This window comes from Tiliqua scincoides, chromosome 8, assembly GCF_035046505.1.
Source record: "Tiliqua scincoides isolate rTilSci1 chromosome 8, rTilSci1.hap2, whole genome shotgun sequence".
NCBI lineage: Eukaryota > Metazoa > Chordata > Lepidosauria > Squamata > Scincidae > Tiliqua > Tiliqua scincoides.
In genome coordinates, this window is record NC_089828.1 from 29,930,105 (window position 1) to 30,036,986 (window position 106,882).

Below are 106,882 nucleotides of genomic sequence, written 5' to 3' on the forward strand. Positions count from 1 at the left end.
CAGGGTGGTGGCAGTACTACCAAACAGGGGTCCTTGAGGGCTAAAGGGTTTGAGAACCAAGAACTCTGAGCACCCCAAAACCCTGGGAGTGTACGAAAGGGCCAAACAGCAGAGAAAGTTGTTTCCTTCCTGACCTGCTTGTGGACCTCCCAGAGGCATCTGGTTCACTGCTATGAGAAACAGGATACTGACTGGATGTTCTTTGATCTGATCCAGCTGGGCTCTTATTCTCAGTCATGGGAATTGTAACAGTGTACCCATTTAAAACAAGCCTCTGGGGAGAGCTGTCCTTTGGTCAGTTGTTTGGAGCACCTACACTCTTCAGGGCTGCCAAAAGAACCGCCCTCACTCTGCTGAGGCAGAGTGGAGAAACTCTGTGCTGGGGGGACAGCAGCGGGCCCTTCCAGGATTGTTTTCCTGGCATCATCTGCTCTGCTCTCATTGTTCCACTGGTTGCCTGGCACTGACACAGGGCTGCTGCTGTGACTCACCCACTCACCCTGGAGCCTTGGTTGTTGGACTGGAGCTGGGACACTCAACAACAATCACTGAGACCCTTTGTTTCACTCTGCACGGAAGGAAACAGCAAACCCCCCTCCCCCCCCCCCGCAAGGATCAAAGAGGCCTTCTTCTTGCTTGCCACCACTGCCAAGCCCTATGCTATCCCTGAGTGTGTCCCTCTTCTGTCTGCACAGCTCCAGCATCTCTGGAGAGTAGTATCATTGTGAGGCAATCAGTCCCAGGTATGGCTTCTACCATCAATATTTTCCGAAGCATAAGCATTCCAGTGTGTTTGCACAAAGCCTGGCCAACTTCCTCTGACCCTATTTCATTCCAAGCACTCTTGGGGGGCAGATACATTCTCCCCTTCACTGGAATTTTTTGCCTCAGCATCTCTTGCTGATGGTGTCATGGGAAGAAGGAAGGAAATCTGGATCTTTAGGATGGTGGTGTGAACTAGCAACAGGTTCAGATCACTGGATTCCAACACCTCTGTGTCTTGTGCAGGGGAGGCAGGGAACTCATCTGCTAGGTGGGGACTTGTGGAATTACCAGTATCATATGAGGATCCCAATGACTCATCTTTGCTGTCTAAAGCCAGGGGGAATCCAGCACACAAAATAGATAGTGAGTTAGTGTGAACGCTCTCTTGTGTTTCCTTTTTGTTACTTATGGGGTAAAAATCATTCCTCTCTATTTTCCTATTTTCCCTTACCTGTTGGACACTTCTGTGCTTCCAGAGGCCTCTCTGATATCTCAGAATCCTAAAAGCTGCTGTGACATTGTGCCCCAGTAGCCCTTGCCCTGAGACTGTTTGAAAGTGGTGCCATTGTAAGGAGACCACAAGGCACAGCAGATAGGTCATTTTTGGGTGGCCTGTCTTCATTCCAGGTCCAGTTTAGAGACCAATCCTATCCTCCACCTCCACCCCACATGTGTAGCCACACCAAAAAGGCATCTGCTGAATCCAGGGGGAGGACTGGGAGGTTTCTAATAAGGGGAATTATTTCTCTTTACCCCTCTGTAAGTCTCTCACTCTCCAATGGTCCTTGGTCCTGCACCAGCTCTGTATCTGACCCAAATCCATATAGAAGAAAGGGGAGGGGAGGTCTGTCAGTCAGCCAGTCATTTTACAAGAGCAGAAGGAACATAAGCTCCTTCTTGCTATATCATAGATGTATGAATCATACTCTGAAATAATATGAGAAGTCCAGAACAGAGACAGTATTCAGTTAATTTGTGCCAAGGAAATATGTTTTATTTTGCCACTCACAGTTTTATCTCTTTACCAACAAACTCCCCCCCCCCCCATTTTGGAATATACCTTTTTCTGATACTTGGTCCACACTGTAATTTCTTATCAAAACCTCTTCTTTTATTTGTTGGTTCTCTCGGTCATTTCATATATACCTTATTTTTTACTGATTTACCTCTTGCCCAAATCCACATGGGAGGGAGTGGTTTGCTACACGTACTCAAATTGCTCAAGTTTCACTCTTGTTTGCCTTCAAAAGGACCCCTTGGATTTGGGGCCCTGGCTAACCTTGGAGACAGACTTGTTCAAAGCAAAGCTCTTTTGTTCTCTTTTGTCTGGGCTTCCCAATCTTGGACAGTAGCAGTGAATTCCAGTAAATTCCAGTCTGACCAGTAGAAAGAGCTTGGGGGAAAGGATGCTGCGCTGTGCCCATTTGGCCCTCTGCCTGTCCCCTCTTCAATTCTTCTGCCACAGCCTGTGCTAATATCTTTTTTCCCCTTCCTGAATAAACATTATCTTTGTTTAAGAATATGTCTTAGTTTTTGCTATAGTGGTTCAGAAGATCTGGTTCAGAAGCTATAACCCACACAACTTGAACAACCCACAAAACTATTAGAAGACAGACACTCACTCTCAGCCTAACCTACCTCAAATGGTTATTGTGAGGATAAAATGGACAGAGAGGCAAGAAGCATGTACACTTCCCTTAGAGGAAGGGCAGAATAAAAACATTAAAAAAGATTTGGATTTGATTTCTCCTCCTCTATGAATTTGTCTAATCCTCTTTGCAAGCCATTTAAACCAACAGGCATAACTGGACCCTGTGGCAATGAGTTCCAGAAGTGTTATATGAGGAAGTACTCTCATCTGTCCTGAATTCCCATCACTTCCATTGGGTAGCCCTAAGTTCTAGTGTTATGGGAGAGGAAGGGGATAAAAAACCTCTCGCTTGCTACTTAGCATTTCTCTAGATTTGCATGTCTGAAGTCACCCCAAGTCTGGGCTATCTATGAAAAATTTGGCTTACCTAGGCAGACTCCCATTTCCTAATTTAGGTGACACTCATTGTTTCCACACAGTGCAAATGTACGCCCTGAAGAGGGGATGTGGTTTTCTCTGCAGAGTGAGGCAGGGTTCCCCCCCACCTCTGCTAAGAGTGTCAGCACTAAACTCAAAGAAAGTTTCTCTCTCGTTTTACCAGAAGGTAGGATTTGATTCTTAACTGGAATCTGTTCTTCTTTCTCTATACAAGAATCAGAAAGTGATAGGAAGGCAGGCAAGTACACGTCCCAGTGGTGCCAGGGAAGGGAGAATAGAATTTTTGCTGCTTAGGAGGAAAAATCCCCAGAAATTCCCCTGGGGGCTGGGGATAAGACCCTCAGTTTGGCTGTACTTTTTGTAAGAGGCGACTAAACAGCCACCGGGTAGATGGGACTCATTAGCCTGGGAAGGCAGCTCATCTGAGAGAAGGAAAACACTGATCCCAAACCTCCACTGCCTTGTGGCTACATCCAGTTATGGAAAAGGCTTCAGGAGTCAACCTCGAGGCAAAATCCGGAGCCAGAGTCCCTGAGGCAGTTCATGGCTGAACACAGTCACGTTCTGGCAACTCCTGCGACGTCGCTGGAACCAACCGTATTGGCCTCTGTTTTTCCATTGGACTATTTCAGCAACGTGGAGAGGGGGGATTTGCTGCATGGGAAACAGTCTATCCTCCATATCTACTTTACCTAGGCTTCGTGCACTGGAGAGGACACTCAGTTCCAGAACCACTATTCAGAGCGCGATACCATAGTCTTCCGAGACTGAAGGATGCCAACAGGAGGAAAAAGTAGGTCTTAAAAGGGTGTGGGAGGCAAATTGATAGAAAATAGTTATATCAATGGCTGTTAATCATGACTGCTAAATCACGCCTTTATGTTCAGGGGCAGTCAACCTCTCGATCCCAGTTCCTGAGTTTCAGTCAGCAAGAGAAGCCATTTTTGGGTTTCTCAGATGCACCCAGCTGGAGATAGAATGCTGGCCTACAAGGACTTTTAGTGTGATTCAGCATGGAAATTCTTAAGTCCTTTTAAATTTATTGATTTACCAATGATAATTAGCTAAATAAGAACCTCTGTTCACAGAAGCAGTATTCCTCAAGTACTAATTTCAGGGATCAAGTGGGGGGTAGTGGGGACTTTCTGCCTTGATTGTGGGCTTCCAGTAGGACTTTTCTTACATTTTTATGCTCTCTGCTATGCCTGAAGAGGTCACAGGTAACTACGCTGCGTTGCTGCACATGCTGCAGACTCACATTATCTGTAGATGACGTGTGTGTTGGGGTGGGGTGGGGGAGGGAACAGCGCAAATGAAAAGAAAGTGAGAAGACCAAGAAAATCTGGGTCAGATTGGCATGAGAGGAAGAAAGAGTTTTCTCCCTTGAGCAACTAAGAGGTTCAACTGGATGCCACGTTGGAGGAAGGAGCAAAGCCATTTGAACAGCTGTGGGAGAAGATGTATGAAGCAACCACCAGCCGCATTGCTCCAAGCAAGGAGAAGATCTACATATCCCACAGTATCCTGATGGTAGGGATGCAGCTGATGGTGTGGTTGGCTGCATCAGGGATGTCAAGGGGTGAGTTTTTTGTTTTTTTTTATCTCAGCAGTATGTGGAGATTCAATATGGATCTATAAGATGCCAGGAAATGGTAACATCTACCAAACTGACAAAGAGAGCTTGCTTCCTCTCCAAATCCCCTCCCTTTTCTGGAACTTGAGTTCTGCTTTAGGATGGAACTAGGATTTCCAGTTCTGACTGAAGCAATTTCTGGAGATGTCCTTTTCCAAACATGAGATGTCATTTAACTTATTATAATTTCCAGAATTGTTTCCAGTAATCTCCTGGAGACAGATGTTAATTACTGGAAACTCCAGGCCACTTCTGGTAACTTGGGAATCCCAGATAGAGCCCGGAAGAACTGCAGACAATGTGAGAACTTTCCCTAAGTTCTTTACTTGATTTCATGTCTCTGCAGAAAAAGAAGCAAAAATGTCTTCTGTTGTCATGTTGCTTTTTAAAAATTTGTTCCTGGAAATGGACATTTTAATGCCTCCCAAATTCTAGAAAAGGAGAGGTAGAGTCTGGATGTTTACCAAGAAACATTCAAGCATCAAACTGGTGGTGAGGAACGGAAGGAAACTGTGGTTAAGACATACAGGGTTAGATAAGAACTATTAAGTAAGAAAGGCCAGATAAAAAAGGTACTATCTCATGCAATCCAAAGGTAATTCAGAAATCCAATATTTTCCTATTACCATTCAGACAGTAACTAATGCAACCCATTGGCCATTTGGAAGGAACCAGGGCTGGCTCATTAATGAGGCTAACTGGGGAAGTCACCTCAGGCAACAGATGGGCAGGAGGACCCCATCTCCATCCACCCATTTGTCTCCATTGCTGCTTGCCTTCCCCCAATCTCTGGAGTGAAAAAGGAAGAGCAAGATGTATGGAGTGTGGAAAATGGGAAAGTGTGGAGAAGAAAAGAGTAGCACAGTGAATGGTGGGCTCACCACTCTTCTCCATACTTCCTCTTCCACTCTGTCCCCTTCATCCTTTTCTAATTCAGGGAGTGGGAAGAGCAGAAGCTTGCACATAACTTAGGTTGCAATCCTAACCACACTTTCCTGAGTGTAAGCCCCATTGAACAAAATAGGACTTACTTCTGAGTAGACCTGGTTAGGATTGTGCCCTAAGTAAGCAGGGAGTCAGCATTTGGTGCCAAAAGGTCTTGGGCCAGCTCTGGAAGGAACCAATACACTTTAATGGACACTTAGAAATTCAGTGAGTTCTTATGGCCATTAGGAAAGAACCAAGACAATTTAGCGGTTATTCAGATGCCTGGTATATTCATATGGCCATTCAGAAAGCCAGAATAATCCAAAGGCAACTTGGTCTATGTGTTTTCCCATATAAAAACAGGAGATGCAGGTACATGTCCTGGGAACAGAAGAAAAACAGGGAGACAAGAGTTAATGATGGAGATTCTCATCACCTACCCCACAACTTAGTTCAGACTGGGAAGCTCCCAGGAATTCTGAGAATGATACAGTCAAAGTTGAGCACTGATTTCTAGAGGATGAAATTTATCACATTAAGGCTAGATTGTACTGGCTGAAAATCTGGGGCAGTTTTTGGGAGACTGGGGGAGATTCATATCATCATGGACTGATATTAGTCTGCTCTGCAATTTTAAGGCACTGTTTTCCGTGCTCAGAACCAAACACCTGAGTAGGGCTGCCAGATCTTCAGTCACATGCATGTTTGCAATAAATAAGCTAGAGGGTGAGAAGGGAGTACCGTAGTTCCTGTTTTGCCCTGAGCACATAACGTATAACGAACATCATGCGAAAAAGATAAGGTTGCACCACAAACCACAGTTAGGCCCAAATCCTAACCAACTTTCCAGCACTGGGATAGCGGTGCCAATTGGACATGTGCTGCATCCTGCAGTTGGTTGGCATTCATGGAGGTCTCCTCAAAGTAAGGGAATACTTGTTCCCTTACCTTGGAGCTGCATTGCCCTTATGTTGGTGCTGGAAAGTGGGTTAGGATTGTGCTGCTAAGACACTGAAACACAGTCCTTGAATTCACCTTTTTGGATCAGGCAAAAGGTTCACTTAAGTCCAGCATCCTGTTTTCCATAGTGGTGAATCAGATGGCTGCTGAAAGTCCACAAGCAGGGCATGAAGAGCACAGCACTCCTCTGTTGTTTGCACCCAGCATTCAGTGATATACTGCCCTTGAATGTGGAGGCTCTATTTAACTAGCGTAAGAACATAAAGGATCACTCCAAAGATCCATCTAGAGGCACATTATTTTACAGTCTCTCCATTTGTCATGATACTACAGTGAAACCTCCATATCCAGGAGTCTATCTCTGAAGAACTGGTGCTGAGGGCTGGAGATCTGTTGTCTTCCTATCCTGCTTCTCATTGGGTTCAGTCTGTCTGGCCCACACTTGCCACTATTGGAAACAAGATGATGGATTAGATGGCCCCACCTTGGTTTGATTCAGATCTTTGAACATTCTGTGATAGCAAGCCTATCTTAGCTGATGGCACTCATGACTGGATGTTGGCTCCGGCAGCAGATGCTGTGGTAGAAGTGATTTTGAGGAGGACACTCATAGTGACTTAGGCCCTGGTACCCCCTCCGAAGTTCCCCATTGTTCCACAGCATGTTTACTGTTCACTATAACACTGGATGCCTAGCATGGCATCACCTGTCTGTGTTTCACAGGCCTGGATAATAATGGCCTCCAGAATTTGCTGTGCTACAAGTCCTGCTGTGGACCACACTTCCACTGCCTTGTCAACTGCTCTTGGGAAGCCAGGCATGATGCAGATGCCAACTACACACTCCATTTTTGGTGAGTATAGCAGGGATGGGAGAAACAGAAGAAATAAGCCAAAATGCAGACCATACTGCTTCTATAATGCCATCTCTGATCCTCTTAGAAAACTCCAGCCCTAAGTTGCAAAAGAGTTGCCACATTCTCTTTCTTTATTTAAATCAAATCTGTTCCTTTGACTTTAATCAAGGGGAAATGAAATGATCAAGGGGTCCAAGCAACTTCCTTACAAAAAAAAAAAGACTCAAAGTTCAATCTTATTCAGCACTGGCATAGAGGGACTGCAAGGTCCACTCTGTATCCAGTGCTGGAATTGAGCAGGCTGGAGGTCTCTTCGGGGTAAGGGAACTCTTGTTCCCTTACACTATATCAAGCCCTAGCCCGCCCAATGGGGCTCCTTGGATCTGTGCCACCAAAATTGCTGGTGCAAGTTCAAAAAGTCCAGTGTATGGCTTTCAGACCTGGAAAGGGGGTTAGGATATGGCGGAGGCCTCCCTTTTCATGCTCCCCTAACCAGAATCATCCCCTCTCTGCCTCTGTTCCACCCTCCCCCATTCCTTTGTCGCTTGGTACTGTACTTACCAACTCCGGTGACCACAGCTTCAGGTCTGGTGCTGGTGGGACAGCGCAGGCCTTCCTACCAGTGCTCCCTACTCCAGAGTCACCACAATTATGCTTTATGGCACATTTGCAACACTTAGCACTGGCGCAGTGATTGCTGCACTGGCACTAGCCCTGAATAGAATTGGGCTGTCAGGGCCCAGTCCTATCCAACTTTCCAGCAACATGGCGGCTGCAATGCAGCCCCAAAGTAAGAGAATAAATGTGCTGGGGATATTCAATGAGATTGATGGGCAGGAGACTGAAATTGGACAAAACAAAGTATTTCTTTGCACAACGTATTCATTTATGGAACTTGCTGACACAAGGTGCAGTGATGGTTACTGGCTCAAGATTGCTTCAAAAGGGGATTAAGCAAATTCATGGAGAACAGACCTATTTATAGTTTGATTTGTAATTAGTCATGATGGCAAAAAAATGGAACCTCCATGTTCAGAGGTTCCTCTGAGGTCCTCTGAGTACCAAATGCTGAGAAGCAAATAGTGGGAGAGGGCTACTACATGCCTTCTTTCTGGGCTTTTCAAAGGCTCCTGGTTAGCAGTGGTTGGAAACTAGTTGCTAGATGTGATGATGGGCCTTTGGTCTGACAACAGGAGAGAGCCATAGCTCAGTGGCAGAGGAGATGGTCTGCATGCGCATTTAGACCTTGGGAGCATCTCCAAGTAAGGCTAGGCTAGGAAAGATCCCCATTTGGAGAGCCGTTGACAGTCAGTGTCAATGATACTGAGCTAGGTGCACCAAGGATCTGACTCAGCATATGAGTCATATGTCTTCAAACAGCACTTATGCTTAACAGCAATCTGCTGCAGGCAGAAATTCAGCTGGTGAAGCTTTCCCTGGCACAGGGGATAGAAGGACCAAGGAATGTTTCACCAACTGACTTTTTGCCTGTGTCAGGATGCTGTTAAAATCTCAGCAGGTGGGTTGTAAAAAGCTTCATCTTTTTCCCACCTACAGGTACCACGATGAAGAAATGGATATAAAAAGCCACACACTTGCAGCTGGAAAAGCCACCTTCATTCGTTTTAATCAAGATATAATCTATGCTCTGAAGAATGCTACCATCTGGGTGGAGAGCCATGAGATTGACAGCCCTCCACTAGTTTCTAAGAATCTGACACTCCAGATCAGCAAAGCTGGTGAGTAAGAAACCAGAGCAAATTTGTGGATTCTTCAGTATGTAATGCTTCTAGCTCCTAGTGCTACTTTGCATCAGTTTGGGGATGTCAGCAAGCACAGATCAAGGTAGAGTCTGGGTGGACAGAGGAAGGGCCTCAGTTGTACAGGCCGGGAGCCACTGCAGTTCTTGAAGGTGTACTTAATATTGTAAACTCCAACCAAAGTTGTATTACGTGTCATGATTCCCCCGCAAACAAACCTGCAACATACGGTTTGGAAATGGTGATGAGACGTCTCTGCCAGAGGTCTCCAATTTAGTCATCTTCTCCCCTGCTTCCCACACTCACAACCATGGGGCCATCTCCCCCTCCTTCATTCTTATAGGAGGCCACTTTCCTTTTATCAATGAAAACAATCTTTATGTCTATGTAGCCCAGTCCTCTCAATGATACTGGCAGCAGCTCTCCAAGGTTTCAAGCAGAGAGGAGACTTTCCACTCCGACTACCCAAGATTTTTTATAACTGGAGACATTCTGCATGCAAGACATGTGCTGTTCTACTGAGCTATGGGCATTCCCCTTAAAAACTGCCTCCTGGTGAGTCAGAGCTATATGTCTCTAAACCCCTTGTAACTGGAAATGCTACCAGATACTGAGCCCAGAATTTTCTGTCTGCAATACATGTGCTCCAGTGTTGGGCTGTTGCCCCTCCTAGGGATCCACAAATTTGCATACATTATGCATACTACCATTAAGCTATGGTTTTTCCTGCCAACCAGTTTCACTGGGTGATCCCGTTCTAGTTTCAGTCTTTAAAAACCATTCAAAAACCCTCTATATACCCTTTCTCCACATCATGTATAGTTTCATCAACCTATTAGTTCTTGTTGAGTTGTTCCTCTAAATTTTTCATCTTGTTCCTTTTCACTTACTGACCACCCTCAGTCCCAGATCTTTTTCCAACCCTAACCTAAAGAAACTTTTGGGGAGAGGTCAGGCATTTACAACTATATTTGCTACTGTTGAGCAAAGCTTATATGCTGGCAAGCGCTCAGAGAAGAGCAGAAAACCTCCCAGCCTTGTGCCACACTGTTCAAGACAGCGTTTCTCAAACTGTAGGTTGGGACCCACTAGGTGGGTTGTGAGCCAATTTCAGGTGGATCCTCATTAATTTCAATATTTTATTTGATGCTAGACTTGATCAATGGCATCACAAGAGTTCAGGTCACCTGGTGCAGGAGGCCAGTGTGTCATCCCATGCATTGGGCGGAGCAATACCCCAGGTGGGGGCATCAACTCCCCCCCCCCCACACTGGTTTTTGGGTTGTACCTTTTGATAGAACAAAGTGGTTCTATCACGGTTTGTTTCATTGCATAATGCATGAAATTACAGATTGATTGATAATTGGACTGAACATGATGGTATTATTCTTACAAACTGTGATTTTAGTGATTTTGGTCACTTGTGGTGTCACGAGTGGAGATATTTCACTTCGGGTTTTTTATTGCATTCTGCTGGAAATTCCACATCCAACAGTATAAGTGGTAAGTGTGGGTAGGATAGCAGCCTAGGATTGTAAAAAATTTCCTTGCTTGATGATGTCACTTCCAGTCATGACATCACTTCCGGTGGGCCCTAACAGATTCTCATTCTAAAAAGTGGGTCCCGGTGCTAAATGTGTGAGAACCACTGGTTCAAGAGGTTAAGAAAGCAGTCTTTCTTTCTGAGCAGCATGAAGTCTGGGAGAGACCCCAACCATCTCCAGGTTTTGGGAAAAGATGAGGGCTCTTCCTGACTCTGCAATGAACCTCAGGGCACTCAGTGCAAAAGGGATGAGCCCCAATCCACTAGCTCAAAGCTGGGAAGGAAGATGGAGGTTGGCCTCAAAATCCTTAGAAGTAGTTGGGGGATCTCTCAATTGCAGCATGATTACAGGGTGAAGACATGCCACCTCTCTCCTAAGGAAGTCAAGTCAAGACAGGCATGGGGAAGAACTGTTGCTTAGTGGTAGAATGTAGGGGTTAGATGCAGAAGATTCTGGTTTTGATATCTCCTAGTATCTTCCAGGAGGGCAGAGAAAAATCCCTGTCTTAAATCCTGGAGAGCCCTTGCAAGTCAGTGTTAACTGTTCAGAGCTAGATGGGCCAAGGGTCTGAATCAATTAAAAGCAATATCCTACATTCCACAATGTTAGCTGGCTACAAAGGCCAGTTACAAAAAGCATACAAAAAGTTTGTAACTGAGCTATGGGGGCAGATAATTGAGAGAACTTCTTGACAGAACACATGTGTGGAATTTACTAGCTTTAGGTGTTATGATGACCACCCATTTTGTTGAGTTTAGGCAAATGCATTGAAGAGGAGGAGAGATCAACCAATGGATATTAGACATGATAGTTTAATGAAACCTCTATGTTCAGAGGCAGTCAACCTCTGAATGGCGGTTGCTGGGAGAAAACAGCAGGGGAAAGCTGTTGCCTTCATATTCTACTTGTGGGCTTCCTAGAGGCATCAGGTTGACTCCTGTGGGGAACCAAATGCTGGTCTTGATGCAGCCTGATCCAGCAGAGCTCTACTTGTGTTCTTAAAAATACATTAATTGCAGATGGACAGAACTTATTTGTGTCTTATTATTATTAACTTACTGGGAGGAGGTGATGTTACAATTGAGGAAAAGAAAGTCACTTCTGTCATTTTGATGATGCAACACAAAAGAGAAGCTACAACCTGGGCTGATCTTTTTGGGAAGGGGTGGAGGGGAGGCTGGGTTGTCTTTGTGAATACTTGGATTGGGTCTGGGGAGGTCGCAGGAAACCTTCCACAGGGAAGACAGTGTACTGGCAAACTGCAATTTTGGCACATAGGAAACATGTCAAAAAAGCCAGATGCTGTACCAAAACTTGGCACCAAGGACAAGGCAGAGAAAAGGGGGTAGCCAAGTTGCTAAGAGACAACAGATCAGAAGAAGCATGGGGGGAGAAGAAAGTGTGAGGTGTGTTGTGTGAGCAAAACATAGTGCAGGCATATAGACATCTTCTGGCCCAGCAGCCTCGACCTTTCTCCTCTTGTTCCAGTTAAATTTGATCCACCATCCAGAAATTCCATCAGCATTTCCAGAGTGAATAATGTCCTGACCCTGATGTGGCCCAAGCCCAAATGTAAAGATTCTACCATGAAGAAAGAGGCCAGAATAAAGCCAAGGAACAATGTGGAGTGGACTCTGGTGAGTTGTCCATTGAAATACAAAGCCAGGCAGAGTGTCAAGGAAGAGAGCTTCACTCTAAGCCACAGCCCTGTCTACACACGAAAAAGTCTGATAGAATTACAACCCTGGGATTCGCTCCCATGCAGGCTTCCACAACTTTGCTTGCAGTGGTGGGTGTGCTGCCACTACCTGGTGTGTTGGACTGAGGTCCAACCTTCAGCCTCAACCTTGATGCTGTACAACCTTGATGCTGTACCGCTGGATAGAAATCAGCTTCACTGAGCACAAGAATCCTAGAATTGTTTAAGTTACAAGCAAGACTTGACAAACACAGCACCCAGACTATCATGGTGGTGCAAGGCCAAACCAACAATTCCTTTCACTCTCTCCAGTTCCATAATTGGAGCTGGGAAGGAGAGGCAGGGTGACTAGATGTCATAACCCCCAAAGAGGACAAGGCACTTCAGAATGTAGGACATCCAAGAAAAATGGGAGGACACCACAAAATAAAAGCTAAAAACACTCATATATTGATTTCATGTAGTTAATTTAAACACTATATTACTTATTATAAAATTTAAAACTATATTTCATGTCATTTATTATATTTAGGCCCAGATCCTAACCCACTTTCCAGCACTGGCATAGCTGTGCCAATGGGATGTGTGCTGCATCCTGCAGTTGGGGGGCACTCACAGAGGCCTCCTCAAAGTAAGACAATGTTTGCTTCTTTACCAAGGAGTTGCATTGCTCTTATGTCGGTGCTGGAAAATGGGTTAGGATTGCACTTATAATTTATGAATTGCAAGAAGGTAATGTGCTGGCCGCTCACAGGGAAAAGGAGGACATTTAAGTTTTTCCCAGGACACAAGACAAAAAAGAGGGCATGTCCTGGAAAAAGAGGACGTTTGGTCACTCTGAGTAGGGGACTGTCCCTGATCTTGGGTGGAGACTCAGCACAAGCTCAGGGACCAGAGGAGGCAGCACCCTAGCAACCACAGTTTTTGACTTGACTATCAATGCCAGTCAAAAATTTTGGAGACCTGGGCAAAAGCTATGATTTCAGTGCACAAATGGCATGAATTGGAAGCTCAAGGTAAGGGCACAACCAGGGCACCCCTGGTGCATTGAGGTACATGGTTACACAAAGCATTATTAATACAGTGCCATCAGTGTGCATGGTGGTATAGAAGATGAGGGTTCCCTACCCAAAGGCACTTAAAATCTAGAATTCAATACAGATGGGACAACAGAGTGGGGGAGGATGTTGAAGGTCGGCATAAACTGGGAAGATGTGTTCAATTCAGTTTCACAGTTTTGGACATAGAGCTACTACCTACATGCTTTCAAACTTCAGAACAGTGTGGGCTGCCAGGAATTCAAACTCAGTAGTAGATCCTCAGTTCTGTTCCTGCAGAAGTTTACAGCCTTGCAGTTTCCCTCCTCCCTGTTACATCACCCTCCTTCCCACCCCCCGGAAGTTGCTTGGCAGCTGTTTGAAACGTTCCCATTATGTAAATGTTAAGCTAATACCCAAAGTATGAGGGTGCCTGAGTGACATGTTACTTCCATGGCCAGCTGCTCTCTGAGCGCCACAAAATAAATCTCCCAAACCCCAGCCCCACACTGGGACTTCTGTAGAGATGGGATTATGTGGCCTGATGTAATGGGGTCATCAAGGGGTTATAGAGAGGATGGAGGGAAATGGTGAAAGGATAAGGGACAGAATTTTAAAATACCACCTACACACGTATTAAAACCACTTATACATACATCCTACTCTGTTGTGGTGCTCTCATGGTTCCTGACCCAGGACCCTGAGATGCATGATGCCAATCCACCCAAGGCATTTTTCCACTGCCACTCAGTCCCTAGCATGCCAAGGCATCACTCTCCACAAGAGATTAGGAATACTCCCTTCCTAGTTCTCAACCTGAGCCTGGTTTACCTTATGGTAAACTGGCACCCTGTCAGAATTTAGGGCAGGTTCAAAGTAGAGACAATGCAGCTCTTCAAACAAAACTTAGGGTGCAATCCTAACCAACTTTCCAGCATCGAGTTAAGGACAATGCAACTCTAAGGTAAGGGAACAAACACTGCCTTACGTTGAGGAGGCCTCTATGACTGCCCTCCAACTGCAAGATGCAGCACATGCCCCACAGGCACAGCTATGCCAGTGCTGGAAAGTTGGTTAGGATTGCGCCCTTAGTTTATTTGCAAAGGATTCTTCAGTAGCAGTCTTCCTCTCCAACAGTTCAGCTGTGCAGTTCAGCCGCAATGCAGCTCAGTGATTTTAGCTCCAGCTCCAGTGTCCACACTGAATGGTTAGGAGCTTACTCTTACATACACTGTGGGGCTCCTTAGCTCCTTCCCTTTTCAATTGGTCACTTGGGAAGGAGTTTCAAACCAAACTGCCTTTTCAGTGCATTTTTTTACTGCAGTGGTTTTTGAGAGGAACCTATAGTTTGAAATCTAGCAATTTCACACAAATGGGAGACAGTTTTTCTTCTCTGCTTATGACACTTGTGAACCAATCTAGATTTGGTTTTGGGTCCTTTTTTCTGGAGGTCACATTCCCTTAAAGTACCCAGTGAAGCTTCCTTTTTTCATTAGTGCTTGTTTTACTGAAAGAAAAGTCTTTTAATCAGTGGCTGTCAGTGGTGTTATAGAACCTTATAAGGCGGTGTTTAAGGCACAAAGGAAGACACTGAAGTACACTGGTATCAGACACTGATATCAGACACTGAAGGCAGAGGATAAAACCATCACCTCCATGCCCTGCTCATGATTCCCAGAGAGATATAGGATGTTGGTCAAAATGTTGGTCTGATCTACTGCAGCAATTCTAATGTACTCACACCAAATCAGTTTATGTCCATAGAGGTTGAACAGGCATTGCCTGGGTGCAAAGAAGGCCATCCTGCCAAAAATCAATACAGGCCTCAAAATTTACTGATCAATGTTTGCAATGCTCCTATTGCCTTCTTTATCTCTGGCATTTAGCACAGTTGAATATAAATACGGTAATATAATATATATGAATTATATGAATTTATAATTAATATAATATGTATATTATATAATGTGTGCAAGTGGCTCCTCCTCCTCCCCTTGGGAGTCATTAACCTCTGTTTCTCCCCCCCACGTGGCTCCAAAGGGAAGGGGAGGAGCCTCTTGTAAGGCTCCAAAGGGGAGGGGAGAGGAGGCTCCCTGCAAAACTTAGTGCACCGCCCCCCTCTAGCTACGCTAGTGCCTGCATACACTGTTGTTCTGAAGCTGAAACAATAAAAGGAGCTGAAGTAGTAACTTTAAAGCTTTTCATTAAAGGCACAGTCATTCATAAAAGCCTCAAAACTTTGCCTGTCCACACAGGAAAGGCTGGCACTGCAACTGCATTTTATATCGAAGTAATAAAAGGAACTTACTTCCAAATAAATGCATGTAGGTTTACAGCATCTTTCACCTTAGATTATTCCCATTTGTCTATGGTCCCACCTAAGTGGCACTTAACTGTGGATGATGAATGCCCAAAGTCATGCATGGTGAACCTAGCCAGGTCTTTTTATCTTAGTGGCAAAACAGAGGTATGCATCTGTACCTCTAATGAGAGCTAGATTTGTACCATTGACTGAGGCATCTGCTAGCTTTCCTTTTATTCTGAACACTGTCTGGTTTGCTTTCAGAGAAACTGCACTTCAGATGACAGAGCCATGAATAAACTAGTAGGTATGTTGGCTTTACTCTGCACCCTGAATCTGTCGTTGTCTTTTGAAGTAGTTCTGACTACCAAAATACTCAAGGTGGTTTATCATACACCACAGAACTGATGTAGCATAGTGGGTAAGGGACTATGTGGTCTTAAGGAAGCCACACTCTCCCTTCCCCTCAGGGCCCAATCGTATCCAACACTGATAGTATTCAACAGTGCATCCAGCACTGATGCAGCTGCAATGCAGCCCCAAGGTCAGGAAACAAATGTTTCTTTACCTTGAGGAGGCCTCCATGACTGCCCTGTACTGTGGGATTCAGCTCATATCCTGTTGGTATAGCTGCATCAGCACTGGAAAGTTTGATAGGAATGGGCCCTCAGTCATCCTCATCTGCAATATGGGGATAATAATACCTTTTACAGAATGGATGTAAGCATTACAATACAATAATATACATGGAGTGTTTTGAACAGCTAAGTACTGTTATTATTGAGGAGGGAATTAAATGCATAATTACCTTATGGAACTCACTGCCACAAATCATAGTGTAGACACTGGCTTAGATACCACTGCTGGAGGAGAATGGAGAGGGGGAAAAGCTGCCCCAGTTTCAAATCATTTTTTCCCTGCCCTCCCCCTTCTGCAAGTGTGTGCACAAGGGTGCATATTGGTTTGAGTGTATGCAGAGGCAGCATTAGAGGTAGTTCAAGTGGTGCAGGGCATAGGCTGACACTGTCAATAATGTACTGGGATTTTTGGTTTAGAAATAAAAGCACAAGGGCAAGAGACAGGTTTAGAAAATATGCGCAGTGCAGAGAAAGTGCACATTTTTGTATAACGCTAGAAAAGGATCATCCAATGAAACTGATAGTAGATTCAGGATGGCTAAAATGAAGTTCTCCATAAACTACAGAGTTAACCTATGTAACTTCCTGCCACAAGTCGTGGCAGCCGGTCACTGGCTTAGAAGGCCTTAAAAGGAGATCAGACAAATCCGTGGAGGATCACTCTACCACAGTACTGAAATGGAACCTCCATCTCCAGAGGCAGTATGTCTCTGAATAGGAGTGGATGATGATAGACAAACAGGGGAAGGCTGTTGCCTTCATACCTTACTTGTGGGTTTCCCAAAGACATCTGGTTGGCTTCAGCACCCTGCTGAAATTTGGTAGGCCTTTGGCCTGATCCAGAGGGACACCTCTTACATTGCTATGATCCTAGGCTCTCAAGAAGATTTGGTTTTCTGTTGTGGTTTGACTCAGATATCCATGGCTTTTTCCAGTCACATGTCACTTGGAAAAAAACATCCCGTATGAAGCGCAGATTCGGTTTCGAACCTCTGACAGGAGCAGTCATTGGAGTGACTGGAGTGAACCTGTCTTCATTCCAGCTGGTGAGACATTTCTTTTGTGTACTTGATTCAGTCCCCCCTCCCATCTGCCACTGTTTCTGGGGTTGGAAAAGAATATTATAAGATTAAAGGGGAAACATTGGGGGCATGAGGAGAAAATTTTCAAAGATAAAAAGATTGTTTTGCTCCATCCAGAAATCCTTGAAAGTCCAAAAGTGGATTATACCATAGGGCAATTCGGGAACAATGGCCTGAGGAACGTGACACTGGAATGGGAGGTAATGTGAATACAATCTTGCAGGTTTGAGAACCTAAAAGCCAAGAATACATAGCAGAATCTTGCTTCCTTCCTTCACACAACCATAATTTTCTGCTTAGACTACAACAGTGGTTCCTAAACTTTTTAGCACTGGGACCCATTTTTTAAAGCAGCAGCCTATCGGGACCCATCTCAATTTACAAGACAAAAAAAAAAGTATTTTACAGTCATTCTAGCCTCTGTTTTTATCCCTATGGTGGGGAGCTGCCCTCTACACCATTTGCTGAGCTCCACATTCATCTGATCAGGACCCTTCTGGTGGCCTTGCATTCCCCTCGGCCTGCCCCTCAAAGTGGGCTGAGGCATGTTCACCTACTCAGAAATTAACATGCCCATTCTGCTCTGCTTCAGTTTCCATATGACTCAATATATCTCCTTGTCATTTATCAGCTTGTCAGTTTCATGACCCACCAAAAATTGGCTCACAACCCACTGGTGGGTCCTGAACCACAGTTTGGGAATGACTGGATTACAGTAATGCATTTTGCCTTGGGCTGCACTTGAGAGACGTTCGGGAGTTTCATCCAGTGCAGGATGCAGCATCTCATCTTCTTGCAGATTGGAGGAGAGATTAGATTACTCCCATTTTAAAGGGACCACTCTGGCTGATTTGCTTTTGGGCTCAATTTAAGGTACTGGCTCTTACCAGCACTCCACTGCTTCTCACCTGTTCCTTTCCACACACTGGCAAGTAGTCAGCGAAAGACACCCTGGTATATCAGGGTCTGACCCCTCAGGGGAGTCTGGCTCAGGTAGGATTCTTTCCCGATGTGTGTATGTGTGTGTGTTGTCATTGATGCTATTATTAAGAACATCTGTATGCTGCTTTTCAACAAAAACTAGCTCACAAAGTGGTTTAGATAGATAGATAGATAGATAGATAGATAGATAGATAGATAGATAGATAGATAGATAGATAGATAGATAGATAGATAGATAGATAGATAGATAGATCGATCGATCGATCGATCGATCGATCGATCGATCGATTGATTGATTGATTAGGGGTCTCCAAACTTTTTGGCCAGAGGGCCAGAGGGCCACATCAAATATCCGGTGTGGTGTGGAGGGTCGGAGAAAAAATTTAAATACAAAATTTAAATAAATAAAGAGATAGAACTTAGATGAGTGAATAAATGAATCGATGGGCTCATTCATTCAACCTCTCTAGCCCTCAGAACACCCTCTAGACACTATCAGAGCACAGTTGTGGTCATGTTCAGTTGACCAGAGAAAACCTGGGCCAGAGGTTTTCAGGGGACAAGAGGTTGGCCATGGGCCGGAAAGAGGCTTGCTGCGGGCTGCAACTGGCCCCCAGGCAGGGGTTTGGAGACCCCTGAGATAGATAGATAGATAGATAGATAGATAGATAGATAGATAGATAGATAGATAGATAGATAGATAGATAGATAGATAGATAGATAGATAGATAGATAGATAGATGGATGGAGGGTGGGTGGGTGGGTGGGTGGGTGGGTGGGTGGGTGGGTGGCACAGAATCTAAAAAAGATGCAAAGGAAACACTCTGGTGATCCTTGCGATTTTCATGCCAAGGGCCACTATTCCACCCACTGCCCCCAACCCAGAAGTAACTGTGGTGACATAATCATCACTGCAATTACCTCTGACATGCTGCCTACTCCGTTCCCCCTTTGAAAGACGGGGGAGGACAGAGGCAGCCCAGGCTCCAATGCAGCCTTCTGCAGAGCTTCTAGCAGCACGGAAGGCTCCAACTGAGCTTTTTGGTGCTGCTGGAAGGTGCCCAGGAGGCAAGTGCCGCCCGCTTCCTGGGCACCTTCCAGTGGTGTGAAAAACCTCTGTTGAAGTCTTCCATGTTACCAGAAGTGGTGTGAACAGCTCCTTCAGAGCTTGAAGCGGCACGTACCTCCTCTGAAATCAGAGGAGACATGCACCGCTTCCTCCATGGGTGACTCCTCGGCCATTCTGAGGGCCATCCTCCTCCCCTACCCTTTCCTGACCCTCAGATGTGGTCAGGAACCGTGCCTAGAGTGGCTGCAGGAACACAGCCACTCTAGGTGTGGTTCATTGCTGATCAGAGGGCCTCCCCCCTTCACTTTAAAGAAAGGGGAGGAGAGGAGGGTGGCCTTCAGATCAGTGTGGAACCATGCCAACTGTGGCTGCAAAAGCCCAGCCACTGTCGGCGTGGTTCCCAGTTGATTAAAAAGCCAGTGGCAAGGGGCCAGGTGGCGCGTTGCAGTGCTCCCCCCAGGCGCCTAAATTCCTGATACCTGGGGCATTTGCACCCCCTGTCCCCCTATCTTTGCCATTGAGGAAACACCAGAAAATAGCTGCTGGAAATAAGCTGAGGTGGATATTAACAGTAACAGTATTATATGGATGGTTGTGGATAGGAATGGTTGCTCTCCTCCTGCTAAATATAAGAGGAGCATTATTTTGAAAAGTTTTTTGATACACAGCTTCAATTTTTTCCAAAAAATATTTAGCAGGGTTCTAGTCATTAAAAGTGGCACAGAAATGAAGAGGTTTTTTTTGGTGTGTGTGTCTGTATGCATGTGTGTTACTTCTGTGCTCTGCATGGCTGCTTATACCACTACTGGCTAATTTCTGCCTCAGTTGTTGGCATTGTTAATTAATTGTGAATTTCTGCATTCAAAGCCTGCCTGGAAGTTGTAGCTTGCTGGGCAGTCGGAGGGAAAACGTAATAACAGAGATTGCAAACCACTTTGGAAATTAAAAGCATCATGTAAATATTCCGCGACAGAAAGTCTTTTGTGCTAACTGTGGCTTCTGACTCTAGATGTGCTGGAAGTCTAGTGGAAACCTGGACCTCTGGTAGGCACTCTAGTTCCCAAAGTTTTTAGCACAGGGACCCATTTTTTCAAATGACACTGTATCGGGACCCACCTAGGTTTACCAGACTTTTCAAAAAGGAGATCTAGAAAGAAATATTCTATTTATTTATAAGTCATAATAACCAGAAAAAAGCCCTCAAACATTTATACCCCTATATTTACACATGCTTGCAAACTGCAGGAGCTCTGTGCTGGGTGATTAGCAGCTACAATATCTGATTTTTATTTGATCTTTCCATCACTCTTTGGCGACACACCAAAAATCAGGTCACCATCCAGTAGTGGGTCCCAACCCATAGTTTGGGAACCACTGCTCTAGTAGGAACAATCATGTAGGAATCAGCCAGTAGTCAGAAACATTTACTTGCCTATTCCTGTTTTGCAGAAACCCAGTGCAGAGCATGGAGACGTGCATTACAGCCTGACATTTAGATTGCTACCCTGTAGTTGTGAAGAGGCTAATTTACCAATGCTGCCCTTGAACAGCCACCAAACTTCATACCAAGCTGCCCTTTCTTCAGCTGGATATAACGTTTCCTTGGAGGTGTCCAATGAAGCAGGAAGTTCTTCAGTTCATTCCCTTCAGTTTCCACCAGCACAAGATGCAGGTTAGTAAGGAAACATGGCAATCCTTTTTGGACAGCTGCCCTGTCCTGTATTTCATAGGAATCATCAAACATCTCTCCTTCATGTTTTTGCTTGGTGTTCTGTAGATTACAATGACTAATTTAAATAACTTGATATCCTGCTTTTAATTGTCCAGTTTGTTATGTAAATTGCTGTGTCAATTGTAAATTTTGATTGCAAATTGTGTTGATATGCCAATAAAGGGTTCAGAACAGAACAGATTACAATGACTGATACAGACCAGCCTCAGGAGAATTTCACTTCTTAGTTTCTTTTGTTTCCTGGCCCCAAGGGAACAGTGTGACTGTCCATTCAGCTTACATCTTAATAGTCCTCTTTCTGGCATGCCAATGTCTGTGGAGTAGGGCATAGCTGCAGTCAGTTCTCCAGGCATACATCATGGGGCGCATTCCTCACCTGCTGAAATGTAGGGAACAAGAGGTACTGGTGTACTGGGTACCCCAGCAAGTGGTACTGGGGTGTAGTGTTTGCTGTAATGCCCAGCTGTTGCCCTGTTTGCTCATGTGCATTTTTCTTTGTCATCAATTCACATGTTCCACTGCTGTGGGCCCTGGCCTTGAACAAAGGATCAGCCTTACCTCACTTTGGGCGCAATCCTAACTCCTTATGTCAGTGCTTTCCAGCACTGGCATAGTGGTGCCAATGGGACATGTGCTGCATCCTGCAGTTGGGTGTCACTCACGGAGGCTTCCTCAAAGTAAGGGAATGTTTGTTCCCTTACCTCAGGGCTGCATTGCCCTTAAGTCAGTGCTGGAAAGCACTGACATAAGAGGTTAAGATTGCACCCTTTAAGTTCAGTGTGAAAATTACAGAAGCAGATCCAATTTCAGAATCAGGGGAAGGACACTTTCCTCTACAGAATTCATGTTTATAGTATTCATAGAATGAGAAACTCAAACATTTGGGGAGCCAAAATTCCTCTCAAAGAGGGCAAGGGTAGTGGCTTGAGACTGCATAGACCAACAAATGGTCTGGGATTGGGGGAGCTAATAAATCATTTTCTCCCAGATAAATATGTTGGGGTAAATGGAGGTAATGATTGGAGACTCGAAATCCTCTCATTTCTCTGCCTCACATCTTGAACATGAAATTCTCAAATACTGGGGAACTTTGGTATGCCGCCACCGGATTGGGATTTTTTAATGGTAAGAGTACCAAAGAGGAGGCCCCAGCAGGGTGCCAAATCCTAATCCACAATGGGCAGCCCAGTCCTATGCTAGACTGGGCTATGGACCATAGTGCTTTGTGGAGGAACTGAATTATGCTATCCCAAAATGGCTGCCACGCATGGATGGTGGCCATTTTGGGAACGCTGTCGCAAGAGGCAGCAGCGTTCCCAGGACATCAGTGGACCTCATCACACCTGCTGGAGCAGATAACACAGCATTCATATCATTTTAAATTATGTGCGTATGCCACCACAAAATTGGTGGCAAGACGCAGGGATATCAATTTTTTAAACAAACTCTGGTGCTCAAACTGTCCTCTTTCTGTTCCAAGTAGATGTCTCCCAAAAGCATTGCAGTGTTCATTCCTCTTCTGGTTTTTTTTAATCCAGGTACCAGATTCCTAAATGTCAGTTTGTCTGGCAGGAAATTTACTCTGACGTGGGAAGCAAAGATGGACACAGAAGTCTACTGCTTTGAAAAGCAGGCCCTTGGAAAGGCCCTGTCACGAGCACCATGTGATAGAAAAAATCTCAGTGCCAGAAAATTATATGAAAGTTCAGGTAAAGTTAGCCATGCTTGCTGAGGAAGAGCACTATTTCCACCAGAGGCCTCCTCCAAGAGGCTCAGCTTGACCTGGCAGGAACAGCAGCCAAACATGCATGTGCCCCAATTTCTACAATCCCTCTGGCACTCAAGGGGAAAGTTCCCCTCAGCAGACCCATCTCCAAAGGATCTCTCTATTGGTTGCACATTGCAGGAACAGTAGAGTTCAACACGTGTTACCATCTTGCAGTTCATGGGTTCGACTTGGACATGGATATCTGGTCAACGTTTGGATTCACATACCTCTTTGCTAGGAACAGTGAGTATGCAAAATGCTAGCCATACAGGCACTCGTCTTGCTTTGGTCTCATAGATCAGATATTTCTATGGCCAGATGTTGGAGGAAAAGTAGCTATCGCTTCCTATTATTTCTATGTACAGTTTCTCTCTCCAGGGCTGGCCTGAGAGCAATTTGGCTAATTCAACTGAATCGGGCCCTTCCACCCACCCCTCCACCCATATGGCCTGCAATAGGCCTCCCGGAAGTAACTGGTGATGACATCATCATGTCACTGCCAAATATTTCCAGGTGCTGTGCTTTGCACACAGCACCAACAGTACTTGATTCTCCATGGCTGCATGGTTAGTGGTGGTGCCACAAAGAGGGTGGGGAGCCTGTGCAAGTGCTCTGCATTGGGCTCTGCCACTCCTGGGGCCAGCACTGCCTCTCTCTTAGTCACTCACTCAGTCACTCACACATACACAGTCTCTCCTGAAGTGCTTATATAGTTTGTTGTGCACTACATCAAGTGTCTAGTCCTAACTTTTGTGTATCCCTTGCACTGTAGGTCTTTAGAAGCTCTCCTCCAGACCTCTTCTCCTCAAGACAATTCCTTTGCATTCTGCCCCTCTGCCTGGAATATTTTAATTTTCTCTTCCTTCCAATCCTGTACCTTTCCACCACCTCTAGTACGCTTGAACTCTCTTTCATCCCCATATCTCAGTTATTCCAAAGATGTGACCTTCTCCCGCTTTCCCATCATCTTTGTCTAGTGGAGAATACAGGTTCCCTATGAATGAACTTGTGTCTTTTCCTACACAGAGCCAAACACAGAGACAATATAAATGCATGTTTTGCAAAGAGTCAAAATAGTGTCGACTCTGAGGTCTCACAGAATGGCATAAGTAAAGGAGCATTGTTCCTGAGATAGCTAATTAATAATCTTCTAGTCTACCAATTTAGCTTCAAAAACAAACAAGGACCAGCTGAATTATCCAATTTTTGTTACTATAAGGTTGCAGTGAGCAACTGGCAGCTTCTGGTCCACATCTAGCCATTTGAGTAATGCTGTGTGACCCTCTGATTGCTAAGCCAAGAGGGAAAGAAGGATAGGAACAAGCAGTGCCTGTGACAATGGGAGCTGGCAGCAGACTGTAGTACCAGTAATTATTGACAAGGGCTGTACAGTAAGAAGGGTTTGCATTTCTTGTAGACTGATACTTTGCCACTCTCTCCCTCTCTTTCTTGCCTGCATCTCCACAGCTTCTCTTGAAGACCCCATCCACATCAATGTGATTAACCAGAAACCCGATTCTGCTGTCATTTGGTGGGAGCCTCCCAAAGCCCTTTCTGCATGTCCTGGCAAGCTGAAGAAATACATCATCTGCTGCCAACATGAGCAGGACAGAAAGATAATGTGTGAGTGTGAGGTGCCTTGACTGCACAGAGTAGGTTGATAAAATCCAGACCTTGGCAGGCTCTTGTCAGGGTTGCCTCTGTTCTAGAGCACATGATAGAATTGTAGAAATGAGAAAAGTAAAACACTGCTTTAGTTGGTGAGCATTTGGGGAAGGCAGAGAGCCAGAAGCTGTAAGCAAAAATATTTTAAGCATGAAAGAGCCCTGCTGGATCAGACCAAAGTGAGTTGATCTAGTTCAAAATTCTCAGATGTAAGGATTCAAATGCAGCAAGGTTGTCAGGCTCTCTCTGTGAGACTGAAGGTATCACCCCACTATATATGCCACCCTTCTGCCAAGGAGTTGAGGGTGAGGATATCGATGGGCTGCCCCTTTATCCTCACCACAACTGTGTGAAGTAGATTAGGCTGAGAGAACTGGCTCAAAGTCACCCACTGAGCTTTGAAACCCAAATGGTGCTTTTCAACCAGATGTCCCCAGTCCACACTTTAGCCCCCTCAGCTTGTGGACCCCACATGCATCTCGACTGGGACTGTTGTGGCTTGATGCAGAGGCGATATGGTAGTATAAAGGTACAACAGATTCTATGGTTGTATATGGAGGGAAGTGGAGGGCTAGAAATCTCCATTTATTCTCAGTATGTTGCGATCACAGTCTGCACTTTGCTGTAAGAATGGGGGAAAGCCCATGGCTTCGTGGAGGAGCATGTATTTGCATGCAGAAGGTCCCAGGTTTAGTTCCTGGTGTCTCCAGTCAAAAGGATGTCTGGTAGCAGGGCTGGGAAAGGGGTCTCATGCTCTCTACCTGAGATCCTTGATAGGCATTGCCAGTCAGAAGAGACAACTGGGCTAAATGGATCCAGGGCCAAATTCAGCTTTATATGTTCAACTTCAAGCCATGACCAACTTGGGACTATGAACTCTGTTACCACACAGCAGATGCAGCAATCCTCATGTGTTTGTTTTCATTGTGCAGACTATGAAGCCAATGCCTCGGAAACCCATTACACAATCCTGAACCTGCAGCCCAGGACCAGATACTATGTTGGTATTTGGGCTTACACCACTGAGAGCAAAATGCTTTGCAAAGCCCTGGTCCCATTCTTAACCAGCGCCCCAGGTACTGCCTCTCTATCAGACTTTCTCCTCTCTGGGTTCCAGTAGCAGCAGCAGCCATTCCTAACTGTTCTTGTTCTTCACCAGATCCCAAGAAGATGACTTTGGCACTCAGCTTCCTATGCCTTTTTGGAGGCATCCTGGCCATCATTTGCATCTTACATTTTGGCAAAAAAAGGTGAAATCAGCTAACTGTGAAACCTAAGAAACACAGCCTGTTTTAATAAATTGGAACTTGTTAGAGTGGTCAGATAATGACCAAGTATTTAAAGTATTAATTTACTAGAACTGAAAAGAAGACAGAGACAGGGTAGGACCATCCATGAGGTGGGGTGAGGAGTTTGCCTCGGGCAGCAGATTAGCAGGGGCACCCACCTCCATTCTCCCACTCACCTCCACTGCTTCTCCTCCTCCTCTCTGGATTGGAAAAGAAAGGGGTTAGAGAGGAAAAGGAAGCATGAAGCAAGAGAGTGGTGGGCTCCCATCCTTCTCCTCTCTTCCATATTTCTTCTTCTATACCCTCCTTCTTTTGCAAGTCAGAGAGCAGAGAGAGCAAAGGCCGGCATATATGAGGACATGGAGGTTGTGCATTGTGTGCAGAAAGTCCCAGGTTTCCTGGTGTGTCCCAGGAAAGTCCCAGATGAAAGTCCCTATCATCTCCAATTGAAGGATCTCAGGTAGCAAAAGTGAGGAAGAGAATGGAAAGCTTCTGCCCTTGAGAGAGTAAGTCACCCTAGGCTAGTTGGATGAATGGTTTGATTTGACTCAATGGAAGACAGCTTCATATGTTTAAAAGACCCAAAACTCAATAGCAGGGCAGCTGTTTTGATACAGAAGGTCTCAGGTTCAACCTCCTGATAAAAAATGTTTCATGTAGCTGGTCTAGGAGAGACTCTTCTCTGCCAGGGACCTTGGAGAGCTGCTGCCAATCAAAGCAGATAATACTGGACTAGCTCTAGCAAGGGTTTGACTCAGACGTTTCAAATATCTAATCAACTAAGGGCACAATCCTAACTAGGTCTACTCAGAAGTAAGTCCTATTTTGTTCAATGGGGCTTACTCTCAGGAAAGTATGGTTAGGATTGCAGCCTGATTCTATGAAACAATGGCATTAATTCCTAAGCAACTGAAAATATGTTTATCACTACCTAAGGAATCATCTGATTAATTCTAAAGTAGATGAATAAACTTTCAAGCAGGTAAACACCCTGTCAGCATGAAGAGGACAATGTTACACCCTCTTTTTAAAAAAAATTTCGCAACTGTTTTGAATAGTTTGCTTTTCTTTTCTCTTGGGGGCGGCCGCAGGAGTTGTAGCTGAATTTGAAAACAAACAAACCAACCAAGCATATTTAAAAAGATAAGAGACAATTAAGCTGTTTTATAGAGTTGGTGTGGTGCAATGGTTGTGAGCAGGAAGGCCTATTTTACAGGGTTGTTGCAAAGATCATGGCAACACAGTATAAGCAAAGTAGTCAAAATGCTGGAACTGCACAAGTAAAGGTCCCTCACACCTATGTCCATAGCAAGGGTGTCCAATTTGCCCGCAGAAAAGTAAAACGTTTTACCTTGCGCAGCCCTACTTACTAATCTGCTACTCCCCCAAACAAACTCTTTTCCAGGGTCAAAAAAGCGCTGTGTCCAGCCTTGCCGGATCCTGCCAACACAGAAGCTCTCAAAATCTTCAACAAGACAGGGACAGTCCAGGTGAGTCTCTGAGTTAGGATTGGAACATGTTGTTTCAGCTGCTGACTGACTGTTCCTTTGCTGGTAAATAGTCAAGGCTCACCTACTAATGCTTTATCAATGAGGAGGTGAGAAGAATGCTGGGGAGGGGAAAAGTGCCTGTCAGAGCCTGGAGAAAGTAACATCCTTTGGAGCCTGTACCTCTCAAATAAATCTTTCCTATGTTTCCCATCTTAATCCAGCTCCGCGTATATACATCATACATGCATCAAGGCGGGTATCACACAGAATTCGTTTTATACCCTTTCCAGGTGCAACCAGAGCAGGGCTTATTGAAATTCTTGGAGTCCAGCAGCCTCCTAGAACCATTCACTGTAGAAGTGTTATCTGCCAAAGAGGAGCCAACTACTAAGACAACAGTGGACTCACTGGACCTCATGAAGGCACTGGAAGAGCCACCACTACCCAAGGAGGTTCGAATGGGATCCAGCAATGTCCTCCCTTCAGAGTACAAGGGACAAGGTTTTCTGAGCCCCTTGGAAGATGACTGCCATGGAAGAGAAGCGTTTGGAGAATTTGCAGGCATCTCTCCTGAAATTGGCACTGGCTGCTCCCTCCTTTCCCCAAATGTCACTGAAGCTGGAGACAGCCAGGATCTCCCTCTGCCACTGGCCCCACTGTCCTTCAGACTCTTGAACAAGTTAGTGGTGATTAAGAATGGGGACAGCAGCTGTGGCTTTCCGTGCAGTGATGATGTCTCAACATAAGGCAGCCTTGTTTCTCTTAAAGAGTTGCCTTTCAGAGCAAACTCATAACCTGTAAATGGTTTGCAAGAAACAAGATGATAGAGAATTACAGAGACTAATGAATGAGCTGACCTGTGAGGCAAAGAGTGACTTGGGCTGAAAGACATGATAATTGGAGCTTGGAGGGTCTGGTATTGTCCCTCCCTTACATACCTCTTTCTTTAACTTATATGGAGTTTCTGATGTCTCCATTATGTTTGCTCCCACAACATCCCCTGATGAAAAAGGCAGAGCACCTACTTTGCATATAGTTTCAAGCCTCCCATTTCTGGACAAGGTAATTGAGCAGGTGGTCTCATCTCATCTTTAGAGTTTCTTGGATGAGTCTGATTATCAAGACCCCTTTCAGTCTAGCTTCAGGCCTGACTTTGGGACAGAAATGGCTTTGGGAGCCATGTTGGATCATCTATGCCAGGAAGGAGTGCATCCTACAGGTCCTGCTGGACCTTCAAGCAGTATTCAAGACCATCAATTATGGTGTCGTTTTGGGTTGGCTGACTGGGTTCAGACTTGGAGACACCATTTAATAGTGATTCCAGTCTTTTCAGGCCAGCAGATTTCCGAAGGTGGTATTGGGGGACTCTTGTTTGTACCCTGGCTGTTGTGGAGTGCCACAGGGCTGTATTATGTCCCCCATTATTTAACATCTACATGAAACCACTGGGAGAGATTATTTACAGGTTTGGAGTTGGGTGTCACATAATGCGGATAACACCCAGCTCTATCTCTTCGTACCATCCAATGCTGGAAAGGCCGTGGACAGCCTAGAGTGTTGTATGGGGATGGTAGGGAACTAGATGAGGGTTAACAAGCTGAAATCAAATCCATATAGAACATATCGCCTCCTGGTCTGGAAAACTATGATGCAAATATTAACTATCAACCTCTGTGGCATACCTGAGGGGGAGCAAGGGGGACACGCCCTGAATGCCAGGCTTGGGGAGTCGGTGCCATGCAGCCATCCACCACCACCCCTGCATCCTCCACCACTCCCGCAGTGCCCCCCTGCAACACTCAGTCAGTTTGTGTGCCAATCTGAGAGCTGCCCCCTGAGGGCCTTTCCCCCAGAGGAGTTCTGAGGACCAGGGAAGCTGCAAGCAGCTTCCCTGACCTTTCAAAAGCCTTGTAAAACCCTCGGAGGGCCAAAAAACAGCACATCTGGTTATACGGAGGAAACCAGAAGTGACGTCATTAGAAGGCGTTCTGAGGGCCGGGGAAGCCTCCCCTTGCCCCTCCCCAGGCTACCTTTAGTAGCAATTCTTCCCTTGCCCTTCCCCAGGCTCCTACTTTTACTTCAAAATCCTCATTTCTCCACCACTAAGGTCATGACACTGCCACATAAGTCCTTCTGACTATCAGTATCTTTTGAACAAGGCCCAGTTATTAACCAATTAGTTCTCAAGTGCGTCCTCTGTTACCATTATAAGGCTGAAACAAACACCACCAATGCATTCTCCCAGAAAAAGACAGACACGTTTTCCCCTTTTGCATTTTGTTTTGTATATCCACCCTTAGACAGAGTCCTTTATTACTCAAAAGAAAACATACTACGTGCTTGCATACTGCTTGGTTGGTCCTAATGAAGGTATTACTTCAGCCTCACAGTGGTTTTTAGTATCTTCCACTGACCAAGTGGATTAAAATCTTAGAACAACTAAGTAAATCTTCTGTGTTCTGAACAGTGAAACCTGAATATAGTTCCGTATAACTCAAAAAGCTCACTTCTAATTTGTCAGTTCACTTTTGTTTTTGTTTTGTTTTTTAAATGTCCCCCTTTGCTCTTATGTTGCTTTTTCCATGTAGCTAGGATTGGTTAAAAAAATTATTTTGTGTTTTTGGAAGTTTGCAATAGTAAAAGCAGAAAGGAGTATGCAGGATAGTGAAAAAAACAGGTGCAGTGCAATCCAATCTTGCGCTGGAACAGGCAGGCCAGGAGGCTTGCGCTGTGTCCAATGCAAGATTGGGGCCTGAAATGGCTTAGCCAGAGGCAAGGCAAAACACTTCCCTTTACCCCTGGGTAAGCCACCACAGTCCCAATGGGTCTCCTCAGACTAGTGCCACCAGGGCCTCCAAGAGGAATTTTATCAGGGGGTACAAAGTTTATTTTGGGCCCCTTCCAAAAGGGGAATGAGAATGGATAAAACAAAGTGAGGGAGGGTAGTAATGAGGGGAACAAAACAGAGCAAGAGAGGGTGGCAACAGCTGGAAAAGTCTTTGGAGCCCAAGTTTACTGGGCTTCCCAATGAAGAGCCCAGGTCTACCTGCCCAAGCAGCGTTGGCAGCTAGATACCGTAATATGGAAAACCAAACTCACTCTCTCTAAAATCTTTTAAACATAGCAAATCATTGTAGAAAATTAACATCATTGTATTTAGGCTCACAGTAGAATGGGAAGTGTCCTGTGTGCATCATACTTCTGCAGCAGCTATAGCCCTGCATCTGTGTTCCTGAGCTCCTATGCACTCCTTCATGGTAAGCAGATCCACAAGCCAAAGAGCTACTGTAGCAGGCCAGTTTCCTGCCAGATTTGACACAGTGTTAAGGATGCAAGCATGGAATGCATTCCATTCCATGCATGGATGCATTCCATGGCCCACCACATATGGCTCTCAGTGGCGGTGGCAGCCATGCACCCAGCATCCCACATGTCCAGATGAAATAGGAAAATGTCAGATCTCAGGAAATTTCTGGGCCCCCTGCTTTGGCTCCTGGGCCCCCTTTTTGACCCTGGGCCTGGGTATAAATTACCCCTTTACCCCCCTCTCCTAGGCCCTGAGTGCCACCTCCGAAGGTGGTATAAGTCTGAGGAGAGTGGAGCGGCTTGCAGTCACTCTGTGCTGCTCAGGGAACGGGGTTGGGATCCAGCATAACAGCAGGGTCCCAGCCCCGCCTCCCGCTCCCTGCCCGCCCACCCCCAGGACCAGCCTCCCCCTCCCCCTGGAATGCCTCCCTCCCGCCTCCCTCCCTCCCTGCCTCCTCTCCGCCTACCCCAGGCCCCTGCATCAGCCAAGCTTGGCTAACGCAACCCTCCTTCCCCAAGCCAGTGCGGAGGCTGGATGCAGCCTCTGCGGGCCAGCATGTGTCCCTGCTCCAACCCAGCCAACTCTCAAGGAGGTGCAAACGTGCTTTACGGCATGTTTGCAACTTTCCTGGGCTGGTGCAAGCAACTTGAGCCAGCCCAAGGTGCAGTCAGGATTGCGCCCTTAGGAAAACAAATTCATAACTTGGTGCAAAAAGAGAGCAACATTTCTGAAAGCAGGAGGGGAGAAGGGATGAGCACAGCACAACAAGCTCTACATAAGCAAGCAAGAAATTGTAGATTGGAAGACAACAGGTCCCTTATTTTGCCTGCAGGTCATCAAATGTGGGGGCAGGTGGGAATGTCATTTCTCTTTGGGACTAATAACATTTGTTGATGCATTATCTGCAGTGCTGCATTACAAGATGAAGCTGCTACAGGCCAGATCTCTGATGCAGTAAGAGAGTGCTCAGTAGTCTCTGCTGGGCCTCCTATCTCCATCCAAGCCACCCCCTACCCAGCACTGCCTGGGACCTGCACCATCGGATGTATATGTGTCCCATCTCGTCTCTGCTTCCACACAAGGCCTTTGTTTGTCAGAATCACAGGATGTTTTGTTGTTGTTATTGTTGCTGTTTATTGGGGACTGGCAGTCCATGGAAAGATACTGAGCAGCAGTTTGGGGGTCTGTTCAAGAGAGCCCCCTTGTGACCATTTACTGACACCTTCCCACAGGTACCTTTCTTTGATCAGGCAGTGTGGAAACTTTCCTATCTCGGATTGGCCAGCTTATCTATGATGTCATAATCCATGATGGCACATTCCATCCCAGACACCAGGAAAAAAAAGGCATCAGGGAAGGGTCTTGCCTTTGGGCACATATGTGAGGCCATGTTAGTGTGGATTTGTTACCTTTCACTGTCCTTTCAACTAGTCATGCTCAAGACAGCCTAAAGGGGGAGATTTTTTTCCACACCGTGTCAAAGGAATGCAAATAGATGATTTGAAGATTCAAGGACACAGTAGAGGAAGCAATAATTCTCCATCTGGAAATAGGTTGAAGGTCTCTTACTAGGACCCTGGCTTTTGAAATATCCCCATCTCTCTCCTCTCCTCCACACTACATTATACTCCAGTGCCTCATGCTCTCAGATTAGAGAGTGTGGCAGAGCTGACTGTCACTCTTTTCAGGCTGCAAGATGGAGGTCTCCTTCCCACCACTGATCCCAGCTCCCCCTGACAGGGAAACTTTTATAAGGGATTCCCACTTCCAGCTCGCCTACGACCACCGACCAGAGGGCAGCACAGTGGTGTCCCCATACCGTATTGACTACCCTCCTCGATGGGGCAGCTACCAGCGGAAGCCTATCCTGCCTCCGAAATGTGCAGGCGTCTTGAACCAAGACATGGACAACTCCTGGGACACCCGCTCAGAAACGTACATAGCTTATCCAGCCTGGCCATTGGGGCCAAGGCCCGAAATCTGCTTGCCAACCTCCCACCTCCAGCCACATGCGGACTCCCGCCAACATATTTCTACCTCCATCACCCATGAGAGCTATCCTTGCCCTTCCAGTATTCCACGCTTCCAACCCAATCGCGTAGACAAGTGGGATGACAGCTTCCCCAGTGGGGACAAAGAGAAGATGCCTTTGCCTGAGTCACTCTACCAGCAATCATACCAGGCCCACAAAGATGTGCCGTTAGCGATCAAGGCCCCAAGTCAGCACCTAGGTACATCCAATGGAGCTTTCATCCTCCCAGTTCTCATGAGATAGTTGAGTGCAGCTCAGAAGGGTGTCTGAGCTGAAATGATAGCTGCCCATTTTAATTTTCAAAACATTATGCATGCCTCTGAGGATATGCAGAGGGTCTTTCCCCTAAGCCAGTGGTTCCAAAAACTGTGAGCTGCAGCTCTGTGGAGAGCTGTGGAAACCAGTCAGGGGAGCTGCGGAATCCTCACAAAAAACTTGCCACCCTATGCAATGTATAGGATTGTAGCCCTAAAGAGGAGCCGTGGCCAATGGACCAGTAGGTCAAGGGATCCACCAGTCGAAAAAATTTGGGTACTACTGCCTAAGCAGAATCAATATTTGAAAAAGTAGAATCACAATTTAAATTTGAAAAGTCAGCAGGCAGATTTTAGAAGCAGGGTCCATAAATTAGTGGTGAAGAACCTGCTTTTTCTGCAGAAGCAGGGTTGACCCAAGTCCTCCTGGTGCCTGAGGCAGTGTGCCAAATGCTGGCCCTCCATTAGCTGGTGATGTGCCAGCCCCTGCTCGTCTCACTCCCTGGATTGAAGAAGGGAATGGAGTGGAAGAAGTGTGGAGGAGAGGAGAGTGGTCACTATCCTCTCCTCCCTCTCCTGCTGTATCCCCTTATTCCTTCTCCAATTCAGGGAGTGGGGAGGAACAGAGGCACCTGTAGAGGTGAATGGGTGGATGGAGATGGGCTCCTTCCTGCACACCAATCTCTGCCTGACTGCCTCAGTTAGCTTTATGGATAGACCAGTCCTGTGCAGCAAGTTCCAGGTCAATCTCTATTTCAAAAGCGATTTCAGTTAGCAGGATGGGAAAGGCTGCCTGAGACCAGAAAGAAGCACTGACAACTGGAGTAACTAGTACCAGCCATAGTACACCAATGGTCTGACTCTTCCAGCTTCTGACTCATCCCAGCTTCATAGGTTCAATATTTTTTAAAGAAAAAAAAGGTGTCAAGACTGGAATGAGCACCTTAAGAGAATATGTTGAGTTTTTCCCCATCCCGAAAGTACAATCTTTTATTTCAAACCAAAAGCTGCAGAAGATAAATGACAACAAACAGCAAATAGACAGTATACTTTGTTTCTTGGACTCTGCATCCTCCTGTTCTGGCAATTGGCCAGGAGGATGAATTCCTGCCCAGAAAGATGACCACTCTAGCCAAGCCACAACACCAAGCATTAACACCACAACCTCAGGGATTTCTCTTCTCCCTCACCAGGAGGTGACTCCGTCCTGAAAGGTGATGGCTGCACCCGCCACAACACCTTGTACCAATCCCAGTACACAGCCGAAAGGGGGCCCCCAGCCCAACGCTGCCCCAAGGTAACTCATGCAATGCCATTCACTAGCAGCCCAACCCCACTGGGCTCTTACACTGGTGGAATGAGCAGTCCACCAGCATAAACTGCCTTATGGCAGTAATACAAGTCATTCCAATAGCATGCAAAGTAACGCTGGTGGGAAGGTTGGAGACGGAGGATCCTCACAGACCCGCCAACCCAGATAAGATGGCAGGGGAAGTGGGACAGGGTGGGAGGAGGGTGGGGGAGGTTGGAATGGGGGTGGGGGTTGATAGGAAAGAGAAGCGATAGGGTGGTGATGAGGGCAGGTTTGGTAGCAGAGATGGCCGCCAGATTCAAACCCCCAGACACAATCCTGCGGCCCCGTGCCCACACGACATGTGCCAGCAATTTTGCTAGTGTAGGTCTGCAGAGACCCCTCCAAGCCATGAAGGCATACCCAGGAGCAAGGGAATAAACACTCCCTTGCCCAGAGAAGTCCTCTGCAACTCCTCCCCCTCAGGATGCACTGCAAGCCATTTCTGTGTGTCTTCTTGGGGGGCGGGGGAAAGGATAGGATTGGGTTGTAGGTTTGGAGTCTTGAAATCAGTTTCTAGTGCCAGGGTTAAAACTAATTAATAATAGTCTCTGAGCATATGCAGAGGTGCCTTTCTCTCACCACTGGGGAAAAGAAAGGCACAACCAGTCCTACACACATACATGTGCAGGACAAAGGATTTTTGGTCAGGCCACAAATTGCAAGAAACAAGAAGTGGGGGTGGAATGAGGGGGAGGAGCAGTAGAGGCAGACAAGCAGACAAATGCAGACAGACAGATTTGGGCAGAAGTCTCCACCAAACCACCATCTGAGGCAATTGCCTTAATTGGCGTTATGGATGGCCAGCCCTGATCTTGGAAACTGCTGTTAATTGGAGGAGAAAACTCCAGACAGTCCAATGGTCTGACTCAATAAAAGGCAATTTCTTGAGGGAGGGGATGTTGCTCATTGGAAGAGCACAGAAGGTCTCAGTTTAAATGTCTAGCAGCATATCTACATCTCAGGTAGGAAATGATGGGACAGACCCTTCTGCATCCAAGACCCACATCAAGTGAAACGGGGCAATACTGGACCAGATAGATCAAGCTTTGTATCAGACAATTTATATGGAGGAGCATAGTTCAGAGGGCAGAAGACACTCTGTATGCAACCTTAGCAGGAACTTCTCTCTACAGAAGACTTCCTCATAAGGAGAGCCCAGGTGGGTCAGACTAAAGTGGTCCATGTAGTTCCAGCATTCTGTTTCTAGCAGTGGCTGTCTAGGGAATTTTTGGGAAGTTCACAAGCCAAGCTGGAAGGCAACAGTCCTCCCTAGCAACTGGTGTTCAGAGGTAGACTCTTCCTGTAAATGGAGGCTCCACTGAGTGATCATGGCTAGTAGCTTTTGAGATTCTCATCTAAGCAGAAAGGAGTGCTGCTGACTCAGACTAAAGGTCCATTCAGGCTGCAATCCTATCCACACCTACATGGGAGTAAGCCCCATGATGATAATGAGACTTACTTCTGAGTAGACATGCTTAGGATTGGGCTCTCAGTCCTGCATCATGATTCCTACACAGTCAGATGCCTCTGAGAAGCCCACAAGCACGTATCAGCCCAGTGTTCAGAGGTAGGCTGCCTCTGCACTTGTAGGTTCTATTTAGTTACATAGGCCTACAAAATTGAGGGTCAGAAGGGTTTTTCCCAAACTTTATGGTGGTTTGATAGGAATTTGGGGTGCTGATTCCAAAAATGGCACCCATTTTGCCCTATCACATCTAGTTTTGGAGATATAGTATAGCCTTATTAGTGAATGGTTCAAGCAGCTTCCTCATGAGGTAGCTGCTCAAACCATTCATGAAAGAGGCTATGCCATGTCTCCAAAACTAGACATGATAGGGCAAAATGGATGCCATTTTTGGAATCGGCACCCCAAATATACCCAGGAATTGGTGTAACGTTTAAGGAAGCAAAATGTGTGTTGGCCTGTGTTATCAGAGCCATGGACGGATCTAACTATTAAGGGCCCAATCCTATCCAACTTTTCAGCACTGGTGCAGCTACAGTGCAGCCCTGAGGCAAGGGAACAAATGTTCCCTTACTTTGCCGAGACCTCCGAAACTACGTTTCCACCACAGGATGCAATATACACCCCACTGACACAGCTACACCAGAGCTGGAAAGTTGGAAGTCTTTGACCCTAAGAATCTGCAAACTTCTTTTCAAAGCCCACTTCTGTTAAGTGCAAACATTGTGAAATCTTAAACTATAAACTACGTAAGTTGATCTGAGTAAGAAATGCTTACAGTCCATCTTCCTTGATGGAGGGGACGTTACCACTCGCTTTGAAACGGGCAGTGATTCGCCCCCTCCTGAAGAAGCCCTCCCTGGATTCCACTGTGTTGGATAACTACCGGCCAGTCTCCAACATCCCGTTTCTGGGCAAGGTAATTGAGCGGGTGGTGGCGCCCCAACTCCAGAGGGTCTTGGATGAAGCGGATTATCTGGATCCTTTTCAATCTGGCTTCAGGCCGGGCTTTGGGACGGAAACCACCTTGGTCGCCTTGGTGGATGACCTACGCCGGGGACTGGACAGGGGGAGTACGTCCCTGTTGGTCCTGCTGGACCTCTCAGCGGCTTTCGATACCATCGACCATGGTATCCTTCTGGGCTGATTAGCCAAGTTGGGAGCTGGAGGCACTGTTTTGCGGTGGTTCCGCTCCTACCTGGAGGGTCGGTCCCAGATGGTGGTGCTAGGGGATGCCTGTTCGACACCCTGGCCCTTGAGATGCGGGGTGCCACAGGGTTCAATTCTGTCCCCCATGCTATTTAACATCTACATGAAACCGCTGGGGGAGGTCATCCGGGGGTTTGGAGTGGGGTGCCATCACTATGCCGATGACACCCAGCTCTATCTCTCCTTTCCTCCAGACTCCAGGGTGGCGGTTGAGGGCCTGGAGCGCTGTCTGGAGGCAGTGAGGATCTGGATGGGGGCTAACAAGCTGAAATTAAATCCGGATAAGACAGAGGCTCTCCTGGTTCGGAAATCCTCGATGCAGGTGCTGGACTATCGGCTTGCGCTGAATGGGGTTGCACTCCCTCTGAAGGAGCAGGTTCGCAGCTTGGGGGTCCACCTGGACTCGCAGCTGCTCCTGGGTTCCCAGGTGGCGGCTGTGGCTAGGGGGCCTTTGCTCAGCTTTGGCTGGTGCGCCAGCTGCGGCCGTACTTGGATTGTGCAGACCTGGCCACAGTGATCCATGCCTCTGTGACATCGAGATTAGATTACTGTAACGCGCTCTATGTGGGGCTGCCCTTGAAGACGGTTCGGAAACTGCAACTAGTGCAGAATGCGGCGGCCCGTGTGGTTACTGGAGGTAGGCGGTTCGACTCTGTCAGTCCGCTTCTCCAGCGGCTGCATTGGCTGCCCATTCATTTCCGGGCCCAATTCAAGGTGCTGGTATTGACCTTTAAAGCCCTATACTGCTCTGGACAAGGGTATCTTAGAGATCGCCTGCTCCCGTACAATCCGGCTCGTCCTCTCAGGTCATCAGAGAAGGCCTTTTTACAAGTGCCGCCGCCTAGGGAGGTACGTGGGGCGGCTGCAAGAAATAGGGCCTTCTCAGTAGTGGCACCAACGCTATGGAACTCCCTTCCCCCTGACTTAAGAATGGCTCCCTCTCTTGAGACCTTTCGGCGAGGCCTGAAGACCCTTCTGTTTAAACAGGCCTTCTGAGTTCTCGGCCTTTTAACATCTTTTTAACATCTTTTAATATTTTTTACAGGCCTGATTCTTTTATGACTTGCTGCTGCTCTATGCTCTTTTTACCTATTTTTTACTCTGACTGCTGTTTTTTATGATGTGTTAATGTTTTTATTTGTTTTTAAATTATGTTTTTATATGTTGTAAGCCGCCTTGAGTCCCTTTGGGGAGAAAGGTGGGATAAAAATAAAGTTGTTATTGTTATTATTATTATTATTATTACACTCCAGACACTGGCTCCAGTCTCTGTTCTTTTCACACAATCTTGCAGGACGTGGTGTCTCTTGTGTTCGGTGATCCCCGGTACCACCAGACAGTGAGTGAGCAGAAGCGGGCATACACTGTCCAGCAATCTGAGGGATGGTAAGCAACACACCTCATGTTTCAGAAACAGCTGACTGAGCTCAGGAGAGCTGTAGGTCTTTTGCAGGATATACTTGGCAGTTCTCTAAAACTCATTGGGAAATTTTGGGGCAGTCATTCTTTCTCTCAGCCTATCCCCCTTACAGGTTTCTTATGACATGAACTCTGGAAGAGAACCTTATATTCCACCCTGAGCTCCATAGGGTTAAGATGTCATAAATATTTTTTTTCCCAGGAAGGGCCTACTCCCCATACCCTGCCAAGGCTCCAATCCTGAACACACTCACTGAGAAGTCTTTTGAATTAAGTAGGACTTGCATCCAAACAAACCCTCTTAGTGTCATGCTACACATTCATATCATTGAAATAATTCCATAATTTCCCCACACCTCTAGTTTCCCTCCGCCTTCTTCCTCCGCCTTGTTACTTTTGCACAGTTTCTAGACGGCAAACTACTTAGGGCATGGAACTTCCTCTTATGTCCAGTAAAACATTATGCATAGGGATTGTCTTCTATAAATATTAACAATAATATTTTATTTGTCACACGTTCCCTTAAGGATTTGTTTCTCTTCTGTACTGCATGTTAATATATACATTGTTGACCCTTCTGTTGAAAGCATTACACTGAAATTGATTTTTTGATCCGCCTCCTTTAGGGAAATTACTAAGAGATTGTATTTCAGCTACAACACACTTGTAAATGGAAGTTCATGAATTTGCCTTGATTTGTGGGGTGAATTTTCTGGTGGTGCTGTGGGGAAGAATTTTAACCTCAATGTCCTGCACCCAAACTCGGGGTCCTAAGGTATGGTCTGAGGACTATACTGCTGAAGGTTTAGGTTTCATCAGTGCCTGGAAGGTTGATGGCCTTAGGGCCTCATGTAAGCTGCCTTGTTCAATCATGGATGAAAAGGCAAGATAGAAAGGCAATCAAGAAACTCAATGCTGGAGATTTCTACCATGGCATTTAACTTTAGATTGTGTCACCCATCTTATGCCATCGAAATTTTGCATAACTGCTGTTCTGAAAAGATCTTCTGGGTTAACCGGTCTTTCAAAGTACAGGACTCCTGGTGGATTGGTTTAGACATCCTTCTGGGCTACATATGCTGAATCCTAGTTCTCTGGCATGTGCAATCCAGGTTCTGAGTCATAATCAAACTTATTTCTTGACTTTTACTTATCTTATAACCCAATCCTAATTCCCCACATGGTGATGCAGCAGCACCAACACAACACCTGCTGTATCCCATGAGGACATTTCAGCCTCCAGAGGCCTCCTCTGGATAAGAGAACATTTGTTCCTTTGCCCTGGGGTAAGCCCCTGCCGAGCCACCAGATCTATTCGGACCTGCACCAGCTCTATAGCTGGTGCAAGTCCCAGGACAGCAGACTGAGACCAGGAAAGAAGTTTGAATTTGGTGGACGCCAATAGGATTGGGCCATTATATATCCTTGGACACATCAATTATGGGTGCAATCCCATCCTGCTCTGGAACAGGCAAACCAGGAGGCTTGTGCTATATCCAGCACAGGATAGGGGCCAAAAACAGCTCAGCCAGAAGCGAGGGGAAACTTTCCCCCTTACCTTTGGGAAAGGCGCCCTTTCCCCTATGGGTCTCCTTGAACTTGTGCCACCTCTTGAGATGGCGCAAGTCAGAGGAGAGCAGAGCAGCTTGAAGCCGCTCCAATCTCCCAGGAACGGGGGTTGGGATTTGGCAAAACTCAGCCCCACCTCCCGCTCCCCACCCAGCCCCACCTCCCGCTCCCCACCTCTCACTCCCCACCCGCCCCTGAGGCCGTCCACTGCCTGCCCTCCCCAGGAATGCCTCCCTTCTGCCTCCTCCCTACCCCCCTGCCTACCTCAGAGCCTTGCGTCAGCCCAGCTAGGCCAAGGCAAGTCTCGGTGTCTCCGTCAGCGCGGATTGTTTCAGCCTCTGCAGGCTTGCGCACCTCTGCCAACCCAAGCCCTGGTCAGGATTGCGCCCTATGTCTTTTATTGTTCCATTACTGTATTTGATAAAAATTAGACAATCTAATAAAGCGATTTTTTAAAAAAGAATAACAAATGTCACAGGTTCCAATACTGATATAAATTGAACTTTTTCTTCTCTGCTCTTTTCTCTGCAGTCATTATGACCCACAGCTAGCCTCTGCAAAGGTGCACCAGACGAACATCCAGCCTGGTGATGGATGCCACAGATTTTCCACCATCATGTCCGAATCCTTCCCATGGAGGGATCCTGGTATGGAGGGAACCCAAACTGGGACAATTCCAGGAACCTATTCCTGCACCCTTCCTAACTCTTTTAGCTTATACAACATCCTTTTCAGCTGTTGGCTCAATGGTGAGGTAAAGGAATTCTGCACCTCCTCAGGGGCACTATGATTCATTCCCGTGTTACAGGGAACTGAAAATAGGGTGGCCAGAGAGGAACTTTGCTTCAGGTTAAGCCCTGATCTGAACTCTTTTGCTTTAATGGTATTTCTAGGGCCAGCGGTCGTTTCATCTTGCAGAAAGAATGTCTCATCTGTCCTCCAAGGGGATTTGAAGGACGACATCAGCATTACCAACCACCGGTTTTACTATAGAGAGGTCTGAGAGATGACACATACCTGTCTGCTGCTGTGGCCTGCTTTCTCTACTAGTATAGAAAGGCCTTCCCTTGCTCTCAGCCTGACCTTGGAATCTGAGATCTCCTGCAGTGTTGCCCAGGTTCAGGATAGTGTTGGCCAGTTTCAGAAGAGACAAAAGAAAGGGCTTCTCCATCTTCACACAATGCATAATTTATGGAATTTACAGTAGTGGTGGCGGCCACAGGTTTATATGGCTCTAGTGCAGGGATCTGACAAATTCATAAGAGGTGTCAATTTGCTAAATGGAACCTTTATGTTTAGAAGCAGTCTATCTCTGAATACTAGTTGTAAGGAGACAAACAACACGGGTGGGTTTTTGCCTTCCTGCCCTATTTGTGGGCTTCCCAGAGTCATCAGGTTGATGACTGTGGGGGAAAAGGGGTGATGGAATAAATGAACCTTTGACTGATCCATCCAGTACCTTCTTATGTCCTTAGGATAGCTGAACATTCTCTGCCTGAGCTGTTGGAGATTTACTTCTAGTCAGAGTACACAGTAGGGTTTGATGAATTAAAGGTCTGACTCAGTATAAGTGAATTAAAGGTCTGACTTCATGTGTTTTCTCTGCCTAGCCGAATGTCAAGAACTTGGTGCCCCAGCCACTAGGCCGCCCAGCAAAGATCTGTCTGGGAGACAAGCACTGGTCATCCTTCAGTACCACCCAACAATCAGACTATCAGCCGCCCCCTGAGATGCAGAAAGTGAAGATCAAAGACAACAACCTATTGAAGACCAACATTGCCTTCAACTATCCTGGTACAGCCCCTTTTGGTGGGGAGGGGGATGAGGCAGCGGATTGGTGGGGGACACCCACCTTCATCTGCTCACTTGTCTCCACTGCTCCTTCTTCACCTTTTTCTACTCCTTGGATTGGAAAAGAAGAGGAGGACAGAGTGGAAGAGGAAGTGTGGTATAGCTCATCACTTTACTCCAGACCCATACAGATATTGGGCATTTAACTTCTTGAAACTAATAGGATGACACTGGGTTCAAAACACCCTGGGGTGAACAATGGCTTCAAGCCAGGTGATCACTTGTGACAATGAGGACTCCAGCTCATACTCTGCAGTATTCAGATGTACAACTGCAGTGTCACATCTCTCATGGAAACCATTTTATTTTTATGATTTACACTTTAAAAAATTCCTAAGTCCTTTTCCCAAAGAAATATTTTGGAGAATTATCAACAATTATCAATTATCTTAAAAAGCCCTCTCTGCTCTCAACCTGAGACTGGCAGCTTAGATTGTAGTGGTTTGTTAGGTTACAGTTTCTCTAACGTTTATTCTGTCTTCTTCAACATCATTTTGGGAATGCATGTGGAACTGATATTCCAAACTTCAGCTCCAGTCAGACATATCAGAATATTAGTTGTCTGTGAAACCATAATTCTTCCCTAGTGAACTAAATTTCCATTCTTCAACTGAGAAATCAAATTTCCTGTCCTCTGGATCTAAAACTATAGCACTGAGAATACACAGCTTATCTAACACTTTCTCAGTTGCTGCTTTTATCATCTATAAAATATCTTTAAGAAAAGAATATTCAGGAAGTGTCCTTGATTATGTAAATAGGATAATGGGAGGTCAAATAGCTTTAGACACAAAAGTGATACCATTAAGAAATGTCCACAAAATGAAAGACAACCAGAACAATGTATATCAATTAACAATCTATTGGCAGCAGCTCATATTATAGTAACTACTAAGTTGAAAACATCAGGAATCCTCACTATCACAGAGTGGCTAAATAGTGTTTGGTTTCTGGCAAAACATGGAACATTAAATATAAGATTGACAGTGCAATCCTGTGCATATCACTCAGAAGCAAGCCCCATTGAGCTCAGAGGGACTTACTGCCCAGTATGTGTATATACTAGGATTGCAGATGAATAGAAAGAATAAAGAAAGATATTTATTATGGTGCCTACTTATAAGATACTGGATTAAAAAGCTTCAAATAACGGAGAGGATGCTATACTATATGTCTTCTGTATGTTTTTGTTATATCATTTTCACTTTTATAACAAACAGTTTTAAAGATTCAAAATTTATTTTTTTAAATAAACTTGTTGTTTGAAAAGAATAAGAAAGAAAGTGGGAGGGAAGGAGGCGTATGTTGGCAACCTTTTCATAATGAAAAGGAAACTATCTGAAAGTAAAATGAGCAGCAAGAAATTTCAATGAAACTGTCTGTCAGCTTCCTAGCTCATCACCATCAAAGTTTTGGACTATAGGCTATAATTTCTGGGATTCAAAGAAACTAACACAAATAACTCTTAGGACTTCAATTACTGAACAATCGCTGCCACTAAATCATTGCTAATGTTTCATATAATCAAAATTCAACACAACCCTCCCACAACGTCAAAACTTGTTTCTAGTTAATTGGTTTGAGTATCTGGGGTGGGTTTTGCTTTGTTTCCTAAACCTCTTTCTTTCATATAGTTTCTGGTGCTCTAACAACCTCCACTCAGGATATGCTCATCCCTCACCAACAGCCAAAGCACCAGCTCACAGAGGAAGATAAGCAGAAGGTAGGCAAGGCCTTCATAGCCATGTGTACTGCATACAGGTGCATACCACATTCTCCATGGGACAATCTCCCCATCAATGGCAGCCAGGCTGCCAGCTTCAAAGAGAAGTGCTGCCAACCTCAGTGTTGCGCCATTTGCCACTGAATACATTGTAAGCAGAGAATGGAGCCTATCCCTATAGGCACAGCACTGTTCCTTCCACCTTCCGCCCCACCGTCAGACCCAGTATTTGGTCACATAAGAACATAAGAACAGCTCCACTGGATCAGGCCATAGGCCCATCTACTCCAGCTTCCTGTATCTCACAGCGGCCCACCAAATGCCCCAGGGAGCACACCAGATAACCTGCATCCTGGTGCCCTCCCTTGCATCTGGCATTCTGACATAGCCCATTTTTAAAATCAGGAGGTTGCACATACACATCATGGCTTGTAACCCATAATGGATTTTTCCTCCACAAACTTGTCCAATCACCTTTTAAAGGTACCCAGGCCAGATGCTGTCACCACATCCTGTGGCAAGGAGTTCCACAGACCAACCACATGCTGAGTAAAGAAATATTTTCCTTTGTCTGTCCTAACTCTCCCAACACTCAATTTTAGTGGATGTCCCACAATTTTAGTGGATGTCCCACACATTAGAATGTGACCTCAAGACACCATAAATGAGTAATTTCGTTACTCCTTGTGGTGAGCAAGCAAAGGCTGCTGAACCTTTAAAGGAGCTTTTGGGGAAATAAAAGTGTCCCAAAAAAGGGGAGGAGAGGAACAGGACAATCATCTCAATGATCTACAATTTAGCCCCAGTATTTTCTCCACTTGGTAATGGGGCTTTCTTGATATCTGGGTCTGCTAAAGTGCACCCTTCCCCATCACATACTTGGGCACTGGATGAATTATTCTTAAAAACAGTAATTCTGTATGTAAAGCTTTAAGAACAAGTTTATTCCTAAAATTTATTGACTCTTTCTCCTCTTCCAGATTAAATATTCTCATTTGGTCCTCCCATGGAAGGAGCTATGCTGGTTCAGCACTGAGCAGAAGGACAAATACACAAATAAGTACTGTGGACCCATCACACTTGCCACAGGGGACTTCCAGTGTAGCAGTGTCCCTCTTGGCACTATGAGGAAGTATAAGCCCAGGCAGAAAATGGCCCCCTGAAAAAGAACTCTGATGCATATATTTGGATGAATAAATAGTAGATCTCTCTCTCTCTCTCTCTCTCTCTCTCTCTCTCTGTATATCAGCTTGCTGGCTTCTGGTTTAACCCTCTTTGAGGACATAGATTGAACTGCTGTTTAAAAGCTTGAACAGTGAGGCCTCCATACTGCCTGCCTGTTGCAGAATTAGCCTTACTCAGCAGGAATGTGAAAATGGCTTGTGCAGATGGCCTTACATGTCTCTCCTCCTCTCTCCTGGTCAATTCACGCCCCCACCACTCCTGCAACACACAGACCCAGGCCCCAGGGACGGTGCCTCCAGCACGTAGCTGCTGTACGTCAATGACTTCTGTAACCCAGAGATAAGCATAGGGGCACAATTTTGCATGAAGATTTTTTTTAACCTGTTCTAAAGTCTGTCCTTGGAATTTTCCCACAGTTGGCGTTGTAGTGACATCACTAAAGCCCCCCCCCCAGGTGTGTTTGCTGCTGTAATACCAATGTAATTACTGCTATAGCTAGGCTGATGTCTTTTGTACTCTTCAGTTGCATGGTTAAAGTAGGTTCCAGCCACTGGATAGTTAATGGAGGTGTGTGTACCTCCAAGGAGCTCAGGGTGATGTACATGGCTCCTTCTGTCCTTTTGTCCTCACAATAACCCTGTGAGGTGGGTGAGGCTGAGAGATAGTGACTGGCCCAAGGTCACCCAGTAAGCTTCATGGTTGAGCAGGGATTTGAACCTGGATCTTACAGATCTACATCCAACACCAGAACCACTCCGTGAAAGTCTCTGCTATGCTCCATTGGAATTTGTGGAAGAACTACGGAGTAACAATAGTAAAGAAATGATGGGAGTACATGCCTGAAAAGGAGGTAAAAATGAGCAGGACGAAATCTTGTGGAACTTCAAAATGCAGACAGATAAAAAATTGGAACACAACATGCCTGATGTAATTGTGTTTGAGAAGAAACTGTGTTTGAGAAGTGATGCTTATTGATGTGTCAATTCCAGGAGATAATCAAAGAGGAGAAACAACAGGCAAAGATCAACAAAATATAAAGACCTGGAAACTGAACAGCACCTTTGGGGAAAGAAAACAACTACTCCTATTGTCATCAGTGCACCAGGTGCAATCCCCAAGGCCCTTATGAAATATAGATATAGACAAGATAACAGGTGAATAACTACGACAAGCTGCACTACACTGAACATTATACTGCAATATCTCACCAGTTCTTAAACTCATGGACAGAGTTTGAACTAGTTCGCACCTAAAATCCCAGTCCAAACATCTAGTAGGCTGTGACACCACGGTATAAAAATATCTTAAGCACCTACAAAATTGGCCTAAACATGCCAAGGGTCTGACATGCTCGAGCTTTCAGAATTCTTTATAGCAACTCTGTAAGACAAGGCCAGCATCACCCACTTTGTAAGGCTGTGATGTATTCCAGAATATTCATTTACAAAAAACATTTGAAGTTCTTCAAGTTTCTGTGAGAAAAGCAGGGGGGAAATGCTTTATGGAAATAAATACTACCCCTCTATTGGGGATGGGGAAGACTGAAGCTACAAAAGTGACTTCCCAAAGTCAATCGAGTGAGTCCATGACAGAAGAAAGAGTTAAATGGGGAACTTCCTAATTTGTACCTCAGTCTACACCAGAAAGTTGCTTTGATTAAAGTAATAGGTGCAGGGGTTCAATATTCATCCCCATGAATCCCAACTTGCGCAGGGGGCACTGGTTGTGGCTTCTCTCGCTGGTAAAGGCACAACACCCTTCTTTCTTAAGACTCAGCACACTCTTGAATTGTTTATCAAAGGAATCTCTCTAGAAATAAGGTGGGTCAGATTTTTTTTAATTGCAGAAACAGAATACAGCCTGCCATAGGCTGAAGCAACAGAATTGCAAGACTGCCTGCCCAACAGATTAAGATTAACAGTTTGGTTGGAGTAATGTCAACTGATAAGTTCTGTGTTATTTCAGAAACATGCCTTTACTTGTAATGATCATAGTATTTGTTTGTTTCCTTGTTTCCTGAGACAAGTCCCAAAGTATAATGTTGTGTGTTTGTGTATTGTTTTGAGTTTTTAAGATTGCAAACTGCTTTGGGGGACAATTTTTGGGAAAACTGGGGTAATTATTTTAATAAACAAACAAACAAGCAAACAAACAAACAAAGAAATCTTCCATTTAGTTATCTGCAATTATTCATTACTAAGATTTATATCCTGCCTTTCTACCAATTTAATGCAGTTAATATTCCCCCAAAAGACAGCAATTAAAGGTTAACATTAATCATTAAAATGAAGATCAAAACACAGATAATCAAAGACACCTTAACTGTGGTTTTGGAACATGGAGATGGGACCCAAATAAAAATGGATTTTTCTGGGTATTTGTGGATGTCTGTATGTGCATGTGTACACATGCATCCATACGCCTGCCAGAAACAGACAGCTCTGCATGGTGTAGTTTTAAGACACTCCCTTGAACAAGAAGCGGAAGGAGGGAGGTGTCGCTAGAGACTATCCTTGGGGCTGCCTGTTGCTGTCAGTTGCATAGTTAAAGCTCGGCTATGCTATGCGCCTGATAAGTTCAGCAAGAGAGAGAGAGCCAGCCCATTTTGCACTCTGGCAGACAAAAAGACAGGCAGGCCTGGTTAAAACCACAACCTGGCCCCAAATTAACTGGGTGTGGACAAAGAGCATCTCTGATCACACCACACCTGAAAGTTGGAGCCCTGGTTGAGGCAACGGTGGCTTGGCAGCTTTGAAGAGTGGCTTAGCAGTGGCTTGGCAGCTTTGAAGAAACTGGAAACAGAGCTGAGCCTGCTAGCCAAAGGACACCCTCTGTCACGTTTCTTTCACTTCCAGAACTAGGCTCCAGTTTGTCACAGCTGCACCAGAGGTCCCATAAACTAGGGTGCTGAGAAAATGCAGCACTTCAGCAGGATCCGGAATTTCATGCTGGAACTGGACAGAGGCCGGGGTCCTGGAGCAGTGTACCGAGGAGGGGAGCTGATCTCTGGGCGGGTGGTGCTGGATATCACCAAAGGGCTGAAGGTGAGAGCATTGGCTGTGTGTGCTCGAGGTTTGGCCACAGCTCACTGGCTAGAGAGCAAAAGCATTGGCATGAACACTGTCTACAGCGACTACACAGCCTATGAGACCTACCTGAGGAGGCGGCAGTCCCTGATCAGAGGTGAGAAGTGGTGTTTTTTTACCTTGCCCTCCTTCAGATCTACTCCTCTGGTGTAGTTGAGAGGATGGAAATATAGGTCTCAGCTTTCTCTTTCTTTTTGCAGCTATGCAGACTTGTTTGTCCTTTGGGCCTGTCTCTGAGGAGCTGACCCAATTCTCTCACAGGTGTCAGATTTTGAAACCAATTGTATCAACTATCCTTTGTATAACTCAGCCATATGTTTGGCCCTTCAAAAAACCTGAATTTTGACTATAGAATCTGTAAGATCCAGAATCTGCAGTCAGAGTGCTTGGAATGCAAGTGAGGCTGTAATTCCTCTTCAGCTGTTTGTCAGAGCCTTGTCAGGGCTGGAGACAGGAAACAGGAGAAGTTCCAAAAATGTTCAACTGGCAATTCTTGTTATCTTGTTGTGCGGAGGGAGGGACATTACAGGGGTAATGATTTATTTGGGAAGGGGTTTCAATCCATAATGATGAATTCTGATAGAGCTTGTATAGGGACCAAATTAATCATAATTGTGAGGGATTTCATTGCCATTTACTTGGAAATCTGCTTTTGCCTATAACTGGTACAGCATAACAAGAGCGCAGATGGTTACACAAACATCCAAACACAAACAACTTCTCAGTTGTATGCCAGGAAGGGAGAGGCTTGTGAGCACCTGTGCAGGACAAACAACATGCCTGGTGGTGTCTTGGCATGCCTGACTTTTCCCCTGTGGGTGAGGAACTTTGGGATACACCATTTGCTCCAGAAAGAGGGACAAAATCCTTACAAGGGGCCCATAGCATGTCTATTTTGTACTTGAGGAATAGGTCAACCCAAGGGGGTAAAACGTTAAAAGGAGGCGGCACTAGATAGAAGAATACAGCTAGAGAATATCCATAAACAGACACAGTTTACCTCTGAATAATAGCTCCTGGGCAGCTATGGAAGAAGGCCTTCATATTCTGTTTGCCTTCATACCCTATTTGTGGATTTTTTCCTGGATCATCTGTCTTGCCACTGTGAAAACAGAATGCTAGATGAGGTGAATGTTTGCTCTTGTCCAACAGAACTCTTCTTAACATGCTTCAGCTTTCTATCAAGAAATATTTTGCCTGATAGCTAAATTGAACCTACATGTATAGAGGCACTATACCTGTAAATACAGATGGTGGAGGGTAAACAATAGGACGAGCCTACTGCATTGGTGCTGTGCTTTTTGGGGTCCTGGAGGCATCTGGTTGGCCACTGTCAGAAACAGGATGCTGGACTAGATGGACTTGTGCAGTGTGATCTTTTTATCTGCCAGCACCATGAGAAGCAGGGAGCATGTTCTTAAGAGGCAGGGAGGATCACACATGGAAAACTGGTCTCTAGGAAAACTGGTCCCAACTGATTTTTATCATCATTATTATCATGCTGTTAGCACACAGGGCACTTTGCACAGTAATTTCCAAACTAGAAGGGATGTTAAACCTGTTATTAAGAATGATGATTTTTGTTTTTTTATACAGTGGATAGCAGCTACAAGTGTGGGACAATCAGGATCAGGGCTGTAGCATGGCAAGGAGGGCTTTAATCCTTTGCCACCACTATGGTCCCAGTCCAAACCAGACCCTCCTGCAGCTGTTGTTTGACCAGGGAGGAAAACTTCCATAATATGAGTTCATATTACATATGACAAGGTCTTTGCCCCAAGGAAATTACAAAGTAAATTCCTGAGTGAGAGACAATAGAGAGAAGGAAGGAGTGGGAGAGGCAGAGATAATATACAACAAATGTGAGCAGATGTAACTGCTATCATTTCATGGTTTGTTTTAGTTGGGGATGAGGGAGGAATGAGGTGTTAAGTTGAAGGGTTCACAAAAAGGGCAGTTACTGTTGTGGCAAGGGGTCTGTTGCCATATGGTCTGGTCCTGTAGTGCACCAGTACAATTCGTAATTAGGAACAGTGTAGTAATGAACATGGTAGCTGCCATACCAGCACTGTCAGTCATGAGGGCTATCCTCATGGAAGAACGCGGCTCCCTGTACCACCAACAGCTGACATCCGAGTTCGAAAATTTAGAGCTTAGGAGGAAACCTGTGGATCCTCTGGGATGTATGACACGGGAACATTCACAGACATGAGAGGAAGCATAAGGTCCACTTTTCTGTGAGGCATGCACAAAGTGGTTTACACAATAGAAACAATCATAAAAACATGTCACTGAGTGTCGATAAAGAGCCAATTCAACAACAGAAACGTATAAAGAACTTGAATGCAATCACCAAGCACCAAAGAAGCCAGGAAGTAAGACTTAAAGTAAAACTTAAAAGTTTAAAATGATCTTCAGCTATAACAAGGAACATTTGAACAGAAAGACAGAGAGACTGAATACACACTTCACTTGGTACCTAAACGCTAACAATGAACAGGTTTATCTGGGGAACATATTTAAAAGATGCAGGACCACCTTCAAGAAGGCCCTGCCTCCTGTCTTGGCCCCTCTGGCCTCCAAAGGTGGGGATGCTCAAAAAAAATGTTGGACGGGCAAGTTTGTATTGGACAACCAATGGAACTGCACCTTTACTAAGTTGAATAGAATCTGTAGAACAGGAGGCCAAAGGAAGAATTTTATCTGTGCAACGGCCATTTGCCATCCCCAACTCAACAACCCTCCCAATTCTACTGAAGCAGGTTAACTCCATTTCTTGGCAGTTACCATTTCCTGGAACCTTCCTTGGGCTCCTGGATACCCAACCTGTAGCTGTTTGCACAGTAATGGGTAAACACAAAAAGCTCTTTGGAAGCTTGGCCCAGAGCACTTAGCCGGCTCTGTAAATATCAGCACTCCCCTCACAAGCTTAGGTCCTACATGTTAAGATGATAACATGTGGGTTAGTGATTCAGCCAAGCAGCAATATGAAAGAACTTGATTTCAGACAGGCCAGAGCATTAGGGGAGGCAAAGGCTGGTTTGTGGAAGACAGTAGCTGTTACAAGTTTTGCTTTAGGTATGGATTCCAAAGGTTTTGCCTACAACATTTCCATGCAAAGTTCAAATGTATCTGGAATGAGCATACATTCCAAAGGACTAGCATCCCTGTTAGTATCTGAGGAGCCGTAAGACACTTTGGGCACAATCCTAACTCACCTTCCAGCGCCAACATAAGGACATTGCAGATCCGAGGTAAGGGAAGAAGCATTCCCTTACTTTGAGGAGGACTTCGTGAGTGCCACCCAACTGTAGGATGCAGCACACATCCCATTGACACCGCTAAGACAGTGCTGGAAAGTTGGTTAGAATTTGGGCCTTTGTTGCTTTTGCTACAACACACTGACTAACAAATTTATTGTGGCAGGAGAAGCTATTTGAGGAAGTTGACTCTAGGCAATGAAACAGTCTGCCACAATAAATTTGTTGGGTATTAAAGTGCCACAAGACATTTTCTGCTACAAACTAATAAAGGACTACAAACTAGTCCTCTGGAACTTGTGCTCATCTCAGGTACATTTGAGCTTTGTGGAAACCGTCACAAGCTTAACATCTGCCACTTCAGGGCCTTTGTATCCCACTGTTTATATAATGTCTAATAGGTAGATTGATTGATAGCCAAATAGGAAAGGGTGGAAGATTGTGGCTACAAGGCTTTTTTGGTGGGGATGTAATAGTCTTGGAATACCCTCCCCAGGGAGATTTGACAGGCTCCCTCCCCTTGCTGCCTGTAGGCAGTTCAAGATGTACTTTTTTCCTTAAAATTTTTAGTAATTTATTGTCTTAATAAGCTTAAGGGTGATTGACTGCTTAATGTTTTGTTTTACTTTTTGTATTGTGGATCTTCTTTATTGTTCCTACTGTTTTTAGTTTTGTTTGGTTTGATTGTTTTGAAATAGATTGTTAGCTGCCTTGGACATTGTGGGAAGTTGGAATATACATTCTGAAAATAAATAATAGAAAGGAAGGAAATCTGTCAATGAGTCAATTGAATCAGATGAAGTGGGCTCTAGTATGCAAAAGCTTCTGCCACAATACATGCGCTAAGTTTTAAAGTGCCACAAGGTTCTTTTTTGGGTTCAGTTAGCAAATGTTGGGTGTCTTCCACCTCCTGGCATGATTTTGCTGGTTATCATTATTGCCTTATTTGTGTGTGTCTGTTCATTCCTTGGCCACTAAGTGTCACCCTTGTCTTTGTAAAAAATACCAGAGAATTGAAACTGTACAAACGGGTCTGCAGTAAAAAAAAGTTATGAAGCACTTTCACATTGCTATTCTCCATTTCTTCCTTGAGGTGTCAGCAAAGTCATGGAAGAAGATGCCAGGGGGTAGAGTTGAGCTTCTTTCACTCAGACACCAAAGACTTACTTCCTCTGTCACATGCAGATTGTTTTTCTGAAACTCAGATGATGTTTTGCCAGCAACTCAGCAAAGAATTGTTTTCCCAGACTCCTGATATTTCCTGGTACCCCAGTATGTGCCTGTTCCTCTGATTAGCAATGGTACATACAATCTTCCTCCACAGACAGGAACAGGGAGTACCATATGCTAAATAACAGGTAGTAACTCTCATGCCCCAGTGGAAGCTGGCATCTACTTGGGTGCTGCTGAAAACAGAGTGGGATGGACCTTTGGGGGCTGCCACAAGGTGGTTTGACTGTCCCCTGCCATCACTGTGTGCCATATTTTACAAATACACACTGGCTGTGCTGCAAAGATTCTGCTTTTTCACCTTGACTGTGCTGAGGTCAAAGTGAACATCCCAAATCCACCAAGAGCATGAGGAAGAAACTGTACAAGTAATTTGGATTGTTCATTTAGCTTGGTGGGTGGATGAGACCCAAAAGGAAATGCTGAAGTTAGTTTCCATGGTGCAGTTCTGGTTTATGTATTGAAAATATTTATATTCTGCCTCCCCCCCCCCCATATGGAGGGCACTCAGGGTGGCTTACAAAAGTTCTTAAATACATTTGAACAGTGGAACAATGCCTACAGTAATAAAATAAAACGCAGATAATAATTGGTGTTACCCTCCCATAGACATTGCTCTCATGTGAGAACAAAGGCACACCATTACTTCCAGTTTGGTGCTTTGATTGTTACCAGGGGAGAAAGAAGCAGCTCCATCCCCAAGGCTTACTTTGATTCTGAAAGGTTAGCTGGCCTGAGGGCCATCTCTAAAGACCACCTGCCTGCACCGTGATTAGAATTAAATTTGTCAATTGTTTATGTGGGAAAGTGGCTGTAAGTTCAATAGAGTCAAGGCTGGCAGCCAGAGAATTGTGCAACAGCAATAGTTATATCACTGTGGGCCAAACATCCATTTAAGCAACAGAGTGGCTTGGCTTCAGACTCAGCTAGGGGATGGGGATTAGAAATATTTTAAACTTTTCTCTGCAGAAAAATATGAGTGCAAGCACAGCCAGCGGTTAGTCACAGGCCAAGGCAGTAAAAAACCTGGAGCATGTTTGGTTTCATCTCTTTAATTTGGAAATAGTCAAGGTGCAGGCTTGTGCAGATTTGGCACAAAGCTTGGAGCAGAGTCAGGATAAGAACTAAGATGGTGTAGGGCAGTGGAGTGTCTTGGGTGGTGGGTCAGGCATTAATACACAGGGGGAAATGGAAAAAGTCAGGGGGATATGAGAGCAAGAAACACCATCTGCATATAAGCAACACAACGAGGTGGACACAAAATGTACTGAGGGCCATGACAGGAGTATACCAGTAGCTGATCCACAGGGGACCCTAGGAGAAGCCCACTTATTCCTCTCCCAATCCAAATTTCAAGGCTCCAGGGCCATGACAGGAGTATACCAGTAGCTGATCCACAGGGGACCCTAGGAGAAGCCCACTTATTCCTCTCCCAATCCAAATTTCAAGGCTCCAGAGCTGCAGAGATGGCCGTGGGTAGTAATAACAGGCCATTAATTTATAACTCCCCTAATCCACAAGGCTTGTTACAAGGATTGTGTACAACTTATGTTTCCACAGGGGTAGTCATGTAACAGCCCAATCCTATCCACAATTTCCTGGGAGTAAGACCTATTGACTGTAATGGCGCTTACTTCTGAGTAGGCATGCATAGGGTTGGGCTGCCAGGCTGTTGCAGAACAATGCCCCCAAGAGAGCCCTGTTCAACACTAACAGGTGTACTGATTGCGCTGCTTCCAGAAATGCGCTGTTCTTTCAGGTGCCCCAATCCTCCCTTGCTCGTTATGATCGTGGGTGCCGCGGATCCTGCTCTGCTGCTGCAGTCCCCGCAATGCTTTCCTTTAGCCGTGCAAAGCCTCTCTTTGCCCAATAGAGGAAAGTTTATCTCTCGGAGTTTCACCCTTGCAAACTGCTGGCCGAAAGGCGGGCGGGCGGGCGCTGCGGACCAGTGGGCCGGGCGCATGCTCGCTGCCTTTGTTGTGCAAGGGCTGCTCCAGCCACCGCGCCCCCTCGGCCTCCTCGGGACAGCCCCCCTCGCGCCGATAGGCTGCCTGGGGCCCCGAGGGCGCAGCTGCCGGAGCGGAGCTCGTCCCGGGCGAGCGGCTCTGCGCATTTAAAGGGCTCTCGCCCTGGTGCCTGCAGCCGTGCCAAAGTGCCAGTCTTGAGCGAGCCATCCGATCCGATCCGATCCGAAGCGAGCGAGCCTTCTCCTGCCCTCCCTCCCTCCGTCCTCGGAGCCATGATCTTCGACCGGCTCAGGCTCTTCGCGATCCTGCTGGACTGCCCCGAGCTGGCCTCTCCGCCGGTCTTCAGCTCGGGCGAGAGCGTCTCCGGCCGCGTCGTGCTGGAGCTGTCCGGAGAGGCGCGCCTGAGCGCCCTTCACCTGCACGCGCAGGGCTGCGCCAAGGTCCACTGGACCGAGTCCCGCAGCGCCGGCTCCAGCACCGCCTACACGCAGAGCTACAGCGACCAGGTGGACTTTCTGAGCCACCGCGAGACCCTCGTCGCCCCGCCAGGTAGGGCTCCGCCTGGGGCACCGCCAGCCGCGCGCCTTTGGATGGGGAGGCTAAGGCTGTAGACCTACCCACGCTTACCTGGGAGTAAACCCCACTGACTGTAATGGGACTTACTTCTGAGTAGGCATGCATAGCTCTGGGCTCAGCTCTAGCACGGGCACCTGAAGCAACTGCGAACCGTCTCCGCAGCTCCTTTAGTCCAAGCCTCCGCACTTCCACTAGGAAGTCAGTCCCAGTCAACTCAATGGGACTTACTCCCATGGAAATGTATCTACGATTCAGCCTGGGTCTATCTCCTCCACTTGCAGCCCAAAGCTATATATGTCTACTCAGAAGCAAGGCATTATAGTCAATGGGGCTTGCTCCCAGGTAAGTGTGGATAGGATTGTAGCCTTAGTATCTCTTCTGAGAGGACTCATTTTGGTCCCCAGGGGAGGTTTTTGAGCCCCACTCCTGGCACTGTCCATCTCCCCGCTAGCTGGTAGGCAATACAGGAGAGAGTGAGAAAGGGACCAACACCTCTTCAAGTAGTCACTTTTGCTGGATTTGTTGTGGTGCCCATTAGATGAGAGCTGGAGCTTTCGAAGGATTATTTTACAAGATCCTTGTACCCAGCAGTCCTCTGCCGAACTCTTCCAAAGGTGGCCCCGGCCCGGGCTGGTAACTTTTATTCAAGTCAATTCTATTCATGGTAGGCTGGCACTTATATAACCAAGAATCTGAACCACGGATCTTACAGGGACCTGGGCTGTGCAGCCATTCTGGTCAGTTCAGTTCAGTTTCGGCTGAGATTTTTCTATTTGCGCTGCCCCCCCCCCTCACTATTTCGGTAAGAGTGGATTTCCATACCAGCAACTTGGAGATTCTGGACAACTCACTGTCCAGAACTATACTGTCAGAGCTGTGAGGGAGCTTTGCAAAATGGCTCTCTCAAGCAACAGAGGACCTGTAGCTCAGTCTGACTTCAACCTGCTGCTTGCAGGAAGGAGGGAGGGAGCAGAACAGATCTTCTGTCAGAAAGACTTCCTTCTGGGTTGAGCCTTGTCAAATAGATAATTGGTTTGTTTTGAAGGATTATAAGCTGCCCATTGGGAAATACCTTTGCTGTAACAATCCCTTCTGAATTTGTGCCTTTGTGCTAACTTTTCCTTTGTTAATGCACTTAAAGTCTTTGGCCACATGTCTTCCAACCACTGTCTGGGTGGCGGGGGGGGGGAGGAGGTTGTGGGTGTGTGTGTCTGCTGCACTGCATTTCCGTTGTTTTGCCATCATAGAAAACTTTGCAGAAATAGGCTGTTATTCAGTTTTGCTTTCTGTCTTCTGTTCCCCAACAGATAATGGAGATGTCACCGTCCTTCAGGCAGGACGACATGAATTCCCCTTCACATTCCAGCTACCAGAGTAAGTTTGTTTGTTTTTTTAGTGTTTTTTTTGGTGCTGTTTTCACCTCTGGCCAAGCCAGCATTTATGTGGGGGAGGAAAGTTCGCGGCTGTGCTCCTGCAGGAGATTCGGAGGCTGGCTCCTGCCTGTTTTTGTCCTTATAACCTCTTTTCCTTGTGACAGGACTTTAGCTACCTCCTTTGAGGGGAAGCATGGCAGTGTCCGGTACTGGGTGAAGGCCAAGCTGCACCGGCCTTGGTCATCAGTGAAAAGAGCAAAGAAGGAATTCACTGTGATTGAACCCATTGACATCAACACGCCAGCTTTACTGGTGAGCCAAGATGCAGGAAAGGGAGGGGGGGTAATGAAGCAGGATTTCTTTGACCGCTCAGTTCTAGAAAAGCATCACTAGTCTGGATCAGACCAAACACCTGTACTGCCCCTTTTCAAAACTGAGGACCGTGGAGCACAAACAGACTATTAATCTTGTGGCATTTGCTACTTCGCTGTTGAATCAAAGGACTAGGCTATCACTTATGAAAGCTCATCTGTTTAAAAATTAGTTGACTATGAGAAGTGGCTGCTGGACTCTTAAGTTAACCTAAAATGCAGTGGTCCAAATCTTTTTTCATCCAGCTATGTTTATTATTAATTGCATTTATTCTCATACCTATTCTTCAAAGAGCTTTGAGGCCTCTGGGCTGTGAGGTGGTGATTGGCCCAAGGCCACCTTGTGAGCTTCATGGCTCAGCAAGGATTTGAATTCTTTGATCAAAGAGCAGGCCTCAGATCCTACACAACACGCTAGTCGCTTCTTAATGTGCATCTGAGACTCTAGGAACGGGTGGGGTGACTACCAAGTATCCCTTGCAATCCTTTTGAGAAAGGGGAAGATGAAGGGATGCTGCCATAACAGCTTCCTATGACACAGAGTTCCAGAAGATGGAATTAGACATAACCCTTTCTGAGATGAAGGTTAGAGAGTGGATAAATGATCTTCAGACATCTTGCCTAATGATTGTATTTAATAACAAAAATGGGGTTTGGAATATATTTCTGCTTTTCCCAACAGGCTCCTCAGGCTGGTGCCAAAGAAAAACTGGCTCGGGCATGGTATTGCAACCGTGGCCTGGTCTCTGTTTCTGCAAAGATTGACCGAAAAGGCTACACACCAGGTGATTTACTGGGATGTTGGCAGGTAGGGGTCAGAAGTGGGGCTGACCCTCTTAGCCTCCTTTCCCCTTCAGGTTTTGGGTGTTTGTGATAGTACCAAATTCAAACAGTCTGTAAGGCCCAAACCTCTGATATGACATTATGTTTCTCTTCCATGCCTTTGTCTAATTTCTTTTTAAAGCCATCTAAGCTAATGGCCATTACCATTAGCAATTAGTTATATAACTTCAATATGAATCTTGTACAGCAACAGGCACACCGTGCAAGAGAAGAAATTGCTAGAATTCTCCTCTAATGCTGTTTTTCCTCCTTCTCTTTTTGGCAGGCGAAGTCATTCCCATCTTTGCTGAAATTGACAACTGCACCACTCGCACTGTGGTACCCAAAGCCGCCATCATCCAAACACAAACCTTCATTGCCCGGGGCAACAAAAAGCAAAAGAAGTCCGTGGTGGCAAGCATTGTGGGAGACTCCATTGCAGCAGGGAAGAGGGAAGTATGGCATGGGCGTGCACTCAAGATCCCTCCAGTCGGGCCTTCCATTCTGCAGTGCCGCATCATCCATGTGGAGTATGCACTCAAGGTGAGAAAGTGGTTGGGGGCCTGGCTTTGAAGACTGAAGAAATGTATGAGTGAGATTCTGGATTCATGACTGTCCAGCTAACACATGTATAAGTGGATGCAAGTAGGCATGCTGGTAAACTCATTTCTTTCTTAACTGAGAAATATATCAAGTTCCTAGCCCTTAAGCAGCACTGTGGATGGAAAATTTTACACCACTATATTTTTCTGTATAAAAATGTCCATTTCCAAATCAACCTTTTAAAAACATTAATTAGTGATGCAATCAATGGATACAGTACTAGTCAGACTCATAAATTTTTTTAGGTGACTTTTCCTAAGAAGGAGACATACATAATATACATGCAACACTCTAGGTGTGTTAAAATTAGTATATGCATAAACAGTTTTTAGCCATTGACTTTCTCTTGCAACTTAAATGTAAGGAAGCATAACCTATTGAGTTGTCATATCTTGAAATATTTACAAGTATTTCAACAAAAATATTTTCCAAGTAAAGATTTGGAATTGTTTGAATATAACACTTAAAACACAGAGAGTGCACTTTATAGAATCTCCCCCCCCCCCCACACACACACACTAAAATATTTCAGTTCATATATTGGCAATTTGGGGAAACTATTCTGAATACTTAAACAGCATGTGAAATTGATGTGGCCAAAGTCTTTCGTTCAGTTGACTAAATTATAAGTCAAATGTGCTGAATCAGGCTGCAGTTGATTAAGGACACTGGAAACGGTTGCAGATGTAAAATTTTCCAGAAAACCCACAGCATAGCTCTTGAGGAAAGTAGATTTGAAAGTGTGTCTAAAAACCAGTCTAAACTGCATGGGGTCAGGGCTTCTAGCACCTTGTCACCATAGCATCTACTAGAAAAAAATGTAAACAGAGCAGACATATGCTCACTTGCTTGATTTATGTAGAACAAAAAATGTATCTTTTTGTATGTGAAGAATGAGGACTTTCTGGCTGCAAATTTAATTTGTGAATGCAGGGCATGCCCTAGTTGGTCCACACTCTGTACTGAGAACATCATGAGGCCTTCTCCACATTCAGCGCAATTCTATGCCTGTCTGCTTAGAAATCAGCCTCACTGCATTCAGTGGGACTTACTTCCAGGCACATAAGTATAGGATTGCAGCCCTAGTAAAGTTAACTGGTCTGCTTCCATCAGACAAGGAACTGTGTTTTTAAAAAAATACTCTTGTCCTGAAAGGTCTGCATTGACATCCCTGGAACTTCCAAGTTGCTCCTGGAGCTGCCACTCGTGATTGGAACAATCCCACTGCATCCATTCGGCAGCCGCACATCCAGCATCAGCAGCCAGTACAGCGTCAACGTGGACTGGCTACGACTGGGGATCACCGAACAGCCTGAGGGTAAGTGGTTTAAGATTACAAGCCAGGATTAATCCCCAAGAAAATAAAGAGATGGAAACAACTGAACTGTTAGTTCAGTTAGTGGGTCTTTCTGCAACCATGATGCCACCACTAAGAAAGTCTTGCTCCAAGTACTCATTAATTAGGGGAGTAAGATAGATAGGACTTGGAACAGAGACTTTGTAACCAATTGGCAAGCTGAGGCACAAAAGCTTACTTTTGCATACTTGTTCCAAAGACAAAAAGGTTTTTTGTCGGCAAATGCGTGGAAAGGAGGGGATCCTATCCTATCATAGCTCCAACAATTGACTGTAGCCATTCATTTTCCTCTGTACGTATGAGGGCTAAACAGAACTTACACTCACACACAAGTTAAGATTTTTAGAGGAGGTGAATGGACATCTGTCCTTAGGTGGCAATTAGGCGCGAGGCACACAGTCATCGAGGGTTCCTGTCCTTGTATCTTCTTGATCTCAAAACTTGATACTTAGATCCATTATATAGAGAATCACTACCATACAAACTTTTTAAAAAGGATTGAAATTTCATGGTGGAGTAGGAGAGGTATTTTAGTCAGCTAGATGGAACTTTCATGTTCACAGCTAGTTTTTCAGTGTTGCTGCAAGAACAAGAGAGAGCAGTTGTCTTTTTACTCTTCCTTGGGGCTTGCTAAAAGCATGCAGTTGGTCACTGTGGGAAGTAGGATGCTGAACTCTTTGCCTGACTGCATGTTCTTGCAACATTAGGAAATGCTCACCTAATCACAACCCCTCTATTTGTTTCTCCACAGCTCCTCCAGACTACTCTTCTGTTGTGTCTGGTGAGGAATCCACTGAGATCTTGTCCCCTCCGTGCCAGGATGAGTCCTGCAGCATCCCTGAAGGGCCTTTCTTTGCCTACATCCAAGAATTTCGTTTCCGGCCTCCTCCTCTCTATTCTGAGGTGAGCACTATGCGAGGGAAGGAGAAGTATAATCTCATAGTTGCATGGGTGTGCGTGCGAATGTCCCTCGGTTTCTTCCTGCCACATCAATTTCCTTTGTGGCAGTAATGGACATGCTGATATATTATTATTATTATTATTATTATTATTATTATTATTAACAGTATTTATATACCGCTTTTCAACTAAAAGTTCACAAAGCGGTTTACAGAGAAAAATCAAATAACTAAATGGCTCCCTGTCCCAAAAGGGCTCACAATCTAAAAAGATGCAAAAGAATACCAGCAGACAGCCACCAGAACAGACACTTGCTGGGGTGAGATGGGTCAGTTACTCTCCCCCTGCTAAAAAAAGGAGCACCCACTTGAAAAAGTGCCTCTTACCCAATTAGCAGGGGTTAGTATATTAGTATACTATATTAGTATATAATATACTAGTATTAGTATAATTAGTATATATTAGTATAACTAGTAGTATAACTAGTATAACTAATATTACTAGTATAGTAATTAGTATAACTAGTATAATTAGTATATATTAGTATACTATATTAGTATAGAAGAGGACAAGTCCTTGTTCTGAGGCGCATACAGAGGAAGGGGAGGGAAGTGTAGGCAGGTGAAGAATGTGTTATTTCAGTTATGTATATTTGGGCTAAGTTCCAATACAGCACAGGCTTAAGGGGGTGTGCTGAAGGCTTCACATATTATAGCATGTAACATAATGTTGCTATTAAATGACAGCTGATGGGGGGGCTCCTATTACTGTTACTCATGCTGACTCTCTTCTCCAGAGGCTGCCTCTAACCTCTCCCTTTTACCTTGTTCTCCTTGCAATCCAGGTGGACCCCAACCCTCCTCCTGACAACAGCATTCGTCCACGCTGCATGACTTGTTGAAGGGAGCACCACATGACTCAAGATCCTCTGTTAGAATGGAAATTCTTCTTGCAAAGAAATTACTGCAGCAGAAATGCAGCAGTTGAGGATAAGGAATAGGCCCTCATTCCGGAAGCAGGGTGCATCCGTCCCGTAACGAGCACTCCACGCAGAACACATGTGCTAGACTCTCCACGTAACAGCCAGAGCTTGTCCAGCATCAGTGATATGAAGGAAGGGGAGAGACCTCTTGCCTGAGTGGTGACTGCTCAGGATTACACAAATGCATTTTGAACAGTCTTCTGAGCCTTGCTTCCTATGGTGGCTGCAGTGCCATTCCAGCTGTCACACGGCTGATTTGTATGCAGGCCTTCATCCCCAGATCAAAGCCATGCAGCCCATCCAACCTGCTGCTCTCTCCTGAGAGGAAGCTTCTGCTCCATCCTCTGGGATTCCATATGTGCCTTGAAGGAAGTTGGCCAAGTGCCTCCAGGAGAGGAGAATTCCAGCCTCATGACTCAGCTGACCTTATCAGCACTTGACATTTTTGGGCCATCCAGTTTGGTTTCTCTTTAAGGCTGATCAAACCTACAATACCCAGAAGGACTGGCTGGAGTGGGTTTGTTTCCAGGAAAAAATACTACCGTGATCCAAGGATAGATCATGGATAGGAGGGGTGTATATCCTTTCTGTGGCAGGGTGTTGTCTGTCACAAATGAAGCCTTGACTGTAATTGCACTTGATGGGAATGGGGATGAGATGATGACATCAAGAGCTTAATTTGCCACTTCAATTATCTGCTGCCTTTGAACACCCAAAGTATATTGTGGGTACTGAAAAACAGATCTTACTCTGTGGGAGAAGGTTGGTAGCCACAGTGGGCAGAATGCACTGGAATTTTACAAAGAAACTTTGGTGTATCTGAGTGGCATCTCTTAACAACTGGTTCTGTGAATCCAGCAAAAACAAGGATGGAAAGGTCATGTTTGCATGGAAGTTCTTTGGTGTGTCCTTTTGTCTTTTCAGGACCGGTCCCTATAAGACCCCAAGTCCTGGGCATTTAGAGGTGGGGAGGAAAAAGAGAGCACTCTCTCTATTTGCATTCCATGAGCTTCAAATGCAAAACTTTCCAAATCTTCAAGAGCACAAAGGTTTCCTCTGTAATGGGCCATGGGCCCTTGTTTTTATATGTTTTTTTCCCCCTGATGTGCTCCAGTTTAATGCAGATTTAAACCAACCTATTTCTTAGGTTCATATTTTGTACATTGTTGCCTTAAGCTGTGTTAGAAAATGCAGCATTATATTGTTTGTGTGTCTTTCTCAGAATTCTTGCTTTTGTACAAGTGATGAAAAATAAATTCATGAAACATAGTAATTTGAATTCTCCTGGATTTATATTTAATGTCTGGCAACTTATAATCATAAGAATCTTACTTTACTCAAACTTTATTATTATAGACACTTGTATTCCACCTTTTTGATTCAAAATTGAACATAAATTCAATCAATGTTGATCACTATTGTAGCTCTCCAGAGTTTTGGACAAGGTATTTCAATATTTGACAAATATTGCAAGATGGAAATCAAAACAAAAGGTGAAATCACTTTTAACCCTGCCTAACTTCCATAAGCACTTCCTGACATGAGACTCACAGAGACAGCAATATAGCAAAATTCAGCCTAAAGTATTTTTTTTCCAAAGCAACGTAATTAGACTAACTGAAATCACATGGTCTCACCAGAGTCCCTGCTAAAACCTAAGGCTTAAGCAACTTGAGAAAGACTGCCAGGTCAGAAATTACTTGCTTTCTTTAGCTTCCAGAGCACTGATTTTCTATCCCATACTTCCACTTTTATCCCAGCTCCCACTACACATCCTGCATGATTTATGGCTATAATGGGAACATATTGCATTCAACAGGTCACCTGGTCAGGAATCTAGAACTGGAACAGCACTCGTCCTAAAAACCAGATGTGGGTGAAAGGATACTGCTCCTAGAACCACAAGTGCTGCCGCCTTCTAAACTCAGAGTCTCAGTGCCTTGTGGCTTGGCAACATTTGCTGCTCTCTTATAACAACTCCATTTCATTTTCACTCTATGGTATATACATTTCCTAGATTGTCTAGGAAGTGGAACATTTCAGGTCCTTTTCTCAGATATTTCCCAACCAAGTGACACTGCTAGCAATACTTTTGCATACCAACTGTGCTTTAAATTGTTCTGTTTCTGTTCAGTTGTTCTGTTTGAATTAATTATTGTTCTGTTCCAGAATTTGGCATTCTTTTTGCCCCCCACTTTTTTCAGGAATTGGGAATAAAGGCTTAGGTAGGTGAGAACGTGTTGGGATAGATGTTGGAGGAGGAAACAGGACTACCTGTTTTGCAATCCAAACTATAGGCATTGGGTGGAATTTGCACCCTCCCTAATGGAAACCTTCTGTCTGGATCTTTTGCACATAGTTAGGACAGGCACATCCATGAGGACCAGTCCTGCATATAGCATACACCTATCTTGCACTGCTGAGCATTTTAGCTTTACTTCCTAACATCCGCCTCCCTTTGCCAGTTAACCTGTGTGTATTATAAACCGCCACCTGAGGATAACACTCTATGTATCTAATGAAGCAGCCTCTTAAAACTTCTGCAGTAACATCTCTATGGTGCAACAAGACTATTTGAAGATTTCAAAGTTTTTCTAACAAAACCACGAGCATTATGGTTTGTATATTGAGGGTTATATGGCCTCATCCCCCCCCCCTTCATGAGGACTCCAGACTGATCTCAGAATTTAACAGACTGGGAGTTAACCAGTTAACTTTTGGGAACTAATTTTTCCCCTGTATTTGAGTTGCAGCTGTGGAGTCACACAGGATAAAGTGGCCAACCTATGCTTCCACCTTCCAAGGAAATCTTTGAGCAGAATGCTTCTTGCAACCCACTGCCATTACATTCTCCTGATCCTCCTCTGCCTGAAATTCCAAATATGTTCATTGGCCAGGTCATCCCTTGCCTTGTGATCACAAAAATAGCCAAGGGAATAGGGAACAAATCCAAGGACACTGTCTGCTCAGGGGTTCCAACAAGGGTCAACAGATGTCACATCCCCAACTAGGGGCTCTGGTTTCATTCACACAGGAGGTCACTGGGCTGGGAACTTTCCACCCCAAAATGGAACTCTGCAATTCAGGCTCTCATGGTCTTGAACTGCACTATGGATTTATTTTTTAGAGTACAGGGGCTCAAATATGCCCACAGCAGCTGGGGAACAGCAGCAGGAGAGGGCTTCACATCCTGCATCTCTCTGGAACATCTAGCTGGCCACTGTTGGAAACAGTGGTAAAGATTGGATTCTGGTCTGATCTAACAAGGTTCTTCTGATGTTCTGAAATTTACTTGTAGTGCATACTCCCTGTCTTCTGGTCCTAGAAGTGAAGGACCTGAGTGGAACTATTAACAAGTGTAATAAATACTCTGCCCAAACTCAAAGGAACTGTATTCTTCATTGCTGTAGAACATGACTTAGCAATGATGTACTAGTAAATGGAGGGAGCACTACCTGCGTGTCTACAGCTAGTGAAAGTTACATACTTTTGAGATATTTGCAGCAAAGCAGTGACTAGGCTGTTAAAATTTCACACACACACATTTTAACCAACCATGACACAACTCAGTGGCTTCAGCCTGGTTCACATACACATTCTTTTCACTCATGTAACTGTAGGTTCAAATCCCTGTATTCTTCCTGGCTGAGGAAAGCAGAGTTGGCATTTTAGAAAAATTCAGAGAGTAGCATAGATGCTTTGTAAGGAGAAGGTCTTCCCAGGTTCAGTCTTCAGGATTTTCACTTAAAAAGGATATCAGGGATGGGAGATATCCTGAGAGCTGCTGCCAACCAGAGTAGGCAGGACTAAATGGCCTGACTGGTAGAGCAGCTTCTGAGCACCTAAATCCTGGTAACCCCTGTGCTACTGATGTGAAGGGCAAGCTACCAACCAACAGCAGTTATTGCATAGGATCATTGGAGGAGCTCATCTTACCTGAGGACCATCAAACACAAAGTCTTGCAGTTTCTTAGACTAAGGCCCAGTCATTACATGGGACAGTTACCTCTAAGTAAATGTTGCCAACTCCAGGGAAATGGGGGAGCAGGTATTGGTTTCTTTACGAGTTCTTCAGAAACATGATAAAGCCAGAGCCAAGCATAAGTCATCCTTTGACCCTGTGTGCTTTTGGACACATAATGCTCTTTGCTCTGAATACAGAGGCTTAAATGGGCAGGGTTCACTAGGCCAGAGACCTAGGACTCAACCCTGACAATATGCAAAGTAACAGCAAATGCAGCAAGGTGATTTTATCTTACCACTGAATCACACAATGAACAAGTAGGGGGACACGGTTTAAGAATGTCAGAAGAGTCCTAATGGATCAGACAAAAATGAGTCAATCTAGCCCAGCATCCTGTTTCCAGCAGAGGAAAGCCAGGAAACCCCAAGTAGCCTTTCCTCTGCTGAAAGCCTACTTTCAGGTGAGTATACCCCTGTTTGTCATCTTGTATTCAAAGGCAGACTGGCCCCAGAGATCCCACTTGCCTATCAATGGCTCTATTAAAGCCATGGATTTGTTTCATTCCCTTTTAAAGCTATCCCAACCAGTGGACATCACCACACCTTGTGACAGTGAGTTCCACAAGTTACTTATGCACTGAGTGATGAAGGCATTTCTCCTGTCTGCCTTGAATCTCCTGTCAGTGAGTTTCATAGCATAACCCTGAGTTTTAGTTTTAAGAGGAGATAAAAATCTTCATGTGGCTCACATTTCAGGCAGCTATTAGCCCCAGAATTCCTATTTTAAAGACAATATGCTGCAGAAGAAGATCTGGGGGTCTGTTTGTTCATTCCTCCCCTTCCTGCCCTGCACTAAATGCTGACCTGAGGCCAACAGGGATTTTAAGATGGGCCTGAGCTGTGAACTGGGCAGGGACCACTTATATGAGTAGTCCCTTTTTTCCCTGGTCCCTTTTTTTCAGGACAAGGTTTCCCACAGTCTCTGGGACAAAGAGGCTGAGACCATCACTGTAGATACATGCCAGCAGAGGAAATGCACAGTGCCCATTTTCCAGGGAACAGCTACAGTAATAAACAACTCATCCCCTCCAGAAAGGACAAGCCCCTTGAGAGAAAGGAAGCCGACCACAGAAATGACTGCAGTTCACAAGGAGGCCAGGGGGCTCCCTCTAGGCCAAGGTAGGAGCAAAGAGCAGGGTGGCTATCAGACCAAGATCAGCCCTGTTTATGCTGGACATATTTCTCCTTTCCTTGTTTGGGATGTTTTGCCTCTCAACTGTTTTTCGAAGAGCCTGTGTTTGGGGAAAACATACTGCTTAGCTATGGAGCCAATGAAGTTGCTTTATACTGAGTCAGGCTATTGGACTGTTTGCTTCAACTGGTAGCAGATCTCCAAGGTCTCACAGAGAGAAAGGTCTTTCAACTGAAGATGCTACCAGGGACTGAACTTGGGACCTTCTGCATGCAAAGCAGATGCTTTCCTACTGAGCAATGAACCTTTCTTCATTGTAAGTATCTTCCCACTATTAAATCAGAACCTTGGTTCATCAAGCCCACTCTCACCTACTCTGACTTACAGCAATTCTCCAAGAACTCAGAGCCCAATCATATCCAATTTTCCAGTGCTGGTGCAGCTGTGCCAATGGGGCATGCACTGCATCTTGTGGTGCATGACACAAAGGCCTCCTTAAGGTATGGGAACATTTGTTCCCTTGCCTTGGGGCTGCATCGCAGCTGCACTGGTACTGGAAAATTGGATAGGATTGGGCCCTCATTCAGAAAGGTCTGCCCCAGCTCTATGATTCATTTAAATGTAAATGCTGTCAGGGATTGAACCTGGGACTTTCTACATGCTCCATCACTGAACCAGGACTCCATCACTAACCCAGTCTTCTATTGAGACAAACCATCCAATCCAGTATAGTTGATTCCTGCCTTTCCAAGATCTTGGGCAAAGAAAAGCCTGTCTCAGTTCTCTAAAAATTTTATTATTATAAATACACATTGCTGAATGTCCTTCACTGCTTGTGATATGCTGTTATCAAATGTGCATCTTAGCAGTTGCAGTGTGCATGAAATGGCAGGTTGCACATTGCAAAATACTGATGTTCGTGTGCACACCTAGATGCATGCATGCTAAAGATAATTCATTTCTCATACTGAGATTTAACTACTAGGGATTCTGCAAAAAGAACTGAACCCTGAAGACTGAGAATTTGAGGTGATAGCTCTAATTTTCACAAAGTATTCCCCAAAGGCAAAAGACTGGGGCAGAAATTCATTAGGAGCACCTATAGGATAGGTGATAGGAGCACTATCAGCACCTTGCAAAAGCCAAGAAATCCAGGAAGGAAGTGCAACTTCCCTTCTAGGCACCTCAGCACAATCCAAAAAGCTTTCCACCACCAGTGAAAGGCATGTGCTTAAGCCTGAGAGAGCAAAATGACATCATGCTGAAGCCATGCTCATCACCAGTGTTGTCATTTCCGATGGCAGCATAACTGCAGAGCAAGCAGTGCTTACTCAGTTGTTATACGCACACACCCAAATGTGCTATTCTGGCAAGATGGTGCATAGATTGGGTTGCATCCACAGGACTAAGCAATCAGGACAGACATACTTTTGAGACCACCTGGTTAAAAATAAACTCTATTTACTATGTATACTTCAAACTCCTTGACCTTCCTTCCTTTCCACATTGTTTATTCTGGAGTTTCATTTTTTTCTGCATCTGGGTGATGAGGAAACCTCAAGGGGGCGGCTTTGGAGGGTAGAGCATGTGAAGACTCAACGCTGTGTAAATATCTACTACAGGGTTTCTCAAACTTTGAGGGAGCTTTAAGTTCTGGCGGGGGAGGGGCTAGGGCAGTGACCCGATCCCCAGGATCGCACCGCAAAGGGGGTGAGAGGGGGTGCTTGTGACTTACTTGGCATGGTGTAGGGCTGCATCAGGCTGCAGGAGGTGCGGGGAGCCCTGCGCAGCCCTCTGCAGCGCTCCCCAAGGCTTGGAACCTGCAACAGAAGTGGGCGCATAGCACTTCCGTTTTGCAGGATGGGGAAGCGTTACACAAACTGGTGGTGTTATGTGAAAATCCCCGTTTTCCTTTTAAGTTGTGATTTTATATCTGGTTATGTTATTATGGACTAAAATATCATACGGGCCAAGCAAACAGGCCCAAGTTCCAAAAACCCTGGTAAAAGTCACAAGTTTACGCAAACTCCAGCTCTCCATGCATACAGCAACAAAGACTTTAGCAGCAAAGTCTAAAGAGTAAATTGTTGTCTCAATCACTGTAAATCGCTGCTTAAGTGTTTCTTATTGTAAATCAATCACTGCATATTGTGTAATTTTCCCTAGCTAGGGAAGCCAGCCATTAGACCCATTGAATTCTGCTGCTAATAGACATCATGTCTCCAAATTTCCCGCAGGGGCGACAGAAAGCAAGCTACCCCCTCCCCAGGAGGCCAGTCATGGCTGACACCTGATCATCCTGTTTTTCTTGCATGCTCCACGTGCCCCACTGTGTGTAGTGAGCAAGCGCATCAGATCAGCTCTAGGCCACATCCAGGTCATTCAGGTCCGCATCCAGGTCAGCAAAAACCCTTTTAAGAGAAGGCTGGCACATGCTAGCTCTCTCTCTCTCTGGCTGCCCCTCCAAGGCAGAGGTCCTCCTTCCAGGACTTCCCCCCCCCCATCCATCTGCTCCTCAGGACAGGTAACTATATCTGTGTCTGGAATCTTTTCCCTGCTCCCCCCCTTTTTTCTCCCCTTCTCTCCCCATCTTTAGGCAGCAACTGGGTTGGCAGATCAGGGACCCCTAAAATCCTTCCCTACAACCTATCCTTTCCTGATTTCCTCGGATGCACCAAATACTTTTCACATGCAACCACCATAAAGCTAGGTACACTAGATGCAAGTACTAGGAACCAAGAAACATATACTTACCATTTTCCATGTGCATTATGTTTACCTGTGTGTTTTTGCAATAAAAATATAATCCTATTGAAAGTTATCTTTCTCCCAGTCTCTTTTCAAGCTAAAAAGGAATTTCTTTGCATTACGCTGTCTTGTTATCTAGCCTGCGATCCTGAAGTTTCCAATGAGGGCACTGTAATAATTCCCCTTAAAACATAACAGCCCTTTTTGGTAACAGTGGGTCATGACCCACCAATTTGAGAACCACTGATCCACTATATTTGCAAACCTACAGGTTGAGAAGGACCTAGGCAGAAGGTTACATCATTTAGCAGAAGCAACTGTAGGTCCCAGATTCCATAAGACAGGGACAGGACCAGCCTAAGACCTTCTAGCGCATGAGGCAGCATGCCAAATGCTGCCCTCACTTATCTGGTGAGGCACCAGCCTCTGTTCCTCCCACTCCCTGGACTGGAAAAGGAAGAAGAGGATAGAGTAGAAGAGAAAGAGTGGAACGTGATGTTTTAGTCCACCACTCTCCTCCACACTTCCTCTTTGGTTGCATCTCCTTCTTCTTTTTCCAATCTAGGGAGTGAGAGAAGGAGCAGTGGAAATGAATACAGGCATGCAGCAGAGCAGTAGAGGGTTGCCTCCCCACTAGTCTGATGCTTTAGCTGGACTCATGGATGTGACAGCCCTCAGCAGATTACTAATACTGATGTAATAAAGAATATTTATATACAGCTTTTTAAAAAAAAGTTCAAAGTAGTTTACATAGCAAAACCAATTACTAAATGGTTCCCTGCCCTAAAAGGCTTAAATCTAAAAGCTGCAGAAGAAATTCCAGCAATTTATTATTATTATTATTATTATTATTATTATTATTATTATTATTATTGACAGTATTTATATACCACTTTTCAATGAAAAGTTCACAAAGCGGGTTACAGAGAAAAGATTCTAGGCTGAACAAGGATAGTTACTCTCCACCTGTTAAATATAAGAAAAGCAACTTTTTAAAAAGTGTCTTTCTACATAGCAGGGCTTCCAATATCTAGTATTAAGTATCCAGAAGCACCAGGATCACCTCTTTTTTCCCCTGCAGGTTTCAATGGGTCCTCTCTAGGAGGCGCTTGTGCCTCCTGAAAAGAAAGCAGACAATGCAAAGTACATTTGCCCCAGTGCAATTCTCAAAAAACAAAATTCTGGAGGAAGTGGAGATATCTCTGAAATTAGTCACATTTTCAGTGAAATTGCTTCCATTAATGTGGATTACACAATCTTGTGACAATCTGCATTTTTGAGATTATAACAGCCAATTCACTTTTGATATTTATTTTTTTCACAATTTTATATTGCCCTTCCTCCAATGAGCTTAGGGTGGTTGTTCCATCCCTTCTTTTTGTCCTCACAACAACCCCATAGACAGGTGAGGCTGAGAAATAGCGACAGGCCCAAGGACACCCAGGAAGCTTTATGACTGAGCAGGGATTTGAACCCCTGTCTTTTCATGCTCAAATTTGAGATGTTTTAACTTTTTCATACCAAATTGCCTGCATTCTCAAAGGAGTGACGTTTAACGCAGTAGAGCTGTAAGAGGAATATGCCTGGACAAAACCCTAGATACAGCACAACTGCACGTGGCACATGCATGGATGAAATCATCTTCAGCCATTACTTAAAGCAGGGATGTCAGACATAAGACCCAGGGGCCGGATGTGGCCCGCGGATGCTTTTTATCCGGCCCTCAGGCTCTCAGCTACTGATCACTGCTGAGATGCTACTGCTGAAAGGGCAACCCACGTGAAAATTGTGCTCTCCTATCTCTTGAAATACAATCAAGATTTGTATAATTCCTCTACTGTCAATTGAAGCTAATGATTTCCTAAGTGAGAAAAGGTTCTTATTTTTGATTATGATCTGTTTAACAACATCACTTCCTGCCTGATGACACCACTTCCGGCCCTCAGCAGACATCATGAATGCTATTTGGCCCTCTGTATGAAATGAGTTTGACACCCCTGACTTAAAGCAAAGAATTTATAATATTGAATAAACTGATATGCTACTGCACCCCAATGAAATTTTGCAGTGGGAAGAGGACTTCTCCATAGGGATCTGCTACTCCAGATGAAATCAAGGAACCAAAAGGCAGAATTCCTCCAAGGGATTTTGCACAGGCATAGCTGAAATGCTGTTTACTTTGATAAGGTGGCTATTAGCAGGACAGTCTTGCTCATCAGTAGTTCGTTATTGTTATTAGCATAGTGCCATAACTGAATGCAGCAGAGCTGAATGAAGGAGCATTGAATGAAGTAGAATATGGCAAGTCCCTGCCCAGGAAGATTACATCTAAAATTTGACACAAGGAGACAACAGAAGAAAATGAAGGAAATAGAGCTGGGGGTCAAAGGGGGAAAGAATATGAGGAAAGGGGGCATTTGAAAAGAATATGCATTTTTCCTCCCATATTCCAGGTAGAAAACTGACTGGGGACAGACGGACAGGTGGACTAGGGGTGTGGTCCGTGCCAACTGCTCTAAGACAGGGGTAGGGTTGGAGAGACGACGTGGTGTGGCAGCGCAGGCACTAGGAACGGAATGTGCAAGATTTGTGGGGGGTGGGAGGTAGAGCTCAGTCAAGTATCTGTTTGCTGAAGTTGCCTTGTTGATTTGCTGCTGCTGCTGCCCAGTGGATTCCTGAATGGCAGATCTGGAGGACTTCCAGCTCCCCCAAAAGAAAAACAAGGTGTCTAGGCCAGGCAGAGCAAGGGGAATCCAGCTTGTAAACAGATGGCCAGCTGTCCTCAGCTTGGCGCTTCTGCATACTGTTTTTACATTAAAGCATACAGTGAAGGAGGGCTCCAAACTGTCCTCCCCCTCCCCAACACCATCTGAAAAATCCAAAAGGTACAGTCCATGGTATAGAAAACAAGCAGGATTAAGTTCCCTGGGAGTCTTCCCAGGACAGCTTCCTTTGGATCAAAATACTGGAAAATCCTAACCACTCACACATATGGACATATAAAAAATGCAGTTGGTAACTAAAAAAACAGTCCAGCCTAAGAGAACAGAACTAGGAGGGAAAGGACCTAGGAAGGGCCAATTCCCAACCCATTAAGAGCTCCATTAGGCTAATCCAAGCAGTCCATTCAGGAGCCTGCAGAGTAGGTCACGCCCATCAGCAGCCATTTGCCTTCCTGAGCCAGCCAGGAGTATAAAGCTAGGCGGGCCATCGCGTGAGGCTCTCTGCAGACGCGTGTGGCCTCTGGGAACCCAGTGCCTCGGGAACTAAGTGCCAGGTAAGGCACAAGAGTTTAGCATCTGGGCGAGTTCAGCAGCAGGGCGAGGAGGCCAGGGCCCCATATACTGCCCTTCCTCTTCCCTAGAGAAAAGGGCTGCTATCCAGTGTACGGTTTTTAAATAAAACAACAACAACAACAACAACAAAAAAGCTATGCAGTCAGACAGCCAGCAGCAGGGTGGGGGCTATCCAGTGTTCTGCATCGAGTGCCACATGTATGATTATATGCCTCTGGGGCATAAGTCATGGGTGTGTCCTCCATGCAAGGAGCTCCAGGCTCTCAGGGAACGCGTCTGCTCCCTTGAAGCCTTGGTGGCCGACCTGGAGAAGCACAGGCAGCCAGAGGAGGACCGTGGGGAGACTTCCGGGGACGATCAGGCTTCGTCCCAACCTCAGGCGTGCAGCTCCTCGGCTGCCCGGGTGGGAAGTCTCGGGACTGGAGGACGTCATCCTGGAGAGGAGGGAAACAATCCCCTAGGGGGGATCCCTTCTCCAGGGGATGGGCCCGTATCCGAGCGCACTCGGGATACTCCCCGGCGGGAGGGGGGTCGGGGGCTTCTTGTAGTGGGGGATTCGATTATTAGAAACATAGAGAGGGGGGTTTGCGACGGATGTGAGGACCGCATGGTGACTTGCCTGCCTGGTGCGAAGGTTGCGGACATCACTTCTCGTCTAGACAGGCTAGTAGACAGTGCTGGGGGAGAGGTAGCGGCTGTGGTGCATGTCGGCACCAACGACGTGGGCAAGTGTAGCTGGGAGGTCCTGGAGGCCAAATTTAGGCTTTTAGGCAGGAAGCTGAAAGCCAGGACCTCAAAGGTAGCGTTCTCTGAAGTGCTACCTGTTCCACGCGCAGGGCCAGCTAGGCAGGCGGAGATCAGGAGTCTCAATGCGTGGATGAGACGGTGGTGTAGGGAGGAGGGGTTTAGATTCGTTAGGCACTGGGGAACGTTTTGGGACAAGCGGGGCCTGTACAAGAGGGACGGGCTCCATTTGAACCAGAATGGAACCAGACTGCTGGCGCATAACATTAAAAAGGTGGCAGAGCAGCTTTTAAACTGATCCCTGGGGGAAGGACGACAGGAGCCAAGGGGCATCCGGTTCGGGACTCCTCATCCCTATGGGATGAGGATGGGGAGGTTAGAGAACAACAAGACAAAGGCAGGGTAGGAGAAGAAATTGGGAAAGGTAGGGTGATGGGATGTGATAGACGGTTTGGCACAATGAGAGGTTGCGGGGACAAAGGAGCGAATAAGCAGCCCATCCTGGGGCATTCCGTGTATAAATGCTTTTATGCGATTGCCCGAAGTCTACGAGCAAAGGTGGGAGAACTGGAATGTCTGGTGACAAGGGAAAATATTGACATAGTGGGCATAACGGAAACCTGGTGGAATGCGGAGAATCAGTGGGATACCGCAATCCCGGGCTATAAACTCTACAGGAGGGACAGGCAGGGGTGTGTTGGAGGTGGGGTGGCCCTTTATGTTAAGGAAGGGATAGAATCCAGCAAAGTAGAGATTGAAAGTGGGTCCAACTCCACCGTAGAATCTCTGTGGGTTAAATTACCAGGCTTGTGCAGCGATGTAATACTGGGGGCGTGCTATCGTCCTCCAGACCAGAAATTGGATGGGGACCTTGAAATGAGGAAACAGATCAGGGAGGTGACAAGGAGGGACAGGGTTGTAATCATGGGGAACTTCAATTATCCTCATATTGACTGGGTCAATTTGTGCTCTGGTCACGATAAGGAAACCGGATTTCTTGACGTGCTAAATGACTGTGGCTTAGATCAGCTAGTCACGGAGCCCACCAGAGGACTGGTGACTCTGGATTTAATTTTGTGCGGTACGCAGGACCTGGTTAGAGATGTAAACGTTACTGAGCCATTGGACTTAGAGATGGCAGAGAAATTAAATGAGTTCTTTGCATCTGTCTTCACGGCAGAAGACCTCGGGCAGATACCGCTGCCCGAACGGCCCCTCCTAACCGAGGAGTTAAGTCAGATAGAGGTTAAAAGAGAAGATGTTTCAGACCTCATTGATAAATTAAAGATCAATAAGTCACCGGGCCCTGATGGCATACACCCAAGGGTTATTAAGGAATTGAAGAATGAAGTTGCAGATCTCTTGACTAAGGTATGCAACTTGTCCCTCAAAACGGCCACGGTACCAGAAGATTGGAGGATAGCAAATGTCACGCCTATTTTTAAAAAGGGAAAGAGGGGGGACCCGGGAAACTATAGGCCGGTCAGCCTAACATCCATACCGGGTAAGATGGTGGAATGCCTCATCAAAGATAGGATCTCAAAACACATAGACGAACAGGCCTTGCTGAGGGAGAGTCAGCATGGCTTCTGTAAGGGTAAGTCTTGCCTCACAAACCTTATAGAATTCTTTGAAAAGGTCAACAGGCATGTTGTTGCGGGAGAACCCGTGGACATTATATATCTGGACTTTCAGAAGACGTTTGATACGGTCCCTCACCAAAGGCTACTGAAAAAACTCCACAGTCAGGGAATTAGAGGACAGGTCCTCTCGTGGATTAAGAACTGGTTGGAGGCCAGGAAGCAGAGAGTGGGTGTCAATGGGCAATTTTCACAATGGAGAGAGGTGAAAAGCGGTGTGCCCCAAGGATCTGTCCTGGGACCGGTGCTTTTCAACCTCTTCATAAATGACCTGGAGACAGGGTTGAGCAGTGAAGTGGCTAAGTTTGCAGACGACACCAAACTTTTCTGAGTGGTAAAGACCAGAAGTGATTGTGAGGAGCTCCAGAAGGATCTCTCCAGACTGGCAGAATGGGCAGCAAAATGGCAGATGCGCTTCAATGTCAGTAAGTGTAAAGTCATGCACATTGGGGCAAAAAATCAAAACTTTAGATATAGGCTAATGGGTTCTGAGCTGTCTGTGACAGATCAGGAGAGAGATCTTGGGGTGGTGGTGGACAGGTCGATGAAAGTGTCGACCCAATGTGCGGCGGCAGTGAAGAAGGCCAATTCTATGCTTGGGATCATTAGGAAGGGTATTGAGAACAAAACGGTTAGTATTATAATGCCGTTGTACAAACCGATGGCAAGGCCACACCTGGAGTATTGTGTCCAGTTCTGGTCGCCGCATCTCAAAAAAGACATAGTGGAAATGGAAAAGGTGCAAAAGAGAGCGACTAAGATGATTACGGGGCTGGGGCACCTTCCTTATGAGGAAAGGCTATGGCGTTTGGGCCTCTTCAGCCTAGAAAAGAGACGCTTGAGGGGGGACATGACTGAGACATACAAAATTATGCAGGGGATGGACAGAGTGGATAGGGAGATGCTCTTTACACTCTCACATAATACCAGAACCAGGGGACATCCACTCAAATTGAGTGTTGGGCGGGTTAGGACAGACAAAAGAAAATATTTCTTTACTCAGCGCGTGGTCGGTCTGTGGAACTCCTTGCCACAGGATGTGGTGCTGGCGTCTAGCCTAGACGCCTTTAAAAGGGGATTGGACGAGTTTCTGGAGGAAAAATCCATTATGGGGTACAAGCCATGATGTGTATGCGCAACCTCCTGATTTTAGGAATGGGTTAAGTCAGAATGCCAGATGTAGGGAAGGGCACCAGGATGAGGTCTCTTGTTATCTGGTGTGCTCCCTGGGGCATTTGGTGGGCCGCTGTGAGATACAGGAAGCTGGACTAGATGGGCCTATGGCCTGATCCAGTGGGGCTGTTCTTATGTTCTTATGTACCACCTTCTGAGAAATACCTTAGAAGAGGCATTCGGCTCTCTCTCATCGGCTCTCGCAAAACAGGAAGGAATGTATCTTCTGAGAAGCCATAGAAAGCAAGTATGTTTTCTTCCTTCATAGCTATTGCTTTTAGTCCTAAGTAATTCAGACTCACGAAATCCATCAACTAAAAATGCATATAAATTGATCAACTAAAATTTCTTTAATCTGGAGACATCCCGAATTGCTATGCAGAAACAAAGTGAAACATGGTAGTAAACTGAACCTCCTGTTTGCCATCCACCCTGCTTCCTGAAGGTCCCACAGCTGCTGTCCCAGTTCTTGAATCCAGTCTGATTTATGAGCCACTTAAGATGCGGATTTGATGAAAAGAGAGACCTGCCAAGGTGAACAGCATGCAAGCAATGTTTCCTGAGCCAAGAGCAGAGAGGAGCACCCGCAATCCTAACCAGGGAGGGAAGGGCTCCAGTTACATGACATGTGTGACTGGTGGCAGCAGCATGGAACTCTTGGAAACATGTTTCCTAAAACTTTCCACTCTTGAGTGCTGTTTGTCTCAAAGAGCTTGCATTTCGCAAGGAGGGCAGCTGCAAGCTGAGTTGCTTTTCTTATGCCCAGGGAAGGAAATGGAGTGTTTTAGCTGCTTGTTTCTCCTTTCTGGGAGAAACAGAGGTGGTTTCACAACCATGTGTGTGACAATTGCAGGTGTGATTGGGGCAGATAGTGGCACAGGAAAGTCATAGTGAAAGGAGGAAATCTGGGAAGAGATGTGTTCTCAAGAGGTGTTGCTCTCTGATTCCATCCCATAGCTATTATAGGTAGCTGAATATATTCTTATTTTTTGGTAGCATTTACTGTATAACCTGTCTTTTAATTTACAACTCAGGGTCCAATCCTATCCAATTTTCCAGTGCCGGTGTAGCTGTACCAATGGGGCATGCACTATATCCTGTGGTGGGGAGACAGGCCTCCTCAAGGTGTTGCAAGGTTCAAAAGCAAACTCAGTAGGCAAGAGTGGTGATCGTCTGCAAGCTTTATTTTGTTGCCAGCAACGGGCGTCTCAAGGGACTCCTGTCCGAAGCAGTGAGAGCAATTTTTCCAATCTGAGCCTGTCCCTTATATTTCATTTTGGGTCTTTTGTCTGAAGAGTTTTACACTTCTCATTGGCTGGAGTTTGACATCATAGATGGAGCTTACTCTGGGTTGGCTAGAGATAGCCTTACAGACATTTGATTGGTTAGCTTCAAGTTACAGGTTTCAAATAAGGCAATACCATACATTTAAACATATAGAAAACTTGGTTTTCAAGTACCAGTAGAGAGCCCTGTAACCTCATTTTTATTCAGAACTGGCCTTTTGGCATGTCCTTGTACTTATTTCTTGGCATCCTTAACCCAGAAGGCATTGGCATGTTGCAAGGAGCCACCTGTGCTATCTCTCCACATTCTTTCTACCAGACACTGTGGGGCTCTCTGCCAACCCTTGTTTAAGCCCTTTTCTATTCCATGCTATGATCCCATATTTGACCTGTTACCTTTGGATGTATAGTGGTGTAATTTATTATATTTAATACAAGACAAACCAAACTCTTATTGTAAAAACAGGATTTATTTTAAGAATTCCTTTCTTATTTGCTTTTAACCAAATTTCTCTCTGTCAGCTTTAGCTCAGACAAAGGCTCTCTCTTGGATGTTTCTGTTATCTGTTTCTGTCTAGCTGTTTGTATCTTTGTTTGTTAGGAATTCTTATTTCCATCTGCCAACAGATAAGCCTCTCACCATAATGCTGTCACCATAATGGGTTCTCATTAGGCTAATAAAAAGTGGAGAATAAATCTATCAGTGATAATAGGCTATGATTGACAGAACCTAACAGAACCTCCAGGATCAAAGGTAGTACACTATTGAGTATCAGTATCTACTGATCTAGCATCAGTATCTACTCAGTAGACAAATGGAGGGGGGGAGGCTTGCGTTCATGCCTTGCTTGCAGACTTCTTGGAGGCATCTGACTGACCAACACTGTTATTCAAGATGGATGTTTGGTTTGATACCAGAGAGCTCTTCTTACATTTTTATAAGGAGATAGGTGTGTTCATAGTCAACAGATTTATCAGCAGCTATTAGCCACAACAACCCAGTTGTGTGCACTTGTTTATTCAGGTGTGCATGCCAGTCCCAAGCCCGGATAAATGGGGAGGGTTAAGGAAAGACCTAGCAACCCACCATGTAAAAATTTTGCCAAGAAAATCTCATGGAGAGGCTCTCAGTTGATTTTGATATGGTGCCCAATGGCAAGGCCCTCAGGCCAGAAGGCATCCAGTGAGTGACTGGGAGAGAGCACGGACCTGTAGCAAGTAGCAAGAACGCGTTGGTTGGATGTAATGGCCAAAATATAAAGCAACTGAAAGAAGCTGTACAAGATCGGAAACCATAGAGAGAGTCGGTTCATGGAATCACAAAGGGTCAGACATTGCTGAATGGATAATTCAATTTGATTGGCCACAATAGCTGATGGAACTTCCATGTGCACATATGGTATATCAGATACTGGAAAATTCAGACAGATTTCTGTCTTCTCAGCTTCGCACTGGAGCAGCTGACTGGCCACTGTGGAAAACTTTGCTACCTTGCTACTTGTGCTAGAGATTCCATAGACATTGGCAGAGTTATGAGGAGGGGGGGGTTGCACTAGAATGGAGTTGCTTAGGCTCTTGTTTCCCCCTTCCCCTTTGTGCTGGAGAGACTTAGGGCACAATCCTAACCCCTTATGTCAGTGCTTTGCAGCACTGACAGAAGGGCAATGCAGCTCTGAGGTAAGGGAACAGACATTCCCTTACTTTGAGGAGGCCTCCATGATTGACACCCAACTGCAGGATGCAGCACATGTCCCATTGGCACCGCTATGCCAGTGTTGGAAAGCACAGTCATAATGGGTTAGGATTGCGCCCTTTGGCTATGACAGATATCACATCAATATTGTGCTGACTCAGCAGTGACATTAGTGCAACTTTGACAGAGGATTGTACTGTCTGCACATAGACTGCATACATAGACTACATAGACTGTACATAGACTGCAATCCTACACACATTTATCTGGAAGTAAGGCTCTTTGAACTCAATGGGGCTTAATTCTAAATAAATATGCAGAGAATTGCACTGTAAAATGTTAGCTGATTATCTGAAAGGGGTCCACTTTTCAACAGTGGCACAGAGAGTTCAGGGTGCACTTTGTTTCAGTTGCTTCAGGAGATCTCAGGATGAAGTGAAGATCTTTAAAATGGCACCAGCAAATAGCACAAAGACCCTTAAAATGGCAGTGGTTCAAGTACAGTATGAAGAAGGTCAGGCTGGTGCGTGAAAAGGATTTAGGTGTTTTACAGCACAATCCTATCTTGTCCTGGAACAGGGAGGCCAGGAGGCCTGTGCTGTATCCAGCACAAGACTGGGGTCATAAGTGGCTCAGCTGGAGGCAAACGGAAACTCTTCCCCTTACCTCTGGGTAAGCCTGTATGGTCCCAATGGGTCTCCTCGGACTTGCGCCATCTCAGGAGGTGGCGTAAGTCTGAGGAGAACGGAGCAGTTTCAAGTCGCTCTGTGTTGCTCAGGGAATGGGGTTGGGATCTGGCATAACAGTCAGGTCCCAGCTCCGCCTGCCACTCTCCTGCCCATCCCCAGGACCACCCTCGGCCTTCCTCCCCAGAACAACTTCCTCCCGCCTCCTTGCCGCCCTCCCCAGACCCCTGCATCAGTCGAGCTCGGCCGACGCAGCCCTCCCTCCCCAAGTCGGTGCAGAGGCTGGATGCAGCCTCCATGGGCTGGCGTGTCTACCTGCGCCAGACCAGCAAACTCCCAAGGAGGTGCAAATGTGCTTTATGGCATGTTTGTGACCCTCCTGGGGACTTGCGCCAGCCTAGGGCGCAGTTAGGATTGCACACTTAGTGAACCACGCACTGAGCAGAAGCCAGCAAGTAGTAGTAGCTGCATCTATTCTGCACTAGCCAGACTTCACTTATACAGGTGTTCCCCGTAAATACGGGGGTTCCGTTCCAGAAACCCCCCCCCCCAGTTAAGTGAAACCACGGATATGGGCAAATGCCCACCACCACCACTCCACTCCCTTCTCCTCCAGAGGGTCCACTGAGCCAGCAGAGGCCGCGCACATCCATCCATGGCTTCTGCTCAGCTCAGACTGACTCTTAGAGTCAAAAACATGTGACCTTCAGTTTTTTTGAAAAACTGGAAATCACGTTTAATGCCTTATAAGCCCCTTTGGGGCTTCCCAAGGCCTCCCAATACTTATAAGGCATTAAAAACATCACTTCTGGTTTTTCGAAAAAAACTGTTACTGCATTCAGTTTTGGGCACCTTTTTAAAGACGACATAGATAAGCTGAGATGGATTTAGAGGAGGGCAATGGAAATGGTGAGTGATCTGGAAAACAAGTTCTATGAGGAACAGCTGAAAGAACTGCTTCACATGGAAAAGAGAAGACTACGGAGAGATACAATAGCTGTCTTCAAGTATCTAAAGAGCTGTCATGTTTGAAAAATGGGAAGACTTACTCTCCATGGTTTCTTAAAGGCAGGATTAGAACCAACAGGTTAAAACTAAAGGAGAAGTAGATTTAGGCTAGACATGTAAGAATTTCTTAACTGTAAGAACCATCTGGTACTGAAACACCTGCCTCATGCAGTAGTAGGTTCTTCCTCATTGGAGGTTTTCAACCAGAGTTTAGATGACCACCTGTCAGGGATGCTATAACAGTTACCTTCATTGAGCAAGAAGGAGGTTGGACAAGATGACTTCCAAGATACCTTCCAACATGCTATGATTCTACAAACACTTCTGGACCTTTCACCTCATTCTTTCTTTCCAAATGCTCATTGATTTGCTTTTGCCTTGGCATTTTCCGTCAGTTCCTCCCTCAGAAAACAACCTCTGAATATATTTGACGCACAGCCTTCAACGTCACAGATTAGCACTCATTTTTTGATACTGTAATTGTAAAGTCCCCCAGGGTATTAAGAAAGAGGATTCGTTGATGAAGAGGCCCACATGACTTCAGGAAGGACTCCTGTTCCACTGGTGGGGGTGAGAACTACAACATGTAATTTTTGCTTCAAAGTTTACTAGACAGCGTATCCCAATCATGCCCCAAGCCTAGTTACTTGGAATCTCCCCTTTCTTCCTATTGCCTCACTATTGGCTTCATTTGTGAAAACAGCCTTGTGAAAAACTGTGTTTTCCTCACTTGTTTTCCTGAGTCATAATTGGAAGCATTCCAAAGTGCTTTGGACATCTTGGCTTAGTTACTCTGGCTACTTGCTCTTGCTATTGGCCATTTCCTCCAACAACAATGAAAATTTTTTACAGTGCACAAATCTTGCCCAGCTCTCTCTCTCTCTCTCTCTCTCTCTCTGTGTGTGTGTGTGTTTCTCTTCCTTTTTGTTTGAAACAGAGCAAGTTGGGAGGCTGCACATGAAACTGAAAAAAACATGTCTATGGATAAACAGAAAGTGTGGCTGACAGTGGAAAGCATTGGGAGAAGCAGATTCAGGACATAGCCTGGTCCAAGAAGCTGGTTTTTTACTATCTTGTTTTCTACAGTCTCTCTGTTATTGGGGAGGAATGTTTTCCTTCTATGCTGGAGGGAAAACACCTTTGTGTCATGCTACTCTGTTTATATTGATACTCTGGACAGAACTGTCAGACACTTCAAGGGTAAAACGAATCATTAATCAGTTTGATTCACAAACTAGTCAAGCTGGAACACCAAAATCAATGACCTCCCTTCAGACACCATTAAATAATTTTGAACGAATGGGGGGGGGGGAATGGGACAAGGAAAGCACACCTATAATCAAATTTCGAAGTCTGCTCTCCAGGGATATCCTCTTGGATTCTATAATCCAGTCAAAGTTTGATATCTTTTAAAAGGGAAAGTCATAAACATCTCCCCAAAATGGTACAGATTTGGCACCCTGTTGAACCAGTGCTGAATGTATGAACCAGTGAACAATGAACCAGTGAACAAATGTATGAATCATCCCTAAAGGCCTGGTATAGCACTGTAATCAAGAGACTACACTGCAAAATCAGGACTTCCCTGGTTTAAACCTTGCCTCCGCAATGAATTCATTAAGTGGCCTTAGGCAAGCCACTCAGCCTCAGCCTTTTCCATCTGTAATTATGGGGTGATGATAATGGTAACAGAATCCTATGCATTTTTACTAAGAAGTAAGTTCCACTATGTTCAGTAGGGCTTACTCCCAGATAGGTGTGGAGCACAGAACAATAGCCTTACTTACAGTAGAGAGCTGTTGTAAGGATTACATCAGGATAATACATAGGAAATGCTTTGCACACTCAAAAAACAATATTCAGATATTATCTCTGAAACTCAGATATGATCAACCAAAGAGGCTGTAAACAAAAAGATACAAAATGTGTTTGTCAAACAAAAAACACACACACATACACACACGTGCATCACTCCTCTACCCTAGAAAGATGTGGGTCAAATTATCCCAAAAACATGACTCCATTATTACCTCTCCCAAAGCTATGCCCAAATAGTGCTGTAATATCTCCTCTAATAAGTGCACCACTAGTTAGGACAAAATCTCAAAAGGTCAAACACATCCACACCAAGGCTATTGAGCCCAAAACAGTGGCTGTTTTTGAGAAATATTGTACCTTACAACTTAGCGATAAAACTTAGAACTGATAGGAAATGTTTGTTGCCCCAAGGTAAAATTTCTCTGACTCTCTCAGTTTCTCAAGAAAAACAATTTCAAATGGTCCAGACCATCTGACTTTTAAAAAGCACATGATGTGTTGACATGTAAACAGAGAGACTCTCAGGATCAGCTATAGGCTGCTAGAGGGACAGGATGGGAAAATACACTGGCAAGATACAAAACAGCCCCAAGTTTCTTTAAGCTTGAGGCAGGAGAAATTCTCCTACCCAAAGAGAATGGCAGTAAACAGTCCTAAGATGCTGTTCTCACAAATATATATTACAATTGCAAAACAAAACAAAAAGACTCTTAAGGCGCCTTAAAGCCTATTGCATTTATTGTGGCATAAACTTTTTGTAGCTGATACTATAGATGCCTTTGCCAGGCCTTTAAACTCTCAGAAAACTTTTGGTTGCTTTTGCTTCAACAGACTACCACTCTGACAGCCCAATCCTAAAGGTGGCGGTGCCACCGGGTGCAGCAGCACCAAAGCAGCTGCCGGAGGTTTCCTGGGGGAAAGGAACTTTTGTCACCTTCCCCCAGGGAAAGACCCAAGCCCCACAATGGGGCTTCTTAAGTCTGCATCGGCTATTTTGCCAGCACAGACTTGAGAGACTCTGTGTCGGGCATTCCGGTAGAGTCCTGCTCCACCAGTCCCATCCCACCCCCTCCTGCCCCAGTTCCTCCGCCTGCCCCAGAGCACCTTCTCTCGCTCCAGAATGCCTGCCCCCACTCCTGAGGCCCTCACTACCTCCCGGAGCTCTTACCTAGCTCCAAGCAGTGTCTGGCTAGCTGTGGACTCAGCACCAACTGGTGCTGAGCCAGCACTGGTGCCAACTCAGCACAGACTGTCACGGTCATGCCTGATGACATGTTTACAACACCCAGTGTCAGTACTGGGGGTCAGCACTGGTTCTGGCCTAAGTCAGGATTAGGCACTGAATCCCTCCAGAAATTGTTTCCTCTGAGTTAAATGTGTCTTCATACAACCAAAGAATGTTCATAAACACATCAAGCAAACATGGAGTATCTTCCAAGTCACCAAACCCCAGTCTGGGGGGCCACTTGTGGCCCTCGGGGACCCCCAATCTGGCCTGCAGGGAGCCTCCAGTCTCCAATGAGCCTCTGGCCCTCTGGAGACTTGCTGGAGCCCACACTGGTCCGATGCAACTACTCTCAGCATGAGGGCCGACTGTTTAACTTCTTGTGCACGCTGTGGGCCAAGGGCTTCCTCCTGTCTCTTGCTGTGTCATATCTATGAAGCAGCAGCGGCAGCAAAAGAAAGGTCAGCCTTTCTTTGCACAAGGTCTTTTATAGGCCTTGAGACCTTCAATCATTCATATAAGTTCCATCTCTCATATATTCATTCATGTAAATTTATTCAAATTTTAAATGTAAATTAATTCTTTTTTCCCCAGTCCCCAACACGGTGTCAGAGAGATGATGTGGCAATCTTGCCAAAAAGTTTGGACACCCTTGTTCCAAGTCCTTCTAGGATTTGCACCAAATTTACCATGCAAGAATAAAGTAGCATGATGAACTGTTACCACACAAGTTCTTAACATTTGGTGAGATTCAGAGGTCAGAATATGGAGGTTCCATTCTGCTGCCACAGTTAGCCACCGATAGATATACAGTCTGTGGAATTTGCCTAATTTTGTCTGCTCATCTAAACGGACTTTCACCTCATCTCATGGCAAATTACACAAGCAAATGGGGAGGTCCATTATGTAGTGCTTCTCCCCCCCCCCTCCGGCACCTCCAGGTAGGGTTAGGAAAGACCCTTTTCTGTCTGAAGCCCAAGAGAGCCACTGCCATTCAATGGAGATAGTACTGAGCTAAATGGACCAATGGTCTGATTCAAAATAAGGCAATTTTATGTGTTCATAAACCCTGGATAAAGATCTTAAGTACAAGGGCTGGACGTGCCCCTCTCTGCCCATGACCCTCAATAGCTCCTGCCAGTCAGAGAAGACAACAAAGGGGGAAAGGGACTTAGTATCTGACTCTGTATCAGTCAATTTCATAGGGGAAGGCCCATAGTTCAGTAGTATGTTTTACATACATTTGTATATAAGAAGGTTCAGGTTCAATCCCTGGCAAGATCTCCAGTTAAAAGAGGCAGAAGCAGGACTGGGAAAGATGACAGGGGGCTGCTGCCAAAGCAGACAAAAGCAGGCTAGATAGAAGAAGGCAGCTTGCTACGTTCAATTTTTTTATCCACTGGCCTACACTGACACAAACATCTCTGATACAGTTTAGCCTGTGTTTTCCTGGCATGAGTCACACCAGTCTGCCTATGGAGCAGCTCTCCCCTGCACCTGTGTTGTGCGCTGCCTGTTTGTGTGCAGAATGCTACTGCCCAGGCCAAGTTAAATGGCTTTGCCACCTTTTTGATTTTTTTTTTTGCTTCCTATAAAAGCCACAGGAGGTGAGAGAGGAAAGGCGACAAAGAGGATAAGGCCAGAGGCCTGGGCCTGAGCAAACATGCACTGTTTCCTCCATGAAATCAAGGGGCATATTTGTTTTTGCATGACACTGGGAAACAAATGGGCGTTGCATACAAATCTAGGGAGAAGCTAAAGAGCAAATGGATATCTGGGACTGGAGGAAGTCAACAGCTGGGCTTTGTTGGAACTTGGCCTTGCCTCAGGTCTGCCTCAAAACGTTGTTTTATTAGAGGGACAGATTTGAAGAACTGTTGGCATTTATATCTTCAATAAGAAAGAAGTCATTGCTTCTTCATCCCAAAAAACAAAGATCCTAACTGGATCTCATTTTGCAGCAGGCGCTGTTAAACTGAATTCATTGTTGGCATCCTTCAGTCTCGGAAGACTATGGTGTCACGCTCTGAATGGTGGTTCTGGAACAGAGTGTCCTCTCCAGTGCACAAAGCCTGGGTAAAGTAGGTATGGAGGATAGACTGTTTCCCATGCAGCAAATCCCCCCTCTCCACGTCGCTGAAATGGTCCAATGGAAAGGCAGAGGCCAATACGGTTGGTTCCAGCGGCGTCACAGGAGTTGCCAGAACATGACTGTGTTCAGCCATGAACTGCCTCAGGGACTCCGGCTCCGGATTTTGCCTCGAGGTTGACTCCTGAAGCCTTTTCCATAACTGGATGTAGCCACAAGGCAGTGGAGGTTTGGGATCAGAGTTTTCCTTCTCTCAGATGAGCTGCCTTCCCAGGCTAATGAGTCCCATCTACTTGTTGCCTCTTACAACAAGTACAGCCAAACTGAGGGCCTATTCTTATCCCCAGCCCCCAGGGGTTAAACTGAATTAAATCTGAAAAAAACTACCCCTCTCCTATCTATTCCACCTTTGTTACAAAATGCAGAATGTGGGGTTTTGCCTTCATGCCCAGAAACATATTGTGCTCTCTTCACCTTCACCGCTTTTTTTGTTTAACATGCAACCTGAAGAAGAATTCTTTTCAACTCAAAAGTTTGCTGGCTAACTGACTTTTGGTTGGTCTGAATAAAAATACTGCTTAGCAATCTTGTGTGACATTTTAAAAAAAGACAGATAAAAGAAAGCTCTTCACACAATGCAAAGTTAACTAATGGAATTTGCTGCTGCTGAGATGTGGTGATGGCGACAGCTTTGATAGTTTTACAAGAGGAATAGACAAATTCATTAGCTAAATGTAATCTCCATGTCAGAGGCAGTCTGCCTCTGAATACCAGATATTGCTCACAGGGAGCCCCCAAAACCAGTAGGTTTAGCCCACGTCATTCCCTTCTGTGATGTACAGAGGTTGTAGCCAACTTCCACACAATCTCTCCCAGGGAATCTCCCACCTCTCCTAGCTGGCTATGATAGGTCTGTCTTTAGTTAGGGGTCCACAGACTCAGGTTCAATTTACGTGCAAAAAAGGGGAGGCTATCTCCATAAACAGATCACTCTTTTCATCTTCCCAGAATGTTTCATCAGAACTAGAGGGCAAGAAACAAACATGTACCAGGTACCCACTCTTCAACCTCCACCTGCTTTGTCTGTTTGGGTTTCTGTGTATTTTCTTCAGCCTTTCAGACAACAGAATCGTATCAGTTCACAGAGAGATGCACCATGTCTGTGTTGATTTTAAGGATAAAAGCACTATAGACTTCCAAGGACAAAATGAGCCTTATCCATCAAACCAGTCAGGGCAGACAGCTGGGATTACCTAACACAACAGACAGCCCTTGAAACAAAAGGGAATTTTCCACTGAAAACTTAAAGTCCACAGTTTGTTTTTGAAAATCCCAACCACCCTTTGCTAGGGTGGATTCCAGTCAACCAGAGCCAGGGGTGGGGTAGAATCTCTAGTAACTGAGCATAAGAGCCAAAAACTGGCATATCAGACCTAAAGGTCTATCCACTGCAGTTTCCTGTTTCCAACATTGGTCAGCTAGATGCCTCAGAGAAGCCCACAAGCAAGGCAGACATTCCCCCCTGTTGTTTGTCCCCAAGACCTGGAATTTATAGGCCAAAGGTTTACCTAGTCCAGTTTCTGTTTCTAAAAGTGGTCAGCCAGATGCCTCCAGGAAGCCGACATTAGCTATATCAGGTCAATCCTAGGCAAGTTTACTCAGAAGCAAGTCCCACTGTGTTCAATGGAAATTACTTCCAAGTAAAGCGTGCTCTAGAATTGCAACATTAAGTAACACTGTTGTCTGGCCATCCCGGAGACCCAGGCCCACCCCCTTTTCTCTGAAGAAAAATAACATGGTCTGGGAAAAGAGCAGTCCTGCAGGCAGAGGCTGGCTAACTCAATTCTGATAAAGAGATTTGTCACACAGCTGTCCACTTTCACTACTATAAGGTGTGGCAATAGCTGCAAGATTACATGGCTTTTGAAAAGGATTAGACAAACCCTCAGATTTAGCTTCGACAGCTAAATGGAATTCTTATGTTTAGGGGCAGACTACTTCTGAGCACCACACTTTGAAGGAATACAACAGGAGAAGACTGATTCCTTTATGGCCTGTTTGTGGGCTTCCCTTTGGGGGTATCTGGCTTACAACTCTCGGAAACAAGATGCTGGAACTTAGACAGGTCTATCAGCAGCTGTTAGCCATAATACCTACATAGAATCTCCATAAACAATCTGTCTTTGAATACTACATGATGGGCACACACAGAGGAAGACTGAGTTTATGTTAAGCATGTGGGGTTCCCAGAAGCATCTGGCTGATTGGCTGAAAATGGAATATTAGATCCATCTGGTTGAAAGCATCTGCTTGAAAATGGGATGCTAGATCAATAGTCTTGATACTACTGATCGGTACTGTATCTACTGATACAATTACAGATATAGCAAGGCATATTTTTTCAGCAAATTATGCCCTCCCTATGTACTGAGACCTTTTCTTTTTCTGCGTGCCAGACCTACAGCAACTTTACAGTCACTGTAGCCAGAGGTCAGAGGAGACACTGAATATACAGTGTCTGAATCATGCTCAGACCTTCCAGAGCGTCATGCTCCAAGTGCGAGTCAGTTTCTTTGCTCAGGGCTCATTTTAAAAAACAACTTTCCTTCCTTCTGCCAGGAGGCTGGCTGGCCAGCCAGCTGCAATGGACTCCTAGTTCTCAGGCAGGTGAAAGAGTGTTGGCGGAGGCACACATTGCTTCCTTACAGTTCCCAGCAAGAGTTCTCCAAATCAAGAGTCACTACAAGAGGAAGGAATGCAACACAGTGCAAGTTGAAAGCCCAGGACCTGGACATGTCTGAGAGCAGAGGCAGACCTCAATTTTATAGAGAGATGAAATGGCAAGCAGCAGACAGGAGAAGAACTGACAACTTGGAAAACAGAGACGAGTGGTTCAGCCTTTCCTTTCACACTTCTGAGTTTTTTTGAGAGACTCTCAGCAGTGCCACAATAGTCTCCACAAGCAGAATGCCCTGAGATCAATCCTGTGCACAACAGGGGTCAATTTAGGGATGGAAAAGGCCAGGATATTAATTTTTTTAAGTACTTCCTTTCTCCATTCTCGGCATGTCACTTTGGATCTCTGGAATAGTCTACAACTCTACAGAGTTCCCACAGGTGATGGCCACTGATTTAGGTGGGAGGACATCAAGGAGAGGACTATTTATTTCCTTCAGTCTTTGCTTGTGGGTTTTCCAGAGGCATCTAGATGACCACTGTTGGAAATAGGATGCTGAACTAAATAAACCTTTGATCTGATCCTGCAGGTCTCTTCTTATTTTCCTAACATGTCCATGCACTCAAAGCGCACAATTACAGACTCTTGTTATGGTGAAGTGGATAGCTGTTTTATGCAGGGACATTGACCGTGCCAACCTAAATTTCTCTCCCTTTTGGAACAACAAATGGTCATCCACACTACATGAGCAGCAGCGCATAACCACTCATGTTAAAAAACCAAAATAAAGTGCTGGAGGATTCAGAATTCATTTCAGGAATACGCCTCTTCAATTCTCCCCTTCACCTGTGAATAATTCTATCTGAAGGCCACCCAACACTACCCAGTGCCTCCCTCCCTTCTTGGCTAGTCAGACCCCAGCAGCTATAATTAGTTTCATTCTTGGAATGAAAGCAGACACGAAAGAGGAGAGACTGTCTGCATGATGGACATGTGATGGTCCACCAACGCCCCCACATACCGGGAATCTCTGCTTGGAGTGTTCAGTGATTTGGGGGCTGGGATGGGGAAGAATGACATAACAGAGGCCTTGAAGAACCTGAACTGACCCACCAAAGCTAGGAATAAACAACAACAGATCCTTTCACAGAATTTGCAGACTGAGCGGGAGGGAAGGATAGATTGGGGAGAGAAAATGTCTGACCAAGTAAACAAGACTCAGTTTGATTCTTGCTGAAGCACAGAATGACAAAATTCTGACAAAGAGTTTTACAAAACAAACAGTTTCACACATGAGTATTTTGCATATGTAGGGAAAGGATCCTAATTCAATAGCAGTTTTGCATGCAATAACAGCAGCACACCAATCCACATTCAGACATTAAAAATGTTTTTTGAGATTTCTACACAAATAAGAGCAATAAGAACAGCCCTGCTGGATGTGACCAAAAGTCTATTTAGCCCAGCATTCTTCTTACTACACTGGTTAATCCGGTGTCTCTGGGAAGCCTACAAGCAATGCATGAAGGCCTATTTTGTTCCCCAGCAACTGGCATTCAGAATATGCCTCTGAATATGGAGGTTCCATTTAGTTATCATAAAAAGGTAAAAACAAAATCCATACTGAATTGTATCCAATGTACATCTAGCCCAGCATTTACTTCCAGCAGTGGCCAGATAGATGTCTCCAGGAAGCCCACAAGCAGCTCATGAAGGCAGCTGTCCTCCTTTATTTTCTCCAGCAACTGATAATCACATACCGCACTTCCTCATACAACTGCAGTCTACTTAATTGCCATAGCTAACAGCCACTGATAGACTTATCCATGTTTAATTAATGCTAGCTAAACTAGTTCTATCCTCCCTCTTTAGCACTGAATTTGGAGGGGGTGGGGAATCTCGTGCAATGGCTCCCCATGAAAGCCAGTTTAGAAACACTGCTTCAGAGCATCAACTTTATAACGGCTACTGCCCCAACTAGGACCTCTGACACAAGCATAGTTGGCTGTATGTCATTGTTTCCCCCAAGCAAGCCTGATTGATAATTTCCCCTTGGCTGGAAAACCATTACCCATTGTTTTCACTGTTTGTTGTCCACAAGTGCCCCCTGGTGGACAATTCATACCAAACTGGATTTTTAACTGAGCAGTTCTGTGGTTGCAACTTCCTCAAAAGATAATTTTAAAAAATGATGTTATGAAAAGGAAGTCTTTCTCCCATTTTCTTTCATGTCAGAAATTGTCAGTGGATCCTGTTTATTATTTTTAACACAACTAACTATTAATTGAGGACTTTAAAATCTACATCATTTTCATCCCATAAACTCATGCTAATAGTTTTGCTTTAAGAATGTAAAAAAATCACCCTGTTGGATCAGGACAAAGTGGGTCCTTTGCCCAGCATCCATTTCCAACTATGGTAGACCAGATAACCCTGGAAAGTCTGTAAGAAAGGCATTAAGACAGCAGTCATCACACTCATGTATTCTCAGCATCTTGTATCTAGAGGGACAGTGCCTCCATTCATATGGTAAAAAAAGCAACTTCAAGGTTACTCTCCTTCCTCAAGGTCTCAGTCAAGACTGGAGCCTCCTGCAGTTTCATAAGGTAAGTTTCTTGCCAGTTGGATGAACACTTCTTAAAAGCTATCACATATATTATCTCTTCCAACTGGTAGTAGGTCCTTAAGATCCAACGAACAAAAGTCTCTCTCAACCCGAGATACTGGGGTTGTATACTGGGGCATACAAAGCAAGAGATCCACCACTGAACTGCAGGCCTTCCCAAATACAACTGGTAGCACAATCCTATGCATGTCTACTCAGAAGTAAATTCCACTGAGTTCAATGGGTAAATGGCCCAGGTAAGTGTGTACAGGATTACTGCCTTGGATGTGCATGGCTTTAAGTTGGCCCTGCTACTCCAAATGGCAGTAATGGGCAGGAGGTCTGGTCTAGAGCAGGGGTGTCCAAAGTTTTTGGCAGGAGGGCCACATCATCTCACTGACACTGTGTCGGGGGCCGGGGGGGGGGAAAAGAATTAATTTACATTTAAAATTTGAATAAATTTACATAAATGAATATATTAAAGATGAACTTATATGAATGAATGAAGGTCTTGCAATAGCTCAATGCCTATAAAAGGCCTTGCACAAAGTAAGGCTGGCCTTTCCTTTGCTGCCGCTGCTGCATCACAGATGTGAAAGAGCAAGCAGTGGAGGGAGCTCTCATCCCACAGCTCACAAAAGAAGTCAAACGGTCGCCCTCACACTGAGAGAAGTTGCGTTGGGCCAGTGTGGACGTCAACAAATCTCTGGAGGGCCAGAGGCTCATTGGAGACTGGGGGCTCCCTGAGGGCCGCATTGAGAGGCCTCGAGGGCCACAAGTGGCCCCCGGGCCGGGGTTTGGACACCCCTGGTCTAGAGGGTAGAGCCTCCGTCTGCCTGAAGATAACATCCACAAGGTCGCCAGTTCAAGGCCACCGGCACCGTGCGACCTTGGAGCAGCTGACAAGCTGAAGCCGAGCAATTCCATCTGCTCTGAGCGTGGGAGGATGGAGGCCAGAATGTGAAGCCAGATCGGAATGAAACACCTTGAATGTGGTCGTTCTTGAAAGAAAGAACCTTCTTTGAAATTGTAAAAATCCCTATTTAATAAGGGATTTAATAAAGCCTGCCTATGTAAACCGCCTTGAATAAAGTCTTGAATAAAGACCAAGAAAGGCGGTATATAAATACCTGTTGTTGTTGTTGTTGTTGTTGTTATTCTCCAAGGCCTCAGGGCAAGAAAGCTCTCTTTTCAGTCCTGCTACCCCATATCCTTTAAAATAGAGATGCCAGGATTGAACACAGGACCTTCTGCATGCAAGACAGGTGCACTGCCACTGAGTAGCCACTGTGCCTCCCCTCCTACTGTTGATCTTGATTTCTGAAATCCAGTACTGACAACCTCAGAGACACCAGAAACCCTGGAGGTATAGGCTGCATCACAAGGGCTATGAAATACACAGGGTTCATGTCACGAGACTGCAATTGCTCCACAGAGATGGGCAGTTTCCTACTCTTGTGTCAGCCTCCCAGCCAAAGCATCTGCCTGTTGATTTGTGCCCGAATAGACCTAATAAGTAACAACAATAATAACATAAGAATTGCACTGTTGGATAAGACTAAGGGCCAAATCCTATCCCATTTTCCAGTGCTGGTGCAGCTGTGCCAATGGGGCAAGCACTGCATCTTGTGGTGGGGCAGCAGACACAAAGTCCTCCTTAAGGTATGGGAACATTTATTCCTTTATCTTGGGGCTGCATTGGGGCTGCACCGGTGCTGGAACACTGGATAGGATTGGGCCCTAAGGTAGCTCAATCTAATCCAGCATCCTGTTTCCAGCAGCGGCCAGTCAGTTATCTCTGAAAACCCAAAAAGTAGGACATGAATTCAAAACTGTACCTTGTAGTTTCTCTCTATTATTCAGGGGTAGGCTGCCACTGAACATGGAGGTTCTTTTTAGCGATAATGACTAATAGCCATTAACTGACCTCCTCCTCTATTAATAATCTTAATAATTAATAATCTGTCTAACACCAGCCAAAGCTGGTGGTCATCACTGCATCTTGAAGCAGGGAATTCCACAAGTTAATTATTCATGATGTGGAACAGACAAAAGGCAGTTCTTCACATCTGCCATTCCCTTTCATTGGGTGATCCTGTTTATCAGGACATGCTTCTGTGAGTTCAAGAAATGCAAACTTTCAAGCAACACAAAACCTCAAAACTTTTGAGCATCACCAGGCAGAAAACTTCTTGCTTTCTACAAAGTATATAGCCCAGTATTGCGTATATTTAAGTCAGAAATATATCCAACTGAAATGAAATTGAACTAAGGGCCCAATCCTAAAGGCCTTCAGCACTGATGCTGAGGACCAGCGCCAGCGCTGGGTGTCATAAATGTGCCGTAAAGCATGTTTACGGCACACTCTGTAGGGAGCACTGGCCCAATGCCAGATGGATGCTGCCCAGAGCAAGGGAAGAGCTCTGGGTGGCAGTAAAATCTGTTGGGGCAAGGGGAGGCGTTCCAGGGCAGTGGAAGGGGGGGGAGGAACCAGGGGGGAGGAGGTGGGACCGGTGAAGCTCTGCTCCACCACATCAGGCAAAATAGCTGGCACAGACTTGAGAAGCCCCTTGCAGGGCTTAGGGCTTCCCCTGGGGAAAGTGAAAGAAAGTCCCTTTCTCCTGAGGAGATCTCCAGCAGTCCTGCTGGACACAGCAGTAGCCGTTTTGGTGCCGCTGCACCTGGTGGCACCGCCAAGGATAGGATTGGGCTGCCCTTCTCCCAATCACAGGATAATGGAAATACCAACACACACAAATTTAATCCAGACAAGACAGAAGACTTGGTGGTCAGAAGAAGAGCTGATCTCAGAATGGGGATCTAATCTGTCCTCGATGAGGTAGTAGTTCCTCAGATTTAATCACCCAAATACCTAGCTTGAACCAGAGACCCCAAAGGCCCAATCACCAAGGTAAGTCAGGGATATTTGTGGTGAATGCCTGAATCTTCCCCATCATGCAAACCTTTCTCTGAACTCTTTGATCAAAAGGATGTTCCAACCTGAACTCCAAATCCAGCAGGTCAGAAAGGGGGAGGAAGTCCTCTATCAGGAGTGTTTTGCATACAATGGGCTCCACTAGCCCTTCAGTGAGGAAGACACTTTAATTAGAGAGAGCGATTGTAGGGTAATGCTTTTATCAGGACCTATTAAAATGTCACAAAGAATTCTTCAATGTTCTACAGCATTCAAAAGCTTGCCAAACTGTATGACATTTTAGTTGGTCTGAGTAAAGATGATCAGGGCCAGTTCATCAATGATGTGAACAATGAGGAGTCAAGCAGTGGCTTGCAGAGAGAGGAGCACAGATTTGGGATCCCTTTAACTGAGAGTATATTGCTGCTGCCTCCCTTCAGCCCGCTGCAGATAAAGCTGTTATGATCCACTTCCTGCTCCCTAAGTGGAATGAATCCAGCCATCTTCTCCCTAGCCTCACCCCTTCCTTCTGCAGTTCCTTCAAATAAAACAGGAAGTACAGGAAGTGGTGGGCCAGAACATTCTTCGTTTTCTGTTTAATTTAAAGGACTATGGAAGGATCCTTTAAGAGGGAAGGAAAGTGGGTCACCACTGCATATGCTTCTGAAACAACTATGTGGGTGGTGCCCCAAATTTCCCATTTTATTTAAAGTGACTATGCAAGGAAGGAGCAGAGTGAGAAGAAAGGAAGCTGCATTACTGCCTTCTGTGAGTTTTTTTAGTAGCAGCTACCACTGCCCAGCTTGAAGGTAACATGTGGGGTCATAAGACGAACTGGCTCTGGAAAATTTTCTGAAGGATTTCTCCTCTCAAGAGTAGAACTTTGGATTACCTGATGGAATTGGTGAAATTGGCAAGAGATTCAGGACAAGCAAAAAGAAGCCTTCAGACAACACAGTATTGCAGTCTTCCCTTGTTATCAAGGGAAGCCATACCATACCTAATTCATTCCTGAAAACAGCCCTTACAGCGAAAATCCAGAAAACAAGTATAATAATTACATTAATTGCAATGGGAAAAATTCTAACTCATTCCAAAGCCATTCCAGGTTAACCCAAAAATCACCCTAAATGCCTAATACATAAGGAAAAAAAGTTGCATGGCATGATAAAATAGCGCAAATGACAATTAACAACATTATACAGAATCAATAAAGCATTAAAGTTGAACATGAAAATGTTTCAGAAGTTCTAGCATCACATAATGAAATTTAGTACCTCAAGCTTTTGTTGCAAACTCTGAGCTCTTACGTTTCACCTGTTTTTACACTTTTCTCATGCATTTTTTCATCTAGGATCCATATTCACAGTAATTTGAAGAAACACAACACAAAAACAGATACATTGTAAAAGGGAGCATGTAATGCAGATGCCTTGAAAGTATGGGGACATGCTATCCATCAGGCACTGCGCTTCACAACAAGGAAGGCACCTCTTCCCGAGCCATGCTCTGTCCTCTGAGGGTCCTGTGGAGCACCAGGGCCATTTTTCATCATCTGAAGGGAGGTTAGGATATGGCATGTGTTGACTACCCCTTGTGCCTCCTACATCCCTCCCAGGTGATGTCCCAGTCTGCTCCTTGGTTTGGCTTGCCCGCCTGGAGAGTTGCACAGGTATCCAAGTGATATCTGAGCTACTTAGACATGGAATATTTCCAGCATTGCTCTGGTGTCCATGGAGAGTCTGTTGGCAAGTGGACTTCTACATCAGTGGAGGTGTCATTGCACTTGCCTATGTAGAGATACACTGGTGCATCTGGATTAAGCTGCTAGTTCTGAATAGACATGCTTAGTAGAATTGTACTATGGCTCTGCTCCTATAGTTACCAGTTGTTGCGAAGAAACACTGGGATGCTGCCCTTCATGCCGTGCTTGTGGGCATTCCCCATTTATGTCTCTGGTTTGCCACTGTGGGAAGCAGGATGCCTACTCTATGAACCTTTGTCCAATTTTGGTTCAGTTCAAGGCTCTACTTTAGGCTTTAGAAATCTACCATTAGCAAACCTATCACAACTGAGTAAGATCCAAGTATGAAGCCCTTGGGGGAGGGGGATAGAAAAATGTAAAGATTTAAAAGGCATTTAAATAGGGTATGGAGCAAATGTGGAGTACTACTAGAAGTACTGCATATTAGTCCAAGGCAGGCAAACTGGACAGAAAAGATGTAGTCAAAATAGTTAGAGAAAAATCAGGAGGAGTTCCTGGCCCTGCTAAGCCCTTCTCTGCAGGAATCCTCCCTCTGTTTGCATCCAAAGTTTGCAGGAGGAGCATCCCTTATTGTTACAGCAGCCTGAGCCAACTGGTTCAAACTGACACAGACTTGAGCTGCCTCTATCCTCCCACTCGGGGAAAAAAGATGAGATCAGAATAGCTGCTCTCTTTGTGTGCTGCTGGCTACTAAATTTGGCAAGGCTTGCTTGGCCCAGTTTCAAAAGCCAATGTCTTGATCTTGAAATACCTTATAATTTGCTTTGGTAAGTTAAGTGGACTTGCATCGTATGTGTTTCACTTTATTGTAATAACGGTCTAGTTTGCAAATTTTTGTAATTGTATAGCAAAGCTTATATTATTTAAATTAAATTTTATATATTCATATAAGTTTATATTATTTATATTATATATAAATGGGGGGGGGTAACTTTCTCTTGTCTGTTCTGAACCTTCTGCACTTATTTAAGAAAAAAAAAAGAGCCTATCCTTGTATCATATATTTTAAAATCTTGTATCTTACCCAAATGCATCATGGGTATTGCCCAAAAGCAAAACATGACCACCATAAAATGGTATCTAATACAATGGTAAAAAATTATAAACTTTATCTCACGCAAGAGGACATTTAATCACATATACATCACACGATGCATTGAGGAATTTGAATTTTCCTAAAGACAATTTCTAACCTAGTTGTGCGTGACACAGCACCGCTCAATTTGGTAATAAAGCACAGGCTTCTCTCTATGTCTCTAGGAGTTGTATAGAAGGGAAAATTCTGGAAGATATAACTTCTCTCACCAGTGGGAAAACCCCTGTGCCAGCTGAACATCTCCTCAGGGGCAACAAGTTCCACCCTGGACCCAGCAACATTGGTTTCAACCCACCCAGGCCTATTCTTTTCTGCCTGTTAAAAATTAAGGTCAAAAAATTATCCATTTGCCTCAGCTAACCCCTCTCTTATTCACAGAGCAAGCAAAATATGTTGAGAGTGCAAACTTCTGAAAACTGCCCAGGCCAAATCAACAGAGGTGAATGTGTGTTGATAAGCAAACATGCCCTCATTCTGGCAGATTATCCCAAAAGAGGGGCCAGAAATATAGATGGCTGCAAGTTTTATGCGTAGGAAATGTGTGGAGTGTCAACAGCTTACCCTGAATTTTTGATTGCTGAAACGTGGTGACAAACATACCCACGGCTGTTGTGTGTAAAGTTTGGCTTCACTTGTTTGATAACTCACTTGAAAAGAAAAAAAAAAATACTACTGGTATTAACTTAAGCTGATCCATTTATAACATTAAGGCTGAAATCCCATACACCTGAGGTTCTCAAACTGGGGCAGTGTGACGCTCCTGACTGAGAGCCTCAGCCCCTGGCCCTTTAAGGGGTGGGGGAAGGGGAGAGACAGCAATATGATCCAGGATTGTGCTGCTAACGGGCAAATTGAGGTGTTTTTACTTACTGAGGGCTGGCACAAGGTACAGAAGTTGTGGGGAGCCCCATGCATTCCTCTGCAGGGGTCCCTGGGTCTTAGAATACTAAAACAAGCTATCAGAAACCACTTCCAGTTTCACAATTGCAAACCAGAAGTGGTTTATGATTGCTTTTTTCAGTATTCTAAGACTCCGGGAGCTCTGTGAAGGGCTGCATGTGGCTCCCCGCAACTCCTGGACCTTGTGCCAGCCCTCAGTAACACCCTCCTTAAGACATGATCCTGGGGATCACATTGCAACTTTCACCCCCTCCCTGCAAAGACTTACCTCGGGAGTTTTACTCCTGAGAAGTTTGAGAACCCTTGCCATACATAATATTTCCTGGGATTTCCTGAACTCGGTAAGACACACTTCTGCATAGACACGCACAGGATGCGCACATAATACAGGGAGATTTATATCAAAACAAAAAAGGTTCATCCAGGGTAGATTCTTCCATAGAAGCTCAATAAACAGAATACAGAAATTGCCCTGCCAAATCAGACCCAAGGTTTCAGCTAGTCCAGCATCCTGTACACACTCAGTGGCTAACCAGATACTTTCAGGGAGCCCACAAACAAAGCATTATGGCAATGTGCCCTCACCTTGTGTTTGGACTCCAAGCAACTGGTGCTTAGAGGTAGACTATCTCTGAATAGGAAGTTCAATTCCTGACTATTAAGGCTAGTAATACATAAAAACAGTCCAGTTGGATCAGACCAAAGGTCCCTCTAGGTCAGTGTGCTACGTGCATGAACCAGAGATTCTTTCAGAGTTTCAAACTCTCTTCTCAGAAATTAGGTGCCGTTCACAGTCTCCCTTAGTAACTCCCATGACCAGTGCCTACAATTATTGTGCAAAGGCTTCTTGGCACTAAGCCTCAGGCTGGACTGACAGCCAGGGTTATTCCCAGTGACGGAGCCTGTGCAAATATTAGAAAGCAAAGATGTAAGCAGTCTGAGAGGAAAGCAAACACTGCTGTTCTCCCACACCAAAAAGGCAAACCCCAGAAAGTCACCTGCTCTCACACAGATGTTAACAGCACTGCCACCAAATAGCACTGCCGCTCATGTAAAGGCAAATGAAATGCTTTCCTAGTTGTAGCTGCTGTTGCTTCAATTGTAAAAAGTCTGACTTTTATTAAAAGTAGAAAAAGCACTGAAAACGTACATACACTGATAAAAAAGATGTCAGTGATGGCTGCCCTGTTTTCCCTCTGTAGCACTTTTTGCCTATTCTTCCTTATTTTTGAACACTTCTAATCCCCCAGAAGCTTCCATGCTTGTTCAGCAGTCTAAAAGCTGCTGGGTCATTCTCCTGAAGTAGTCTCTGTCCTTTGAAAACGCCACTCCCAGACAGCCATGTACTGGAAGTTGATTTGGTCTTCTTTATGTCCAGAGCAGCCAAGCCTCCTGCTCACTGGCGATCCTGGCTCCTTTGCCGCTTGGCGCCAGGACCGCAGAATGTTGCCCCCTCCCCGAGGAGAATGCCACTCCAAAGGTCCTTCAGAGGTTATGCGTGACCTCCTCAGGTACTCAGAAGGCCTTCCGAGGCCTCTGGAAGGCCTAAAACCCCATTTCCAGTTTTCATCTGAAAACCGGAAGTGGGTTTAAAGTTCCCTTGGAGGCCTTAAAGGCCTTCAGAGGTCCAGGGAGACCACCTGTGGCCTCCCTGGCCCTCTGACATCCTCGGTACAAGGGGTGAGGAAGGCAGCGGGGGGGCGAGGTAGTGCCACCCCTGTAGGTGTGGCACCCCAGGGAATTTGCCCCCCTTCGGCCCCCCAGGTATGCCAGTGCTCCTACTGAGACTGATACGTGACTACTAACTGGGCAGCCAAACATCTCCATCTAGCTAAATAATAGAATGGAGAGGCCAAGTGGTTTCCCTTCATGCAATTAGATAACAGTATGACACCATAAACCCTAGGTTTTCTAAGTTCAAGCACTGGGATGCTTGGGTGTAATTTGTCAATGTGCCGTTGGAATCATCTACTGCAATGGTTCTCAAACTTTTAGCACTGGGACCCACTTTTTAAAATGAGAATTGGTCAGTGATGTCATGAACAGAAGTGACATCATCAAACGGGAAAGTTTTTAACGACTGCAGTCCTGTCCACACTTATCAGGGTGTAAGTACCATTGACTGTCATTGTTATAAGCATATACATAGTAGCCTGATAAAAGTACAGATCTGTAACATTTCCCCAAATGCAGTCACATACCATGGTAGAATCAAATCTAATACATTAAAAATAAAATATTGAAATGAATGGGGACCCACCTGGTGAGTCCTGACCCACAGTTTGAGAAACATTGGTCTACTACTGGTTCATGAAGGCACTCCCATTTTTTCTCCAATAAGTGCAGGAGGCTGAGATTACTGGAACAATGTAAATAGCTAGCAACAGGGACCATATTGCTAGCTAGACGTGTGCAGAGAATTTCATGTTCACAGGTAATTCAGTGGGTTGTCACATCTGATTGCTTGTGGGTGCTACTGCAATTTGAATTTAAATAGGAACCCCTTGGGGCTCTGTGCTCTCCTGGGTGGGAGGGTGGTTTTCCCCCCTGGCCTGGTTTTCTTAGCCTGGGAAGGGGGTAGCAGATAGATCTACCAGTTATGTCCCCTGTTCAACTGCTGAACCAGTAAAAAGGGAAAGGGGAGAGAAGGAAGGGGTGTACACTAACCACTAACTGCTACTTCCCTTGGTGCAACTCTCCTTTTGCAATAACTTACAATTCCAGCATGCCAACAAGGAGTTCCAAAGTTGCTTGCTTGCCCACAAGATCTCTCTTCTTCCAAGGAAACCAATCCTGACAAGCAATGGGTTTAATAAAAATTGTCTGGCTTATTTATTACTATAGTTGCTTTTCAGATACTGGTCTGGGAACTTGGTCAGAACGGAGTAATTTTTTTCTGCTTCAGTGAAAAGGCACAGAGCTGTGCCTCGTTATATTTCACACTTTATGGATCAAAACTGGCTTTTGTGGCATCCTCACGCTGCTCCCAAAACAAGCCTTACATTGTTTATTTCATGCTGGACTCGTGGCTGCTTTCCCAGAAGTTAATTCCGGCCCACTCGCCGGCTTGTTTTTGACTTTGCCACTCTGTTCAAATAACCCTGGCTGACTCTGAACTGTTTTCTCTCTCTCTTCTCCCCTTGGCATCCACTATGCCCCTGCACATAACAGCTGCCTTTGGCATTTTGTTTGATGAGAAATCAGATGCATCCTTTAAGAAAGAAAGAAAAAAGACTCCTTTAAATGCTACATGGAATGCAGCAAAGCAAAAAAAGCAGGGGGAAGGAGGGAGGGAGAGAGTTGGAGAAACAGTCCTGGCTTTCTAACATCTTGCAGAGATACAAACAGGCTGGATCTGGCAGTGGTCAGGAAAGTAGGCCAAGGCTTGTGCCTCTGTGTCAGGCTGAACACTCTGACAGGTATGCTCCAGCCCCAGTTATTGTTATCTCAATTCTGCTTTGTTCTGCATCTGAGAAGTTTGATGACCTCTTGAGCATATGAACTCAACTTCCTCAAGCTGGAATCTTTGTCATCAGTTCATGTGAACACTGGTAAATTTAGGTCATCTTTTACACTGATCTATAGATTTCTGAAGGGCAACCACTTCTTTAGTCTGTTGCAACAAAAATAACAAATCATCTTGTGGCGTCTTAAAGTGAGACCCATTTTTTGTGGCAGAAGCTTTCAAGGGCTAACGTAACACATTCTGCATTTGACATTCTGCAAGTGGGCTCTAGGCACAAACATTTCTGCCACAATATATCTGTTTTTAAAGGTGCCATAAGACTTTTTGTGGTTATGTGTGTGCCAAAAGTTTCAGTAACAGAACATGTATTCCAGGATTGGCTCAACAATGGCCCCAAATGAACCACAACAGTAGCTTCAGATTTCAGCTGTTATATGAATTCCAATGGGGTACTATGTATGAAGCATGTGCACCCCCACTGAGCTATGGCACAACAGTATAAGCTGCCATCTGCGGAGTCAGCCTATCTATTCCAGTACTGACTGGCAGCTGCTCTCCAGGGTCTACCCCTGGAGAGAAATTTTTAATAAAAGATGTCAACAGAATGAACTGCATGCAAGGTAGGCTTTTCTGCAAGGCCTTTCTTCAAATCCCTCGTCAAGTCCCCCCTTTTCAGTGAAACCCTTCCTTAAAGCTCCCACGCCAATCTTCTTTTTCAACCACAACAAACTTTAATCATAACAACATTTTTTCAATATTATGTTTTGTCCCCTGTTGCTGGTGTCTCACCCTTCCCACTGTCCCTTCCCACACTGTCAAGGGTCAGTGAATAGAGTGCTGAACCAGGAACAGAAGAAACTAGGGCTCAATCAGTCGCGAAGCTGACTGGGTGACTACGTGTTGGACTAGTAACTAAGACCAACCTCACTGGTTTGATGTAACAATAGAGGTGGGAAGAGGAAACCATGTGCATCACCCAAAATGCCTTGCAAGAAGGATGGGATAAAAGTAATCATACATAGATTGTACGTTCCTGGGAAAGGGACCTGTGATTTTTGGCTTAAGCCTTGTACACTGACCGCACTGTGTAATTAAAAATACTGTCATGTGGAATGGCCTCACGGCCTCCTTAGTATCACCCAGAAGTTGGCATGATCCCCCGTCTGCTAGTTTCCATACCCTTCTGTAACTAAACCTAAATATGAGTGATTGACGTTAACTGCTTATTCATCCTGTGTTTACATGTCTCTGTTGTCTCTATTGTGGCTAGAGCAGTGTTTGTCAAACTGTGGGTCGAGACCCACTAGGTGGGTCACAAGCCAATTTCAGGTAGGTTCCCATTCATTTCAATATTTTATTTTTAATGTATTAGACTTGATGCTACTATGGGATGTGACTGCATTTGAGGAAATGTTACCGACCTGTACTTTTAACAAGCTATTATGTATATTCTTTTAACAATGATAGTAAATGGGACTTCCTCATGGGTAAGTGTGGGTAGGATTGCAGCCTAATATTGTTAAAAATTTTCCTGCATGATGAAATCACTTCAAGTCATGATGTCACTTCCGGTGGGTCCTGAGAGATTCTCAGTCTTTAAAAGTGGGTCTTGTTGCTAAATGTGTGAGAACCACTGGGCTAGAGCAGGGGTGTCCAAAGTTTTTGGCAGGAGGGCCACATCATCTCTCTGACACTGTGTCAGGGACCAGGGCAAAAAAGAATTGATTTACATTTTACAATTGAATAAATTTACCTAAGTTTACATAAATGAATATATTAAAGATGAACTTATATGAATGAATGAAGGTCTTGCAATAGCTTAAGGCCTATAAAAGGCCTTTCGCAAAGCAAGGCTGGCCTTTCTTTTGCTGCCACTGCTGCATCACAGACGTGAAACAATAAGCAGTGGAGGGAGCCCTCATCCCACAGCTCATGTGAGAGGTCAAACAGTCGCCCTCATGCTGAGAGCAGTTGCATTGGGCCAGTGTGGGCTCCAACAAATCTCCGGAGGGCCAGAGTCCCATTGGAGACTCGGAGCTCCCTGACAGCCGCACTGAGAGGCCTCGAGGGCCGCAATGGCCCCAGGCCCAGGGTTTGGGCACCCCTGGGCTAGAGCATAAGACCTTCAAAGAAAAGATTTGTCTTCCCAATTCTTCATAAACAGCCATAGCACTAAATTACAATTATAACAACAACGTGGTACTGGCCAATTTCCTTTTCAACAAAAAGGAAGGTTCTTTTTTTGTCAAAGCTGTTTAAAACCTTAAAGTTGAGTGACCCAGCAATTTAAAAAGCACCACATAGTCACAAATGAGCAACGGCTATTCCTTTCCCCTTTCTTTCTCAGTGATTCAAAAGACACACATAAAAGTCTGGCCAAGGGAATCTCTGTCCATTCTTGGCTCAGTTTGAAGCTGAAACTGGTCTGGGCTGGCAGAGACAAGCTCCGGCGAGGTCCCAGATATGCAAAGCCGTCTTCCCAAAGTACAGCGTAGCTCAGAATGAGCAAACAAAACAGCTTCTTTCCCCCAGCAGGAAATCTTTTCCCCTCCTATCTTTTGATTATTTTTTTTTAAAGGTGGCTTTAAATAACTTGAACTTTATAAACTTCAAACTCACTTGCTTCTATAGATTCAGTGTGTTGAGAAATAAGCTTGACCTCATACCTACACAGTGTGAGGAACTTTCAATACATTTGGATGCTTGTGAAGGCTTGGACTCCATACATACATTAAGTCCTTGACCTACTCAGCACTCACTGAAATAATCTGAAATGTCTTTTATTTTATGACCTGCATTTCTGTTATAACATGGCATTTCTGAATGCCAATGCAGGGAAGCAATGCTGGGAAAGGAGTCTGCTTCTCTCAGAGGCAATTGGTAGGCCATTCTGCAAAACAAGATGCTGGACAAGATGGGCCTTTGGTCTGATCCAGCCAGGCTTTTCTAGTGTGCATTCTTACGCCCCATGACTGATCTGGAAAGAAAACTGACTGCATTTTCTTTGTCACACACATGCACACACTCCTTTTGTGCACCCCTTCAACCATTTTACACCCTCTAAAGAGGCTTTGACTCTGCCCAAACAGGGTCCTGCCAGAAAAGTCTGGTTTCCACAATGTAAACTTCTCAGCAGGACCTAAGAATGCAGTGGAATCTGCTTAACTATTTTAGCTATGCCGCTGATCTGAAGCTGCTTGGAAAGCTTTCACAAGATTGCCTGGCTTTTTTTTTTTTTGGTTGTTGTTTAAGATGACGCACTAAAAACTATCAGTGTGGGGTCCTCAGTTTCATTCAGTACTTACTACTGAGCTGTCCATGTGCAAGTCACTGCAGAGTACAAGAGAACAGGGTCCTGTTTTAAAGTTTGACACTGATAGGGGATGAAAACAGAAAACAGCAGAAAACAGGGAAAGAATATGCATTTACAGTACAGGTCCGAGGGACAATGATGCTGAAGACCTGTGGAAATTACGGCCCATCATCACTGCTGCTGCCTTAGCAGAGGCTCATGCACGTACTCCCATTGCTTCTGTTTAGAGGAGGAGGAGGAGAGGAAGTGGCCTTTTTCCCGATCAGGAAACAGGAACAAGATTCACCAGCTTTGCCTCTTCTTACCCTCGCTGTCCCACCCAGTGGCACTGGAGGCAGGCCCCCTAGTTTTGCCACTCTACATTTTGAAATAGCATGGGGCCCAAGACAAGGAAGTCAGGAGAAGTTGAAGTGTGGTTGTGCGTCTCTTGGCTTTCCTGTTTCTGCCCCACTTTGCTGTTCAGTTTCAAAACAGAGCAGCAGAGCTAGGAGGAGGTGGTAAGGGGGAAGTTAGATGAGGTTTGCTGCAGAGGTGGCTGATGGGCACAGGGTGCCACCTGCACTAATCCTCTACTCAAGGCAGCTCATCTTGCCTCTTGGCTGTGCCAGCCACATAATGTGTATACAGACTTTAATTTCAATAGAGGAAGGCAGATCCCTGCACTGAGAAGCTTACAACCTCGAATACGGTAAGGGGTTTTATCAAAGGATTAATGGAAAAGATAAGTTTTGAACATGGAAGTTTCTTTTAATAGTACTGTACAGCCTCTGAACATGGATGTGTAATGAGATTATTACATTTTTAATCCTCTCTCCAGGAAGCTTCTGGGAAGTCCACAAGAAGGACTGGAAGTCAATAGTCTTCTCTTATTGTCTGTCCTTCTCCCTGAAAACACTACTCAGTGTATAATTTATATAAATATATATTTTACTCATTGTAAATATTTATTCCTCGCCTTTCTCCCATTGGGGCACTCAAGGTGTCTTACAAGAGTAAGAATATAACAAAAAAGCAATAAGTACAATAATATAAAAAACCAACATTAAAAACGTAAGACACAAACACACCCCAGAAATTGGCAGCATGAACACCTCCACAAACCAAAAGCTCAAGAACGAAAGGGACCAGAAAAACAGAGACCACAAAACAATTAAGCTATTTCTGCCCAACATTGCATATATGCAACAGGGATCAAATGTGTACACCTGTGGGATGGGCAGAAATGGGTTAAGGAGGGAAAACCAAACAAAAAGAGAAAGTGTTCAGCCTCTGCCAGAAAACTGATAGGAATGGCATCACTCTTAGTTCAAATGGGAGGAAATTCCATAGTCGTGGCACCACCACAAAGAAAGCCTTATTCGTTCTTATAGCCAATCTGGTCTCAGCCAGAAGCAGCACCTGTAGCTGGCCTCCTTCAAATGACCCTGAGGAAACAAGCCACAAAGCTGCTCGTTCAGAGGGAGTGCAACCCCCATTCAGAACAGCTAGACAGCCTCTGAACAAGGAGGTTCTGTTCAGCTCAGTGTTAATGGATCTATCCCTTCGTGAATCTGTCCAATTGTATTGTTTTTAAACTTTTGTCTTTAAACTTTATATATGGTGGCCATCACCATGTCTTGACAGCAGTCAACTCCATCAGTGAATTTAGAAATTGGGAGGAGGATAGTAGCTAAGGAGTATGAGGGCCAAATTAGATGCAACCACCCCAAAGCTCAGCATTTGAATCTAGATATACCACAGTCAGAATGCAGGGTGTGTGTGCTCGTGGGAAGTATCTGGTTTTCAGGGGACAGAAGAGTGGTACATAAGTTTTAAATCAGTGTTTCTCAACCAGTGGTATGAGTACCACTGGTGGTACTTGAGGTGGTGTCTGGTGGTACTCGTGGGACCCCCATACCCCCTCCACTGGCAGTGAGAGCAGCGATGCAATGTGAGAAGCAGCAGGAGAAGGTTTAGCTCGGCAGGCAGAACTCCAGTGTGTGCTTTTCAAGCACTCGAAAAGCCTCCCTGTCTACCCTGAGCCTCTTACCAGTGTTTGCCAGGTCGAATCAGGCCTCCCAATCCAGAAGTAACTGGAAAAAGTACTTCCAGTGGTACTTCCAATAGGTGGATCATACAGAGTGGTACAGTGGGGGATAAACATTGAGAAATGCTGTTTTAAAACAAACTAATCAGTGTGAGAGAGTGAGTGCACGCATGTGTTGACTAGGGGCCCAACCCTATCCAATTTTCCTGTGTCAGTGCAGCTGTGCCAAAGGAGCATGTGCTGCATCATGTGGTGGCAAGGCAGTCACAAAGACCTCCTCAAAATATGAAAACATTTGTTCTCTTAACCTGGGGCTGTATTGCATCTGCACCACTGCTGGAAGGTTGGTTAGGATTGGGCCCTAGTTCACCACAGTGATATAACTCCAAGTTAGGCAACAAGCCAATGTGATCTCCCACAAAGCTTTATAGTAGGTTTTTACATATTTATTTGCAAAATCACATCTCACATAATTTC

General features: G+C 45.3%; 3 protein-coding genes across 4 annotated transcripts; all 3 read left to right on the forward strand.

Moving 5' to 3' along the window:
* The first annotated feature begins 4,252 nt into the window (after window positions 1-4,252).
* IL12RB1 (interleukin 12 receptor subunit beta 1) lies at window positions 4,253-27,933 on the forward strand. Its single transcript, XM_066635536.1, has 15 exons — window positions 4,253-4,373; window positions 7,038-7,167; window positions 8,728-8,909; window positions 11,963-12,111; window positions 15,777-15,819; window positions 17,086-17,196; window positions 17,350-17,432; window positions 20,693-20,915; window positions 22,514-22,684; window positions 22,882-22,986; window positions 24,211-24,366; window positions 25,341-25,484; window positions 25,568-25,658; window positions 27,103-27,187; window positions 27,478-27,933. Exons 1-15 carry the CDS (start codon window positions 4,253-4,255, stop codon window positions 27,931-27,933), a joined length of 2,250 nt encoding a protein of 749 aa, XP_066491633.1.
* Window positions 27,934-32,190: 4,257 nt separating this feature from the next.
* Window positions 32,191-44,533, forward strand: SAXO5 (stabilizer of axonemal microtubules 5). The gene is made up of 8 exons (XM_066635537.1): window positions 32,191-32,725; window positions 33,974-34,077; window positions 38,103-38,194; window positions 40,328-40,443; window positions 40,690-40,793; window positions 41,407-41,590; window positions 43,282-43,370; window positions 44,351-44,533. Exons 1-8 carry the CDS (start codon window positions 32,191-32,193, stop codon window positions 44,531-44,533), a joined length of 1,407 nt encoding a protein of 468 aa, XP_066491634.1.
* A 2,573-nt stretch (window positions 44,534-47,106) lies between these two features.
* ARRDC2 (arrestin domain containing 2) lies at window positions 47,107-62,351 on the forward strand. 2 transcript variants are annotated; one of them, XM_066636246.1, is made up of 8 exons: window positions 47,107-47,738; window positions 55,982-56,048; window positions 56,212-56,359; window positions 57,101-57,203; window positions 57,527-57,783; window positions 58,999-59,161; window positions 59,952-60,103; window positions 60,945-62,351. In XM_066636246.1, exons 1-8 carry the CDS (start codon window positions 47,471-47,473, stop codon window positions 60,999-61,001), a joined length of 1,215 nt encoding a protein of 404 aa, XP_066492343.1. In that variant the 5' UTR covers window positions 47,107-47,470; the 3' UTR covers window positions 61,002-62,351. The 2 variants fall into 2 exon arrangements, with proteins under 2 accessions (XP_066492343.1, XP_066492342.1); XM_066636245.1 differs by lacking the exon at window positions 47,107-47,738 and adding an exon at window positions 54,355-54,647.
* Window positions 62,352-106,882: the final 44,531 nt, after the last annotated feature.

Excerpts from the sequence above, each read along its gene's own strand:
- IL12RB1 (XM_066635536.1), top strand. The coding sequence starts at position 4,253 with ATGTATGAAGCAACCACCAGCCGCATTGCTCCAAGCAAGGAGAAGATC. Across the intron at positions 7,168-8,727 it reads AACTACACACTCCATTTTTG|GTACCACGATGAAGAAATGG; the intron begins GTGAGTATAGCA and ends TCCCACCTACAG. Across the intron at positions 15,820-17,085 it reads AGCCATGAATAAACTAGTAG|TCACATGTCACTTGGAAAAA; the intron begins GTATGTTGGCTT and ends GGCTTTTTCCAG.
- SAXO5 (XM_066635537.1), top strand. The coding sequence starts at position 32,191 with ATGGAGGTCTCCTTCCCACCACTGATCCCAGCTCCCCCTGACAGGGAA. Across the intron at positions 40,444-40,689 it reads CTTCCCATGGAGGGATCCTG|GGCCAGCGGTCGTTTCATCT; the intron begins GTATGGAGGGAA and ends TGGTATTTCTAG. Across the intron at positions 41,591-43,281 it reads CATTGCCTTCAACTATCCTG|TTTCTGGTGCTCTAACAACC; the intron begins GTACAGCCCCTT and ends TCTTTCATATAG.
- ARRDC2 (XM_066636245.1), top strand. The coding sequence starts at position 54,371 with ATGATCTTCGACCGGCTCAGGCTCTTCGCGATCCTGCTGGACTGCCCC. Across the intron at positions 54,648-55,981 it reads GACCCTCGTCGCCCCGCCAG|ATAATGGAGATGTCACCGTC; the intron begins GTAGGGCTCCGC and ends GTTCCCCAACAG. Across the intron at positions 60,104-60,944 it reads CTCCTCCTCTCTATTCTGAG|GTGGACCCCAACCCTCCTCC; the intron begins GTGAGCACTATG and ends CTTGCAATCCAG.